The following is a 144,179-nucleotide window of genomic DNA, read 5'->3' on the forward strand; positions in this document are numbered from 1 at the left end:
ACCCACTTGCTATCCGTCTTTAAATTCCATCTGAAAATCTACTTCTTTGTCCACCTCTCCGTTGCCTCCCTCCTTGGCTCAATCCTGCACTTGTAAAGAGATCCAAGACATCGCCCTACATGATGGCCTCTGTATAAATGTCAGTGTTTTATGCTCTCAGGAATATAACACCAGGCCTCTCCTCTCGTCAGTTAAACTCCTCGAGCCCAGGTATTAATCTAGCAGCGGGAGGCTTGCCAGACACTTCTCGCAAATGCAAGAAGCTTGCTTGGCTCCTGCCATCGTGCTCCCAACACTACGTCATGGCATTAAGTTCTTCACAGCATATACTGTAAAGTGAATTGACTGTATACTTTGTGGGAGAATCGCAGCAGCCAATTGCGCACAAAAGCGTCCCCACAAACAGCCGTGGATTGATTGACTACACTATTATTTTTTTGAATGGAGTATTTTCAGAAAGTGATCCGTCAATCGACTAACAATCACGTTCCTACTTACTGTTGGTAAACAGAGGCGCGTGGAGTGAGTGAGTGAGTGAGTGAGCGAGCGAGGAGTGAGCGAGAGAGCGAGCGAGCGAGTGCTCTGCCCGGGAATCGAACCCAGGTCCTCTCATTTGCGAGGCGAGTGCATCAACCACTGAGCTACAGGAATCCATATCCGGGAGATTGTCGGCCAGGACACCGGGAGAGACGAGTGAGGGATTAGGGGAACCACAACAAAGAAGGTGGTTGAAAACTATCAGAGCTTGTGGTTTCTTCTCACCCACATCGTGTTGCCACTCTGCAATGAAGCAGCTTGAAGTTCAATCAAATTATAAAGTATTCGTTCAATTTCTCTTTTCCAACAGCGCTGAGGGATCTTTAACATCCACCGGCACCGGCCACAGACGGGGACCTCGGTTTAACGACTCATCCGAAGGACGGTGCCGAGGTCAACCCAGCACTCCCCCAGCACTGCATCGGACGCCAGCGTAGGTAGAGTATGGGAGTTGGCAAGGTGGGTGGGTGTGGGAGAGGGTGATGGAGGCAGTGGGATTAAATGTGAGCAGCTGCACAGACACAACAGACCGAATGGCCTCCTTTTGTGCTGCAAGTAATCTGTGATTTGATATATTAGGCAGAGTAACACAATTTGGAACGTGTTCCAGGGCCACAGGAATACATTAAGGGGTTGAATGTTAACAGAAACCACTCGAGTGATTTACAGAGATGTTGCCATGTAGTCGGGCCTTATAACTCTGCATGTTATGTGTTATCCTCAATACCTGGCTTGTCTGATCCCATTACTATTGATAACCTCACGCAGCATAATGTTTGCAACTCACAATCAGCTGGTGTATGTCCCAGGAGCATTACATGATCAGTTTTGTCAGGAAGAATAAAATAAGTCTTGCCTTTGTTTTCCCCATAGCGCCTGGTGACCTTGCACTGCCTCCTTGCTGTGCCAGTCGTGCTGTGGTCTGCGGGTCAGAAGGTAGCTAGGGTAAGCAGATCGGAGCGTTAGGGAGGTGCCAGGGCATGAATGGATTTGAAAATGAGTGCGAGGATCAGAAAATCAATCCAGATTGGGAGGTAGGGGAGCCTGGCGAGGACAGCGGAGTTTGGTGTGGGTGAGCAAAAGGAACGAGTGTGGGAGTTAGGGGGACCACAACAAGGGAGGTGGTTGAAAACTACCAGAGCTTGCGGTTTCGTCTCACCCACATCGTGTTGCCGCTCTGTAATGAAGCAGCTTGAAGTTCAATCGAATTATAAAGTACTCGTTCAATTTCATGGGTTTGACTCAATTTCACCTCATTTACAGCCACTCAACAGCGTGTCATCAACCTGAACCAAACTCACATCACCCCCCCACCCCCCAGTACCTCATCCATCCCGTTGCAAATATTTGTCGGAGGCGCCATCTTTCGGATGAGACGTTAAACTGTGGCCCAGTTTGTGTCTGTTCAGGTGGACATTAAAGATCCCTCATGGCTATTCAATAAGAAGGGAGTTTCTTCTTGTGATTTTTGTTGGTCAACCGGACGCCTGACACAATATGTGGAACAACAATAACAACAACAAAATTACAATCATAGAGCCCCTTTCACGTCGGGAGGACGTCCCAAAGCGCTGAACAGTCAGGTGTCGGGGCCCGGAGCCAATCAGGAGGGCTTCGGTTTTGCTGATGTTGAGTTGGAGAAAGTCGTCCCTCTTCCAGGACTTGATGTCGGACAGGCAGTCGGTCAGGACACCAGTAGTCCTGGAGTTCAGGGTGGAGGCAGAGAGATAGAGTTGGGTGTCATCACATACATGTGGAAATTTACCTCATGTCTGAGGATGACATCACCAAGGGGGAGCATGTAGAGGGTGAAGAGGAGGGGACCGAGGACAGAGCCCTGAGGAACACCACACGAGACAGTGCGGGGGCTGGAGGAGAAGCCGTTTGCCACGACGAAGTGGAGGCGGTGTGAGAGGTAGGACCTGGAAACAGAATTTATGTAAAAAAATGTGACTGCAGTGTTTCTTCCACAAAATACAGTCTCTCTTCATTGCCTGACCAGCAATCAGCGATATCAATAGTCAATCTCTGTGGTTTAGCCGGTTAGTCACCAGCACTTACCCCAACACACACTCTGGGGCCCCCCAAGCCTTGGCTCTTGCCAACCTGCACCTAATACTCTCCGGAATTAGGTAAGGAGGGGTCATCCCTCCAGGGCGAGAGAGAGAGAGTGTATTTGATTCCAACAATCTATCTCTGGGATTTCCATGTGTCGGTGGGATTTATGGAATTCTCAGTTTGGGTTTGGAGACTCATAAGCAACAATAAAGTTTCTGTGTGTGTCAGACACCCGAATGGGCAAAAACAATCAGTTTATCTGCTTAACCCAAAGGACAGCACCTCTGACAATGCAGAGCTCCCCCCACACTGCACAGGAACAAGCTTCTAAATGACAACATTTCTTTTTTTTAACAAAAGCTTTGTTGTTCGGTTCTGCCGCACTTGTGAAATATTCATCACTGTAATTTATAAAATATTTATTGTAAGCTTCCCCAGGGCCACGTTTGAATTGATAATACATGTCTGGGAATCTCAGAGATGGATGCCGGCATTTCCAATCTGTTAAGTGCTTTTGCAAAGGTGTTGTTGTCCCCATTCCTCCCCCCCAACAACTCACCACCCCATTTGCAATTCGATAATAATAATCCTTGTATTTGATATAGCGCAATATCACGCCTTTGAGACATCTCAAAACTTTTCAAAGGCGAAACACGGCAGCTAATTGTGCTCAGCAGTATCTCACAAGCAACAACAACAACAAGATTCCATTTATAAAGCGCCTTTCATGTCAGGAGGACGTCCCAAGGCGCTGCACAGTTGGGTCATAACCCGAGCAGGGGGGAAATGGTCAGGGTGAGGGGAGGGAAGGGAGGAGGGGGAAATGGTCAGGGTGATGGGGAGGGAAGGGAGGGAGCGAGGAGGGGGGAAATGGTCAGGGTGAGGGGAGGGAAGGGAGGGAGCGAGGAGGGGGAAATGGTCAGGGTGAGGGGAGGGATGGAGGGAGCGAGGAGGGGGAAGAGAGTCGAGAGGGGAGCTGAAGGCTCGGTCAAAGAGAAAGCAGTCATGGAATCAGTGAACACATTTATTTTAAGGGATTGTTACCCCTGGATAGCAATCCGCCAATCGACTAACAACCGGGTCCCTACTGACTGCCTGTAAACAAAGGTGTGTGGAGAAAGGAAACTTGCCTAAGGTTTTGCCCTGTCCGGGAAGCGAACCTGGGTCCTCTCACTTGCGATGCAATTGCTGTAACCACTACACTACAGGCTTCCACCATAAAAAGAGAACCCAGAGCGAGTCCAACCGTGCCAGGCTGACACCCAAATTGATAGGGGACTGAGGAAACACTGGCTACAAGACTGAGGGCGCAGCTGGTGAGCGCTGGAAATCATCCCAACTAATGAAACTAAATAAATATTATGGCGACATACTATATGGGAAAAAATAAAAGATCTGAGTTGTGAAATTATTTGCCACAACAAAGTACCACCGTCAAGAACATCACTGCCTTTGAAGGTGGCTGATTGAACATTAGTGACTGACAGGCTGATGAATGGAGAAAGGAGGAAAGCTCCTGTTATGGTACAGTAAACAATGCTCAACGCCAAGCAGTAACATTCTCAACGTCAAAATGAAAAAGTAATTCGAAGGCTAAGGAAGACGCTGCATTCACAGTAATCCAAAGTGACTAATATGAAAAAGGTTTTGCTTTGCAAACCCGAGCTTATTTGCCCGCCACACAAAGCAATGTCGAGCCTGTTGCTGCGACCAAATTGGAATGAATGTGTCATAAAGATAATCCTTGCATTTGATACAGAGCTTCATCACATCGCCGAAACGTCTGAAAGCGCTTTTACTGTAATTTATAATAATCTTTGCATTTGATATAGCACCTTATCACATCGTTGAGCAGTTTCAAAGCGCTCATAGAATGTATTGTAAAGTGTGGTAACTGTGTATTTTGTAGGCCAACATCTCAATCAATTTTCACACAGCAAAGTCCCCACAAACAGCCACAAAGCGAATGACCAATTTTATCTGAGGGATTGTCGGCCAGGACACCAGGAGAGAGGGGAGAGAAATTCCCTCCTCTTTTCAAATAGCGCCTCGGGATATTGAACAGGCATAGGCGGGTCTCGATTTAAATGCCTCATCCAAAGAATAGTACCTCTGACAATGTGTACCCCCACAGCACTGCAGTGTGACTGACATCAGCCTTGGAAGGTAATAATAAGTAAATCTAACAGGAGCGACCACACAAAATGGATGTTGGTAACTATTTTTAATTTGAAGATTTGGTTTGACAACAGAGAATCACTGCAGTGACTGAAAGTCAGCCCAACAGTGTACAAACAGAAGAAATAACCCACAATAAACCGCTTTGTCTAAACTTTTCAAAGCAAACTTTATCATTTAATTCCTCAGAAATATCACAAGAACAGTCAAATAAAATGCAGTTTGCACACTCGGCCAGCCATTGTTTCACAACTTTAATTAAGCTGTGCAGAGTGGCTTTGTGCTTGTGTGTGAAGTATCCTCCGATTCTCCTGATGGGCTCAACTATTTGAGCTTGAAGTTTTGCTTCAAATAGGAATGTTTTTATTGTAACAGGAATGTGATTCCATTCACATACATGGTGTATTAACATTGGGTATTGGAGTTAACAAGTTTCATTGAATCAGCATTGCCTGTGTCAAATATATTCTATCAATACACCTATCAACCCGTTTTCCCCAGTCTTTGAGGTGTTGTAAAATGTGAACAGACTACCACTCATTCAAACAATCCCCATGGATTTTTCAGGGAGATTAAAAAATATATCACATTGCCTTCCATTAGATAATTGTTCCCACGATAAGAACATAGCAAAATAATCGCTACTCCTAGTGTTTATGATAGAACTCAAAATAATATTTGAGTATTACAGCACCAAACTATCAGATACAAGACAAACTACAAATCCTCCCAATTTCTCAGAGTTCATACCAGAACAGGATGGCTGAATGATTTCATCCAGCCCACTCGCTCCCTCCATAACCCGTAAATGTGATTTCATGTTTCTGGAAGGGAAACACTAAGATATTGCTGATGTGACCCAAGCACGTTTCTCAAATAGGGCTTCCAGCCAAGTGTGGACCTCCTGATACAGAATAATGGACGGTCAGTGCTCAACCCCAGGGTATGGAGTGTCCATCCCCCAAACCAGCTCCATATAAATATCCCTTGTTTTGGCTAAATTACATGATAGAAATTTCCACTCAACTCAGCCCGAAGCTAAATTAATCTGTTCGAACAAGTGTAAAACACATGCAGCAAAACGTAACAGGGGAGACTTATTACAAACTGAGTAATATAATCTTATACTGAAAATACTGTTGATGGCACCATATCACAAGATATCACAACAACTGCAACATTCGATTTCAACTGCTCAAAACACAAGTCAAATGTGAAGCTAATACGTGAGCTTTTATTTTTTTAGGGGGTTGCGGGGAGAGTGGGGGAGGCTTAAAAAACAGAACCGTACAGGGCTTGATGTTGCTCGCGAGATGGGAATTTCTCATCCATGAGGAAAATGGCATATCCTACCCCTGTGTCTGTAGGATCCACTGTCTACTCATAAGGAGGTAAGCCAAACATCTCTGGCTGGAAGTCCTCCATTGAGTTGAGCACCAATGTGGCGTTCTTTGTAAGTTGAGAGCTCAGCTGCTTATCTGGGATCATGACGACCTGCATTCCTGCTTTCACTGCACTTTCCACTCCGCTGGGGGAATCTTCAAACACCAGGCACTGAGGGCAAGAAATAGACATTCCCTTTAACAAACACACAATTTGTTCCCGTAGCTCAGTGGTTAGAGCCCTCGCCTTGCAAGCGAGAGGACCTTGCTTTGATTCCCAGGCAGGACAAAATGTAAGGCATGTTTCCTTACTCCACACCCTCTGTTTACCAGCAGTAAGTAGGAACCTGATTGTTAGTCAATTGGCAGATCATTTTCCAGGGATAATAATCCCTCAAAAAGAAAAAAAATTGATGGGACGCTGTGCACAATTGGCTGACACATTTTGCCCACAAAATTATTATTATTATAAAATATACAGTCAATTCACTTTACAGTATACCTTGTGAAGCACTTTGAGACATCTCAACGGCATGATAAGGCGCTATATTAAATGTAAAGATTATTATTATTCCTTGATCTTCCCCATCAGCATTTTTTCTTCTCCTCTCTCCCGCTCCGAGGAAGCTGACCAGCAGACCACAAAATGACAACTTAATGCATCGTCTTGTAATTACATTGCAGATATTGATAAATGACTTCTTGAAAAGTAAAACTGTGTGCAGGGAGTTGCTCTGATCGAGAAAAAAATTGATACGGGAAAGTGCGTTTCTCTGTACTTTCTAGACATTGGTAAGTATAGCCAAAGTCTGCTCGCTGCATTTTCTGGAGAAAAAATTGATTTGCTGTGGTCGTGAGCAGAGAATAAAAGACAGATAACAATTGCACTCTTGTTTTCTTGTCATTTCGTAATCCTCCTTGAAATATTTTTAATGTGTTTGGTTATAAAGAAGTAAAGCAATCTCTTCCTTTCTGGTAATGTTCTCAGTGGGCCTGTATTCTATTCAGCCAGAGTTCAGCCCCCGTTTAACCTCGCTGGCTGCACAGCTCGTTTCCCTGTACAAAATGCGTCTCAATTATGGGTTTTACATAAGCTAATATTTCTGTGACAGAAAGCTCTTCTCAGTCGCCCTTTGTGGTGGCCATGGACAGTCCATCTCCATTAACATCTCCGTGCCTCCACAATACCCCCGTCAGAATTAAAGCAGCCCCTGCCAATGGCCTTTGATGCTGACAGACTAGCCCCTTCTATGGTATAAACCTGTACTCTATAACACTCTCACTGCTCGTGAAAAGCACTGAAAAAAAGGCTCAACTGAGATACGGTTCGACTTTTGTAAGTAAGCTTAAAGACTATACAAAATGGCATTATCAGGGCTTTTCAGCAGCCTTTTATATCGAGACAGCGCATAGAATGTCCTTGACAAGCTGGCAGTCAAAGGCCTAATTGACTTCTATGATGTCACTGACTGGGTGTATGGGACGGACTGATCGTCGCTCAAGTGCTATAGGTGTAGGCAATGGTTTGACTAATTCCCTGAAACTGGAGGCAATTAAAACTCTTCATTTGCGAAGAAGCCAAGCTAATGACCCATAATCATCGTCATTATTTGTTGCGGCAAATATATGCAGGCGGCATACAGTACAGGCTTTGTTCTTGGCAAGAACCGGAGAGATTAGCTACACAAGCATGGAGATGGTATGTCGGCCAGATTCCTAGCCGAACAGATCACTGCCAGTGTCCTGTCTCTTGATAAGATTATTAATAATTCTTCTATATAACACAGAGCCTTTCACATCGAGAGGACGTCTCCAAGCGCTTTAGACTTCACTGTAAAGTGTAGTGACTGTGTCAGCAGACAATTTGTGGACAGCAACAGTCATGAAGTGAGTGAGTGACTGATTGTCGGCCAGCACACCAGGACAAACTCACTCCACTTTTTGAATGGGGCCTCAGGATCTTTAACGTCCACCTGAACAGACAGATTGAATGGTTACAAAGAGACCGGACGATGGAAGAAAAATTATTTGATAATATAAAAAACAAAAAGCTACATTAGTGATGGGAAAAAATTGAAATATTTATGATGGTATTATTGCAACATAACAGAAAATATAGTGAGGTTAATAAATAAATCTAGCATTTGGATGCCCCACATCTATTCATTTTCTGTAATGAACAGAGGGTAGGTAAGTGTATGTAAATAAAACAGCATCTTCTCTCATAGCCTGATTCAGTCAGTAGTGCTCTCGTCTCAGAGACAGAAGATTGTGGGTTCAAGCCGCCACGTCGGGACTTTGAACTCATATAGCAACTGAGAGGGGAGGGGGGATTGGGACAACAAGTGCTGGGCTTCATGTGGGTGATGGTGGGAGAAAGGGAGGAGGGAAAGATGAAGGCAAAGGGGTGCAGGGTGGGGGCTGTAATGGAATGAGCCTGTAGTAGACCTGGAGAGGAGGAGAGGCAGCCAAGGGGATAATGCTAATCTTAGAGATAATGAAATCCGGGTCCTCTTCAAGCTTGGCATCTGAAGTGAGGTTTGAGGGTGCTTGAGAGGGGTGTGCAGAAGGTGGTGGAGAATAGGATTTGGGGGCTTTTGGCTTTGAGAATGGTCTTTTTTCGGTCAACCGGGTGTCTGACACATGCTTTAGAGTCTCCAAACCATCATCGTGTTTTAGAGTTTCCAAACCAAACTGAAAATTCCATGATAATAATAATAATAATCCTTGCATTTGATATAGCGCTTTTCACGTCGGGGGACGTCCCAAAGCGCTTCACAGAACACACTGTAAAGTGAATTGACTGTATATTTGTGGGCGAACGCGGCAGCCAATTGCGCACAGCAATGTCCCACAAACAGTTGTAGATTGAAAATGACCAATTTATTATTGTTTTTGGTTTTGGAGGGATTATTATTAGGCTCTGTGTGGAGTAAGGAAACTTGCCCAAGGTTTCGCCCTCTGCCTGGAATTGAACTCAGGTCTCTCACTTGCAAAGCGAGTGCTCTAACCACTGAGCTACAGGACTCCACATGATCCCACCTACACATGGCAATCCCAGAGATACATTGTTGGAATGGAATGCGCTCTCTCTCTTTTTCTCTCTCTCTCCCTGGAGGGACACATCCCGTTTGCCTAATTCCGGTAAATATTAGGCATAAGTTGGCAAGAGCCGAGGCTTGAAGAGGTAACTGCTGGAGTCCAACCAGCTAAAACCACATAGATTGTCATTGATATCGCTCTCTGGCCAAGCTTTTCCACTACTTGTCCAGCTAGGACCACCCTACCTGTTAAGGCTTTGGTTGCAGGTTTGACAGGAGCCGAGTAGGAGGATTCCCTGTCCCTAGTGACTAATCTACTCTTCCAAGTGGTGTTGATGAGCCACACTGGCTGAGCTGTCATCGGCAGTGCCCTGGAATACTCCCGAGCTCGACCAACATTCCGTTGCTACTCCATTCCGACATGAGACCCCGCTACCTCCCCCCCAAGGAGGACAGTCACTGGTTGGTTGGTTGACATCTGACCAGAGCAGGTTTGAGTCTCACTAGGTGGATGGCAGGTACCAGGAATTCCCTGCCAGCTTCCCGGTGAGCAACACAGCTCAGCATTGCCATCGTTTCCTGTTCACAGGTCGGACACACGTCCTTTCCCATCGGCGATGGTTCCACCAGTTGATTCGCCTACATAGCATACTTTACAGTAATTCCTGTGAAGCATTGAGAAGGCCTTCTGGCATGAAAGGCTTTGTATCAAATGTCAGGATTATTATTATGATGTCAACTTGTATTAACCAAGCTCTCATCTTGATGCTGTGCCACAACACTCCGCTGATAGAAGCTGCTACTCCAAAGGTTACCAGTCTGCAATTCCAGCCTAATTATACCCTCCAGACCCAACTCAAATAGCAGTGATGGACTCATCCCGGTCGTGATAATCTGTAAGTGGGTTTAGAGACTTCTCAAGGCTCCTTCCTGTTCTGCAAAACCATGATTAAGTCATGTGGTTGCTAGTAAGTGAGAGTGTGGCCAGCCTGCGCTCTCAAAACTAGGGGGTAAATTCAGAATAAATCAGCGGAAACACAACTTCAGTGAGCAAGTGGTAAACCGCGCCACAAACGATGGAAGCAGAAAGTGTCATTTGTTTCAAGAACAAATGAGATAGATTTATGTTAGGAAATAATATCTGGGGATACAGTGTGTAGTTTCGGACACGACATGTCTTGCAATGGCCAGGATGGTGGAGGGCAAACTGGATGGACCTTGCTCTTCTTTTGCCAGCAAATTCTTATGTTCCTATGTTCTAAAAGTGAGAGGACTGCCTCATTCTTCCCATTTAGGAGAAAAACAGCTGTTGATGGTGTCTGTGTATTTCTGTTGCTGATAGACATCCAGGATGCCAATTGTTTTCCTACAGGAAAATTGGTCAAGGGACCAGAGCGATTTCTAATTTATCTCCCTTTTAAATCCTCTCGTTGGACATGGAAATTTTCAGCAGAGTGAGACCATTCAGCCCATCGCGCTTGTGTCGCTGCTTCTAGCACTTTCCAGTCGTCCCTCAAAACCCCTGACGTCTCAGATGATCATCAAGTTCCCCAGTGAATGATTCTATTGATTCACAGTTAATCAGTGTTGCACTGTGTTCTGAGGCAGCCTGCTGCCAGGTGTCTGTCAGTACTGATATCCAGACTGGTATTCCAAGTGGAGATTACTCAACCCTTCAATATTTCCCCCCAGTCGCTGTTAGGCATTACCCTCTCCGCCATTTATTTCTTCTTTATCATCTTCTTGCTCCAACAGACGGCAAATAGCCTATGATACTATTCACCTACAAAAACAATCACTATACTTGACTAATAATAATTTAATGATAATAATCCTTACATTTGATATAGCGCCTTATAACGTAATTGAGGTGTCTCAAACAGCTTCACAGAATATTCTATAAAGTTGATTGACTGTGTGTTTTGTAAGTGAAACGCGGTAGACAATTGCGCACAGCAACGTCCTTCAAATAGTCATGGATTGAGTTTCATTCCTGTAAAGAGGAGATTCAGTGATAAGGTACTATAAAAATCATATTTCTTTCTATTCTTTTAGCCCATGACCTCTCCCACACTAGGCTCCATGAGCCTATCACCTCCATCCTCGCTGGATTCATTGTCCCACTCCCCTCACGCAGATCAAATTAAACATCCTCACACCTCACATTAAAATTCCACCACGGCCTCGACCCAACTAAATCTTTGACCTCCTGCAACCCTACCAAACCAGTCATTTCAGCAACAACAAATGACACATACACAGCACTTTTCAAGTCGAGAGGACGTCCCAAGGCGCTGGACAGTCAAGGATTCGGACCCGAGCTGGGGGTTGACATCAGGAGAGGTGGAGGGCAGGGAGGGTAAGGGTAGAAGGGTGACCAAAGGCATGGTCAAAGAGGAGGGTCTTGAGAGGGCCCTGAAGGAGGCGAAGGAGGGAGCGAGGCGAAGGGATTGTGGGATGGAGTTCCAAAGTGGGATGGCAGAGAGGCTGAAGGCCCGACCGCCGATGTTGGGACGGACCGGGCATGGGACACGGAGCAGGCCGGAGCCCACCGTGCTTGGCAATGCTTCATGTCCTCTCCCTTTCCACCATTCTGTCTCTCTGGACTCCATTCCAGAGACCCTCCAGAAGATGGAATCAAGAAATGATCATTAAAGTCTAAAGAAAAAGAGGCAAAATGCTTTGGATGATATTTGCATTATTAATGTAGCATTTCAGATGTGAAACCTTTCAAATCATAAATACAGTCTTAACTTTGAGGCTGTTTTTGAGCAAGAATTACACAGAATTGGCTAAAAGTTAAGACTGAATTCAACAGTTTGCCAAACTCTGGATGCTCTGAAACTTTACATCAACAGAGTAAATAGAGAAGGGAGTTAATAGAGAAGGAAGTTTCTTCCAGTGTCTTGGCCATTATCACTACACTATAGAGCATATTCTGTAAAGCACTTTGAGACGTCTCAAAGACGTGATGAGGTGCTGTATCAAATGCAAGGATTATTATTTCTGTAAGCAAATTGCTGCCCTGTTTGCCCACAAAACACACAGTCAAACACACTTTACAGTATATCCTGAAGCACTTTAAGATGTCCTCCTAAAGTGAGAGATGCTAAACCAATGGAAGAATGATTATTATTCAATCCAGACACAGGTGGAATTTTACTCCACAAGGGCTCTCTCCTCAAGCTAACCAAAGACATGAGTACTGCAATTGAACATTGGGTAATTATTGAGTCTGCAATAAAATTACAGCGCTCTGGACTTGAATCTCCAACTCAGCAAACTCACTGCAAACTAAACAGTTCTTGACAATCGATCATAGTACTGTATGGACACAGCAATCCGTAATCTTTTCACTGGCCTGTTGCCAGTATGCAAAAAGCTGTGAGCTTAGCATCTGGCCGTTGTGAAGTGGGCATTGAACACTGCCGTTTGCTAATTGGAGATAATTATTTGGTCATTTAACTAACATTCCTATTCACTTGTGTCGGCTTTATTTTAGCATTTCATTGACAAAATGCTAATCAGACGTGACCTTTCATATTATATATACATATATAATAAATAAAAACCTCAAAATGCAAAATTCATCTCCCTTCTCCCTCTGCTTTCAAACTAGACTGTTCTTCCAGACCCAATCCACAATTGGCTTTCACTCCACTGAGATCTGTTATTTTTTTTTTGCAATCAGCAGTTTTGTCTGCTTTGTGATAATTCTGCCAGAATAATTCCACTTGTTGACTTGTTGAGGGTGAGTTTCTTTACTGCTTCAGTCAGCTGAAAAGCAAACCAAGTTCATTCCAATGTCCGACATCCATACCCTTGTCCCATTCCTACTTTGCAATCTCCATTTTTTTTGCCCAGCTGGGAGTCTGACACACGCGGAAACCCATCACCATGCTTAAGAATAGCCAAACCAAACTGAGAATTCCCTGTATCCCACCTACACATGGAAATACCAAAGATAGATTGTTGGAATAGAATGCGCTCTCTCTCTCTCTCTCTCTCTCTCCCTGAAGAGACGCATCCTGTTTACCTAATTCCGGAGAGTATCAGGCACAGGTTGGCAAGAGCCAAGTCCTGGGGATCCCAGAGTGTGCATGTAGCTAAAACTACATAGCTTGCCATTGATGGCGCTGTCTGGCAAGTTTTTCCACTGCTTGTCCAGCTAGGACCACCCTACCTGTTATGGCTTTAGCTTGCATGGTTAACAGGAGCTGAGTGGGATGACTCCCTGACCCCAGTGACTGGTCTGCCCTTCGAGGTCCTGCCAATGATCCAGACTGGCTCCTATAACCCAAACTGGCAGCAAATGTAATACCCATTATTTTGTGAAAAAAAAGAAATAAGAGTTAATCCAGGAAAGTACAGGCTCTTCTGCCGAGCTTGATCAGTGTCCCACACAGTACCCGCAAAGCGCTTTGAGATGTTCTCCCATGTGAAAGGTGTTATATACATGCAAGCTGTTGTCTGATCCACTTATTGCTGTCTCCAATGCATTTAGTCCCTGTCTCTGATGCTTTGTTGACCTAGCTTTCAGTCTTTGATATTTGAGCACACTTAATCTTGCTGCACTGCTCTCATAATATCAACTGTGTTATATTCGAAAGGACAACACAAGGTAACACATTACTTTTGTGTAGAAAAGTTGGCAAAAGCATACTACGGTACAGGTATGAATGATCATAGACATCAGGAAGTATTTCTTTACACAGAAAATAATTAACAACTGGGAAGGGTTACCACAAAGGATTATTTAGGCCAGGGCTCACTTAAAAAACAGCTCGAAATCTATAGTAGAATGACAGCAAGGCGGGTTTTCTGAACCTTCTTATCTGAACTCCTGTGATTAGCACCTTAGTATTGGTTACAGCAATCGCCTCGCAAGCGAAAGGACCTCGGTTTGATTCCCAGGCAGGCAAAACCTTAAGCAAATTCCTTCCCCATAAGCCTCTGTTTACCTAGCAGTAAGTAGGAACCCAATTGTTAGTCTATTGGCGGTTCGCTTTTTGGGAATAATAATCCCTTCAAAATATATATTTTTAAATAATAATTTGATCGCCCAATCCACGGTTTGCTTGCGAATGCTCTAACCAATATGGTAAAGACTCCAATACCCTACAGGACTTATTGATCAAGGACTAGGTGCGATCAAGGCTTTGTTTTGTCCTATTGGACACAAAGTGCTCGTAAAAAAGTTCTTTATGAAAATGTGTCAAACTTGCTCAGCTAATAACACTTTGACCTTGGGGTCAGACGGTTGTGGGTTCAAGCTCCATGTTGGGTCTTTGAACTCTCCAATATATTGCTGATGGGGGGTGATATCTGGTTGGAGGTGTTGACCTTCAGATGAGACGTTAAAACGAGGTTCCGTCTGCCTAAGTAGGTGGGTGTTAACATCCCATGGTATGATTGATTAGAGCACAGAGTTTCGCTTTCCCCCTGGCCTGGACAACATGCTTCAAAATAAAATTGGTCATTCACTTCATGGCTGTTTGTGGGATGAAAAATAATAATAAAAATACTTACATTTGATATAGCGCCTCATATATAGTCCCAGCCTTTGGAACTCTCTCCCTCAAGCTGCCTGGCAAGCTGTGTGGTTTTCACTGGTTAAACTCCAGCAGTCACCTCCTCATTCACGCCCTCAATAATAATAATAATCCTTGCATTTGATTCAGCGCCTTATCAAGTTGTTGAGATGTCTCAAAGTGCTTCACAGTATACATTATAAAGTGAATTGACATATTTTGTGGGCGAAATGCCATGTGGCATGTGGGAATATTGCTATGTACCGCATTTCTAAATACACCTTACAATATTTCCTGTGAAGCACTTTGAGATGTGCTCCTGACATGAAAAGTCCTGTATCAAATGTAAGAGTTATTATCATTAGAAAAACAAAGTGGGAGAGAGAATCTAAAACATGACGGGTAGTTCGAGGGATGAAAAGGTCCTTTTGAATAAATACGTGTTGTAGAACAAGACACAAAATATTGCCATTGTGTATGAAAGTGAAACAAAATTTAATGATTTTTTTTAGAAATGATTTCCAGACTGTGTTCTACGCTCCTATTCAGAACTGGATTACTAGAAATGTATCTGTCATCTTATGAAGTACAAGGCATTAGACAGCATGCTGTGTGTTACTAGCTGCAAGAGGATAATTCTTTGAATTATTTAAATATAGCTTAGCTCTTGGTGAAATTTAATTTAGATAAATACTTTATAACGCTCCTATCTGGATCATTCAGCACTACCAGTCCCGAGAGACGGAAATATGAATAAAATTGGAAAATCCAATTTTCACAGAAAATAACTTGAGTGAGAGAAAGGCAAAGAAGGGGTTCTGAGGATAATGAAGTGTTTAGAATGAGTTACTTTTTTTTGCTTTCAGATGGTAAAGATTACAAGAATGTGCTGCTTTGAATGAAGATCTGACACAGACACTGTGTCTTTGTGGAATAATGAGAAGGGAACATTAAAAACATGATCATTCCAGATGGTTAAATGCTCATTTTTTAGCGAGCGAGTGAGAGAGCGAGAGAGCTGAGAAAGGCAACACAGTGAACGTTGTGTAAAAGACTGTCAGGAATCATGTGTCATGAGGCATTCCCACACATTCCTAAGCAGCAGCAGTACAGGATGTTTGTGTCAGGACCCGGATGGTCTTGGAACTCTAACCTTAAGCTGACACAGGGCATTATTAGAACAAATAGTCCAGTATACTGGAGTCCTGTAGCTCAGTGGTTAGAGCACTCGCCTCACAAGCGAGAGGACCTGGGTTTGATTCCTGGGTGGGGCAAAAAGGAGGCAAGCTTCCTTACTCCACACGCCTCTGGTCACCCAGCAGTAAGTAAGTAAGTAGTAACCCGGTTGTTAGGTGATTGGCGGATCGCGTTTCCGGTCAATCCGCGACTGTTTGTGGGACGCTGCTGTGCCACGGATGCACACTCCACCTCACCAAGCCAGTCAGGAACCTAGGCGTTCAACCCTCAACGGTCCTTTCTCCCCCACATCTATGCCATGAGTTGCTCCCCACACCTCCGCAACATTACCTGACTCCGCCACTGCCTCACCCCTCAGGCCATCAAAACCCTCATAACTGCCTTCATTACATCTAGGCTCGACTATGCTAACTCCCAGCTTGTCGGCCTTCCCAACTCTTCCCTTCACGAGCTGCAGATCATCCAGAACTCTGCAACTTGTGTCCTCTCCCGCACCAGCCTCTGTGATCCTATCACCCCACCCTCGCCCAGCTCCATTGGCGCCCCATCCCTCGGAGGATCGAGTTCAAAATCCTCGTCCTCACCTTCAAGGTCTTGGTTTGGTCTTGCCCCCTCCTACCTCTCCGACCTGTTAACCCCTTATCAACCTATCCGCTCCTCTGCTCTGGTCTACTCCAAGTCCTCCACTGGGCCCACCCCACCATCGATCCTCCTCTTCGACCGTGCCTTCAGCCACCCTCCTACCCTCTCCACCCTCCCTGATCCCAACTGACCCCCCCCACCCAAGTCTTAATCCCTAATCCCTGACTGTTCAGGGCATTGGGACGTCCTCCCGATATGAAAGGCGCTTTACAAATGTAATTTTGTGTTGTATCAAATGCAGCCCATGTTTTCGTCCTCCACTATCGTTGCCAAGCAATAATTATCCAGTTCTTTTGAAGAGAAGTTAAGTAATAGCATTAAGTAACCACATTTGCTGCTTCTGTTGAGAGTCTATTCCACATATACAGTTTTCTGTGCAGAAAAACAATCGTCTCATCTGTTTATCTGCTTGCGGCTTAATTTTAAACCTATGTTCTCTAGTTCTGCTCTTGTAGTCCAAGTTAAACAGACTGTTGGATCATTTGAATTACAAACATTTGAAGTAAATAGGCCATAGAGAGACATCAGCAACCTCTAATTTACTATTTTAAGTTGACTCTATCGTTCTCCATGTCGATGATCTTTCTTTTTTCCATGTTTTATTTTTAAACAAGTGATTGTTACTTAATGTTATCAACAGATAGCTCTTAATAACCTTAAAAAGGAATCCCCTAAAATTTCTTGGATCATTCGGAGTCCTGGAGTTTGGTCCTGGAGTTAGACACTCGCCTCGCAAGCGAGAGAACCTGGTTTGATTCCCGGGCAGGGCAAAACCTTATTCTACACATCTCTGTTTACCTAGCAGTAAATAGGAACCCGGTTGTTAATCGATTGGCTTTCAAATCCCTTTAAAAAAAATTGTCACTCAATCCAGGACTGTTTGTGGGACACTGCTGTACGCAATTGGCTGCCATGTTTTGCCCACAAAATACATAGTCAATTCATTTTACAGTATATTCTGTGAAGTGCTTTGAGACTTCTCGAAAACTTGATAAGGCCCTATATCAGCACTGGCTCCCAACAATATAGTCAATTCACTGAAGTGCTTTGAGACGTCACAACGTGATAAGGTGCTATATCAAATGTAAGGATTATTATTATTATCTAACTGCCTGCCAAGAACTTCTGGGCTTGCTTTGGTCTGCTAATGGCTTCCTGACTATAGCTTAATGGCCTTGGCTGAAAGAGGAACCAATGGTGGCTGGAGGCAGGACTGGGGAACTTCAAAGGAACAAAAATTGAGCAAGGTTTTCCTGCAAGCTTGCATCAAAAATGTGTGAAGCTTCAACGTTTTGTTCTTTCCCTGTTCCCTGTTGGTCCTCACTATGTTTTGCCAGAGCTAATAACCCCTCAAAAAAAATCAATCCACAACTGTTTGTGGGACACTGCTGTGCGCAATTGGCTGCCACGTTTCACTCACAAAATGCAGAGTCAATCCACTTTACAGTATATTCAGTGAGCGCTTTGGGACGTCTAAACAATGAGATAAGCTGCTATATCAACTGCAAGGATTATTATTATTAAATAACAATATTATTATTAAATAAGAAATTAAAAATAATACGCTAAAACAATGAACGAGAAGCAAGCCAGCAGGTACACAGGGATTAAAATACATGACCTTGGTATGGCAGATTGCTTCAGACTCGGGCAGCAGCAATGTGGAGGTGAAGAAAATGGAGAGTTAACAGGCTGATTTACTGCAAAAGTGGGACGTAGCCAGGCTTGCTCAATTGTTTTCTGTCTGTCCACCTAATAGTTGGGAGAATATTATGATTGATAGTCTCAATGGGTAGTGCCGCTGGCATCGTAAAAGCATCATCAAAATACCACCTGCAACCTCTGCATGGCTGCCATCATCAAAGTAGGAAATATGCCCCTCCAAATGGGCTTTAACTGCGCAGATGAGATGAACAAGGGTTAGTTAGAAACTAGAAAGGGAGTGGGATTATTATGTAATTACATTACCAATAACATTACCTTACTAACATAAAATTGAAATAGACAATTAAAATTGGACTTCATTATCATATCCTAGTTCTACATATTATTCATTTCTCGCCCATTCTCTTCCACACACCACACGTATGCGCGCATATACACACACACGCACACACCCTGTGCCTCTGCCCTCTGAAACGCTCTTCCAAATTCTTTGCCTTGCCCCTTCCTTGCCAGTCTTCAGATCACAACTGAAGACCACCCTCTTCAACTGTCACCTTCTCTCTCTCTCCCTGGTTCGGTGTCAAGCTTCAGCACTGTTAAGCTCCGAGATGCTACATGCATAAATGGCGCTACATAAACGCAAGTTGTTGTTGTCGTTGTCTTCTCTATCTGCCTTTAAAACCCTCTAAAAGTTAACATCCCTAAATCTTTCTTTACCCTTGTCCCATATGTCCGTCAAACCCTTCGAGACCCCTGTACATGCGCAGGAACTAATTTGCTGAAATTAGAGAATGGAGCAAAATATCGATAAGTTCACAACATTGAATTCGTGAGGCACAAGAACTCCCAAGATATTAGCACCATGTTCCGCAATTAAATTCCAGCTTCCCCCCACCCCCCGACCCGCGCACACATGCAACCATCAAACATACAATGCACCTCCTCCCGCTGGCAATGGTGGAACATGGCCACCAAGCGGTGCACTAGAGCAGTCTAGGGAATTCAGCTGATCTTTTCTCTCCCTGTGGAGAACAACCAAGATCCACATGGCACGCTTCACTCTGAGAAACCAGCAGGTCGCTAACCCAGCTGTTGTGCCACCTGGAGTGGGCTTTCCCTTTAAGCTGCTGCCGTGAAGAAACAAGCACAGCATAGCTTTTGTGTACACACGTACAAGCATCAATAATTGAATAATCTCACAGACCCACGTTGTTTGCTGCTGGCGCTGTTGTTCTTTTACAAAACGTAATTGAATATCTGGTATTTAAAGAAATCGAGGTTCTGCTGGTTTTCTGTCGAACACAATTTTCTTCCTTTCTTGCTCTTAAGGTCATTATAATAATAAATAATAATAATAATCCTGACATTTCATACAGCACCTTATCACATCTTCAAGACGTCTCAAAGTGCTTCCACAGCATATACTGTAAAGTGAATTGACTGCAAAACGAAGCAGTCAATTGCACACAGCAATGTCCCACAAATAGTCGTGGATTGAGTAACCAAATTATTTAGTATTATATTTTTGAAGGGATTATTACCACGGAAAAGCAATCCGCCAATCTACTAACAACTAGGTTCCTGCTTACTGTTAAGTAAACAGAGGCGCGTGGAGTAAGGAAACATGCCTAAGGTCTTACCCTGCCCAGGAATCAAACCCAGGTCTTCTCGATTGCGAGGTGCTCTAACCACTGAGCAGCAGGACTTCACATTTATATCTTCATCTTTTGAGTGTTTTATCTAATTCTCTTTCAAATGATGAAATAATTTGCATTCAGAAGGCACTTAGATATTGTTCAAAATTACATTTGCTCACAATATTTCAGAGGGTATTTTTGGGGGTAAGATAAGATTCCTGAATTTACATACGTTCAGTTCTACATTTATTGTGCATTATACTTGACTCTATTTGACTCACTTTCCGTTGACTCACTTTCCTTTCTCCATAGATGCTGCCTGACCTGCTGAGTGTTCCCAGCTGTGCTTGTTTTCAGGTTACTGCACACGTCAGTTACATAACACCAGAGGAACTTCACAAAACAGGAAGAGGCCATGCAACCTAATGAAATGTTCCAGTTTATTAGATCTTGGCAGATCTTGTAATCCCATTGCGCTCTGGGATGCTGTTCTACATGAGGGGCACTATATAAATGCAAGTTATTGTTGTCACCTCATCCTCTTACCGCACTCCTTAATACTCCTACTACTCAGGTATCTCTCGTTTAAACATCCTTGGTGATTTCTCTGTAGCTTAGTGGGGAAGAGTTACATCTTTACAACCCTGTGTGTGAAAAAATACTTCCTGACCTCAGTTCTATCTGCCTTGGTTCTGATTTTAACAATATTGTAATAATCCTTAATAATCCTTGCATTTGATATAGCGCTTTTCACGTCGGGAGGACGTCCCAAAGCGCTTCACAGAACACACTGTAAAGTGAATTGACTGTATATTTGTGGGCGAACGCGGCAGCCAATTGCGCACAGCAATGTCCCACAAACAGTCGTAGATTGAATATGACCAATTTATTTATTTATTCGAGGGATTATTACCCCAGAAAGTGATCCGCCTATCGACTAAAAAGCCAGGTTTTTGGCTACTTATTGCTGTGTGGAGAAAAGAAACTTACCTAAGGTTATGCCCTGTCCGGGAATCGAACCCAGGTCCTCTCGCTGGCCATGCGAATGCTCTAACCACTGAGCTGCAGGACTCCACTACGTCATGCTATGGCATAAATCAAGAAATATTCAATCAAGAAAATTTATTTTGTTGGCCGACCATAAAGGTTGGCCACAACTGTTATGGAGAGTGGTTGAGGCCAGGACACTGAGACCCCTTTAAAATAAACAGCATGATGCTGTGATGTGGATCCAATGGGATGGAGGGTCTTCTTGTTCCAAACCTTTCTTGTGATATCTTTACTTTTCTATCTCAGAACAGCTCACATTTTCAGGTCAAATCGGTCGATTTGACCTGAAAATGTGAGCTGTTCTGAGATAGAAAAGTATAGCAAGTAACAAAGTACAGCACTTGTTTCTGGCAGCAACTGCTGTCCCTCGAGGCAAATTTCTTATAGCAGTGTACGTACATTTGCCACTTACCATAATGAAAGCCTGATAAGCACAGAATTCAAATACTGTACAAATAACACACACAACTCTACAAAACAGCAGAAACATCACTGACCTCATCAAGTTAACAAGTACCCATCTCTAAGTAATATTAAAAATAAACAGTGAGTTTACATGTTCAGCAAATTACCAGGTCTTTTGAAACAATATATTCATCTTCTAGTATTGTTCTGTGTATGCAGCAAAGCATGAAAAGTATTTAAGGAAACAAAAGACCTTTTTGAGACCTATTAGAAACAGCTCAAATCCTTTAACAGGGTTTTACCATAAAGTAGGGTGGTCCAACTGGCTGCAAGAGGGGGATGAGTTCATCTGACCCAGGCTTAGTCTGACTCGGCGGGAAAAACACTGAACCTGTCGATCACTTTCAAACTACTAACAGGAGAGAGACAGATACAGACACAGAGAGAGAAAAAGAGAGAAACAGAGACACACACACAGACCGAGAGAAAGAAATACAGAGATACACAGACAGACAGACAGACAGAGATAGAGACACACATGGACAGAGAAAAATACAGAGACTCACACAGACAGAGATAGACGCAGAGAGAGACACACACACACAGGTAGAGAGAGACACAGAGACAGATACCTTGTTGATGGCTATATTATTGTTTTAAAATGTGTATGACCAGCACAGCATAGCAATGGTCCACAAACGATCACAACCATGATATGAACAACCAATTTATCTCGGGGGATGGATTGCTGGCCAGGATATCAGAACTAACTCCCTTCTGTTTCCAAGCAGTGAAACAGAATCGGATCAGGTACGTGGGACCTGGTACAACATCTCATCCAAAGGATGGCACCTCTCCTCCAGCACCGTATTGGAGAGTCAGTCTAGACTATGACTTTAAAGTACTGACACAGATCTCAAACTCACCTGATCGTGAGGCGTGAGAGCGACAAACTGAACCAGGCTGACATTTATATTCATTCCTTCCTCATCCAAACTCATTCCCAAAATTCTAATTAATTAGCTACTCATCTCATTGTTTGAGAGATGTTGTTATCGAAATCCAACTGATAAGTGTGTCTCCTTAGCAATATTCATACTTAATTTTATTCTGTAAAGCGCTTTAAGCTGCTTATTTTCATGTGAATGGCATCATATAACAATTATTGCTATTAAAACAATCCTCTAGATAGTGTCAGCCTGGAGTTGGCAGGGCACTTGTCTCGGCATAAGAAGGTTTATGTGATCAAGCCCCAAACTACAGGATTTTGGGATCACAGTCCAGGCTGCTGCTGCTGTGCAGAACTGGGAAGTGCCACATTGTCAGAGGTGCTGATCTTTGGATGAGATCATAATCCTTGCATTTTGAGAGAGCGCTGTTTCATATTGTTGAGATGTTTCAAAGCACTTCACAGAACATACTGTAAAACATACTGTTCCTCTTTGAACCCCTCCAATCCGACTTCCACACTGCCCACAGCACGGAAACAGCACTGATCACAGTCACTAATGACATTCTGAACATCTGTGATCAGGGCTCCCTCTGCCTCCTTGTCCTCCTCGACCTCTCTGCCGCCTTCGACACTGTCGACCACTCCATCCTCATACACCGCCTCTCCGCTTTACTTAATCTTCGCGGACCTGCCCTTGTCTGGTTCGATTCCTATCTCTCTCACCGTCTCCACTTTGTCGCCTCTAACGGTTTCTCCTCCAGGCCCCGCACTGTCACGTCTGGCGTCCCCCAGGGCTCTGTCCCTGTCTCCTCTTTAATATCTACACACTCCCCCTCGGGGACATCATCCACAGACATGGGGTCAACTTCCACATGTATGAGGATGACACCAACTCTATCTGTCTGCCCCCACCCTCAACTCCAGGACCACTGCTGTCCTGACAGACTGTCTGTCTGCCCCCACCCTCAACTCCAGACCCACTGCTGTCCTGACAGACTGCCTGTCTGCCCCCACCCTCAACTCCAGACCCACTGCTGTCCTGACAGACTGTCTGTCTGCCCCCACCCTCAACTCCAGACCCACTGCTGTCCTGACAGACTATCTGTCGGACATCAAGTCCTGAATGAGGGCAAATTTCCTACAGTTGAATGTGAACAAGACTGAGGCCCTCCTGATTGGCTCACACCAGCGCCTCCGCACCTCGGGCTCTGGTAGCATCGCCCTCCATGGTTACACACTACAACTCACCAGTCAGTCAGGAACCTCGGTGTCTTGTTCGACCCTCAACTGTCTTTTCTTCCCCACATCCAAGCCATGACCCGCTCTGCCTTCCCTCACCTCCGTAACATCGCCCGACTCCGCCACTACCTCACCCCTCAGGCGCTGAAACTCTTGTTCATCACCTTCATCACCTCCAGGCTCGACTATGCAAATGCCCTGCGTGTCGGCCTTCCCAACTCCTCCCTCCACAGCTGCAGGTAATCCAGAACTCTGGTTCCGTGTCCTCTCCCGCACCAAACCCCATGACCCCATCTCCCCCACTCTCGCCCGACTCCATTGGCTCTCTATCCTTCAGAGGATCCAGTTCAAAATCCTGGTCCTCACCTACAAAGTCCTGGATGAGGGAAAATCTCCTATAGTTGAACAAGACTGACCCTCCTGATTAGCTCGCACCAGCGCCTCTGCACCTCTGGCATCTTCAACCTCCATGGTTGCACACTACAACTCACCAAGCCAGTCAATGATCTCGCCCCACCCTACCTCCGCGACCTCCTAACCCCCTATCAAACCGCCCACTCCCTCCGCTCAGCCGGCTCTGGCTGCTCCACATCCCCGGACCCACCCGCCCCACCATTGGCGGGAGAGCCTTTAGCCATGCTACCCCCAACTTCTGGAACTCCATCCCCCAGTCACTCCGTCTCGCCCCGTCCTTAACCTCCTTCAAGTCCCACCTCAAGACCCTTCTCTTCGACCATCCCATTGGTCACCCCCCTTCCCCTCCCCTCCCTTCTCCCCCCTGACCCCAGCTCGGGTCTGAAATGCTGTACGCCATCCAGCGCCTTGGGACGTCCTCCTGACGTGAAAGGCGCTATATAAATGTAATCTTGTTGTTGTTAACTGTGTATTTTGTGGGCGAATGTGGCAGCCAATTTCAGATAGCAATGTCCCACAAACAATCGTGGATTGAGTGGTCAAGTTATTTTTTGAAAAAAAGGGAAAAGTGATCCACCTACAGACTAACAACCAGGTTCCTACTTATTGCTGGTAAACAGGCGTGTGGAGTAAGGAAACCTGCCTAAGGTTTCGCCCTGACCGGGAATCAAACTTAGGTCCTCTTGCAGAAAGCTGTCCTTTCTTCCTCATTCCTCATATCACAACTGGCACCGCTTTCCATCACCTCCGAAACATCGCCACACTGCAGCACTACCTCACCCCTCACGCTGCTGAAACTCTGGTCCACGCCTTTATCACCTCAAGGCTGGACTATGGGAACTCTCTCCTCGCCGGCCTTCCCGGCCCTCCCTCCACACTGCAGGTCATTCAGAACTCTGCAGCTCGTGTACTGTCCCGCACCAGACACCGCGACCACATCACTCCCACCCTCGCTCGCCTCCACTGGCTCCCCATACCCCAGAGAATCCAATTCAAGATCCTCATCCTCACCTACAAGGCCATTCACAGCCTCGCTCCCTCCTACCTCTCCAACCTACTATCGCCCTACCTGCCCGTACCCTCCGTTCCTCTGGCTCCGGTCTGCTCCACCTCCCCCGCCCCAACCGCCCTACCATCGGTGGCCTTCAGCCTCTCAGCCCCGAGGCTCTGGAACTCCATCCCCAGTGCCTTCGCTTCCTCCTTTTCCTCCTTCAAGGCCGGTCTCTATGACCTTTCTCTTTGACCTTCAGCTCCCCTCTCGACTCTCTACCCCCTCCTCGCTCCCTCCCTTCCCTCCCCTCACCCTGACCATTTCCCCCCTGCTCGGGTCCTGACCCAACTGTCCGGCGCCTTGAGACGTCCTCCCGACGTGAAAGGCGCTCTATAAATGAAATCTTGTTGTTGTTACTTGCAAAGCGAGTTCTCTAACCACTACATTACAGGAACTCCAACGCTGTTAGATGCTTAACCAAGGCCATGTTCAAGTAGTCATTCAAGGTACAACAATGCTATTTGAAACGATAAGGGAGCGTTTTTGCAAATGTCTTGGGCAAAAATCCTCCAAATACTGTAAATTGGTTATTCACATCATGCTTCTTTGTGGGACTTTGTTGTGTGCAAACATGGCTCCTGCGTTCGCCTACAGGTGACCTACAGTCATTACAGCAATTCCTTGTGAAACTCTGAAACATTTTGACATTTCAATTACCAGGATTATAATTATAGTATTAATCGCACCACGGACTTCATTACCCAGTCAGCTCACACTGGCCTGCTTCACATCCTCCGCCTATTCTTCCCCACAATCAGTTGGATGAACCTTCATTCATTCTGTCCCCACTCCCTGAAACTCCTCTACTTTGTCCCCTCCTTCCTTCCCTGCCTTCAAAGCTCATTGTCTCACCTATCTTTTCGATTGCGCTTTTTCTCCCCATCCCCAAACCTCCTGAGTTTCTTCCTCCCTCTCTCCCAAACCCAAGATCTTGGTCAGTTTTGAGAAGTACTTTAAGGTATTCTCCTAATGTGAAAAGTATTATATAAATTTAACTGTTGTTGTTGTTAGTTGGTCATTCACCTCATACCTATTCTAGGCACCTTGTGGGTGCAAAAGACTGCCGTACTTAATGCCTACAAAAAACAACCTATGAGATGCTTGGAGACATTTCGACATAAAAAGACAGGATAAAAATGGTGGTGGTTCTGAAGTCAGGGCAAACCTTGGCTTTTGGCCTGGACTGATTAAGAGGCAGAGCAATCACGGAGTTGCGATATCAATTTTCTGCCACTTGTCGTTAGTGCACTCTCCTATACTCCAGTGTAGAACTGTGGTGCATCAAATACAGCCTGCAGGTTGAACGCAGTCCACCAGATGCTTTGCACCAGTCTGCCAAAACATTCAATTACTTCCAAAACACCACCTGATGTGTGCATGCTAGTTCTGGGACACAGGAGATTAAGGAATGTGGTGCACACTGTAGGTAAGCGCATTTTTTATAGCACATTGAAACATCTCAAGGCTTTTTTCACTGACCAGTTTTAAGCGCAGCGGATGTTTTTTAGGCAAACAGGAACCATTTTGCCCACAGCAAGATCCCACAAACAGTTATCAGGTAATTGATGACTTTTATCTGGAGGATTCTTAGCCAGGTCACTGGAAGAAACTCCCATCTCATTCTGAATTGCATTGGGATCTTTAACATCCAGACGAACAGGCAGATGGCACCTTCCTTTACCATCACATCCAAAGGATGCGAAAGAAGCAAGGGAGAATAATGAAAAGTGACAGAACATTAAGTGAGCTGACATAGATAGGCATCGAAAAAAGGAGTAGGCCATTTGGTCTGTCGAGTCCGCTCCACCATTAAGCAAAGTTGAACAAACAGCCACGAAGTGAATGCCAAATGTTATCTGGAGTATTGTTGGCCAGAGCACCAAAAGAAACTCCCTTCTCTTTGCGAGTTCTATCCTGAGATCTTTAACCTGAATAGGCAGATAGTTTAATGTCTCATGCAAAGGCTGCATCTCCAACAGCGCTTTCTAAAGAAGTGATTTTTAAAAACTAAAGGGATTAAGCGATATGGGGATAGAGCGAGTGAATGGAATTAGGTTAGAAGGTCAGCCATGATTTTATTAAATGGTGGTGCAGGCTCGAGGGACCGAATGACCTACTCCTGCTCCTATTTCTTATGTTCTTATGTGATAAGGTGCTATATCAAATGCATATATTATTATATCTGCCTTCAAATTTTTAATTTATTTTTATTTGGTCAGCCGGGTGTCTGACACATGCAGAAACACTTCACCTTGCTCAAGAGTATCCAAACCAAACAGAATTTCATGCATCCCACCTACAGATGAACATTCCAGATGTTTCATGAATTTTTTTTCTAATTTCAGTGGAATGCAAATATATACATCGGGAGCCATGCTTTCAGGCATTTAATCCTGAAACTCTGCTCAATCGCTCTGCTTTCCCCCTTCCTTGCCTACCTTCCCGCTCCCTCCGCTCAGTGTGCACTGGCCTGCCCTATGTCCTCCACACTGCCCGCCCCACTATCAGTGGTCGGACCTCCAGTATTTCTGACCCCATCCTCTGGAACTCCATCCTTGTCTGCTCCCTTGCCTCCTAAAGGCCATCCTCAAGACCTTCTTGTTTGACGTTGAACGTTAGCACGTTCGGCTATTCTCCCACCCCAACCCCTTGCCCTCCAGTCTTCTTGATCCCAACCCCCAGTTTGTGTAAACCCTTCACTGTCCAGCGCCTTCGAACACCATCCCAACATTGAAGGTGTTGTGTAAATGCAACTTGTTGTTATTGTCTTCAGAGTGCATCTTTCGCCCACAAATATAGTCAATTCATTTTACAGTGCATTCTGTGAAGCGTTTTGAGATGCCTAGAAGACATGAAAAGCGCTCTATCAAATGCAAGGATTATTATTATGATAATGATTATTATTTTCCTCTTTGACCATGCCTATGGTCACCTCCCCTCTCTCCCTCGCCCGGCGATAAGCCACTGTTAAGAACTTTAAGACGCTACCCATGTGAAAGACACTATATAAAAACAAGTGATTATTGTTGTTATCTTTCTGACCGCGGTTTGACACCTTCCATACCAGCCCAAGTGCCCAGTCAGTCTTGAGCCGTCCCCTCAACACAAAATGCCCAATTGGCTGCCATGTTTCACCCACAAAAATACAGTTAATTCACTTTACAGTATATTTTATGAATCACTTTGAGGCTTCTCGAAGACATGATAAGGCGCTACAACATGTGCAAAAATTATTATTATTATTATAAATTCAATTCTCCAGACTCTCGCCCTGTCCCTTTCTCACGTTCAGCTCAGACATATTTTAACTGGGAAAACATTTTGACTTGGCCGCATGTTATTCAAACTGTGCATCTAATTAATACTCAGAACAAATTAAGAGCTTATCATTTAATTAATTAGCAGGAAACAAACAGGGCTAATAGCCTGACACAATGGGGTCTCAGACAGCGCAACATTAACGTCAACTCTACTTTGAGAGCAGAGTTCCTTTCCTATGGAGTTGGACAGACAAGGCTGGGGAATCATAGAATCATACAGCACAAAAAGAGGCCATTCGGCCCATTGAGTCTGTGCGGCTCTTTGAATAGAGCAATGTAATGTCAATCACACTTTCCAGCCCTTTCCCCATAACCCGCAAACCCGTCCTCCTCAAATACCCGTCCACCGCGTTTTTAAAAGTAGTTATGGAATCGGCCTCCACCGCCCTTTCAGGCGATGTTCCAGATTCGAATAACTCGCTCCATGAAAAAATTTCTTCTCACCTCCTCTCTGCTTCTTTTAGAAACTATTTTGAATCTGTGACCTCGAGTCACCGACACTCCCACCAGTGGGAACAGTTTTTCCCTTTCTAACCTATCAAATCCCCTTATGATTTTGAAGACCTCTATCAGGTCCTCGTAACCTTCTCTGCTCCAATGAGAATAATCCTAACCTCTCCAGCCTTTCCTCATCATCACGGTCCCTCATTCCTGGTACCATCCTCGTAAATCTCCTCTACACCCTTTCCAATGCCTTAACATCCTTCCTATAGTGTGGGGCCCAGAACTGGGCGCAGTATTCTAACTGAGGCCTAACCAGTGTTTATATGGGTTAATCATAACCTCCTGACTCTTGTACTCTATGCCCCTATTTATAAAGCCCAGTATCCCATATGCCCTTTTTACAGCCTTATCTCCCTGTCCTGCCACCTTCAAGGATTCAGTTACCTGCCCCCCCAGGTCTCTCTGTTCCTTCACCCCCTTAAGATTGTATTACCGCCTATATTGCCCCTCATTCTTTCTACCAAAATGCATTACCTCACATTTCTCCACATTGAAACTCCTATCCCATGTGTCGCCCATTGTACCATTCTGTCTGTCTTCCTGCAGTCGGCTCCTATCCTTCTCACTGTTTACCCCCTCCCTAACTTGGAGATGGGACTTGCTATACCCAAGTCCAGGTCATTTATGTATATTAAGAAGAGCAGTGGTCCTAATACCGATCCCTGGGGGACACCACTGTACACTTCCCTCCAGTCAGAAAAGCAGCCGTTCACCACAACTCTCTGCTCTCTGTCTCCCAGTGAGTTCTGGATCCGCTGTCACTGTCCCTTTTATACTATGGGCTTCTATCTTTCTTACAAGTCTTTCACATGGCACTTTGTCAAATGCCTTTTGAAAGTCCATATAAACGACATCAACTGCACTCCCTTTATCCCCTCTACGTTACCTCATCGAAAAATTCTATTAGATTTGTTCGACAAGATTTGCCTTTAACAAATCCGTGCTGTCTGTCCCTAATTAACCCATATTCTTCTAAGTGAAGATTTGTTCTGTCCCGGATTATAGTCTCCAGGAGTTTCCCCACTCCTGATGTGAGGCACTGGCCTGGAGTTCCCAGGTTTGTCCTTCTGTCCCTTTGTACAGGGAGTCACATTGGCCACTCTCCAGTCCTCGGGCACCACTCCTGTGTCCAACGAAGATTGAGAAATTGTGGCCAAAGCCTCCGCTATTTGTACCCATAGTAACCTCGGCTGCATCCCGTCCGGACCGGGTGACTTATCACCTTCAGTGCAGTCAACCTTTTCAGTACTTCCTCTCTGTTTATACTTATCCTCTCCATTTTCTCTGCCCTCTTCTCCGATACTGCGGCATTTGGTGCATCCACTTCCTTCGTGAAGACAGATGCAAAGTACTCATTCAGTACATCAGCCATTGCCCTCTGCATCCACAATAAGATTTCCCCTTTGGTCCTTAATTGGCCCCACCCTACCCTTGACTAACCTTTTTTTCTTGAACCACCTATGTGACTTGGCTCTGGATATTGGAAACATCCTCACTTATATTGCTTATAAAAGAATTTCGTTCAATATCATTGCTAACCCCATATCAACCTGTCCGCTCCCTCCACTCAGCAGTCTCTGGCCTGCCCCCAACCATCAGCGGTCGGGCCTTCAGTCTCTCTACCCTCACTATTTGCAACTCCATCCCACTCCTTCGCCTCCTCCCTTACCTCCTTCAAGGCCTGTCTCGAGATCCTCCTCTTCAATCCCTCCGCATTTCGCCTTCCTTCATCTTCAGATCGAGCCTCTTCGCCCATGCCTACGGTTACCACCCCTTCCCCCCCACCCCGGCTCAGCATCATGCTCAGCCACTGTCAAGCGCTCTGGGACACTACCCTGCATGCAATTGTTGTTTTTGATTATTATTCCCAGAAAGCGATCCGCCAATCGACCAACAACTGATTAAGATTAAGATCCCTAGGTACAAGATTGTTAGTCCTGCAAAATCTGAGAATATATATATATATATATTATACACACATATATATACACATATATACATATGCACACACCATGGAAATGTGACACACTGTACCAATATAGAACATTCTTGTCAATACTGGAGCAAGAACTGTTCTTAGCTAATGACATTGAACATACATTGAGGGAAGTATTAATGTAATACAGTAATCATTTGCCAAAGGCCAAATTCCCCTGAATGAACATCCCAAGAGGTTAAACTTACATTCAATCAAACAGTGCGGAGGGCATCAGTTGGTGGAGTCCCATTGCTACAAGCACTGATCCCTGAGGAGCCAATTATAGAATAGTTCACCAGGGAAAGTAGTGAATGTCTCAGGGATACAAATGATGGAGTAGAGGAAAGCCCTGGTGCTATAGGACCGCATGATGTGAAATATGTGGTGTTAGAACGTCTCCTCTTGCTGTCAGTGTACACAATCATTGACTGTAATGTTAACATTGGATTTGGTTTAGAGTGTCATAGCACTGCAATGCAGTATCCAAATGGATATGTGTGTGTCGACTGATCATGTGCCATCTGCTGTCTACAAGTGTGAGGGAAATCCAGGGAAATCTCCACTGTATCCCAAGTAGCACCACACACCCAAGCACCAAACATCAACTCAACCATTATAATTCTCGCATTTAATAATTATACTCCTTGAATTTGATATAGCGCCTTATAACGTCTTCGAGACGTCTCAAAGCGCTTCACAGGATACACTGTAAAGTGAATTGACTGTATATTTTGTGGGCAAAACACGGCAGCCAATTGGGCACAGCAGCGTCCCACAAACAGTCGTTAACTGAAGTGACCAAATTATTATTATAACATTATGCTGTATACTGAAACTTCTACAATGTTCCATTTTGCACCCAAAGCCATGGATGGGCAAAGTGCTCCTGCACTCCCTTCGCATGTTAAAAAATAAATCCTTATATTTGACATTTACCTTTCACATCAGGAAGACACCTCAAAGCGATTGACAAGATTTACTGTAAAATAAGAATAATCCTTACATTTGGTGTATCACCTTTCATGTTGGGAGTTCGTCTTAACGTGCTTCGCAGGATATACCGTAATATGCAATGACTGTTTGTGGGCGAACATTGCAGCCAATTTGCACACAGCAGTGTCCCACAAACAGACATGAAGTGAGTGACCAATTTTATTTGGGGGGAATTGTTGGCCAGGACACCGGGAGAGAGAGAGAGAAACTCCCTTCTCTTTTCCAATAGCGCCGCAGGATCTTTAACATCCACCTGAACAGACAGAAGGGACCTTGGTTTAACATCTCATCCGAAGAGCGACACCTCCAACAATTTATCACACTGGAGTGTTAGCCTAAAACTATGAGTTCAAAGAGCTGATATGAGGTTTGAACCCACGACTGTCTGACTCAGAGGCGAGACTTAAGGCAAACGGCTTGGATTACATTGCTAACAGTGGGTATTACCAACCTTTGCTATGCAGCAGCTGCACTTGACAGTAATTGTGAAATGGTTTGAGACGTGATAAGCAGCTACAAAAATCCTTTCTTTCATGTTAGGCTGTGCCATCAAATAACCGAGCGAAGGGTATTACAAGGTTACTGTTCCTTTTGCAGCAGATTACATGGCCACTCACTGTATAGTAAATATCACAAAGGGATTCAGCACTGATGGATGACTGCTTATAAAAGGGCATTAAGGGATATCTGCCATATATTTTCAGCATTGATTCTGGAACTACCTGGTACAGGGAAACCAAGTGTGGTGCCCTTCAGTGTAGCAGTGTCTCACTTAAACTTGGATCCTTAAACCCAGTCTACTGTGGACCTGGGGTAACTGAAGGCACAGTACACCCAGCTTCTGGCATCAACTTCTGCTAAATAAAAGGCAAACTTCTGGGTGGTGAGATCACCACTGACATCAATTCCTGTGCATTACACATGCATGCTATATGCTTATCCCATTTCCTGTGCACTTTGTGAAAGAAGTGATGTTAGTCACACATCTTCCGCATTGCGTCTATGTGCAGCACGCAGGACGTGATGTCATCAACAAAGTTGTTTTTTGCATTTACCTTATACCGGAGTCATTGAACTATTGGACGCAATTGACTGCGTTCTCCTGCATTACCACACTGTATTTATATAGTTTCTTTTACCTGGGTATCGTGTCGGAACAGAAATACTTCTGGATATCTTCAGGTATTTAATAATAATCCTTGCAATTAACATAGTGGAGTCCTGTAACTCAGTGGTTAGAGCACTCGCTTTGCAAGCGAGGGACCTGAGTTCAATTCCAGGCAGAGGGCCAAACCTTGGGCAAGTTTCCTTACTCCACACAGAGCCTAATAATAATCCCTCCAAAACCAAAAACAATAATAAATTGGTCATTTTCAATCCATGACTGTTTGTGGGACATTGTTGTGTGCAATTGGCTGCCGCGTTTCACCCATAAATATACAGTCAATTCACTTTACAGTCTATTCTGTGAAGCGCTTTGAGATGTCGAGAAGACATGAAAAGCACTACATCAAATGCCACGATTATTATTATTATTATTATTATAGTGCCTTATCCAAATCCAAACTAATGGTCCATCGGCAGATTTGGCTTCACCGTACCAAGACCTATCACTGTGCTCTTGCCTCTGCCAAATCCTCCTCCTACTCCAAGTTTATCTTGGAGGCAAAGGACAACCCCAGGCTTCTCATTTCTCCACAAGCAGTCTCCTCCGTCCACCTCCCATTCCTCGCCCATTCTCTTCTCAAACTCCAACAGAGAGGAGATGCTGAACTTCCTCAAATCCAAAATCGAGGGGATAAGTTCGGCCACCTCTGCCCCGTCCACAGCCACCCTCACATCACCTCTCCCTCATGACCCACCTCTACCCATCCCCCCTATACTCCTTCGACCCTATCTCTCCCTCCTTCTGTCCGCAAACTCAAACCCAACACCTGCTCCCTCGATCCCATCCCCACCTCACTCCTCGTTTCCCAGCTCCACCTTCTGGCCCCTCTCCTGACCGACATCATCAACCTCTCCTTGTCCACCGGTTCAGTTCCCACCACTCTAAAAACAGTTGTCATTACCCCCATCTTGAAAAAACCTTCCCTGACCCTTCTCTCCAGCTCCCGCCCCATCTCTAGCCTTCCATTCCTCTCCAAGGTCTGAAACGAGTAGTCACGTCCCAGCTCCGCTCCTTTCTTTCCCGCCATTCCCTCTTTGAACCCCTCCAATCCGACTTCCACACTGCCCACAGCACGGAAACAGCCCTGATCACAGTCACTAATGACATTCTGAACATCTGTGATCAGGGCTCCCTCTGCCTCCTTGACCTCTCTGCCGCCTTCGACACTGTCGACCACTCCATCCTCATACACCGCCTCTCCTCTTCACTTAATCTTCGCGGACCTGCCCTTGTCTGGTTCGATTCCTATCTCTCTCACCATCTCCACTTAGTTGCCTCTAACGGTTTCTGCTCCAGGCCCCGCACTGTCACGTCTGGCGTACCCCAGGGCTCTGTCCTTGGTCCTCTTTAATATCTACATGCTCCCCCTCTACAACTCACCAGTCAGTCAGGAACCTCGGTGTCTTGTTCAACCCTCAATTGTCTTTTCTTCCCCACATCCAAGCCATGACCCGCTCTGCCTTCCCTCACCTCCGTAATATCGCCCGATTCCGCCACTACCTCACCCCTCAGGCGCTGAAACTCTTGTTCATGCCTTCATCACCTCCAGGCTCAACTATGCAAACGCCCTGCGTGTCGGCCTTCCCAACTCCTCCCTCCACAGCTGCAGATAATCCAGAACTAACTCTGTAGCCCGTGTCCTCTCTCGCACAAAACTCCATGACCCCATCTCCTCCATTCTCGCCCGACTCCATTGGCTCCCTATCCTTCAGAGGATCCAGTTCAAGATCCTGGTCCTCACCTACAGAGCCTTCCACCTCGCCCCACCCTACCTCTGTGACCTCCTAACCCCCTACCAACCCGCCCGCTCCCTCCGCTCAGCCGGCTCTGACCCACTCCATGTCTCCCGACCCACCCGCCTCACCATTGGAGGGAAAGCTTTCAGCCACTCTGCACCCAACCTCTGGAATTCCATCCCTCAATCACTCCGCCTCGCCCCCTCCTTAGCGTCCCTCAAGTCCCGCCTCAAGTCACGCTTCTTCGACCATGCCATCAGCCACCTCCCTTCCCCTCCCTTCTCCCCCCATTGACCCCAGCTCGGGTCTGAAATGCTGTACACTGTCCAGCGCCTTAGGACGTCCTCCCAAAGTGAAAGGCGCTATACAGATGTAACCTTGTTGTTTTGGTGTTGTTATCACATCATTGAGAAGTCTCAAAGCGCTTCACGGGTTATACTGTAAAGTTAAGTAAATTGACTGTATTTTGTGCTTCACTTACTTTTTTTCAGTTCTGGTGCTGCAGCAAGCGAAAGCGAGAATTAATTGAGCTCAGACGAGCCTAAAAGATTGGCGACAACAAGTTAGTCATCAAGGAAGACAGATTTACAATGACGTTATTCGTGCTTGCTAGATCATCAGTGGAGGTTTCAAAAACATTTTGACTACTTTATTCAAGTAACTGATGTTTTACTGCCGTTTTAATATCAATTACCTGCTTTAAGATTGAAGGAATGTGTATTTTTACAGCGCCTTACCACATCGAAACATCTCAGCGTGATTTACAAGTAATTACTGTCAAACATAGTGATTGTTTTCGTAGGCAGCTATTTTGCGCACAGCAAGCTACCACAAACAGTTGTGCAATGAATGACCAATTAATCTAGGGGATTGTCGGCCAGGACACTGAGAGAAGCTCCCATTCTATTTCGAATTAACTTTCGTGGTATTTTTAACGTACCCCTAGATGACAAGCAAACAGACCTTGCGTTATTGTTTCAACCAAAGGATAGTACCTCCGACAATGCAGTGCCCTCCCCCCCTAAAAACTGCAGTGGAGTGTCAGCCTTGATTGTTAGCTAAAATCCTGTTGTTTGATCCCACGATCCTAAGAGTTTGGAATGGGGGTTACTCAGACAAATGGGAGGAAAGAAAAATAGCAACGAAAGGCATGCAACACCTCATACATAATAATAATTCTTGCATTTGATACAGCGCATTTACATCTTCACGAAGTCTCAAAGCGCTTTACAGAATATAGTGTAAACTGAATTAATTGACTGTATATATTATGGGTGAAACACAGCAGCCAATTGCGCACAGCAACGTCCCACAAACAGGCGTGGATTGAGTGACCAATTTATTATTATTGTTTTTTGAAGGAATTATTATCCCCGGAAAAGTGATCCGCCAATTTACTAACGACCGGGTTCCTACTTACTGCTGGGTAAACATGTATTGGGAGAAGAAATAAGCTGCTTCGTGTTTGTACACAAGTTGGCATAAGAAACTCCCAAACCTTCAGCTTTTGCAGTAGAAACAGACAATAACTGAGAATTATTTCAGGGCTATGAATTTGTAAATTCCGATAAATTTATAAGCGGCAGTATAAGGATTAAAATGGGAATCATTTCACAAGGTCAATTTTTTCCTTCTCTGGTGTAGAAGCTCCTGTGGGTCTTAAAATGGAGTTGTTAGCAGCAGTGGAGAGAGAACCATTTTGTTCAAAATGCTTAAATTAGCAATTAAGTGTGAATCACAAAAAAGCACAAATCTGGTGAAAATTGCCATTAGATGCCAGGCTAAATTTTCTTTCAGCTGATCAAATGAGAATGACAGGAACGGTCTCAACAATTTTGCAACCGTCTTGGTCAAATGCGAAAGTGACCCAAGAAGCAGAGGCTGTATATTACTTTCTAAAGTAATCAACCTGGCTTTATGACAGATGATCAGCAGCACATGTTAATTACCACCCTCCAGATGGGCTCCATCTCATTTTGTGGCTGGGACGTTGGATACAAGGCGAAGATTCAGGCAGCTCGGTTTGAGATTTTATTCTGCAATCTCATGCAGTCTTCACTTACTTGTCAGATTTAATGGATTTTGATGTCTGTATACAGAAAGTCTGTTACAGGCTGAACTTGGTATGCATTTTGCATCCTGCATCTATCGACGAGAGTCTGTCTCTTGCCCCATCAGAATTGGACAGCATAATGAAACAACACTCTTCAGAAGGGAATAATAAGGCTTAGCAACGTAGGAACAGAAGTAGCCCATTCAGCCCGTCCACCACACAGATTAATCCGCAGCAAAACAGACAGCAAAGGCATGCTTCAACTGTGCTAAAGAATCGGGGCATTAAACTGCAGATCGATCCGTTGTTGCTAAAGGCTGAAATTTCTCTACACATAATTTAATGTCCCATCGGATAAAGAGATTAAATATCTTTGCTTTAATGTCACCAACTTGTAGAGCTAAAAGTTGGTGCTGATCATTATCCTTGCATTTGGTATAGCGCCTTTCACGCCAGGAGGACATCTCAAATTACTTCACAGGATTTTACTGTGAAGTGGAATGAGTAGCTCCAAGCACTCCGGGACGCTACCCTGTGGGGCGTTATATGAATGCAAGTTGTTGTTGTAACTATATTTGTAGGCGAATATAGCAGCCAATTGCGCACAGCAATGTCCCAGATACCACCATAAAATGAACAATTTTATTTATTGGGAGTTTGTTGGACAGGACACTAGGAGAAACTCCCTTTCCGAATAGTGCCACGGGATCTTTAATGTCCATCTGAATAGGCAGACAGGATCTCGGTTTAAAGTCTCACCTGAAGAATGACAATACAACACCCCCACCAAGCACTGCGATGGAGTGTCAGCTGAGACTATGTGGGTTCAAATCCCAATGTGGGGCATCTTGCTTCTGACTCAAGAGGTGAGAGTGCTATCAACTAAGGCAAGCTGAATTCAACTACTAAATTGATTTCAAGATCCTCACACTCACCTACAAATCACTTCATGCCCTGGCATCTCCTCACCTGCTGACACCCCACTTCTCTACCCACCCCTTCGCTCAGTTGGCTAGGGCCTTCTTCGTGTCCCTTGACCCGCTCCACTCCCATCGGTGGCTGTGCATTCAGCCACTATTCCCCAACCCTTTGAAACTCCCTGCCTCAATCCCTCCACCTCTTCCTCTTTTTGCCCATCTTCACACCAATTTGATCAAACCTAAGATCACCTCTCCTTTCTCCACGGCTCAGCGTCAAACTACACCAATGTTAATTTCTTTGAGATGCTACCCTGCATGAAGGGCGCTATATAAACCCAAGTTGTTGTTGATGTTTGATAAACTAAGCAGTCTGTAGTGCATCACATTGAGTCCTTGGTTACCAACCTCCCCATCCATATTAGCTAAGAGTTAACTGGCAACATCTATCAATGTTTTTAATAGCTATTGGTGTTAACTTTTCTTTCATTCAAGTCTTTATTTAACAGTGTCTTTTCAAAGCTAGAATTACAATTTCACCAGAAAATAATTAACCAGACTAATATTTTAAAAAGAATCGTTCCTGCAATCTAATAAAAATGCACAGTTGATCCTTGATTGTCCATCAGGGAATGCTTCTGTGAAGCTGGCAGAAATTCCGAGTTGCATTCCACTCATCGAGGTATTTAAACGCTAGACCATTAATGTCATACATAACACTCTCCTGTTTCTAGACCCAGTACAACATGATCCTGTTAAATCAGTAATCCTTGCATTTGATATAGCACTATCATGTCATCAAGATATCTCAAATACTTTAAAGTGGATTTATTGTATTTTGGGGGTAAAATGCAGCAGTCAATTACGCACAGTGAGCGAGTGAACAATTTTTTTTGGAATGGGATTTCAGAATAGTATCTTTATCATCTACCTGAACAGGCAGATAAAACCTGTTAAAAGTCTCATCTGAAGGACAGCATATATGGAGTATAAAGACCGCCACAGTCTAGTTAGGCCGAATGACCTATTTCCGTACCATATCATTCTATGAAAATCTGTATATCTTGTGTCGCTAAAATTGTCTTGTTAATAATACTACTGCACCAATATTAATGAACATAACACAATGCAGAACAACAACAATGAATTGCATTTGTATAAAGCCTTTCACGTCAGGAGGAGGCATGCGCATTCCTAGAACCCACCAGTCTGAACATACAAAGAATTACACTGCATTCACTCCCAGATCCCTTCACTCCACTATGCGCAAGACGCAATGCACTCTCACAGACCAATGCGCACACACACCCCTTGTGGTGTTTTTAAACTAAAATCCGGGAGAAAATTATTTTCTACCTATTGACTTTCAAAAGGCGAAACAGGTATTTATGGTGTTTGTATACTGCTTGAAAAACTGTCCAATAGGTTGTTTGGTAGATAATTATTAAATGAATAGAAATTTGTTAGCAAAATTGTCCACACAAAATTGAATCTTACTGTCTCATTAAGGTTTGTAAAGAATGTCTCACCCAGAGGATGTAATGTGGAACTCTCAGAATCAGATTCTAGAAAATCTTTTAAAATTGTATGAGGTAGACGTTGGAGGAGAAATGTTAAAAGGTGCAAAAGTGGGATTAGATGGCAAACTTGATGGGCCAAATGACCCATTGGTACGCTGCAATTATAAATTATAATCCTTGCATTTGATAGTGCCTTATCACGTTGTTGAGATGCCTCAAAATGCTTCACAGAATATACTGTAAAATTAATTGGCTGTATTTTGTGAAAACACGACAGCCAATTGCGCACAGCAATGTGCCACAAACAGTCATGGAGAATTTAAATCACTGCATTAAAAGAAAGGCAATTGGGAGTCAGAGAGATGAACAGAGCTTGGCAGCAATCAGGAATGTAAATAGTCCAGAAATTTATATTTCATAGCCACTGACAAATTAAGACTCATGGAAATTTGCAATGCTAGAAGCTAAGTATAGCAGACATAATCCTATAATTTGCCAAAATCAAATGAATGAAACAATCTAAATCATAATATCAGCAACCAGAAGTTAGACTTTTTCTTACTTGCTTTAACCCAAAACAAAGTAAAAGTTGCTGAGAAAAACTGGCTACAACAGCTGATATTTGATTAGTATCAAGGCAGCATTCTTTCTTTCTAGATGCACGCTCCCTCTTTCCTAACTTTGTCTCTCCTCACTATTCACCATTATCATCTGAAACTGTCTATTGGGAGGTGTGTGTGCATGGTACAGTGATAATTCACCTCCATACCCAACTCTCCACACGTAACTTCCTTCCCTGCAGCAGGCAGATGACCTCTGCCTCATGATTCCTCACAGGCAACTTGGCTGAGATCAGCAAAATGCAGCATTGAATGCCTTTACTTACGGTAATCCCTCCAACATGGAGGATCAGCTTTGCTGTCTCTTCTGCGCTGCTTGGGCAGCCCCTCAATAATAATAACAGTAATAATCCTTACATGTGATACAACGCCTGATTCTCTTTGACCGTGCCTTCAGCTCCCCTCTCGACTCTCTTCCTCCTCCTCGCTCCCTCCCTTCCCTCCCCTCACCCTGACCATTTTCCCCCTCCTCTCTCCCTCCCTTCCCTCCCCTCACCCTGACCATTTCCCCCCTGCTCGGGTCATGACCCAACTGTGCAGCGCCTTGGGACGTCCTCCTGACGTGAAAGGCGCTCTATAAATGGAATCTTGTTGTTGTTGTTGTTGTTGATCATGTCGTCAAAATGTCTCAAAGGCCTTCACAGGATATACTGTAAAGTGGAGTGATTGTACATTTTGTGGGCAGCCAGTTGCGCACTGCAATGTCCCATAAACAGCCATGGAGTGAGCGACGAATTTTATTTGGGAGTTGTTGGTCAGGACACCTGGAGAGAGAGAAACCCCCTTCTCTTTTTGAATAGTGCCACGGGATGTTCAGTCCACCTGAACAAGCATTGGTTTAACGTCTCATCCAAAGGACGGCATTATATTAGTGCAATAAGAACTGTATGAATTACAGCTTGACAGCAACGTCGGCAGCCAGTTTGCTGTGTTTATGCAGCCTCGCACAGTTTGGGCATGGCGTGAGAGGAATCAAACAGCGCGTTAAAGCTTCACACCAAGTCAACAATTCCTGCATGGTGGCATGATGTTGCCACAACTCACAGGACACTAGAGCGACAGAATGTAGAATTGCTCCTGCGATCCGATACATGCCAGGTTTTTAATCTCAGCTGTGCCACCAGACATGGGCACAACGCCAAGGCCAGGCACTTTCCCAAAAAAAGAGGAAATCAGATGGCAAATCCTCCTGGGGTATTTTATGCAGCTCCTGGCAGAAGGTAACATATCAACATTGGCAGAGCTATGTTTGCCCTCACTGACTGGCTGGGGAATTCTAAGTGGCACAGACAGACTTAAAGCAGGCTGTATTTTTAAAAAATTATTAAATGGCAAGTTATCGATTTCCAGACAAGGCAAAACCTTAGGCAGGTTTCCTTACTCCACACGCCTCTGTTTACCTAGCAATAAGTAGGAACATGGTTGTTAAGTCGATTGACGGATCATTTTCGGGGGTAATAAACCCTTCAAAAAAAATGAAAAAAAATTAATTTCGCAATTCAATCCATGACTATTTGTGCTGCTGAGCACATCGTTTGCTGTGTTTCACCCACAGAATATTTTATATAAAAAAATTATAAAGTTTACAATATATTCTGTGAAGCGCTTTGAGACATCTCGAAGACGTATATATCAAATACAAACGTTATAACAAAACTCCCTTTGCTTTTGAAAACAGGACTCATTGCTTAATCATCTTGAGCTGCATCCTCCCAAAACTAACGGCTTTCTCTCCTGTATTAATCAGCCAATAATGTCAGATAATCTACACTGTAAAAATGTACAGAAAGCTGCTATCTAATCCAATGGGCTGGGCGGCCTATAGCACAGAAGGATGGGTTATTTCTGACAGGTCTTGTAAGTGACGACATCAGCAATTAAAAATACTAGATGCATCACCTCTGCACCTTTTCTATGGAGTATTAGTCACAGCCTAATCAAATTCTGTGGCAGAATTAATTTATTTTAATAACAAAGTACTGGATATCCATCACTGGTCAATCAACAACTGAAACTGATTTGTTAGCGTTTTGGCAGACTCAGACTCATCTAAAACTTTGGCATTAATAATGATTGTGTCAGTCTCTGAGACGATTGTGGCTTCAAACCCCAGTCTCATTGGATACTCCAGTGCAGTATTGAGAAGCGCTCTATTATCAAAGGTAATCTGAGGTCAGATTTGCCTGTTCAGATGGACATCTTTAATAAAACCATAAGATTGGCATTTTATAATAACTCCTCCAAAATAATAATAAGGTCACTCAATCCATGACTGTTGGACACTACTGTGTGCAATTGGCTCCCGTGTTTCGTCCACAAAATATGCAGTCAATTCACTTTACAGGATATCTTGTGAAGTGCTTTGAGACGTCTCAACAACATAAGGCACTATATCAAATGCAAGGATTATTATTATTTTATGGGCTGTAATAAGATATTAAAACAAGGGAATGTCTCCCAGTGTCCTGGACAACAATCGTGCAGATAAACTGATCATTCACTTAATGGTTGTTTGTGGGACCTTACTGTGCACAATTTGGCTACGACATTTACCTCCAGTCACTGCACTTGACAGCAATTACCTGCAAAGCACTTTCAGATGTTTTAAAGTTATAGGTTATAGGCACTGCAATAAATGCAAGGATTATTGTTATGATATAAATACCAGAGAGAGGGCCATCCTCTCATGGTGGAGCAATGGATTATGGTTTATTATTAGTAACTTTTTATGTTATTATTAATGGCAAAAGAATGGGGAGAGAGAGAGCGAGAGAGAAACAACAGGGAATAAAACAGCCACAATTGAGCACAAGTCAGCTGAAGTCGCGTGAAAAATTATATTACACGCTTCAACCCTCAATAAATCTCTCTTCTACCAGTTATAAAAAATGCATAAAAAGAAGCGTATTCAAATTGATATTCTAAAATGCTAGATAAAAATCTCAGAAAATTAATTTTCAATGTGCCCATAAATATTAATATTTTAATATTTGGGAAGCAATTGTTCTTCTCGGCTTTAAATATTTTGCTTAAGTTATTAACGGAGGGCCGCAAATTATGGTCATATGAACTGTTTAATTAGTTCATTTATTGGTCCGCACACTGAGGCACACACGATTGGGAGAATGACTCTCAACTCCTACGTGTGTTTTCTATATTAAAAAGTCTTTAAGGGAAGTGAGAGTATAAAAGAAAATTATTGGAAAAAAAGTGCTTGTAAAGCTTGGCGTTTTATGGAGTGTGATGGTGCTTTGCTCCAGTTATTGTGATGGTAACTTACAGGGAAACATATTTCTTTCACATGAATTCACTTGCTACCTGCATCTATTCTGAGAGCACCTTAGAGACCGTGATAACTCAGCCAGTTCATCCAGTGAGCAGATGAGGCACACAGACTCCCAAGGTTGATCCCTGGCCTATACTAAATTAGCTGATCTCAACCAGCGAGATAGCAGCATACAATTGGACTCACTGCCCCAGGTCAGAAAGAGGAAAATTAGCCAAGTTGCAACCCAAATACAATACCATTCACAGTTATATAGGGCCTTTCATGACAGGAGAATGTCTCAAAAGTGCTTCATAGGTTATTGTTGCTCTCTTAAAGTTGAATGTATGTTAGTGCCTACAATCTTTTTTTTGGTCAGTTGGGTGTCTAACACTTGCGGAAACCCATCACCACATTTAAGAGTATCCAAACCAAACTGATTTCCATGCATCCCACCATTTACATGGAAATTCCGGAGATAGATTGTTGGAATAGAATGCCACTCTCTCCGTGGATGATTGCATCCTGCTTACCTAATTCCAGAGAGTATTAGGTGCAGGTTGGCGAGAGCCAAGGCTTGAGGGCCCCAGAGTGTGGAGTCTGGAGTCTAACCAGCTAAAAACACATAGCTTGTCATTGATATCACTATCTGGCAAACTTTCCTGCTGCTTGTCCAGCTGGGACCACTCTACCCAGTAGGGCTTTGGCTGCAGGGTTAACAGGAACTGAGTGGGAGGATTCCTTGGCTCCAGTGACTGGTTTGCCCTTCCAGGTTCTGTAGATGATCCACGTTGGGCTGTGCTGTCATCAGTAGTGCCCTGGAATACTGCGGACCCACCTGGCTCAGGAACCGGACTACCGAGACTGTCCCAGAGGGATGAATCAATTTTGACTTTCTGTTGCCAAACATGTTACCTTGGAGGTGGTTCAGAGACTGCACTTCCCTCCCCTTCCTCGGACAGATTATCAGCTACAGAGAACTCCCCAATAGCTGGCTATACAATGGTACTATGCAACAACAACAACAACTTGCTTTTATATAGCGCCCTCCACACTGACAGCATCCCAGAGCATTTGCTCTGGGTAGTATGGGTAGTCCAAATCCCGTTCTCCTTACAGCAACACAATGTCACTTTTGCTGCCACTTGGGTACTTGGCACCAAAGCCAATGAAGAAAATTAACTTTTAAATGCAACTTGTATTTAATAAATAGCAAAATATTTTTCCATCAGTTTAGGGCGATAATTCAATTTCACGTTCTGTGGATGTTCATAAACCACTCAGGCTTTGCTCTCATAGTTTAAGGCATCGTCAAACGCACTCGATTGAATTACTGCATTGTAACTCACCGCCAGCCATCTATTATCCTGCAGTTACTGAGAACGATGTGTTGCTCTTGGCGACTTCATTATGCTGATCAGAACAATTAAGTCTCTGAGAGAGATAAAATGTCACCAATAAAGCTTCTGATGGTCCACAACACAGCCTGTACCTTGTGTCTCTTTGGGTAAGAAATTAGCTGCCGCGACTTGCCCACAAAATACAGTCAATTCACGTTAATATATTCTGTGATGCGCTTTGAGACGTCTCAATTACATGATAAGGCACTATATTAAATGCATGGGTTATTGATATTATTTGGTAGTGCGGCCTTTAACCTCTTGAGTACTGAATATCATTTGAAGTTGGGCACAGTATCACATAAACGATCACACACTAGGATGCCAATAGCCCATTTATCATGAAGGGGTTTGCTCCTCCAAGAAGCCATCTACCCTAATCCCAATTGCCTGCTCGTTTCCCTGCCTCTAAGTGTGCTTGTCCAATCATTTTTAAATTCCCCTCTTTGTCAGCTGTCAGCTTGGCTCAGTGGGAGCACTCTCGCCTCGGAGTCAAAATGTTTGGGTTTAAATCCCACGTTGAACTCACATAGCATAAGATGGCACTCCAATGCACTGTTGGAGGTGATGTCTGTCAGAAGAGATGTTAAACCAAGACCTCGTCTGCCTGTTCGGGTGGATGTTAAAGATCCCGCAGCGCTATACGAAAAGAGAAAAGAATTTCTCTCCGGGTGTCCTGGCCAACGATCCCCCCAAATAAAATTGGTCTCTCACTCCGTGGCGGTTTGTGGGATTGCTGTGCGCAATTGTGCTGATAAGAGGTTATGCCAAATGTAAGGATTATTATTAATATTAAAAAGGGATTGAGGCAGAGAGTTCCTAAACTGTGGAACTCTCTTCCTCAGTCCCTCCGCCTTTGCCCCCTCCCTCCCCACCTTCAGATCCCGCCTAAAGACCTTCCTTTTTGATCTTGTTTACGCCACCTCCTCCCTCTACTCCTGGCTTAGCGTCAGACTCCACTGGCAAGCGCTATGGGATACTACCCTTGTGAAGGGCGCTATATAAATAAAGTTGTTGTGGTTGTTTTTTTGTGGAATTTGGGGGTTGGCTCTGCTCTAATAGGAATTTCTAACAAATCATTTCATCCACTGATACTCCTCTGGCAGAAGACATTCTCCAAACCTCTCCTTTTTACTCCCATAGACATAATCTTGAATTGAGTTTGGAATAAGCGACTACCAGGATGATGGAAGGCGAACTAGATGGACCTTGGTCTTCTTTCACCAGTTTCTCACGATTATTTCTGTCAAACCCTTTCTCAAACATCTCAGTCATATCAACTTTCAACCTTCTCTGCTCTAACAGAAAGAGTCGTAACATCTCCAGCCTCCCACAGCTATATCCTTTCACCAATGTTATCATCCTCTTTGACATATGCTGCACCTTCTCCATAGCTCTAATATTCTTTCTAATATAAAATAATATTATTTTCCATAATGTGGAACCCAGAAATCTACACCATGTTCCAGCTGCAACTGATGCCTAATACAGTTAATAATCCTTGCATTTTTCCCACAAAACACAGTCATTACACTTTATAGTATATCCAATGAAGTGCATTGTTTGGTACAACCTCCTGACGTGAAACATACTACCCCAAATATAAGGATTTTTTTTTGATACAATGCTGCTCAAAGGTCTCAAAAATTTTCACAGTATTGACCGCATTGAAAGAACTGTATAATTTTAGGTATGTTTGTAGATTCATCATCATTTCTTGCATCATCACTTTGTGCAGTCCTGTAGCTCAGTAGTTAGAGCACTCGCCTCGCAAGCGAGAGGACCTGGGTTTGATTCCCAGGCAAGGCAAAACCTTTTGTGGAGTCCTGTAGCTCATTGGTTAGAGCACTCGCTTTGCAAGTGAGAGACCTGAGTTCAATCCCAGGCAGAGGGCGAAACCTTGGGCAAGTTTCCTTACTCCACACAGAGCCTAATAATAATCCCTCCAAAACCAAAAACAATAATAAATTGGTCATTTTCAATCTACGACTGTTTGTGGGACATTGCTGTGCGCAATTGGCTGCCGCGTTCGCCCACAAATATACAGTCAATTCACTTTACAGTGTGTTCTGTGAAGCGCTTTGGGACGTCCTCCCGACGTGAAAAGCGCTATATCGAAGCAAGGATTATTATTATTATTAAAACATGGCCAAGTTTCTTTACTCTACAGGCCTATGTTTACCCAATATTAAGTAGGAACACGCTTGTTAATCGATTGGTGGACCGCTATTCCAGGGTTATTTTTCTTCACAAAATAATTTAGTCACTGAATCCACGAATCTTTGTGGGACGTTGCTATGCGCAATTGGCTGCCGCGTTTCACCCACAAAATATACAACAACAAAATTACATTTATAGAGCGCATTTCACGTAGGGAGGACATCCCAAGACACTGAACAGTCAGGTATCAGGACCCAAGCATGGGGGAGGGGTAGGGGTGAGGGAAGGCAGAGAGGTGGGAAGGCGACTGAAGGCACTATCAAAGAGGGTCTTGAGACCAGCTTTGAAGGGAGGAAGGGAGGAAGGGAGGAAGCGAGGCGGAGGGTCTGTGGGATGGACTACCATAGTGTGGGAGTAGAGATGCTGAAAGCCCGGCCACCGATGGTAGGGCAGGAGACATGGAGCAGGCCAGAGCCCGCTGAACAAAGGGAGCGGGTAGATTGGTAGGGAGTCAGCAGATCAGAGAGGGAGGAGGGGGCAAGGCCATGGCCTTGTAAGTGAGGACGAGGATCTTGAATTCGATCCTCTGAGGAATGGGGAGCCAGTGGAGTCGGGCGAGGGTAGGGGTGATCGGGTCGGGCGAGCGTGGGAGTTAATGCATCACAGAGCCTGGTGCACGAGAGTACATGAGTTGCAGAGTTTTGGATGATCTGCAGCTTGTGAAGGGAAGTGTTGGGAAGGCCGATGAGGAGGGAGTTCCTGTAATCAAACCTTGAGGTGATGAATGTGTGGGTGAGGGTTTGGGGGCCTGAGGGGTGAGGCAGTGGCAGAATCTGGCACTGCTGCGGAGGTCGTGGTGGGCAGTGCCGGGTCATGGTGCGGATGTGGGGGAGAAAGGATAGTTCAGGGTCAAACAAGACCCCCAGGTTCCTGACTGGCTTAGTGAGGTTGAGTGTGCAGCGTGGAGGCTGATGCTGCCAGTGCCCGAGGTGCGGAGGCGCTGGCGTGAGCCATTCAGGAGGGCTTCGGTCTTGCTGACGTTCAGTTGGAGAAAGTTGTCCCTCGTCCAGGACTTGATGTGGGACAGGCAGTCGGTCAGGACGCCAGGAGTCCTAGAGTTGAGGGTGGAGGTAGAGAGATAGAGTTGGGTGTCATCCGCATACATTTGGAAATTTACCCCATGTACAGTCAATTCACTTTATAGTATATTCTGTGAAGCGCTTTGAGACATCTCGAAGACGTGATAAGTCGCTATATCAAAATGTAAGGATTACTATTATTATTATGTATTCAGATCTAGAAGGCACTCCTGCAGCAGCACCCAGGGCTAACTATATTAAATGATTTTTTCACTAAAATGCAAACATTGGTTTTGGGAGAGTTCAAATCAGATGGTTCGAAGCAGTACTGACTATCTACCCACAATCTGTTGCACTTAGTCCATTGCTGCTGAAAACCTCAGCTGCCTGAGTCACAGTGATAATGATTAGAGGATAGCTCTTTAGCCAGGCTCAAGGAAGAAACAAACATTTAGCGAAATACATACTGGCTGCACAGATCAAAATAGTAACTCTTAGTATTGGCCACACACCAGCTGGAAAAAGTAACCACCGATGGTGGAAGGGCAGGGGACATGGAGCAGCCAGTGCCTGCTGAGAGGGGGGAGTGGACAGATTGGTGACGTTTTAATAGATCGCAGAGGTAGGGAGGAACAAGACTGGAGGGCTTTAAAGGGCTTCAAAATGTATCTCTTTGACCGTGCTTTTGGTCACTTTCCTATTTCCCCATCCATCCCAGCAACCACCCCTAATTCAGGTTCCTGCTTACTGCTAGGTAAACAGAGGATTTTGGATTAAGGAAACTTGGCTAAGGTTTCGCCCTGCCGGGAATTGAACCCGAGTTTTCTCACTTGCAAGGCAAGCGTACTAACCAATACACTACAAGACTCCTGTATTCAATATGTATCAATAAAGACATTGCTCTACTACTGGAGGTAAGAACAAAATGGTAACTGAAAAAATATAGTACTTACCCAGCTACTGGTTAGCACTATTGCCGCAGAATTGCACATCTTCAATTCAATTTCTGGGCAGAGAGTAAGCACTCCATACCAGACAAATCAAGAGTGAACGGAACTCTCAGTCTCGTTTGGAAACTCAAGCATAGTGAAGGTTTTCCACTCGTGTCAAGACATCCAGCTGATCAAAAGAAAATCACCCCAACTGTCAGCTTTCAGCAACCAGCAACAAAGCTTTGGATTACTGTGGACATGCCTAGAGTGCTAGTCAGACCTCAATCAGATGTTTTAGTTCCCTTTTGGGAAGATATTCATGGTCTTGGAGGGTAACCAGCAATGATTTAACAGATCAATACCTGGGGTGAATTAGCTTAGCTATGATCAGAGGTAAACTTGGGCTATATTCCCTGGAGGTGAGTGTTAAGGGATGATCTATTTGAGGTGTTGGAAGAAATGAAAGTAACTGACAAGCTAGATAGCAGGTAACTCTTCTCTATGGTAGTGAGAGATGAAAAACACAAGCGATCATGGTTTCAAATTAGAACCAAGCTGGTTAGAAGTGAAATCAGAACTGATTTATAAAGGGGACGTCACTGTGTGCAAACTGGCACAAAACACTGCACTCTACAGTGTATCCTGTGAAGCACTTTGAGACATCCTCTTGACGTGATAGGGCACTATATCGAATGAAAGGATTATTATTATTATCATTTCTTCACACATAAAATTGTGAAAATATGTAAAACACTTCTCTGACAGGAATCAGATGTGGAATTGATTGACATGTTTAAAAGGAAGACAAATAGATACTTGGGAAGTAAAGGTATTAAGGGATATGGAAAAAGCCAGGGGAAAATGAGATCAAAGAATCTATCATGATTTAAGAAAACGTTAGAACAGGCTTGACAGGCTGAATGACATACTCTTGCTCCTATGTTAGATTCTGTCAAGTATTCCCCGTGTTAGAGGGAAAATAAATGTATTCGAAGCACATCTGGATCAGCATCTATCATGCCACCGCGCTGGATGTGATCCTGCCCTCTCAGCATACAGATTCATTAAAAGGCATCAATAGGTTTCAATTTTACACAGATCTTTACACAGATAAAACCTAATAAGTGAAGGACAAAGCTGGATCCGAGTTGGCAACTGAGTTTCTGCCAAGTACAACTTTACTGAGAAAGAGCAATTAATCTCTCTAACACATGTTCCTGGAGAAAACGGTAGATGGCTGGGGTTTTTACCATCTATACATGACACAATGGACCAAATGGCCTTTTTCTGTGCTGTGTACGTCTAGGGTTCTATGCTTTTCCCAATGGGAACATGTACACACAGCACAATCTACACAGGACAAACTCATTCCCTCCCTCTGTTTTCCGTTCTGAAGGAAAGTGCACAACTCGGATTATGCCTGCTCCTGCATTAAACCACTCAGAGATAGTGACCCGCGTCAACACCATTTTTGTTATATGAGGAGAGTCCTTTTGGTCCAGCAGAGTCAATTAACTGTGAAAAAGCACAATTTAGAACACAAGCAAGGTTCAGATGAAGAAGGCCCTTTGACCCATTTGATTTCATTCTTCCAGAATAGCCACCAAAAACTGACCTTAATGACCCATCTGGTGACTCATTCCAAGTTGTTAATTACCCTCTCTGTTTAAAGAAATGCTTCCTTGAGATTTTCCTGAAAACTCTCTTTTACAACCCTGACCTTGTGCTCTCTTGTTCTTCTGCCTTGGCACATCTGAAGTGTTGTTCTAGGATTACTTTCTCAATCCCATTTAGAATCTTATATTCCTCTACAAGAGAAATAGAATATTCCTCTTGTATTTTAGATAATTGGCAATTTAAGAAAATTGGCAAAAGAACTAGAGGGGAGATGAGACTTTTTTACACAGAGAGAGTTGCTACTGTCTGGAATGCCTTGTCTGAAAAGGTTGGTGAAAACAGATTCAACAACAACTTTCAAAAGGTACTTGAGAAGGAAAAAATTGCAGGGATATGGGGAGAGAGCGGGGGAGTGCACTGATTGGGAAGCTCTTCCAAAGATCCAGCACAGGCACAATGGGCCGAATGGCCTCCTTCTGTGCTGTAATATTCTGTGTAATTCTATGGACCACTCCAAGACATCACTTTCAAGGCTAAATAGTCCTATTCCATCAGTAAGGCTAGGGATTCCTTCGTACTTTAAAAAAACGCAAAATACTGCAGATGCTGGAAACTGAAACAAAAGCAGAGATCACTGGGAACCCTCAGCAGGTTAGGCAGCTTCAATAGAGAGAGGAAAGTGGGTCAACGTTTCGGGTCCATGACTCTTCGTCAGAACTGGGGGATGTTGGGAGAGAGAGGTTTTAAGGACTAACAGAGGGGAGGCAGGGCAAAAAAATACAAAGGAGAAAATGGGTTGGAGGACAGGATGATGGGTTAAAGAGGTTTTAATGATGCAAAACATTCCTACATACTTACTGTTGCTGTGCTCTGCCAGGGTTGTCGGGCTCCAGGTGGGGTCTCAGGGTAGTTTATGCCAATTAAATACAACGCAGTCAATCCAGGAGGCCCCAAGTTCCTCTCTGTATCATAAATCACCTGAACAGCCTGCTATACGAGGTGAGTTCCAAATGTTGTCTTTATAGATTTACACAAAGCTTACAGCACAGAAGGCTATTCAGCAATCAACATCTGCTGCGTTTTCCTGCAATATACACAGTCACTATACTTCACAATATACCACTGAAGTACTTTGAGACATCCTCTGACATGAGAGGTACCACATCAAATGCAAAGATTATTATTATGTCTATGCTGGTGTTTGCTCCCCCACTGGAGCCAGTTCCCCGACCCCATCCTCATGCTTTTTTCCCATACCCCGGTCTAATAATGATAATCCATATATTTGATATAGCGCCTTATCATGTCTCAGAGACGTCTCAAAGAGCTTTGCAGAATATGTGAAGTGAACTGACTATATGGAGTCCTGTAGCTCAGTGGTTAGAGCACTCACCTCACAAGCAAGAGATCTGGGTTCGATTCCCAGCAGGTTGACACCTTGGGCAAGTTTCCTTACTCCACACACCTGATAATAATCCCTCAAGAAAAAACAATAATAATAAATTGGTCACTTCAAAACCACGACTGTTTGTGGGACGCTGCTGTGTGCAATTGGCTGCCGCCTTTCGCCCACAAATATACAGTCAATTCACTTTACAGTCTATTCTGTGAAGCGCTTTGAGACGTCTGGAAGATGTGAAAAGCGCTATATCAAATGCGAGGATTATTGTTATTATTATATTTTGTGGGCGAAAGTTGTGGATTAAGCGATCAAATTATTATTTAGTGTTATTTAATGTTTCTACTTCCCAACTAGCAATTCTTCATGAGAGTCTCAATCAATTTTGCATGTGGAGCATTATTACCCCTGGAAAATCGATCCACCAATCAACCGAGTTCCTACTTACTGCAAAGTAAACAGAGGTGTGTGGAGTAAGGAAACTTGCCTAAGGTTTCTCCCTGCCCGGGAATCAAACCCAGGTCCTCTCGCTTGTGAGACGAGTGTTCTAACCATTAAGCTACATTTGCGATAAGTTATTTCATATTTGAACATAGAAACATGGAAATGACTTCCACAGAAGAGCTATTCAGCCCATTGTGTTTGTGCCAATGTTACTTGATTTTCAAAATTTCCCCTTTTTTATTAATCCTGCTTCTCAGCTGTTTCCCCATAGGTTTTGTAATGATTTTACATTACAGAATAAATTTCTTGCGCAAAAAAAAATTCCCGCTAACCTTCCCTTTCTTTACCTCTGGTGATGATCCTCAATTGATTCTGTCTCATTACAGAATCAGTCCACAATTTATTCTCTCTATTTATTCAAGTCATAACATTGAAAAATATTGAAGTGATGATTCCTCACTACAGGGAAACTACAATTTTGAAAAAAATTTCCTTCTCTATTATCTAATTTAAAAAATTTGGTCGCTCAATCCACAACTGTTTGTGGAACACTGCTGTGATCAATTGGCTGTGCACAATCGGCCACAAAATACACAGTCAATTCACTTTACAGTATATAAAGCGTTTTGAAACGTCTCGATGACGTGATAAGGCGCTGTATATCAAATGCAAGGATTATTATTATTATTTTAGTATTATTATAGTTTTCAGTCTTTCAGCTCATGGGATGTCCTCCTGACGTGAAAGGCGCTGTACAAATGTAATTTATTGTTGTTATTATTATGTCAGGAGGGAATACTGTGAAGAAATAGATCTCTAGACTTTATTTCTTTTTTCAGATAACAATGAGTTAACTGAGCAAAGCGTCAAAAACAGATCTGAGGGCTGCGCTGAATAGAACTGTGATAAAATCTCATTGTTTGGAGTGCTGGATTCCATAGCAACTGTGTTACTGTTTCCCATTACTTGAATGCAAAGGTTAGACCCAACGTGACAACTCTCAATGTCACATCTGAGCTTGGCCATCAAGCTGGTTAGCTTTCAGGCTTTGCTACGTTTCTTGCCTTTACATCAAGACAAGAAGCAGACCTTGTCTGAATCTATGAATAGCTCAGATAGGGGAAGAGTTTTGATTCATAAAGAAAACACTTGTGTTTTATCGCGTGGCACCAATAGACTGGTTTAAACCTTTTGGGCCTCCCCAACTCCACCTGGTTAAGGGAGATAATAAATAATAATTGTTGCATTTGATAAAGTGACTCATCACATCGACGAAATGTCTCATAACACTCAACAGAATTTTGCGATAATGTGCTGTGACTGTATATTTTATAGGCGAATCCGGCAGCTAAGTTACACGTAGCAATGTCCCATAAACAGCCATGAATTGAATGGCCAATATTATCTAGAGGATTATTGGCCAGGAAACCAGGAGACACTCCCTTCATTTTATTTGAATAATGTCACAGGATCTTTAATGTCAACTGCAAGAGGCCATCAGTTTATCTCATCTCTGACAATGATACTTACTGCTAGGCAAATGGAGGCGTGTGGAGTAAGGAAGCTTGCCCAACGTTTCACCCTGCCCAGGAATCAAACCCAGGTCCTCTCGTTTGTGGGGCAAGTGCTCTAATCACTAAGCTACAGGACTCCACAATGGCACTGAGATCTAACTTATTAATTCCAACCCCCTTTCCTCCCCACCCCCAAACTTTCTGTATCACATACTTCTAGTTAACACTCCATTTGCAACTCAAGAGTCCTTATTGGGAAATCATATTACTGCATTTTATTGGACCTCATTACCAAAGAGATAATGTGCTTCCAACTGAAGTTGTTCTGTAACACACAAATAATCTTAAATTACTATCAATGGGTCTGCTAGTTGTATGAGGCTAAAAAGACGTGGTGAATGGAAATACCTATTTTCCATTTGCACAAACATGTTTCTTTCCAATTTTCTTCTCTCCCTTTCTGAAGACACCCAACGCCGTTATCTTACAAGTGGGTTACATGGGCATCAAGCTCCTTGTCCAAGAGACCATTATAAATAAAATTTACATTTATACAGTATAGCACCTTTCACATCGGGAAGGTATCGCAAGGCACTTTACACAGCTGGATAGGAACCTGAGGGAATTAATGGTGAGGAAAATCACCGTGTTCAAAGAGGTAAGATGGGTTTCGAAAGTGAGGAGAGAGAGAGAGGACAAGTCTGAGTGACCCAACAAAAACAATTAGCATTTATATACACAGGGCAGCATCCCAGAACGCTTGTCAGTGGTGGAGCACTACATCGAGCAGGGGGTGGGTGGGGGGGTTACCATAGGTTGAAGATGAAGGTCTTCAGGCACGACCTGAAGATGGGGATGGAAGGGGCTAGACGGAAGGATAGAGGAAGAGTGTTCCCAAATTTTGGGGTGTAGTAGCTGAAAACGTAACCACCAATGGAGGAATGGATGGCACGAGGGACAAGCAGGAGGCCAGAGCCAGTCGAACGGAAGCAGCGGGTAGTGAGTTGGATAGTAAGCACGTCGGAGAGGGAGGGAGGTGCCAGGGCATGAAGGAATTTGAAAATGAATGTGACAATCCTGAAATCGATCCGCTCGGCAATAGGGAGCCAATGGAACCAGGCTAGGACTGGTCTGATGAGGGTACGGAGTTTAGTACAAATGAGTATTAGTAAGGATGAGTATGTGGGCAGCAGAGATTTGGATCCACTTGTTTTGTGGATGGTGGGACTGGGAGGCCATCTGAACAATCGACCCAAGGGACAGAAATCCAGAAAGCAGTGGCAGAATGACTGAAAGCTCGGCCACCGTTGGCAAGGCAGGCAGCACAGAGGACATGACAGACATAACACATATGCGAGTGTCAGAAGTGGGGACAGGTGGAAGTCAAAACCAAGATAATTTTTGTGAACAACCGACATCCATGCACACTCAGCTACCAGCAATGGGGTTGTCTACAGGCAGGTATGGCCATCTGATACCCATCAGTCCATCAGCTGCTAAATGTCCTTTTCTAGCATAGTTCCAAAATAGCTGAAATAGCCTGAAGGAACTCCATCATTTTGCACTGCCATCCATCTCACATCAATTGTAATAACTCCCAAACTATTAATTTCTCCCATTTGAATTTTTTGAAGGGATGCTGCTGCTTTTGAATTGAGTTTGCTGTTTTGTTAGCAGTCATAATAATAATTACGTTAGATATAGCCCCGACAACATTGAAATGTCTCAAAAGTGTTTCGCAGGTAATTGCTGTCAAGTCTAATGAGTGTGTTTTTGTAGGCAAATGCAGCAGCAAACTCCCACAAATAGCTATAAAGTGAATAACCAATTTATCTAGAGTACAGCTGGCAGCACACCAGGAGAATTTCCATTCTCTTTTCCATGGAATCATTACCGTCTGCTTTACAGGACCTCAGTTGTAATGTTTCATCCAAAGGACAGCACTTCAGACAATATTACCATCGAACTTCACAGCACAGAAGGAGGCCATTTGGCCCTCTGCGTCTGTTCTGGCTCTAAAAGAATAATCCTTTCGGTACCATTTACAATAACAACAAAATTACATTTGTATAGCACCTTTCACGTCAGGAGGACGTCCTAATGCGCTGACAGTCGGTGTTTATTTGCCTTTTCTCCCTAAACCTGCAAAACTATTCCTTTTTACATATTAATCTAGTTTCCTAGTGGAAGCTAATTATGGATCCTGCCTCAACCATCAGACCCGGCAGAGCATTCCACATCCTAACAACTCTATGTTTAAGCTCCACCTTTATGCACTCACCTAAAACTGAAGCCTTCTCGTCAGTGACTCACCAACCAGTGGGAAAAAAAGCTTCTCCATCTATTCATCATTTTAAAGAACTCAATCAGATCTCTTCCCAAGCTTTTCTGTTCCAGTTCCACTGCAAGTCAAACCATTAATTCCTGGTATGATCCTAGTAAATCTCCTCTGCACCCTCTATAATAATAATAATAATCCTTGCATTTGATATAGTGCCTTACCACATCTTCGACATGTCTGAAAACGCTTCACAGTTCACTTCACACTTCTGTAAAGTGAACTTTGTGGGCGAAACTATATCCTGGTATCTTTGATAAAATGGGGTAAACAAAACTGGATGATGAGACGCTCTCCCAGGGCTGCACTGGAGTGTCAGCCTGCTCTGGGAGTTCCAAGACCAGGGATAGAATTTGAACCTGATGAGTGAGCTATCTGGAGGCCTGTAGCTCAGCGGTTAGAGAACTCGCCTCGCAAGTGAGAGATCTGAGTTTGATTCCCGGCAGGGTGAAATGTTGGGCAAGTTCCTTACTCCACACACCTGATAATAATCCCTCAAGAAAAAACAATAATAATAAAATTGGTCACTTCAATCCACGACTATTTGTGGGACGCTGCTGTGTGCAATTGGCTGCCGCGTTTCGCCCACAAATATACAGTCATTTCACTTTACAGTATGTTCTGTGAAACGCTTTCAGACGTCTAGAAGATGTGAAAAGCGCCATTCCAAATACAAGGATTATCATTATTATATCAAAATCATTCACCCACCTCCTGAATCGCTTGTATAAATTTAATTCATCGATTGGTGGATTGTTTTGCGGGAGTAATAATCCCTTCAATATTTAAAAAAAAGTTAAATAATAATGTGGTCACTCAATCTATCCATGACTGTTTATGGGACACTGCTGTACACAATTGGCTGCCGCATTTTGCCCATAAAACAGACAATGACTACACTTTACAGTATATTCTGCGAAGCGTTTTGAGACGTCTCAAAGACGCGATAAAGTACTATTATTACTATTATCAGATGCAAGTATTATTATTATATTACCAATGCATAACCTTCCCGAACCAGCAGGTTTTAAACAGTAGTAATAAGGGCTACCTCACCTTTTCACACAGTGCTGGAGGTTTGAACCTCTGAGCACAAACCAAGAAGGAATCCGGTTCGGGCTTGCCCTTTTTCACGTCTCTATCGTCTCCACTCACGACGTGATGGAACAAGTTGAAGAACTCCTTGTGTTTGCTCGTCTTAATATTGATTAACGGTTGAGACGAGCTGGTCGCCACTGCTATCGGCACTTGTTTTTTGTGGAGAAAGCGAACTAACCTGTCGACGCCTGCACAGAAACAAGAAAGTTAAAAACACATTTGCAACTGAGCAAGGAAGAAAGCAAGCAAGCACTTTCGTAACTGGGCATTCTATTATAACGCAGTATTTTGAGACACTCTGAGACACCGTCCGGCATGGAGGGCGCTATATAAATCCAAATTGTTGTTGTTAGAATATCTTCCCAACTTGAAAGGCGCTATACAAAACGTAAGGATTATTATTGGTATTTTTTTAGTGTGTCACCCAGTCTGCACTGATAGCAGACTTCCATCAATCACGGGTTCAAAAAGTAATCCCACGCTTTAGGGAAGCACTTAATAATGGTTTGCATTGTATTGGTGTCTGAGATGGTAATCTTCGCTATATACTGTGGGGAGGGCATGGATGAGAGGTGCCAATTGTAGACAACATGAGATAAGTCACCGCTTTGCAGCTACGCCAAGACTGGGACCTCACAATGTGTGGAATCAGATACATACTTCCCAGCTCACAATCACAGTGTCAGAGACCTAATAGAGACCTAATAGACATAATATGCTGTTTGTGCCACTCTCTCAGATGGAGAATGGTATATTTTTTCTTTATATTTCTTAAAGAAAGATCATTTTTATTTTTTCTTTATATTTCTTTTTCTGTGGAGTCCTGTGGCTCAGTGGTTAGAGCACTCGCTTTGCAAGTGAGAGACCTGAGTTCAATTCCAGGCAGAGGGCGAAACCTTGGGCAAGTTTCCTTACTCCACACAGAGCCTAATAATAATCCCTCCAAAACCAAAAACAATAATAAATTGGTCATTTTCAATCTACGACTGTTTGTGGGACATTGCTGTGCGCAATTGGCTGCCGCGTTTGCCCACAAATATACAGTCAAATCACTTTACAGTGTACTCTGTGAAGCGCTTTGGGACGTCCTCCCGACGTGAAAAGCGCTATATCAAATGCAAGGATTATTATTATTATTATTCTTAAAGAAAAAAGGGAATTAAAAAAGATTTGAGCTTTGAGAAACAAATTACCTTTGGCATCTTCTCACAGAGAATCAGAAAATGGAAGATGTCCCTCCCTGTGGGATTTAGTTTTATAAGCTTGGACATTTAGAATCACAAAAATAAAACTCCGCACCCCATCACACCAGTCCTTGCCAGGCTTAAACTGGCTCCCAAATACCAAACGGATCGAATTCATGCCCTTACACCTCCCTACCTCTCCAAATGCTTAACCCCACGCTCTACCTTCGCTGCCTCCGCTCGGCTGGCTCCTGTTTGTCCCTCATTCCCTCCGCTCCACCATCGGTGGCTGTGCCTTCAGCCACTACACCCCGAAACTCTGGAACTCCCTCTCATTCCCTCTACCTTGCCCCCTACCTCCACACCATCAAATTCCGCCTAAAGACCTTTCATTTTGATTGTGCTTGAGGGCCCCTTCCCCCTCCCTCTCCCCCGGCTCGTTGTCAGACACCGCCACTATCAAGGCTCCGGGAAGCTATCCCGTGTAAAGGATGCTATATAAGTGCAAATTGTCATTATTATAGAATCATAGAATCCTACAGCACAGAAGGAAGGCATTCGGCCCATCGTTGCTGGGCCGGCTCTTTGAAAGAGCTATCCAATTAGTCCCACTCTCCCGCTCTTTCCCCCTTAGCCTTTCAATTTTCAAGTATTTCAAGTATTGTGGAGTCCTGTAGCTCAGTGGTTAGAGCACTCGCTTTGCAAGTGAGAGACCTGAGTTCAATTCCAGGCAGAGGGCAAAACCTCGGGCAAGTTTCCTTACTCCACACACCTTGCCCACAAATATACAGTCAATTCACTTTACAGTGTGTTTCGTGAAGCGCTTTGGGACGTCCTCCCGACGTGAAAAGCACTATATCAAATGCAAGGATTATTATTATTATTATTATATCCAATTCCCTTTTGAAAGTTATTATTGAAAGGCAAAGTATACTTATTGTGCGAGTGTGTTTTTGGACAAGCAAGCACAGTGTGTGTGCTCTTTTTGGTCTCTCACAGCAGACTAGAGACGCTGGGTTTTGAGTGTTGTGGACAAACCACAATTGACAAATTTTCTCTTCTCCTATAACTCCTCACTGTGGCTCAGTATTTGACGTTCATGCACACGTCCTGTAGCTTAGTGGTTAGCACTCGCCTCGCAAGCAAGAGGACCTGGGTTTGATTCCCGGGCGGGACAGGGCGAAACTTTCCTGAGACAAGTTTCCTTACTCAATATACACACTGTTTACCTAGCAGTAAGTAGGAACACGGTTGTTAGTCGATTGGTGGATCACTTTTCCTTGGATAGTAAACCCTTCAAAAAAAATGTGGTCACTCAATCCACGACTGTTTGTGGGGTATTGCTGTTCACAATTTGCTGCCACCTTTCTCCCATGAAACACACAGTCATTACACTTTACAGTGTATTCTATGAAGCGCTTTGAGAGGTCTCGAAGAAATGATAAGACATATCAAATGCAAGAATTATTATTATTATTATTATTATTGGGCCAAATCACACTTTGGATTCAACGTTAGAATTCAACTCTCGCGATGAAGAAAGAAAGAACTTGCATTTTTTACAGTGTAATTGTTATAATTTCGATGTACGTAAACACATCAGCATAGAATTAAATGATCCCTTTAGCTGGAGGATTGTTGAGTAGGGCTAACATGGCTAAAATACATCTCTGTATTATAGTAAACAACCAGCAATCACAATAAACACACGTTTCTCAAAACATATCCTTGGTGATGGGCAAACAACCTGGAAAATTTACTATAATAATCCTCCAAAACCCAAAACAATAATAAATTGGTCATTTTCACTCTACGACTGTTTGTGGGACATTGCTGTGCGCAATTGGCTGCCGCGTTCGCCCACAAATATACAGTCACTTCACTTTACAGCATATTCTGTGAAGCGCTTTGGGACGTCCTCCCGACATGAAAAGCGCTATAACAAATGCAAGGATTATTATTATTATTATTATTATTATTATAAGGTGCCCAGAGCAACAATATGTTGTAATCAATAGATAATTGTCAACCTTGCCTCAGAATCTCCACATACGAAGAACAATCTTCCAACAAACACAACAACAAATTGCATTTATATAGTGGCTTTCACGCAGGGTAGCATCCCCCTTGACAGTGCCGGAGTCTATCACCCAGCCAGGGGGAGAGGGAGGTGACCTTAAGCACTATCAAAATGGAAGGTCTTTTGGGAGAGGACTCAATAGAAAGAGCTTGTAGACAATGCCTAATAAATCAAAATGTCTCAAACCATTTTACAATAATTATTGACAAGCGAAGCGGCTTGTTTGCACAAAATCCCTACAAATAAATAAGCTGTACAAGTGGTCTGACTAAGCTGCTAATATATTACTTGATGTAAAGGTGAAACTCTAGCAGTTTCTGCCATGAGTGTGAGATCATGCTCAAATTTATTGCCAACAACAACAATTTGCATTTATATCTTGTCTTTCATGTCAGGAAGATGTCTGACAGCACTTCGCTTCGGGGCACGAGCTGGAGAAGGAGATGGCTGAGGATGGAGGGAGAATGTAGCCGAAAGTTCAGTTAAAAGGATAGATTTTCTCTCCCACTCCCCCCATTCCGCTGCACCCAGCCCACCCCAACCCAACCCTTCTGTGGAGTCCTGTAGATTAGTGTTTAGAGCGCTCGCCTTGCAAGCAAAAGAACATGGCTTCGATTCCCGGGTAGGGTGAAGTGTTGGGCAAGTTTCCTTACTCCCCACCCCACTGTTCACCTAGCAGTAAGTGGGAACCCGGTTGTTAGTCGATTGGAGTATCACTTTCCCTTCAAAACAAAATAATAATAATTTGGTGACAATCTACGACTGTTTGTGGGACACAGCTGTGCAAAATTGGCTGCCGTGTTTCACCCATAAAATAGTCCACATATAGTCATTACATTTTAGTCTATCCTGTGAAGGGCTTTGAGACGTCTCAAAGACGTGAAAAGGCGCTGTATCAAATGCAAGGATTATTATTTGTTATTATCTGAAGGTGGATTTTGATGGGGGAAAGATGGAGGCAAGAGAGTTTGAGATTAAGCTCCAGAGCGCGACTGCTGAAAAAGATCAGGCAGAGGACATGAAGCCGGCCTGAATCATGCTTCAGATGACTTACTGCCAAGTCGCATCTATGCGACACAGATGGACTCTTGCATGGATCAAGTTATCCCAATGCAGTCAACTTGACTTAATGGCTTTGGACTGCGCTGTGTGCTGAATCTGGGAACAAAAGATGGATTTTCCCCTGCGTAACAAAAGGACGATGTTTCGCCATCAAATGGATACGAAATTTATAGAATTGTAAGCTACTGAATATGTCAAGCATGCACAGGGTTTTCTGCTGAGACTGAGTGAGTGGCATAGCGGTTTGGTTAGTGCACTGATTATCCTTTTAACTTATGCTCTTGTGAAGATGCTGCGAGAGGAAAAGATCAATATAGTCCATGTGTCTGTTCTCATTTTCAAACACTATCTCACTCTGCCTCACATACTTCCCCCAACCCCCTCTGCCGTCAAAAATGGATCTCATTCCCTTTCGAAATGGCCCACATCATCTGCCTCCACCACCTCACTGGAAAACCTCTTCTAAGCATTACCCAACACAAATCACGACAACAACAAAATTACATTTATAGAGCGCCTTTCACGTCGGGAGGATGTCCCAAAGCGCTGAACAGTCAGGTATCGGGGCCTGAGCATGGGGGAGGGGTGGTGTAGGGGTGAGGGAAGGCAGAGAGGTGGGGGGAGACCAAGGGCACGGTTGAAGAGAAGGGTCTTGAGGCTGACCTTGAAGGAGGAAGAGTGTGAGTAATTGGACAGAAAACATAACTGGCAAAAGGCCATTACCATCAAATAATAATACACCAAATAGAAAGCACAGGAAACTTTTTTTTAGTAAAAAGATGATAGGAACAAGCAAGGTGTTGGAATAATGAAACAAGGAACTACAGGGCCATCTCATGATATCTCCCCCAACTCTCCTGTTTCACTCCCACAAAATATACACTCAATTCACTTTACAGTATATTCTGTGAAGCGCTTTGCGACGTCTCGAAGACGTAATAAGACGCTGTATCAAATGCCAGGATTATTATTATTATAGTGTGGGTCAACATTGAACTCAAGCTAACCAGCGGCACAGGACACTGGACTGGCACACTCTGCGCCGGAGGGATCACTGCTGTCCCCTCCTGAAGGCTATGTGTTTGCTTATTCACAAAAAGTGCTGCTGACAGCATTTCGCACAGGAAGTGATGTCAGCACCCCAGGCAGGAAGTGACATTTCCAACACACAGGAAATTACATCAGCATCGTGATAAACAGGATCTCAGCCTTTTTTGTTTTTGAACTCTTATTATATTAATAATCCTTACACTTGGTGCAGTGCCTTTCACATCAGGAGGATGTCTCAAAATATGTTACAGGATATATTGTAAAATGTATTTGTAAGCAAATGCAGCAGCCAATTTGCACACAGCAATGTCACACAAAGAATTTTCACTTTTTGAATAGTGCCATGGGATTTTTAACGTCCACCTGAATAGGTTTAATGTCTCATCTGAAGGACTGTGCCTCCGACAATGTAATGCACCCCCAGCAGTGCAATAGAGTGTCATCTTGGGCTTGAACGCATAAACGTCTGACTTAAAGGCGAGAGTGCTACCAACTGAATCCGGCTGACATGATGCTGCTGGGGCTGAGATATTATACCCAAACAACAGGGTTACCCTGCATAGAGGGTTGCAAAAAGGAAGAAAACTAAGATTCTTAAAATCAATAGGACTTTTGATTATGAGACAGGTTGAAAAAAGGAAGCAAATGGGATCCTGAGATTTATAAACAGGAGCACTGAATATAAAAGTAGGCGGAAGTAACGATAGATAGACCAATAGTCTTACTCCTGTCTGAATACATCAGTTACTATAGATGATCAGCGTGGAAAATACCTGTAGGAATACAGTACACTGGTACAGTAGGATTTGCAGGGTTCTTTATTGGAACATTGTGCATTGCTGGAACAGAACAGAGCGCTTTGGTCTTCACAAGGCTTATGCTGTACAGTGCTTGAATTTAACACTGGGTGACAAAACTGGGGAAGGGTAGGGAAGGAGAGGAGAAAGGTTTCGTTTATGCACTTTAGTGAGCAGAATATGAATCACTCTTTCACTGACGTCACTTATGAACCGGCAGAAGTGAAGGACATTGTGAAGTATTAATAATTACCTGGCATCAGCTCGACCGAAGGGAATATTTTCTTCTGGATAAGGAAGCATTCTTTTAAGAATTCATCTGGAGTCAGAGGCATTTCCAGGCTTTCACAAATTATTTTGGAACCTTCGGTGGCATTCCTGCCCATCATCAAGGCCTTCACTTCCCACGTGAATGATTTACCATAACGGTCACAGATTTCTTGGAAGACAATAAAGTAAAGTCGTTCTGTATCTGTGGATGAAAATTTTAAGAGTCTGAAATGCAAGTACGATTGATTGCAGTACAAATGTAAGTCTATCTGAAACTCCATCCTGGAGTCCCTCAAAATTGCTTCCCTCCCTACCCTCGTTCACAACCCATCGCAAGACTGTGCTTTCAGTAAACTATCCCCTCTCAACAAAAACAACTTGCATTTCACGTGGGGTAATATCCCAGAGCTCAGGACAGTGGCAACACAGCCCCGAGCCAGGGGTAGGGGGGAGGGACCGTAAGCACAGTCGAAGAGGAAGGTCTTCAGGCGCAATCTGAAGGTGAGAAAGGAGGGGACGAGGCAGAAGAATTGAGGGAGTGTTCCGGAGTTTCCCAGTTCAAGCGTTGGTCAAACCTCATCGGGAATACTTTGCAATGTAGCAACAAAATACCCTTACTGGGGCATAATGGATATATTGGTGTTGGAACATATCCAGCAGTGATTCGCCAGATTGATACCGAGTATGAAGGCACTTAGTTAAACTTGGTTTATGTTCCAAATTTGAGGACAGGGATGTTAAAAGGGTGCTCTGAATTGAGATCTACAAATATAATATGAAAGTGTATATCGGTACATGACACTGTTTCACTTCTAACCTGTTTAACTTTAATTTGAGGTTATGTCCCCTTGTTCTGGATTTCCCTACAAAAGGGAAGAATCGTTTCCTATGTAATTTCTCTTATTATTTTTAAAGATTTCAATCAGATTGCCCTTTTAACATCCTCATCTCTAGGGAATAGAACCCAGGTTTATTCAGCCTGTGACTATAAGTCTTTTCCTCCCAACTCTCATTCCGGTTAATAGTCACTGGACTTGTTTCAAGATCAGTATGTCTTTCATAAGTTCATTTGGTTCCAACACTCAATACAGCGAATATTTGTGGTGTTATTCCTTGGAAAATGGAACCTCCTATCTGGTCTGAATGAATCCAACTCCAAAATGCAGCAACCCCAAAAACACATTCCAGTTTCACAACACGGCTTCCCAGGCTATATTGACAGTACCGATATATAACCATAATTCTGACCCTCAAACCAGCATAAGGCAGGGTGGGCACTGATCCAAATTCTATAACTACACCACAATCATTTCAATATGATCTAGTGCACTTGATCGAATTCCATAATTTAGGGAAAACTACATTTGAACACAGTATCCTAGACATTAATTTGCCACTGGCCTGTGCTCAACTGCAGAACCAAGATTTGTTTGCGTATCTTTCACTGCATCTTTCCGACTCTGCTGCTCCCAGTCTAATGCTGGCGTTTTTAATGTTGTGCAGTGATTAAATGCAAGTGATTTAATTATTTTCCTGCTAGCAGGAGGTATCAGTCGGAGATGCCAATGTCACCCTGCTGAATCTTATTGATGTACGAGGTCATTCATACATAAGGATTAATGGCTGTGACATCACTCCTGTACATTTATTGAGCAAGAATTTGCAGCTGATTACCAGGAAATGCTACAGTCAGTACATTTTGTATTCCACAAGAGAGGGAGACTTGACAATTTACGAGTCACAGGCAAGTTAGGTAGGTAATCCTCATGGGTAATCTGGCACTCTGCTCATGCAGGCTTGCTTCATGTCTCCAATGCCCACCGCCTCACCATTGGTGAGCAAGCTTTCACCCACTTTCCTCCACTCCCCGGGAGTCTTTCCCTAAATTGAGGTCTCTCTTTTGCACTACGCTACACGAGTTCTGTCGCTCAGTGGTTAGTGAATTCGCCTCATAAGCGAGAGGTCCTGGGTTTGATTCCGGGGCAGAGCGAAACCTCAGGCAAGTTTCCTTACTTCACACAACGCTGTTTACCTAACAGTAAGTAGGAACCCGGTTGTTAGTCGATTGGCGTATCACTTTTTCCGAGGTAGTAATCCCTTCAAAAAAAAAAATAATAATTTGGTCACTCAAGCCACGACTGTTTATGGGACACTGCTGTTCCCAATTGGCTGCCCACAAAATATACAGTCAATTCACTTTACGGTATATTCTGTCTCAAAGACGCGATAAGGCGCTACATTAAATGCAAGGATTATTAAATATGATAGTAATATCATCTTTCACAACGCTTCTAAATTCCTACCTCTTTGACTACGTCTTTGGTTATCTCTTTCCTACTTTGCCTCCCTAGCCCTGGGCTCCCAATCTGTGATGAGCATTGACATGACTATAAAATAATTATTCACCCAAAACAACACTCTCTGGCGTGAAGGGCGCTATATAAATGCAAGTTGCTGTTGTTCTTGTACCAGTAAGTAGGAACCCGCTTGTTAGTTGATTGGCGGATCGCTTTCTGGGGGCAATAATCCTTTCGAAAAATAAATGTGGTCACTCAATCCACACCTGTTTGTGGGACACTGCTGCGCGCTTTTGCCAACAAAATACACAGTCACGACACTTGACAGTATATTTTGTGAAGCGCTTTGAGATGTCTGGACAGCATGTAAGGCGCTGTATCAAATACAAGGTTTATAATAATTTGTGCATTCGACATAGTTCCTTATTACAGCTTCTAGATTATTATTATTATATCAAACAGACGTAGTTTTACTATGATTATTACTATATCAAGCACTAGGATAATAATAATAATGATCCTTGCATTTGATATAGTGCTTTTCACGTCGGGAGGACGTCCCAAAGCGCTTCACAGAACACACTGTAAAGTGAATTGACTGTATATTTGTGGGCGAACGCGGCAGCCAATTGCGCACAGCAATGTCCCACAAACAGTCGTAGATTGAAAATGACCAATTTATTATTGTTTTTGGTTTTGGAGGATTATTATTAGGCTCTGTGTGGAGTAAGGAAACTTGCCCAAGGTTTCGCCCTCTGCCTGGAATTGAACTCAGGTCTCTCACTTGCAAAGTGAGCTCTAACCACTGAGCTACAGGACTCCACAGGACTACAGGATATTATTATGACTGTTACTATATCAAACACAAGGATTATTATAGGATTATTACCATATAAAACAAAAGGAATATTATTATTAGTTGTAGTAATATTACTATATCACACACAAGGAATATTATTATCAGTAATCACGGTATCAAACACAAGGATTATATGATTATATGATTATTACTATATAAAATACAAGACTAGTATTATTGTTATATTGCACACAAGGAGTATTAGTAGTAGTATTATTACTGCATCACATACAAATATTATTATTGGTTGTAGTATTACTATATCACACACAATGAGTATTATTATAATTATAACTATATCACACAAGGAGTATTATTAGTAGTATTATTATTATAACACACAGGGAGTATTATTAGTATTATTACTGTATCACACAGGGAGTATTATTACTGTATAACACACGGGGAGTATTATTACTGTATGACACACAGGGAGTATTATTACTGTATCACACACAGGGAGTATTGTCACCGTATCACACACAGGGAGTAATATTAGTATTATTACTGTATCACACACAGGGAGTATTATTAGTATTATTACTGTATCACACAGGGAGTATTATTAGTATTATTACTGTATGACACACAGGGAGTATTATTACTGTATCACACACAAGGAGTATTATTAGTATTATTACTGACAGGGAGCATTATCAGTATTATTACTGTATCACACTGGGAGTATTATTAGTATTACTACTGTATCACACAGAGAGTATTATTAGTATTATTACTATATCACACAGGTAGTATTATCACCGTATCATACACAGGAAGTATTATTAGTATTATTACTATATCACACAGGGAGTATTATTAGTGTATCACACACGGGGAGTATTATTACTGTGTGACACACGGGGAGTATTGTTCCTGTGTGACACGCGGGGAGTGTGTTGCTGTGTGACACGCGGGGAGTGTGGTGACTGTGTGACACGCGGGGAGTGTGGTGACTGTGTGACACGCGGGGAGTGTGGTGACTGTGTGACACGCGGGGAGTGTGGTGACTGTGTGACACGCGGGGAGTGTGGTGACTGTGTGACACGCGGGGAGTGTGGTGACTGTGTGACACGCGGGGAGTGTGGTGACTGTGTGACACGCGGGGAGTGTGGTGACTGTGTGACACGCGGGGAGTGTGGTGACTGTGTGACACGCGGGGAGTGTGGTGACTGTGTGACACGCGGGGAGTGTGGTGACTGTGTGACACGCGGGGAGTGTGGTGACTGTGTGACACGCGGGGAGTGTGGTGACTGTGTGACACGCGGGGAGTGTGGTGACTGTGTGACACGCGGGGAGTGTGGTGACTGTGTGACACGCGGGGAGTGTGGTGACTGTGTGACACGCGGGGAGTGTGGTGACTGTGTGACACGCGGGGAGTGTGGTGACTGTGTGACACGCGGGGAGTGTGGTGACTGTGTGACACGCGGGGAGTGTGGTGACTGTGTGACACGCGGGGAGTGTGGTGACTGTGTGACACGCGGGGAGTGTGGTGACTGTGTGACACGCGGGGAGTGTGGTGACTGTGTGACACGCGGGGAGTGTGGTGACTGTGTGACACGCGGGGAGTGTGGTGACTGTGTGACACGCGGGGAGTGTGGTGACTGTGTGACACGCGGGGAGTGTGGTGACTGTGTGACACGCGGGGAGTGTGGTGACTGTGTGACACGCGGGGAGTGTGGTGACTGTGTGACACGCGGGGAGTGTGGTGACTGGTGACACGCGGGGAGTGTGGTGACTGTGTGACACGCGGGGAGTGTGGTGACTGTGTGACACGCGGGGAGTGTGGTGACTGTGTGACACGCGGGGAGTGTGGTGACTGTGTGACACGCGGGGAGTGTGGTGACTGTGTGACACGCGGGGAGTGTGGTGACTGTGTGACACGCGGGGAGTGTGGTGACTGTGTGACACGCGGGGAGTGTGGTGACTGTGTGACACGCGGGGAGTGTGGTGACTGTGTGACACGCGGGGAGTGTGGTGACTGTGTGACACGCGGGGAGTGTGGTGACCGTGTGACACGCGGGGAGTGTGGTGACGTGTGACACGCGGGGAGTGTGGTGACCGTGTGACACGCGGGGAGTGTGGTGACCGTGTGACACGCGGGGAGTGTGGTGACCGTGTGACACGCGGGGAGTGTGGTGACTGTGTGACACGCGGGGAGTGTGGTGACTGTGTGACACGCGGGGAGTGTGGTGACTGTGTGACACGCGGGGAGTGTGGTGACCGTGTGACACGCGGGGAGTGTGGTGACCGTGTGACACGCGGGGAGTGTGGTGACCGTGTGACACGCGGGGAGTGTGGTGACCGTGTGACACGCGGGGAGTGTGGTGACCGTGTGACACGCGGGGAGTGTGGTGACAGTGTGACACGCGGGGAGTGTGGTGACTGTGTGACACGCGGGGAGTGTGTTGCTGTGTGACACGCGGGGAGTGTGGTGACTGTGTGACACGCGGGGAGTGTGGTGACAGTGTGACACGCGGGGAGTGTGGTGACCGTGTGACACGCGGGGAGTGTGGTGACCGTGTGACACGCGGGGAGTGTGGTGACAGTGTGACACGCGGGGAGTGTGGTGACTGTGTGACACGCGGGGAGTGTGTTGCTGTGTGACACGCGGGGAGTGTGGTGACAGTGTGACACGCGGGGAGTGTGGTGACTGTGTGACACGCGGGGAGTGTGGTGACTGTGTGACACGCGGGGAGTGTGTTGCTGTGTGACACGCGGGGAGTGTGGTGACTGTGTGACACGCGGGGAGTGTGGTGACCGTGTGACACGCGGGGAGTGTGGTGACCGTGTGACACGCGGGGAGTGTGGTGACCGTGTGACACGCGGGGAGTGTGGTGACCGTGTGACACGCGGGGAGTGTGGTGACCGGTGTGACTCGCGGGGAGTGTGGTGACCGTGTGACACGCGGGGAGTGTGGTGACAGTGTGACACGCGGGGAGTGTGGTGACCGTGTGACACGCGGGGAGTGTGGTGACGTGTGACACGCGGGGAGTGTGGTGACTGTGTGACACGCGGGGAGTGTGGTGACCGTGTGACACGCGGGGAGTGTGGTGACCGTGTGACACGCGGGGAGTGTGGTGACCGTGTGACACGCGGGGAGTGTGGTGACCGTGTGACACGCGGGGAGTGTGGTGACCGTGTGACACGCGGGGAGTGTGGTGACCGTGTGACACGCGGGGAGTGTGGTGACCGTGTGACACGCGGGGAGTGTGGTGACCGTGTGACACGCGGGGAGTGTGGTGACCGTGTGACACGCGGGGAGTGTGGTGACCGTGTGACACGCGGGGAGTGTGGTGACGTGTGACACGCGGGGAGTGTGGTGACCGTGTGACACGCGGGGAGTGTGGTGACCGTGTGACACGCGGGGAGTGTGGTGACCGTGTGACACGCGGGGAGTGTGGTGACCGTGTGACACGCGGGGAGTGTGGTGACCGTGTGACACGCGGGGAGTGTGGTGACTGTGTGACACGCGGGGAGTGTGGTGACCGTGTGACACGCGGGGAGTGTGGTGACTGTGTGACACGCGGGGAGTGTGGTGACCGTGTGACACGCGGGGAGTGTGGTGACGTGTGACACGCGGGGAGTGTGGTGACGTGTGACACGCGGGGAGTGTGGTGACCGTGTGACACGCGGGGAGTGTGGTGACCGTGTGACACGCGGGGAGTGTGGTGACCGTGTGACACGCGGGGAGTGTGGTGACGTGTGACACGCGGGGAGTGTGGTGACCGTGTGACACGCGGGGAGTGTGGTGACCGTGTGACACGCGGGGAGTGTGGTGACCGTGTGACACGCGGGGAGTGTGGTGACCGTGTGACACGCGGGGAGTGTGGTGACCGTGTGACACGCGGGGAGTGTGGTGACTGTGACACGCGGGGAGTGTGGTGACTGTGTGACACGCGGGGAGTGTGGTGACTGTGTGACACGCGGGGAGTGTGGTGACTGTGTGACACGCGGGGAGTGTGGTGACGTGTGACACGCGGGGAGTGTGGTGACCGTGTGACACGCGGGGAGTGTGGTGACCGTGTGACACGCGGGGAGTGTGGTGACTGTGTGACACGCGGGGAGTGTGGTGACCGTGTGACTCGCGGGGAGTGTGTTGCTGTGTGACACGCGGGGAGTGTGGTGACTGTGTGACACGCGGGGAGTGTGGTGACCGTGTGACACGCGGGGAGTGTGGTGACGGTGTGACACGCGGGGAGTGTGTTGCTGTGTGACACGCGGGGAGTGTGGTGACTGTGCGACACGCGGGGAGTGAGTGTGTTGTGGCGGGTGAGGCCCGCGGTTGCTATGGGGACCGCCCCCCCCCCCCCCTCCCCCCCGAGAGCCGTTGTCCGCGGCGGTTGGTTCTGAGGGGAAAGAGAAAGAGCAGAAAGAAGCGCCACAAAGTGACCCACCGAGCAGCGTCCCGTCCATGTCGAAGATGACGTGAGTGACCGGACGGTAACCGGCGGCCGCTGCCTCGGCCATGTCCGCGCGGTCCCGTCCGTGAGCCGTGAGGCGGCGGCGGCGGCGGGAAGCGGTCGGTCGGCGAGAGCGCGGCGGTGGCCGACCACCTGCGCCCCCGGAGTGACCCCCTCCCTCAGCCCACACCCCACCCGCGCAGTCCCCACCACCACCTGCACCAGACTGGGCGTTGCCAGGACTCAACGCAGTCACTACACTTTACAGGGTATCCTGTGAAGCGCTTTCAGACGTCTCGAAGGCGTGACCAGTCCTCGTGACAAAATGCAAAGATTATTATTGTTGTTGTTGTTGTTGAATTCGCGATCGGTTACTGGACTGAAGACCCTGAGCAGCGAAGCGCTGGGCTGGCTCCCCGGGGTGCCGGGGCTTCAGAACGGATTGCCTGGGGGATTGCCGGGGTGGGGAAAGCGGTTAATAACCCCCTCCAAAAATATTTAAAGTGTAATTTCAAGTGTGGGGGGGGGGGGAACGAACGCCACTGCGCGCAATTGGCTGCCGCGTTCGCCCACAAATATACAGTCAATTCACTTTACAGTGTGTTCTGTGAAGCGCTTTGGGACGTCCTCCCGACGTGAAAAGCGCTATATCAAATGCAAGGATTATTATTATTATTATTGGCGTTGTGCGCGTGGGACGTCTCGACGGCGCGATCGGGTCAGTTATTACCATCGATTTAAAGGCTGAGACCCATTGCTTTTTTTTGTGCAGGAAAAATAGGTGGAGGGGTGGAGGGGGCGCGGTTCAACTTAAACATGTTTCACGTCGGTCGATTCTCTCCCAAAGTGTTTTTCTTTTGGTGCCGTACGGAACAGAGGTGACCTTCGATTTTTTTTGTCCACTCCCCCCATCGCGATGCGCGTATGGTAGGCCACCCCCCCCGAGGCCGGAGCGAGGGAGGGAGGGGGCGAGGGAGGGAGGGAGGGGAGGGAGGGAGGGAAGTGAGGGGGCGAGGGGAGGGAGGGAGTGAGGGAGGGAGGGGAGGGGAGGGAGGGTAGGGAGGGAGGGGAGGGGGCGAGGGGAGTGAGGCAGGGGAGGGAGGGAGCAAGGGGGCGAGGGGAGGGAGTGAGGGAGGGAGGGGAGGGGAGGGAGGGAAGTGAGGGAGGGGAGGGAGGGGGCGAGGGGGGGAGGGAGGGGGCGAGGGGAGGAGGGAGGGGGCGAGGGGAGGAGGGAGGGGGCGAGGGAGGGGCGAGGGGAGGAGGGAGGGGGGGGAGGGGAGGGGGCGAGGGGAGGAGGGAGGGGGCGAGGGGAGGAGGGAGGGGCGAGGGGGGGAGGGAGGGGGCGAGGGGAGGAGGGAGGGGCGAGGGAGGAGGGAGGGGCGAGGGGAGGAGGGAGGGGGCGAGGGGAGGAGGGAGGGGGCGAGGGGGCGAGGAGGGAGGGGGCGAGGGGAGGGAGGGGGCGAGGGGAGGAGGGAGGGGGCGAGGGGAGGAGGGAGGGGGCGAGGGGAGGAGGGAGGGGGCGAGGGGAGTGAGGGAGGGAGGGGAGAGGGCGAGGGACATGTATGCGGATGACACCCAACTCTACCTTTCCTCCTCTACTCTCAACTCCACGACCACCGATGTCCTGACAGCTGTCTGTCCGACATCGAGTCCTGGACGAGAGACAACTTTCTTCAGCTCAACGTACGAAAAACTGAGGCCCTCCTGATTGGCTCACGTCAGCGCCTCCGCACCTCAGGCGCTGACACCATCAGCTCCGCACTCTCCACCTCTCAAAGCCATCAGGAACCTCGGGGTTCCCCTCGACCCTGAGCTGTCCTTTCTCCCTCATATCCGCACCACAACTGGCACTGCCTTCCATCACCTCCGGAACATCGCCAGACTACGGCACTACCTCACCCCTCACGCGGCTGAAACTCTGGTCCACACCTTTATCACCTCAAGGCCGGACTATGGGAACTCTCTCCTCGTCGGCCTTCCCGGCCCTCCCTCCACACTGCAGGTCATTCAGAACTCTGCAGCTCGTGTACTGTCCCACACCAGACACCGCAACCACATCACTCCCACCCTCGCCCTCACCCTCGCCCTCACCCTCACCCTCGCTCGCCTCCACTGGCTCCCCATCCCCCAGAGGATCGAATTCAAGATCCTCATCCTCACCTACAAGGCCATTCCCGGCCTCACTCCCTCCTACCTCTCTGACCTACTATCCCCCCACGTACCCCCCCCCGTACCCTCCGTTCCTCTGGCTCCGGTCTGCTCCACGTCCCCCGCCCCAACCGCCCTACCATCAGTGGCCTTCAGCCTCTCAGCCCCGAGGCTCTGGAACTCCATCCCCAGTGCCTTCGTCGCTTCCTCCCTTTCCTCCTTCAAGGCCGGTCTCAAGACCTTTCTCTTTGACCGTACCTTCAGCTCCCCTCTCGACTCTCTACCCCCTCCTTGCTCCCTCCCTTCTTTCCCCTCACCCCGACCATTCCCCCCCTCCTCGCTCCCTCCCTCCCCCTGACCATTTCCCCACTGCTCATGTCCTGACCCAACTGTCCAGCGCTTTGGGACGTCCTCCCGACGTGAAAGGCGCTCTATAAATGGAATCTTGTTGTTGTTGTTGTTGATTGTCTTCTCCAATGACAAAATTGTGGGGGGTGTTGGGGGGGATGGGGGTGTAGCTGACTGTAAGCACCATCAAAAAAGGAAGGTCGATAGGCGGGTGTTTGAGGGTGTGGAGGGAGGGAGGGAAGGCGCAAGGCGGCGAGATTTAGGGAGAGAGCTCCAAAGATTCGGGGCGCAGCGGCTGAATAATCCTTGTGCTTTGATAATAATAATCCCTTGATGATAATGATCCTCGCATGGTAACCCTGCGCCTCGTCACTCCTTCGAGGCGTCTCAAAGCGCTTCACAGGATACACTGTAAAGTGAATTGACTGTGTTGTGTGGGCGAAACCCCGGCAGCCCAATTGCGCACAGCGGCGTTCCCATAAACAGTGACCCCACAATTCGTTGCCCTCAGCCACTGTGCCCCGAGGCTCTGGAACTCCCTTCCTCACTCCCTTCTCCTCACCCCCTCCCTTCCCATTGTCAGTTTTTTTCTGAAAACCTTTCTTTTCTACCGCACCTTTGGTCACCTTCCTTCCCTCCCCCTAACCCCTCCCCCTCCCCTGGCTCCTCCCCCTAACCCCTCCCCTGGCTCCTCCTGCCTCCCCTGGCACCTCCCCATCCCCCTAACTCCTCCCCCTCCGCTGCTCCTCCCCGTCCCCCTAACTCCTCCCCCTCCGCTGCTCCTCCCCGTCCCCCTAACTCCTCCCCCTCCCTTGCTCTTCTGCCTCCTCCTAACCCCTGGCTCTTAAGCTGGAACCATCCACGTGAGAGGGAAATGACGATGCTGTGGGTGCTTCTCCTGCCGCTGGTGTCTGGAAATCTGGAGCAGAAAGCAAACGTGCGTCCCAACTACGTGCTTATCATGGCCGACGACCTTGGTATCGGAGACCTGGGCTGTTACGGGAACGACACTCTCAGGTACAATGATGCTTAACACAACGTATTTTTTCAAGTTTCCTTACTCCACATGCCTCTGTTTAACTAGCAGTAAGTAGGAATCCGGTTGTTAGTTGATTGCCGGACTGCTTTCTGGGGGTAATAATCCCCCCACACCCCAAAAAAAATGTTGGTCACTCCATCCGGGACTGTTTGTGGGACACTGTTGTGTGCAATTGGCTGCCACATTTCACCCACAAAATACACTGTCACTCACTTTACAATATACTCTGTGAAGCCTGTCAATTAGGCTTGCGACATCTCAACGATGCTCTAAGGGGCTATATCAAATACAAGGATTATTATTATCGTTATCATTTTTATTATTCACCTATGTGTCAGGGTCAACCACAAAAACCTGCTTATATAGAGCCCTGCATGCAGGGTAGAATCTCAGAGTGCTTAACAGTGGTGGAGAAAGAAGGCGAAGACACAGTAGGTGGATTAGGATATAAAGGCATTGTTAAAATCTTGTCCCACCTGCACCAACCTTGACCGACTTGCATGTTCCTGTGTAAGTCTGCCTGTCATGCATGATTAACGGGGCTCATGGCTGCTTCAACTCCTCTTGAGAAGGTGATCAATAATCTGGATAATAATAATCCTTGCCTTTTGATTTCACCTCATCAAAAATGTCTCCCAAGCGCTTCAAGGATTTTACTGCAATATGTGCTGACCGTGTGTTTGCAGGCAAATACAAGTGAAACAAGATAATTATTATTCACAATTCCACCAAAATGAATGATTGAAAGACCTTGTGAAAGTCCACGTAGATGGGCTTTAGAACAAGTATTTGTGTTGAAGAAACAGCAAATAAATTTCAACCTATTACCTGTCCAATTTTTATATTGGCACATTCCTGTGGCTCCTCCAGTCCCATCTAAAATTAAATCATCAATTTATGTGTGTCAGCCTGGCTCAGTTGGTACTCAGTTGTGGTTCAAGCCACCATGTCGGGCCTTGACAATCACAGTCTCCAGTGCAGACCTGGGAGTGTGGTGTGCAATACAATACCATACACCATACAAAATTACATTTTTATAGCGCCTTTTAAGTCAGGAGGACGTCCCAAGGCGCTGATGTAATATTGGAGGTGCCATCCTTTGGTGAGATGTTAAAACCGAGGTTCCATCTGCCTGTTCAGATGGATATTAAAGATCCCATGGCAATATTTGAAAATAGAAACCCAAAAAATGGTTGTTTGTGGGACACTGCTTTGCGCGTTCGTCCATAAAACACACCACACTTCACATTAAATGGTGTGAAGCACTTTGGGACATGAAAAATGAGTATACGAAATGTAAGGATTATTATAACAACTCCTTTTGCTTTCATCTGGAGCCCAGTTCTCTGTCTCCACAAGACAGAGCCAGCACAAGTGAAACGGATTTGTGTTCAAAAGTATTCCTATTCTTTTCGCTTGTGTTTATGCAGCGCCATCCCTGTAAAATAAACAGCCCAAAGCACTTGAAAAGTGAGACGAGAGAGACTTGGAGCCCAGCCACCTCCCCCATGATTTTCAATGACACAACCATTGATGATTCTCTCACCACCAACCGGCTATGGGCAAGAAGTGTAACTTGTTCAACGACATTCACCTGAACTTATATGAACTCTGTGATGAGAGGCCCACCTCCTAACCTCTCCCAAGAACGTAATCTATATTGGTCCTGATCATCCATGCATTAATGTTCAAGAAACTCAACATCATCCAGCAAAGAGCAGTTGTTTGCCCACCACTCAGGTCACTATGCAGTTACTCCTCGTTCCAGAGGTACCTTAGCTGCACATCAACTTGCCTATCAGGTTTTCCCAGCAACAGTCGCCTCCACCAAACACAGGATCGTGATGAGAACACCACCACCTCCAAGTTCCCTTTCAGGTCAATTGGCTGCCCAGAAAATACGCAGTCACTACACTTTACAGTATATTCCGTGAAGCGCTTTGAGATGTGATCAGGCGCTATATCAAATGCAAGGATTATTATGATGACGTCGCTCGCCACCCCTGACTCAGACATGCATCGCCATTTGTTCAGCATTATTGTCAGTTCACAATCCTGGAGCCAGCGTCATCGTGGGAGCGCAGTCACCACAAAGGCTGTAGTTGTTTGAGGAGAACCACCACCTTTAGAGCAACTAGGGATAATAATAATCATTTTTTGTGGGCACCGGCCTGCTTAATGTCCCTGCCACACCATCGGCAGTTGGGCTTTCAGCCTATCTGCTCCTGCTCTCTGGAACTCCATCCTATAGACCTTCCCTGGCCTCTTACAAGGTCCGTCTCAAAGCCTACCTCTTTGACTATACCCCTCCCACCTTCAGCTCGGCTCCCAACCCCAACTCACATGCCAAGCAAAGATTGATCAGACAATTTCACGTCCTTGGTATGTTACTGATAACTTTGGTTGTGACAGTTTTCAGTATGTTATCTGCATTGCAGAACTCCCCACGGGACTCTTGACTTGAAAAGCGCTGCAAATTTGTGTTGTGTTGCCCACAGACCCCAAACAAAGCAAGTGTAAGTAAATGTTAGAGGCAAACATGATATTGTTAGAAAATAAAATCAGCCAAATCTGTAAGGAAATAACGCTAATTCCTCTAACCAGATATCAGACTGTTTTATTACTATTAGTTCGTTATTCCCCAATATCCCGATGGGTCAGACCAAAGGCCGTACAATCAACAGATCTTATAACAGAATAACACCACTATAGATATCTCGAGTTCAAGAGTTCAACACTGTGCCTTTCCAGCCCACAAGTTTGATTCTTCGGCTTTCAGTCTTCTTGCCGACAGCTTTCAATCTTACATCTAATATCCTCAGTCTTAGTGTTTCCAGCTCTCAGTCTTCCATCTCCGTACCCTTGTCTCCACGACCCGGGACAGCTCCATCTCCCGTACCCTTGTCTCCGCAGCCCAGGACGGCCCCATCTCCCGTATCCTTGTCTCCACGACCCGGGATGGCCCCGTACACAAAGTTAACGGAACTCATACCAATGTTCATCCAATCATGGTGCGGACATTAGATCACCCGGTCGAAATCATACCGGGTTCACGTGAGCACCTCATGGGGTGTAGTGCCTCACACACATACACATTGTCCTTAAGACTCCTGTTATCTAATCTAATTGTCTAAGATAGAGGATTGATCAGTTTAGGGCTGTATCTGGTGCTCATTATTTTGTGGTGTGGGATCATTCCTTTTAAGTGACTGGTTATTCCTTATCAGTATCCCGGGATGGTACCGAGGTCCTCCAGTTTAAACAACTTGCTCATTAGTTGCTATTCTTGAGGGTTGCCTTCTGTCGGTCGGCCCTGTCAGAATCTAGCGACTTATTGCTCAGTCGAGATCCTGTGTGGACTGGTACCTTGGACCGTTACCTCTGTGGCTTGTTGTCATTTACTGATAAGAGGTGACCCCCGGCCCCTGTCCGTTATTCTTTCAAAAACAGAGAAAACCAGATGAGTCCTATCCCGTGACTGTCAGTCCAGTTGCACTTAACTTAAAAGTTAACCCATTCACAACATCTATTATGATTCTAGCAGTATACAAAAAGTGTATATTCTAACAATATCAAATCTGCACCAGCAATGTCCTGTTAAAAAGCAATGAGATGGGTAGTCAGTAAATTTGAATTTGGAGGTAAATTTGGGAGGGGTGGTGGGGGGATAGCTGTAAACCAGGATTAACTGAGAGTAAAGACTCCAAATTGCTTTAGCAGGTTATCCCACCTGAATCGCAATACAAAAGAGATACCAGATCACAAGAGGCTTAGATAAACGAGACCTTTTCGGCCAATTTGATCTCATCCTTCAAAATACCTTCACTACTGCCTTCCTATCATAGCATTGAGCCAAGTCCAGGGTCCTGGCCTCAACCACCCTTCCTGATCTGTTCAGCGCTTTGGGACGTCCTGCCGACCTGAAATTGTCTGTCCTGAAACTGGCCTTTGTAACTCTGTACCCATGTCTGCTGTCTTGGTATGTTACTGATATCTTAGGTTGTGACAGTTTTCAATATGTTATCTGTATTGCAGAACTCCCCACATAGACAGCCTGGCGAAGGATGGAGTGATGCTTACCCAACACATAGCTGCTTCTCCACTCTGTACCCCCAGCAGAGCAGCCTTCCTGACGGGCAGGTATCCCATCAGATCAGGTGAGGTCACAAGAGGAATTTAGGAGCAAGAGAAAAACATTTAACTCTCCACAGACCATTTCAAGACCTAACATACCATGGCCTCCCGTCATTCCCCATATCCTTTAATGTTTCTACTTCCCAATTAGCGATCGCTCATGAGAGTCTCAATTAATTTTGCGTGTGTAGCGTTCTAGGGCAGTATAAAACCTTGTTGCTCTCAGTGAGAAGTCTAGCCTCTGGTCCTATCAGCGCCTTGGGACGTTCTCCCAACGTGAAAGGCGCTATACAAATGTAATCTTGTTGTTGTTATTGTTATATCACAGCACTGAGCCACGTCCAGTGTCCAGGCTTCAACCATCCTTCCAGGTAACCTGCTTTAAGATAATAATTCTCTGGGAAGAGAAATGCTTCATAGCGTCTGTCCTGAGGTTTCCCTGCTCTGCTCCCTGACCAGGACCGCCTTCCTCCACCGTTCGACACCTCCTGACTGGACTTTTCAAAAGCCCTCTTTGACGGTCTCCTAGCTCCACCATGCACGTGATCCAGCTGATCCAAAACTCTGCCGCTGGCACTATGTATTCCATCACACCAGATCTAGCCAGGGTCCACTGGCTCCCCATCACCAAAAGGATCGATTTCAACATTCTCACATTCATTTTAAGGCCCTGGAACCTCCCTCCCTCTGTGACCTGCTTACTCCCCAATGCTCTCACCCAGCTACCTGTGGGGTACCCCAAGGATCCATCCTTGGCCCCCTCCTCTTTCTGATCTATATGCTTTCTCTTGGGGATGTCATCTGCAGACATGGGGTACACTTCCACATGTATGCAGATGACACCCAACTCTATTCTTCCACCTCTCTTTGTGACCCCCAGTCCCCTGATGTTCTGTCTGTCAGATCTCAGGGGCTGGATGTGCGCAAATTTCCTTCAGCTGAACGTTGACAAGACAGAAGCCATACTCTTTGGCTCTCATAAACATCTAAAATCTTACGGCTCTCACCTCCTCCACCTACCCGACTTCCCCCTAAAACTCTCCGAACCCATACACACCTTAGGCGTCAGGTTCGACCCCCAATTATCCTTCCTCCCCCACATCCAGTCCCTCACCCTCACTTTCTTCCACCTCCGACGCATCGCCCGTCTCCGCCAATACCTCACACCAAAAGCTGAAACCATGGTCCATGCCTTTGTCACCTCACGGCTGGACTACTCTAGTGTCCTCCTCGCCGGCCTCCCCTCCAATGCCATCCATAAAATCCAAATCATTCAAAACTCTGCCGCCCGCATTCTCACCCACACGAAACCCCACTCCCCGATCCCCCCAGTCCTGGCCCTCCCCCCCACACCCAAACCCCACTCCCCGATCCCCCCAGTCCTGGCCCTCCCCCCCACACCCAAACCCCACTCCCCGATCCCCCCAGTCCTGGCCCTCCCCCCCACACCCAAACCCCACTCCCCGATCCCCCCAGTCCTGGCCCCCCCCCCCACACCCAAACCCCACTCCCCGATCCCCCCAGTCCTGGCCCTCCCCCCCCACCACCCAAACCCCACTCCCCGATCCCCCAGTCCTGGCCCTCCCCCCCACACCCAAACCCCACTCCCCGATCCCCCCAGTCCTGGCCCTCCCCCCCCCCCCCCCTCCCCCCCCCCCCAGTCCTGGCCCTCCCCCCCACACCCAAACCCCACTCCCCGATCCCCCCAGTCCTGGCCCTCCCCCCACACCCAAACCCCACTCCCCGATCCCCCAGTCCTGGCCCTCCCCCCCACCCCAAACCCCACTCCCCGATCCCCCCAGTCCTGGCCCTCCCCCCCACCCCAAACCCCACTCCCCGATCCCCCCAGTCCTGGCCCTCCCCCCCCACCCCCAAACCCCACTCCCCGATCCCCCCAGTCCTGGCCCTCCCCCCCACCCCCAAACCCCACTCCCCGATCCCCCCAGTCCTCGCCAGACTGCACTCACTGCCTATCCCCGAGAGGATCGACTTCAAGATGCTCACCTCGTATTCAAGTCCCTGCACTCCTCTGCACCCCCCGACCTCTCTGACCTCCTCTCTCCTCAAAACATTACCCAATTCCTTTTTCCTCCAGGTCTGGCCTCCTCTTTTCCCCCAAGTCCTCCACTCCACCCTCGGTGGCCGTGCCTTCAGCCACTATGCCCCGAGGCTCTGGAACTCCCTTCCTCACTCCCTTCCCCTCGCCCCCTCCCTTCCCATTTTCAGGTCTCTGCTGAAGACCTTTCTTATCGACCGCACCTTTGGTCACCTTCCTCCCCCTCCCGCCCCCCTCCCCCTGGCTCCTCCCCTCCCCCTGGCTCCTCCCCCTCCCTGGCTCCTCCCCCTCCCCTGGCTCCTCCCCCTCCTCTGGCTCCTCCTCCTCCCTGGCTCCTCCCCCTGGCTCGGCCCTGGGATCCGTGAAGCTCTGAGACGCCATCCGGCGTGGAGGGCGCTATATAAATCCAAGTTGTTGTTGTTGCCTCCGCTTGACTGGCTCCGGCCTCCTTCAGGCCTGAAGACCTTCTTCTGTTAAAAAAGTACACGGGATACTAGATTTTATAAATAGGGGCATAGAATACAAAAGTTTGGAGGTGATGTTGAATATTTATAAAATACTGTTAGACCTCAGTTGGAGACTGTGTTCAGTTCTGGGCACTGCACTTTAGGAAAGATGTTAGGGGATTGGAGAGGGTGCAAAGGAGGTTTACCAGGATGGTATCAGGATTGAAGGATCTTAGTTATGAGGAGAGATTAGAGAAACTAGGATTATTCTCCCTCGAGCAGAGAAGATTAAGAGAGGATTTAACAGAGATTTTCAAGATCATGAGAGGATTGATAGGTTGAACCAAGAAAAAATGTTCCCACTGGCCTGTGGGTCAGTAACCCGAGGACACCGATTTAAGTTAGTTGTTAAAAGGAACAGAAGGGAGGTTAGGAAAATTGTTTTCACACAGCGAGTTCTTGGGATTTGGAATGCATTATCTGAAAGGGTAGTGGAAGCTGATTCAATAACAACTTTTAAGAGAGTAGATGGGTATTTGGGGAGGACAGGATTGCAGGGCTATGGAGAGAAAGCGGGCCAGTGGGCTTGAGTTGGAAGCTCTTTTAGGAGTCGGCTCAGACGCAATGGGCTGAATGGCCTATTTTTGTGCTGTATGATTCTATGATTCTATAACCGTGCCTACGGTCATCTCCCCCCGGCTCAGAGTCATTAAACCGAGGTGGACATTAAAGATCCTATGGCACTGATCAAAAGCCTGAGGTCCTGGCCGACAATCATACAATTGTCTGTGCTTGCTCTTGAAAAGAGCTATCCAAATCAATCCCACTCCCCCGCTCTCTCCCCATAGCCCTGCAACCCTGTCCTCCACAAATAATTATCTACTCCTCTATTAAAAGTTGTTATCGAATCAGCTTCCACACCTTTTCAGGGTAGAGAATAGTGTATAGAGACAGTATAGAGCTGTTGTAAGGCACTATATCAAATGCAAGGATTATTATTCTTATTGAGTTTTTGTGTGTATGTGTTTTTCATTTACACTCCGTTCTCAAGCACAGCTGAGAGCAAAAGAGCAGCAAGTGTGGAGAACGATTTGTAAAATCCCTCAGATAAAGTTGATCTTTCACTTCAAGGCTGTCTATAGGACATTTCTGTGTGCAAATTAGCTGCCGCATTCGCCAGAAAAAATGCAGTCAGTACACTTTACAGTAAATCCTATGAGGCACTTTGAGGCCCGACAGTATAGATAAAATTGGCCATTCACTCATGGCTGTTTGTGAGACATTGATGTGTGCAAATTGGCTGTTACATTCGCCTACGAATACATGGTCACTAAATTTGATAAATTGCATTTGATAGACAACATGTCTCGTCATTGATTTCTCAAAGGGCTTCATAGGGCTTTCTTTTACCTGTGAAGTATTGTGACTGTGTATTTGTGGGCGAACACGGCAGCCAATTTGCTTCTTCATGTGTGTGCATGTGTGAGTATGTGGGCCTGTGTTGTGGAGTCCTGTAGCATATTGGTTAGAGAACACGCCTCGCAAACAAGAGGAACCAGTTTTCATTCCCAGGCAGGGCGAAACCTTAAGCAAGTTTTCTTACTGCACGCACCTCTGTTTTACCCAGCCATAGTAATCGATTCGCAGATCGATTTCGGAGAGTAATAATCCCTCCCCAAAATTAAAGAAAATAAAAAATGTGGTCACTCAATCCACGACTGTTTGTGGGACGCTGCTGTGCACAATTGGCTGCCGCATTTCGCCCACAAAATATACAGTCAATTCACTTTACAGTATAGTCTGTGAAGCGCTTTGAGGCGTCTCAGAGATGTGGTAAGGCGCTGTATCAAATGCAAAGATTAGTATTCTTGTTGAGTTTGTGTGTACGTATTTTTCATTTACACTCCGCTCTCAAGCATAGCTGAGAGTGAGAGAGCAGAATGTGTGGAGAATCATTTGTAAACTACAGAGCCAATCTGTGTCCTTTCTCAATCTTCTCCTCTTCCTCAGTTAGTAACAATTGTGCTAAGTACTGCGAGAGCACTTGGCACAGTGTGGTGTATAATCTACAGTAATCACACATATTTAACCGTACACAGAAAACAGGCTGCAGTATTGCGCAGAGTGACAAACCACCTACAACGCCCCTTCATTTACCAGTAAATTCTCACTGGGGGTAATTAAAATCTTGTCAGAGATAACTGGGGTTACACTTTAATTGCTAAGGCGCCTAATGTTCAGTTTTATACTGACTGTAGTTTAAACAACTTATATCAAAGCTTGGCTCAGTTGGTGGTACTTTTCTTCTCAGTTAGAAGGTTGTGGGTTCAAGCCCCACGTGGAGACTTTGAGCTCATAGCGTAGGCTGACAGTCCAGCCCAGGGCTGCATTGTTGGATCAGATATAAAAACAAGGACCTAGTGGTCGTTAAAGATCTCTTGGTACTATTCAAAATGTGCCATCTTCACTTTTAAAGCTTGCTACAGTCATTCTCCTTACCTCTGCGACAGATTAACACCATAGCAACTTGTCTACTCCCTCCTCATGCTGGCCTGCTCCCTGAACCCCAGCCTGTGAAACTCCATCCTGGAATCCTCCGCCTTGCCTCATTCAAGGCCTGTCTCAAGACTTTCCTCTTTGACTGCCTTCGGCCACACTCCCAACCCCACTTCCCATAGCCTCCAACTCTCTTGATCCCAACCCCCAGCTTGGGTGTCCAACTCTTAACCGGTCAGCACCTTGGGAGAAGTCCTGCCGACATGAAAGGCACAATAAAAATGCAATTTTATTTTATTGTTGCTGTTAAGCTGCTGTGGTCCTTGTGGAGACATCGGCTCCCTGAAAGGTGATCATAGAAACAGGAGGAGGCCATTCAACCCCTCAAGCCTGTTCCACCATTCTATAAGATCATGGCTGATCTGTACCTCAACTCCAATTGCCTGCTCTTGCTCTATATATCCCTTGATCCCCTGACCTAACAAAACATCTCTCCCCCTCAGTCTGGGCAATGAAACTGGATTCAGCCATAATCCACAGCCTTTTGGGGGCTTCTAGAATTTTGAAGGAGCAGCGATTTATGTTGTCACTTAGGTGGTGGTTCCCATGGTGACACTGCTCTCGGAGATGCAAACACAATTGCTGAGTTGCTGCATTGCCTTCAGCAAATGGTGTGCACCCTGCAGTTAGCTGCTGGGCGTCTGTCTGTCTGTGTGTGTGTGTGTGTGCGAGAGAGAGAGAGAGACTGCGTGGTAATTTTTTTCTTTTAAAAAAAACCCTTGCATTCAGTAATAATAATTCTTAACACAATACAAGAAAGTCTCTAAAATAGAGCGACTGTGTATTTGTAGACAAATGCATCAGCACAATTGCGTACAGCAATGACCCACAAACAGCCATGAAACGAGTGACTAATTTTATAATAATAATAATAATCCTCGCATCTGGTACAGCGACGTATCACGTCTTTGAGACATCTCAAAGCACATCACAGGATTTATTGTAAAGTGTAATGTCTGCATGTTTTGTAGCTGAACGCGGCAGCAGATTTGGAGTGGAGTCCTGTAGCTTAACAGTTAGAGTGCTCGCCTCACAAGTAAGAGGACCTGGGTTTGATTCCCAGGCAGGCTGAAACCTTAGGCAAGTTTCCTTACTCCACACGCCCAACAGTAAGTAGGAACTGGTTGTTCGGCGATTGGCAGATTGCTTTTCCGAGTAATAATTCCTTCCCACCCCAAAATATTTTTTAAAAATAATTTGGTCACTCAACCCACGACTGTTTGTGGGACGCTGCTGTGCTCAATTGGCTGCCGCGTGTCACCCACAAGACATACAGTCATATTATTATTATAATTCACTTTACAGTGTATCCTGTGAAGCGCTTTGAGATGTCTCGAAGACATAATAAGGTGCTAATATTAAATGGAAGGATTATTATTATTTGTGCACATCATTGCCCCACAAACAGTTATCAAAATCATTGACTGCTCTGTGGTGAATAATTTCACCATCTGAGCCCCGAAATACCTGGTCTTTAAAATTGTAGAAAATTCTGAAATTCAGTCGTAATTCAGTACACATATCCACCACCAGCCCCGCATCTCCCACCCTCCAAGGTACCCGTCCAGAGCAGTCCTTCCACAGTGAAAGAACTATGTCAATGTTAATTGTATTCTACATAATCTTATATTTTCTGAAATATGGAGTAAGAGGTCAAGGCTTGGTGAAAGTTTGGGCCTTTGGTTTCTTGCAACTTGATATACAGTAAAACTCTCATAAGCCTTACCTTTGTAAGTCATTTAATCGCCTGAGTCATGAATGCACCCGACTCCCATTCAGTTTCCTATCAAAACCTCTTAGATGTTTTTGCACTACTCGTATTAATCATGTTCTAATTCATATCACCGCTCCCCTAGCCTCCATTACTCCCACACTTAACAGTGCCTTGGTCCCCAGGGATGTGTTTGGCAACAACAACAACAAGATTCCATTTATTGAGCGCCTTTCACGTCGGGAGGACGTCCCAAGGCGCTGTACAGTTAGGTCAGGACCCGAGCATTGGGGGAAATGGTCAGGGTGAGGGGAGGGAAGGGAGGGAGCGAGGAGGGGGGAAATGGTCAGGGTGAGGGGAGGGAAGGGAGGGAGCGAGGAGGGGGTAGAGAGTCGAGAGGGGAGCTGAAGGTACAGTCAAAGAGAAAGGTCTTGAGACCGGCCCTGAAGGAGGAAAGGGAGGAAGCGGCGAAGGCACTGGGGATGGAGTTCCAGAGCCTCGGGGCTGAGAGGCTGAAGGCCACCAATGGTCGGGCAGTTGGGGCGGGGGATGTGGAGCAGACCGGAGCCAGAGGAACGGAGGGTACGGGCAGGTAGGTAGGGGGATAGTAGGTCAGAGAGGTAGGAGGGAGTGAGGCCGGGAATGGCCTTGTAGGTGAGGATGAGGATCTTGAAATCGATCCTCTGGGGGATGCGGAGCCAGTGAGGGCGAGGGCGAGGGTGAGGGCGAGGGCGAGGGTGGGAGTGATGTGGTCCTGGTGCGGGACAGTGCACGAGCTGCAGAGTTCTGAATGACCTGCAGTGTGGAGGGAAGGCCGGGAAGGCCGACGAGGAGAGAGTTCCCATAGTCCGGCCTTGAGGTGATGAAGGTGTGGACCAGAGTTTCAGCCGCGTGAGGGGTGAGGTAGTGCCGTAGTCTGGCGACATTCCGGAGGTGATGGAAGGCGGTGCCAGTTGTGGTGCGGATATGAGGGAGAAAGGACAGCTCAGGGTCGAACAGAACCCCGAGGTTCCTGATGGCTTTGAGAGGTGGAGAGTGCGGCCTTGGAGCTGATGGTGTCAGCGCCTGAGGTGCGGAGGCGCTGACGTGAGCCAATCAGGAGGGCCTCAGTTTTGCGCACGTTGAGCTGAAGAAAGTTATCTCTCGTCCAGGACTCGATGTCGGACAGACAGCTGTCAGGACATCGGGGGTCGTGGAGTTGAGGGTAGAGGAGGAAAGGTAGAGTTGGGTGTCATCCGCATACATGTGGGAGTGAACCCCATGTCTGCGGATGATGTCACCACAGGGGGAGCATATAGAGGGTGAAGAGGAGGGGACCGAGGACAGAGCCCTGAGGGACACCACACGAGACAGTGCGGGGGGTGGAGGGAAAGCCGTTTGTGGAGACAAAGTGAAGACGGTGGGAGAGGTACGACCTAAACCACTCAAGGACAGGGCCTTGAAGGTTGAGGTGGGAGGACAAGCGGTGGAGGAGGATAGTGTGGTCGGCCGTATCGAATGCTGCTGATAGGTCGAGGAGGACGAGGAGGCAGAGGGAGCCCTGGTCACAGATGGTCAGGATGTCATTGGTGACATTGACCAGGGCAGTTTCTGTGCTATGGGCAGCACGGAAACCCGACTGAAGGGGTTCAAATGTTTAATGGCAACGGAATGTGGGAATCGAGCCAGCCCGCTTTGACAGTCTCTAGTCCAGTCGGGTCCCCAGTTCTCCAGGGCCCTGTTGATGATAGCACAGCCAGGTTGGTTATACTCCAGCAGTTACCCAAACGCGCAATCTGGGGTCACAAAGTCTTGGTTCTTGCCAAACTGGGCTAATACTCTTCAGAATTAGGTAAACAGGATACGTCCCTCCAGGGAGAGAGCGCACATTTCATTCCAACAATCTATCTCTGGGATTTCCATGTGTAGGTGGGTTTACGCTTGTGTCAGACACCCGGCTGGGCAATAATAAATCTTGCTGGCCTTTCTGAACACCAGTGACTGAAATATATTTCCTTCTCAGGAATGGCGTCCTTCGGAAAAGTGGGAATCTTTTTATTTGCAGCTAGTTCTGGAGGAATTCCTGCCAACGAGACAACTTTTGCGAGACTCCTGCAGGAGCAAGGCTACGCTACGGCTCTCATCGGTAAGATGTACTTAATCTTGGTGACATCATCTCCAGACATGGGGTCAACTTCCACATGTATGCGGATGACACCCAACTCTATCTTTCTGCCCCCACCTTCAACTCCAGGACCACTGCTGTCCTGACAGACTGTCTGTCTGCCCCCACCTTCAACTCCAGGACCACTGCTGTCCTGACAGACTGTCTGTCTGCCTCCACCCTCAACTCCAGGACCCACTGCTGTCCTGACAGACTGTCTGTCTGCCCCCACCCTCAACTCCAGACCCACTGCTGTCCTGACAGACTGTCTGTCGGACATCAAGTCCTGGATGAGGACAAATTTCCTACAGTTGAATGTGAACAAGACTGAGGTCCTCCTGATTGGCTCACACCAGCGCCTCCGCACCTCAGGCTCTGGCAGCATCGCCCTCCATGGTTACACACTTCAACTCACCAGTCAGTCAGGAACCTCGGTGTCTTGTTCGACCTTCAACTGTCTTTTCTTCCCCACATCCAAGCCATGACCCGCTCTGCCTTCCCTCACCTCCGTAACATGGCCCGACTCCGCCACTACCTCACCCCTCAGGCGCTGAAACTCTTGTTCATGCCTTCATCACCTCCAGGCTCGACTATGCAAACGCTCTGCGTGTCGGCCTTCCCAACTCCTCCCTCCACAGCTGCAGGTAATCCAGAACACTAGATCTGTGTCCTCTCCCGCACCAAACCCCACCTCTCCCACTCCACTCTCGCCCGACTCCATTGGCTCTCTATCCTTCAGAGGATCCACCTACAAAGGTCCTCACCTACAAAGCCCTCCACGGCTTCGCCCCACCCTACCTCTGCGACCTCCTAACCCCCTACCAACCCGCCCGCTCCCTCCGCTCAGCCGGCTCTGGCTGCTCCCCATCCCCCGACACCCCCCCGCCCCACCATTGGAGGGAGAGCCTTCAGCCACTCTGCCCCCAACCTCTGGAATTCCATCCCCCAGTCACTCCGCCTCACCCCCTCTTTAGCCTCCTTCAAGTCCCGCCTCAAGATCCTCGCTTCGACCATACCATCGGCCACCCCCCTTCCCCCCCGACCTCAGCTCAGGTCTGAAATGTTGACACTGTCAGTGCCTTGGGACATCCTCCCAACGTGAAAGGCGCTATACAAATGTAATCTTGTTGATGTTGTTGTTGTTAATCAAGTGGTAGGACCAGAGACATTTTAGGGGTAAGAAGTGCACCTTTTCCGCAGAGTAATCCGATTGGTGGATCGCTTCCCCGGGGTAATAATCCCCTCAAAAAAATAAGAAGAATTTGGTCAATCCATCACCAACTGTTTGTGGAACACTGTTGTGCGCTATTAGCTACCACTTTTCGCCTGAAAAAATATAGTCAATTCACTTTACAGTATATTCTGTGAAGAGCTTTAGGATATGTCAACAATGTAATAGGTTATTATTTTGGGCTCTCCAACTCACGTATTCCTGCCCCTCCTTCCCGCGGCACTTGTAAGAACTGCATTGAAATTTTTCTGTGTTTCGGGAAAGTAATCGACCAGAAAAAACCCTGCAGGTTTCTAATCCAATGTTTGAATCTATATTGGTCAATTATGAGGCTGTGATCTTGCAAGAACTTGAGGTGGTTTATGTGTGGAATCAGAAAGCTGATTACAAGGCTGGAATCTAACAAGGGGGTCAGACCGTTTAAATGCACAACAATGGGCATCTGGGCCATTGGAGTAATGAATACCTCGGAGCTCTAGTAAAACAGTAATCGAGGTGTTCAACAGTGATCCCAAAGAGACAGACTGACAGTTCCAGCCGTTCCATTGTAATTGTTAAACACGTTAGGGTGTTCACTCTGCCCTTTACTGGGAGAGTTTTATAACTACAGGCCTGTCCACTCCCACCACTCAGTGGCCTGCTCTTCCCCCCAGCCCGGCCCACCCCACCGTTGGCAGTCGGGCCTGTAGCCTCTCTGCCCCACCCTTTGCAATTCCATCCCATATTGCCTTCGCCTCGCTCCTTCCTTTGCCTCCCTCAAGGAGTGTCTCAAAACCCTCCTCTTCGATCCCCCTCCTACCCCTTCCTGCCCTCCACCCCTCCTGACCCAAACCCCCAGCCATGATAAGGCTCTGTATCAAATGCATGGATTATTATTATTAACCCTTAATTGCAATTGCCTGTAACACGCTTTGAGGCAGCCAATTGTGCACAGCAGTGTCCCACAAACAGTCCTGGACTGAGTTACCAAATTATTATTATTTATTCATTTTGAAGGGATTATTATCCTCGGAAAAGTAATCCACCAATTGACTAACAACCGGGTTCCTACTCACTGCTGGTAAACAGAAGCATGTGGAGTAAGGAAACTTGCCCAACGTTTCTCTCTGCCCGGGAATCAAACCCAGGTCCTCTCGCTTGCGAGGCGAGTGCTCTAACCACTGAGCTACAGGACTCCACAATATTACTTGAGTCAAGTTTACTGAACTGTAAATAATAACACTAAATCTAAACTTGTTTCTCCCTCCCCCAAGGCAAGTGGCATCTCGGTTTAAACTGTGAAACGAGCGACGATCACTGCCACCACCCTCAGCGACACGGCTTCAACTACTTTTACGGCTTCCCGTTGACCAACTTGCGAGACTGCAAACCGGGGCATGGCAGCGTGTTTGTTAGGGGGTTGCAGAGCCAATTGAAGATTGGATCCCGTGTCCTCGTCGCTCTCCTGGTCACTCTGCTGCTGCTCGTCTACATGGAGTTGCTGGCTGTACACTGGAGGGCTCTGGCTTACACCAGCCTGGCCTCCGCCTTGCTCCTTGGGCTTGGGTTACTCTTTCTGGTCAACTTCCGTCTCCTCAACTGCATCCTCATGAGAGACAGGAACATCATCCAGCAGCCGTTTTCATACCAGAACCTGACTCAAAGGATGACTGACGAAGCCGTGGGTTTTATATCAAGGTAATAATAATAATAATCCTTGCATTTGATACAGCACCTTATCACATCTTTGAGATGTCTCAAAGCGCTTCACAGGATACACTGTAAAGTGAATTGACTATATATTTTATGGGCGAAGCGCAGCAGCCAATTGTGGACAGCAGCGTCCCCACAAATAGTCGTGGATTGAAGTGACCAATTTTTTTTTGAAGGAATTATTACCCCTGGGAAAATAATTGGCCAATCGACTAACAACCAGGTTCCTTTTTACTGCTAGATAAACAGAGGCGTGTGGGGTAAGGAAACTTGCCCAACGTTTCGCCGTGTCGGGAATCGAACACAGGTCTCTCACTTGCGAGGCAAATGATCTAACTACTGACTACAGGACTCCACACCTTATAGCGCCTTATCACATCGTTGAGATCTCTCAAAATACTTATAATAATAATAATCCTTGCATTTGATATAGCGCTTTCCACGTCGGGAGGACGTCCCAAAGCGCTTCACAGAACACACTGTAAAGTGAATTGACTGTATATTTGTGGGTGAACGCGGCAGCCAATTGCGCACAGCAATGTCCCACAAACAGTCGTGGATTGAAAATGACTAATTTATTATTGTTTGGTTTTGGAGGGATTATTATTAGGCTCTGTGTGGAGTAAGGAAACTTGCCCAAGGTTTCGCCCTGCTTCATTGGATAATTGGAGCTATTATTACCCCCAGAAACAGCCGGGCTCCTACTCACTGGTAAACAGAGGTGTGTGGAGTAAGGAAACTTGCTTAAGCCTTCACCCTGCCCGGGTCCTCTCACTTACGAGATGAATCTGCTAACCATTAAGCTACAGGACATAATGGATTTTGCCTGAGACTCTACCTTACTTGATTTCCCTTTAAGGCTGAGTGAGTGGGGGTAGGTGGGGTGATGGTTAAGACTGAGAGACTGTTTGAAGGAGTTATCGTGGCCAGCAATGCGAGGAAACTGCATTAGCCACAGCAGACGGACTCATTATAAAGCAGCAGATACTTCAGTGATTTGGGCTGACACTGCTAATTCACTTTCCCTGCATGGACCGTGTAACCTCTCTGAGGCCATGAAACAATGATTTATTGACATTCACTTGCAGTTTTTTGCATTCACTTGCATGTCTCCTCGCCTCTGCTCTCCTGAAGCCAGGCAACTAATGGTATCAGCACATAATTAGATAAACTGTGGTCCTTCCAAACCAGTGTCTCAGAGGGGACTTTGTAGAGGTATACAAATTGTAAACGGGATTGAGAAAGTCAACACAGAATAATACTTCCAAGTGTCAGCTTGGCTCATTTGTTAGTGGTCTCTCCTCTGAGTTGGAAGGTTTCAGGTTCAAAGCATACGTCAGGTAATCTAGGCTGACGCTCCATTGCTGTACTGGGGGAGTTCTGCATTGCTAAAGGTGCCGCCCTTCAGATGAGACGTTTATAACCAAGGTCCTATCTGCCTATTTAAGGTGGATGATAGAGGTAGCACTAATAACAATCCTTGCACTTGATACAGCGCCTTATCAAGTCTTCGAGACATCTCAAAGTGCTTCACAGGATATATTGTTAAGTGTAGTAACTGTATATTTTGTGGTCGAACCATTGGAAAAGAAAAGAGTTTCTCCCAGTGTCCTGGCTAACAGCTCAATCGGTCTCACATCTATATCAGAAGTTTGTGGCCTCCAATCCCGTGGTGGATTTGGAGATATCGTCAAGGCTGAGGCTCCAATAGTTTGCTGTATTGTTGGGGTTGACGTTCTTCAGATAAGACCTCAAACCTCCTCCAACTCTTTCTGGGGTCATCTTTGACAGCACTTTTGATGAGCTGAGGAGTGTCGAGTAACAGCCTGAGGATGTGAAAGGCGCTATACAAATGTAATTTTGTTGTTGTTGTCCTCCCAACATGAAGCTGCTGTATAACTGTAAATGATTTAGACAGCTGGCTCTGAGGATCATCGCCTCGATTCCAACAACAACAGTTTCCATTTGTATAGCGCCCCCCACACCGGGTAGCGTTTAATCACACGTTGGGACTTCAAATATCATCTAAACCCGGGGTCTCTAACTGGTCAATTGCCGCTAGGTGTCCTGTAATGTAATAGTTAAAACACTCGCCTCGCAAGGGCGAAGCCTTGGGCAAGTTTCCTTACTCCACACGCCTCTCTTTACACAGTAGTCAATAGTAACCCGGCTGCTAGTTGATTGGCAGATTGCTTCGCGGGGGTAATAATTCCTTCAAAAAATATAGAATTTGGTCACTCAATCCACGACTGTTTGTGGGACGCTGCTGTGCGCAATTGGCTGCTGCATTTCGCCCACAAATATACTGTCCATTCGCTTTACAGTATATTCTGTGAAGCTTTGAGATGTCTGAGTGATGTGATAAGGATAATACAATGATTATTAATACAGCAGTAGTATTAGGTGGCGCTCTCGCACATGCTCAGTATATTTTATGTTCCCTGTAGCTCATCTCTCTGCCTCAGGCCAACAGGAAACTGTAAAGCTCAGCTTGCTTCTTCAAGTCTACTTTTGTTCTAGTTCTTCTATGTTTGCCTTGAAGGGAAAAACTCATTCTAAATGTCACTTTTTAACCCCCAAAAATCCCAATTGCACATCAGGAATGTAGCTGACATAATTGGGGGCCAATGGTGTAGTGGAGGACTTGGAGTCCTGCAGCATAGTGGCTAGCGCACTCGCCTCGCAAGCGAGAGGATGTGGGTTTCATTCCCGAGCAGGGCTAAACCTTAGACAAGTTTCCTTACTCCACATGCTTCTGTTTACCTAGCAGCAAGTAGGAACCCAGTTGTTAGTCAATTACCGGAACGTTTTCCAGGGGTATTATTATTATTATTATTAAATTACTTTACAATATATCCTGTGAAGCGCTTTGGGACGACCTCCTGACGTGAAAGGAGCTAGACCAAACACAAGGATTTTTTTTGTGTATCACCCACAGAAACGTAGACCAGCCATTCCTGCTCTTCCTGTCTTTCCTACAAGTTCACACAGCGCTGTATTCTTCAGAGGAATTCCGAGGGAAAAGCAACCATGGCTTATACGGAGACAACGTCGAGGAGATGGACTGGAGTGTCGGTACGTATGTGTCGGTGTCAGCAAAACACGTCTGCGGTGGGTGTCGTGTCTGTCTTTCTGGTGAGGCAGGAGTGATGCTGTGATTTTTGGTTTTGATCAGCTGGTGGAAACCCATCACCTGCTTCAAACTCCCGTAGAGTAGTGATGGAATCCTGTAGCTCAGTGGGTAGAGCACTTGCCTTGCAAACGAGAGGACCTGGGTTTGATTCCCATGCAGAGCGAAAGTTTCTTTACTCCACACATCTGTGTTCCCCAGTAAGTAAGAATCCGGTTGTTAGTCAATGGGCAGATCACTTTCCAGGGGTAATCATCCCTCCCTGCAAAAAATTAGTAATTTGGTCACTCAATCCACAACTGTTTGTGGGATGCTGCTGTGCGCAATTGGCTGCCACGTTTCACTACACTTTACGGAATAATCTGTGAAGCACTTTGAGACGTCTCGAAGACGTGATCCGGCGCTGTATCAAATGCAAGGATTATTATTATTAACTATTTGCACAGCGTCTGGAGGGGAATGCTCGCGCTCTCTGCCTTGGATGCAGGGACGTGTTAATTCCAGGCAATACTTTTTTTTCTTCTCTCCCTCTCCGCTTCTCTTTCCCTCCCTCCTCTCCACTTCTCTCTCTCCGCTTCTCTCTCTCTCCCTCCCTCTCTCCCTCCCTCCTCTCCGCTTCTTTCTTCCTCCATCCCTCCTCTCCGCTTCTCTCTCTCCGCTTCTCTCTCCCTCCCTCTCTCTCTCTCTCCCTCCCTTCCTCTCTCCACTTCTCTCTCCCTCCCTCCCCTCCGCCTCTCTCTCTCCCTCCCTCTCCGCTTCTCTCTCCCCCCTCTCTTTCTCTCACACACCTGTCTCTTCTTTCTCTCACCCATCCTCTCTTTCCGTTTCATCCACTGTCATTTCTTTTCCTCTCTCTGTCTCTCTCCCCTGACGAGGCAGCGCTTCCCCCTTCAGCACAGCATTTCAGTATCATACTAAACTTGTGAGTTCAAAATCTGTTTCATAATCATTACCGTGAAGTGCTTTGAGAATGTTGAAACTCTACAAAAAATGCAAGCCCTCTCTTTCTCGTGCTGTGCGTGTGTGGTGTGGGGGGAATCACATGCGTAAAATTAAATAAAGTGCTCAATAAATTGCCTTCTCTGCCCCCAACTCCCCCTCCCCCCACAAACCTGCATATCCATGAACATTTATCTTCAAGAGCCAGGAAACTGAGGCAAATGGTCTGGAGCGGGTGATGTAGCCATCATTAAAACCCTTGTACATCCCCCCAGGGAGCACAGTTTACATCCAGCCCAGATAGATAGAGTGGAAATTGATCAGTCAGTGGTCCAACTTTTTCTGTTTCTCTCTCTCTCCGACCAATACGCTACAGGATTCCACGTAACCTTCTGTGCCCGGAGGCGATAGAGCAACCAACTGAGCTGGGGCTGAAATGAAAGATGACAGAAAAAAGTGGATGAAATTAAGAGTGACCAATGCTGTACCCAGGAACTTTTTATTGCAGATGTCTTGTGTCCCAAATAAATGGGTTGCAAAAGGAGTCTAATTAAATCTGAAGTACAGAAACATATGGGGCAAATTCAATAAGAATTAACTAGATTTTAAAGCCCTTCTCGTCAGAATTGCTCACACGCAGAAAGATATTGAACGTAAGAGCTCAGTGTACAAATGGAGTGTTGGCGGTCTTGTTCAGCCTGGATCTATGCACAATGGTGATTTATTGCTTTGGATTGGCGTTGGCTGCTGGTCATGAGAAATTAGGAACTGGGGGAGGTCATTAGGCCCATCAAGCCTGCTACACCACAAGACAATTCTGTGTTTAACAACCTGCTTGTGGAATCCTGTAGCTCAGTGGTTAGAGCGCTCGCCTCACACGCAAGAGGACCTGGGTTTGATTTTAACCTACCAAGTTTTAACCTACCAAGAATAGAGGGGAACCAAGAAGACAATGTTAGCGAGCAACTTGGAGGAATTAATATTGAAATGGTTTTAGTAAAGAAATGGTTTTAGGTAAATTATCAGGTCTTAAAACTGATAAATCCCCTGGACCTGATGGCCTACATCCTCGGGTTTTAAAAGAGGTGGCGACTGAGGTAGTGGATGGCTTGTCTTTGATCTTCCAAAATTCTCTGGATTCTGGAATCGTTCCCATTGATTGGAAGATTGCAAACGTGACACCACTATTTAAGAGGGTGGGAGAGAAAAGATGGGAAACTATAGACCAGTTAGTCTGACTTCAGTGGGAGGGAAAATTCTTGAGTCCTTAATTAAGGATGTCGTTATGGGATTCCTGGAAGACCATAACAAGATTAGGGAGAGTCAACATGGCTTTACAATGGGAAGTGATGCTTAACCAATCTTTTAGAGGTTTTTGAGGATGTATCTGCAGGTTAGAGAGGGGGGAACCAGTAGATGTAGATATTTAGATTTTAAAAAGGCATTTGACCAAAGGCTATTGCACAAGGTTAAGGCCCGTGGTATTAATGGGAACATATTAACATGGATTGAAGAGTGGCCAACGGGTAGAAAACCGAGAGTAGGGATAAACGGGTCATTCTCGAATTGGCAGGAGATGACTAGTGGAGTGCCACAAGGATCAGTGTTTGGGCCTCAGCTATTTACAATTTACATCAATGATCTGGACGAGGACATTGAATGTAAATTCGTGATGACATTAAACTCGGTGGGAGAGTGAGCTCTGAGGATGATGCGAAAAGATTGCAACGGGATATAGATAGGCTCGGGGAGTGGGCGAGTAGGTGGCAGATGAAATTTAATGTGAGGAAGTGTGAAGATTATTTTCTAGAGGGGGAGAGATTAGATAGTGTTAGTGTTCAGAGGGATTTGGGTGTCCTTGTACACCAGTCTCAAAAAGTTAGTTTGCAGATGCAGCAGCAACTAAGGCGAACGGCAGTTAGCGTTCATTGCAAAAGGTTTAGAGTACCAGAGTAGGGAAGTCTTGCGGCAGCCGTATAGGGCTTTGGTGAGACCGCACCGAGAGGATTGTGTAGAGTTGTGGTTTCCTTATTTAAAAAAGGACATACTTGCCCTCGAGGGGGTGCAGCGCAGATTCACTCGGTTAGTGCCTGGGATGAGGGGACTGACCTGTGAGGAGAGGCTGAATAAACTGGGGCTGTATTCTCTATAGTACAGAAGAATTAGGGGGAGATCTTATTGAAATATATAAGATTCTTAAAGGGCTGATAAAGTAGACACTGAGGGTCTGTTTCCCCGGTGGGAGAATCTATAACCAGGGGTCACAGTCTGAAAATTAAGGGTCAGCCTTTTAGAACAGAGTTGAGGAAACATTTCTTCACTCAGAGGGCAGTGAATTTATGGAATTCACTCCCCCAGAAGGGCTGTAGATGTCAGTCCTCGAACATCTTCAAGGCTGAGACTGAGAGATTTTTAACAAATAGAGGGATTAGGGGATATGGGGAGAGGGCGGGTAATTAAAGTTAGGTCAGAAGATCAGCCATGATCTTATCGAATGGCGGGGCACAGGCTCGAGGGGCCGAATGGCCGACTCCTGCCCCTAATTCTTATGTTCTTATGTTCTTATTCCCGGGCAGGATGAAACGTGAGGCACGTTTCCTTACTCCACACACCTCTGTTTACCAGCAGTGAGAAGGAACCTGCATGCTAGTCGATTGGCGGATTATTTACACAGGATAATAATACTTTCAAAAAAAGAAAAGAAAAATAATAATAATAATTTGGTCACTCAATCCACGACTGTTTGTAGGACACGGCTGTGAATGGGCAGACGGGACCTCAGCTTAACGTCTCATCCAAAAGACACCACCTCCACAATGTAGCTCTCCCCCAGCATTACATTGCAGTGTCAACCTGGACTATGTGAGACTAAGTCCCAATGTGGGGCTTGAACCCACAACTTCTGACTCGGAGGCGAGAGCACTACCACTGAGCCAGGCTGACACACGTGTTAGGCTGAAGGACTCGTTACATTGGGAGCAGGGATCCTTCCCACCCGAATCCTGTTAACCTAATGGGCAGAGTGGTTAACAACCTACTTGTAGAACATAGACTCTGTAGCCTGTCCTAAACATGGAACTCTCTGGTCTAGTTTGGGACACTTAGGTACAGCGATGGGTTTCTGCACATTGCAAATTATCTGACTGACCAGGGAAAAAAATCTTTAAACAAATGGATGTACAAACATTTACTACTTGGTCAGACCCCATCTTGAGACTCTGTTCAGTTCAGGAAGGATATATTGGCTCTGGAGGGGGTGCAATGCAGATGATACCAAAACGATACCACGGCTAAAAGGGTTAAATTACGAGGACAAGTTGCATCAATTTGGTCTGTATTCCCTTGAGTTGAGAAGGTTGAGGCTGATCTGATTGATGTGTTTAAAATAATAAAGAGATTGGATAGAGCAGCTACAGAGAAACTGTTTCCTCTGGTGGGGAATCCAGAACACGGGGATCATCTTAAAATTAGAGCCGCGCCATTTAGGAGTGAAATCAGGGGCAGGTTTTCACCCAAAGGCCGGTGGGGATCTGGAACTCTCTCCCCCAAAAGACTGTGGATTCTGTGTGGATCCATTCACATTGTCCAGACTGAGGGGGAGAGATGTTTGTCAGGTCAGGGGATCAGGGGATATGGGGCAAAGGCGGGTAATTGGAGTGGAGGTACAGATCAGCCGTGATCTTATAGAATGGGGGAACAGGCTCAAGGGGCTGAACGTCCTCCTTCTGTTTCTATGTTTCTACTTACATCTGACCTTGTCGCTCAGTTGTGATCTGGGTCTTGTGCAAAAAGCTTTGGAAAGAGTTTCAACTGATAGCCAGAAGTCATCAATGGAGGATTATCACCAGAAAAAAGAGTTATACAGAGTGCAGTTAGACTGAGGAATGGTTTATCACACATGGCTCTTGAAAATGAAGTTTGTAACAACATTTACAAAGGATTTGAGATAAGAGCTGTATAGATCTAGCAAGTCTGAGGTTCAGCAAATTGACCCGTCTCATTAAAAGAGAACAAAATTAATCCTTAAAAGAAAAATACTGTTAAAAGATTTGAGGAAAAAGCAAGGAATAAGATTAGAGAGCTCTAGTGGGGAGTGTGAGAGTGAGCGTCAGCACAAACATGATGGGGAAAGAGCAGGAATGGGAATATAGAGCTCCAGTGAAAACAACAAAATGACATTTGTCCAGCACCTTTCATGTTGGGAGGACGTCCCAAGGCACTGGACGATCAGTGTTTTGTACCCAAACTGGGGATTGGTAGGGGGATGGAGGGCGCAGGGGGAAGGAGGGTGACCGAAAGCACGGTCAAAGAGGAAGGTCTTGAGACAGATGTTAAGACTGCTGGATTGAGTTCCAGAGGGTGGGGGCAGAGTAGCAGATGGCCCGCCTGCCAATGGTGGGGTGAGTGAGGCGGGGGCCATGAAGCAGGCTGGAGCCCGCTGAGCGGAGGGAGCAGGCAGGTTGGTAGGGTTTTAGGAGGTGGCAGAGGTCGGAGGGAGCAAGACCATGGAGGGCTTTGAAGGTGAGGACCAGGATCTGTAATTGTATCCTCTGTGTGATGGGAAGCCAGTGGAGTCGGGCGAGGATGGGGGTGATAGGGTCACGAAGCCTGTGGAGGGAGGAGTTGGGGAGGCCGACAAGCAGGGAGTTTGCATGGTCGAGCTTGGATGTTATGAATGCGTGTATAAGGGTCTCCCAGTTGTGATAAGTTGCTAATATGATTATTATTCCAATGATTATTATTTATTAAAACATCACTTGATAATAACTGCAAAACGGTTTTGAGATGCTTTGACTTGAAAACGCCCAACTCAAATCTTTTAATTCTTCTTTGTTCTTGGTGCTGTCTCAGCCGGTCACACACACAAGCTGTGCCGTTATCCATCGCTCGCAGACCAGCATTGGTCCCCTGCATAAGTGTGTGTGAGGAGCACACTATTCTGTACTATGGAGCCCTGCAGCACAGTGGTTAGAGCACTGACCTCACAAGCGAGAGGACACTTCTTTAATTTCGAGCAGGGCGAAACCTTAGGCAAGTTTCCTTACTCCACACACATATTTACCCAGCAAAAAGTAGGAACCCGGTTGTCAGTCGATTGCTTTCCATGAGTAATAATCCTTTTAAAAAAAATAATAATAATAATTTGGTCACTCAGTCCACGAATGAATGTACGCATTTGGTTGCCACGTTTCGCCCTCAAATATACAGTCAATACACTCTACAGAATATTCTGTGAAGCGCTTTGAGACGTCTAAGTGATGTGATAGGCGCTGTATCAAATACAAGGATTATTAAGAGATATGGGAATAAGGCAGCGTCAGGTTATTAGCTGGAGTTAGATTAGAAGGTCAGCCATGATTGAATGGCGGGGCAGAGGCTCGAAGGGTCGAATGGCCAACTCCTGCTCCTACATGTTATGTTATGTTATTAGTACAGCAGTAGTTTTAGGTGGCGCTCTCGCACATGCTCAGTATATTTTATGTTCCCTGTAGCTCATCTCTCTGTCTCAGGTCAATAGGAAACTGTAAAGCTCAGCTTGCTCATTCTTCAAGTCTACTTTTGTTCTGTTTCTTCTATGTTTGCCTTGAAGGGAAAATATAGTTAATTCCAATGTAGGTTCTTCCTTAAAATTTCAGGGCAGATTCTGATGGTGCTGGAAAGGCTTCAAGTTAGCAACAAGACGCTGGTTTACTTCACGTCTGATCAGGGTCCTCATCTGGAGGAGTTCTCTGATGACAACGAGGTCCATCGTGGGTGGAGCGGCATCTACAAAGGCAAGTACTTTCCATGTACTTAAAGCATTGTCCATCGGCAACTGCAGAGTAGTGCTTTAGAGGATCACTGCGAACTCTCATCCATTGTGGAGTTCCATAGTGTAGTGGTTAGAGCACTCGCCTCACAAACGATAATAATAATAATAATCCTTGCATTTGATATAGCGCTTTTCACGTCGGGAGGACGTCCCAAAGCGCTTCACAGAACACACTGTAAAGTGAATTGACTGTATATTTGTGGGCGAACGCGGCAGCCAATTGCGCACAGCAATGTCCCACAAACAGTCGTAGATTGAAAATGACCAATTTATTATTGTTTTTGGTTTTGGAGGATTATTATTAGGCTCTGTGTGGAGTAAGGAAACTTGCCAAAGGTTTGGCCCTCTGCCTGGAATTGAACTCAGGTCTCTCACTTGCAAAGCGAGTGCTCTAACCACTGAGCTACAGGACTCCACTACAGGATTCCCAGGCAGAGCAAAACGTTAGGCAAGTTTCCTTACTTCACACGCCTCTGTTTACCTACCAATAAGTAGGAACCCGTTTGTTAGTCGATTGGAGGATCGCTTTTCCTGGTGTAATAATCCCTTCAAAAAANGATTTTATTTTTAAAATAATAATAATTGGTCACTTCAAAACCATGACTGTTTGTGGGACGCTGCTGTGTGAAACTGGCTGCTGCGTTTCGCCCACACAATGCAGTCAATTCACTTTACAGAGTATCCTGTGAAGCGCTTTGAGACGTCTCGAAGACATGATGAGGCGCTTTATCAATTGCAAGGATTATTGTTATTATTATCACCAATGGGTTGGCAATGCAGCTATTAAGCACCAGATGAAAGACGCCTCCGTATCTAATATGCAGCCAGTGGTTAGATGTTCTTTTGGAATTTTATTGTATACAGGAGGCGAGTGATGTGCAACACTCCACTAACTCGGGATCATAAAAAAAATCTTCTGTTCTTCGGTTTTGAAGGATGTTCATTAATTTCGAGTGTAAAGTGCTTCGAACGAGACAAGCCTACTTGAAATATAGGCACTGATCCCGGTCTTTAGGATTAATGTGCGCTTAAAAGCAAGGTTGCAATTTGACATGCCTCATTTGAATACATTGCAGCTAAAAGTTGCGCTAATTAGCACAAGCAGCATTTTGTGTGTGTGGGTGCATGTGTGTGTGTGTGTGTGTAGGCGGCGGGTGGGGGGGAGAAGAGAAAAAAAATCTCTGAGACTACAGCTTAATTATGTCTGGTTCCTTCCCCAGAGGCCTTGGCTCAAAATGTGCTGCACTCCTCCTCTCCTCTCCATCCTCCTGTCTCCCCGGGTTCCTATGGTACCTTCATGCAAAATTAATTTAGATCGCTCAGCCAGACTACTGCCCACTCTCTTTCTGCCTCCTCCCCCTCCCAAAAACCTGGCATCGCTCCCCAGGGCAAAGCCTCTCCCCCGCCCCCCCCACCGCCCACGCCACCATCCAGTTTTAAATTACATTAAATTATATTCCCTGTTCACTCTCGCTACCTTTGTGCTGGATTATTCATTTCATTAACTCTCTGAGACTCTCTTTGTGGTGTCTCATATGTTAATCATGAAACTATGAAATTCAGCCACTCACACACACACAAGTAGCTCAGGGGTTAGAGCACTCACCTCGCAAGCGAGAGGACCCAAGTTCGATTCCCGGGCGGGACAGGACAGGGCAAAATGTTGGGAAAGTTTCCTACTCCATACGCCTCTGTTTACCTAGCAGTAAGTAGGAACCCGCTTGTTAGTCGATTGGCGGATCGCTTTTCTGGGGGTAATAAACCCTCCAAAAAAATAATAATTTAGTCACTGAATCCACAACTGTTTGTGGGACACTGCTGTGTGCAATTGGCTGCTTTGTTTTGCCCACAAAATATACAAAATATGTCAAATGCAAGGATTATTATTATTATTATTATCTATGGGAATTTGCTGACACAGACTGGACCCTGTGTAACGACGCTATATTATGGAGGAACAAAAACAGAAGTCGCAAGGAACACTCACCAGGTCAGGTAGCATCTATGGAGAAAGGAGGAGAGCAGCTGTGGGTGGTGATGGAGGATTGAACCAGGGAGTCACGGATGGAACGGTCCCTTCGGAATGCTGAGGGGAGGGGAGGGAAAGATACGTTTAGTGGTTGGATCACGCTGGAGTTGTCCGAAATGGCGGAGAATTATCTGTTGGATGTTGAGGTTGGTGAGATGGAAGGTGATGACTAGGGGGAACCCTATCATGGTTCTGGGAAGAGGGGGAAGGGGTGAGGGCAGCGGTGCGGGAAATAGGGCGGACACGGTCAAGGGCCCTCAGCTGCCTGTTTTGTTGGAATTTCCCCCCCTCTTTACACCTATTATCACCTCTTTAACCCATCATCCCCTGTCTTCTACCACATTTTCTTCTTTGTCTTCCTTGCTCTGCCTCCCCCCTCTCTGTTCACCCTTAAAGCCTTTCCCTCCCAACATGCCCCAGTTCTGATGAAGGGTCGTGGACCCGAAATGTTGACTCACTTTCCTCTCTCCATAGACGCTGCCTGACCTGCTGAGGGCTCCCAGCAACGTCTGATTTTGTTTCAGATTTCCAGCTTCTGCAGGATTTTGCGTTTTGAACTCTATCCTCTGGGGGGTGGGGAGCCAGTGGAGTCGGGCGAGGGTGGGGGTGATAGGGTCACAGAGCCTAGTGCAGGGCGAATCAGAGGGTAATCCGTGGAGTTCAAGAGATCAGGGGTAGAACAGGCTGACAGCTCGCCCGCTGATGGTAGAGCAGAGGACCTGAAGCAGGCACTTGCTGAGTGAAGGAGCTGACACTTGATTTTGGATCAATCTGATTTTAGTGGAACGCAGCCAAAATGTTTATTTTTACCTGGAAGATGCTGTACAAGTTATTCTTAGTATCGTCGCCCACAGACAGGATATAGTTGGTTTACTGTTGTGTGTTGTGAGAGATCCAGAATGTAAACACAGCTCTGCCTGAAGGTAATTGATCAAAGGTTAATTATGAGGAGGCACAATTTTACGTGTTGGCTTTGATCGCATTCTGCACCAAGGAACCATGATAGTCCATTGCCCGAGGTGTCATCTTGGAGCCTCAAAGAGGCTCCTCTTGCCTCCACTCCCACCAGCAAGGCTGATCCCCTGTATTACAGGGATGATCTTGCTTGAAACAGCAAGATTAGCTGAAGCTCTTCAGCCTTGAAGAAGCTACCTCAGGGGAGACCTTTGCAAGGTATATAAGGTGCTTAACGGGATTGAGAAAGTAAACCCAGAACAATGCTTTCGGACGGCCGACAGAACAAGAAGGCATAGGGTCAGGTTTGCAATTGACAGCACAAGGAAGTTTCTCTACACAAGAGACCAAATGAGAATTTGTCACTCAATCCCCGACTGTTTGTGGGACTGTTTGCGCAATTGGCTGCCAAGTACATACTCACAAGTACACAGTCAATCCACTTTACAGAACGGAGGCAAATCGGTCGCCCAATCTGTATTTGGTCTCCCCAATGTAGAGGAGACCACATCGTGAGCAGCGAATGCAGTAAACTGCATTGGTGGTAGTGTATATAAATCGCTGTCTCACTTGAAATCTGTGTTTGGAGCCCTGGACAGTGGTCTGGGAGGAGGTGAAAGGGCAGGTATTGCATCTTCTGCCCTTTTGTGAAGTGCTTTGAGGCGTCTCAATGAAGTGATAAGGCGCTATATTAATAATACTCTTTGTATTTCATGTCTTATCATGTCATTGAGATGTCTCAAAGCGCTTCACGGAACATACTGTAAAGTGAATTGACTATATTTTGTGGGCGAAACGCAGCAGCCAATTGCGCACAGCAGCGTCCACAAACAGTCGTGGATTGAGTGACCAAATTATTATTATTATTATTACCCCCAGAAAGCAATCGACTAACAACCACATTCCAATTTACTGCTAAGTAAACAACAAATTATATTTGTATAGCGTCTCTCATATCAGGACGACGTCCCTCTGGAAAAGAGGTGTATAGCGTAAGGAAACTTCCTTATGGCTTCGCCCTGCTCAGGAATCGAATCCAGGTTGTCTCGCTTGCGAGGCGAATGCTCTAACCACTAAGTTACAGGATTCCATGTGATTTTCTCATGATTGTGGCATTTCTCCAGCATTCAAAATGATTCTAACCCCAGGTGGACACGTAACATTTCACTGGTATTTGGAAAGCGTTTCTAGAGAGAATGGCTAAGACTTCCTGCACATTATCATCTTGTCTCTTTTTTATTAAATTCTGTGCTAGAATAATAATCCACGCATTTAATATAGCACATTGGGAGCAATACAACACGATTTCCATTTATACAGTTCCTTTAACATTGAGAGGACATCTCAAAACATTCAGCGTTTTACTCTACTGTGTATTTCATGGGAGAATGCCGTAGCCAATTTGTGCACAGCAATGTCCCGCAATGAGCCATGATCAATTTTTATCTTTCACCCACAATATACACAGACAATTCACTTTACAGCTGTGAAGTTCTTTGAGACATGTCAATGACGTGATAAGGTGTTAGATCAAATGCAAGGATTATTATTATTGCTATTATATTGCTCAGTGTGATTTTTGGGCAGTGCACTGGGAGAGAGAAACTTCTTATTTTTTGAAATCTGTCACCGGAACTTTAACGTCCATGTGAACCGGTATAGACAGGACCTTGGTTTATCCAAAGGACAGGTGATGCATCCTATATCTCAGCGTGCAGTCCTGTAGCTCAGTGGTTAGAGCACTCACCTCGCACGTGACAGGACCTGGGTTCAATTCCCAGGAAGGGCGAAACGTTGGGTACGTTTCGTTACTCCACACGCCTCTGTTTACGTAGCAGTAAATAGGAACCCGGTTGTTAGTGATTGACGGATCACTTTCCGGGAATAATTATCCCTCCACAAAAAAAATGCAGTCACTCAATCCACGACTGTCTGTGGGACGCTGCCGTGCGCAATTGGCTGCCGCGTTTCACCCACAAAATATACAGTCATTACACTTTGCAGTATATTCTGAGAAACGCCTTGAGACGTCTCGAAGATGTGATGGCGCTGCATCAAATGCAAGGATTATTATTATTACTAACAGACCCACAGAGCGGCCCTTATCAGTCAGTGAACACCTGGCTGGTTCCTGCACAGAGCCGAGTGTAATCTGCTGAGGCGCAACACTGCAGAGAAGCCACAGCAATGGCCTGACTTGTTTGATCACTTGTAACCTGGTTTAAAAAGCTATCGGTACAAAAATGCTACACAGCTTATATCCAGCGCACGTTAACAATGTTAACAATTAAACTAATGTTTTCTGAAAGAGAGAGGGAGAGAGCCTTAAGGTATTCTCCCAGTGCTCTCCATGTAAAAGCAGCCATACACTGACTTTACGCCTGTTTGTGGGATCCTTCCTGTGTGCAAATTGGCATTTAAAAAATGGGCAATCCCGTCACATTATCGGGAGGGGGGGGCTCTCCCTATGTTCTGGCCATCAATCCTCTTCTCTCTTATCCCCGCCCCCACCCCCCTCCAAGTTAAATCGCCCCAGGGGTACATCAGTCATGCACCTAATCCTTTTGAAAAGCTCTTTGAGACAATTATAACATGGGGAGGACATCTCAAAGCACTTCAGGATTTTACCCTACTGTGCATTTCGTGGGCTTTATATTCTGTGAAGCATTTGAGATGTGATCAGGCGCTATATCAAATGCAAGGATTATTATTATTATTTAAGAATCTCCCCCACCCACCCTGATACACATCGGTCATTCACTTCATAGCTCTTTGTGGGACGTTGTTGTGCGCAAATTGGCTGTTCCGTTCACCCTCAAAATAATAATAATTATTATGTACATAAATACATAATATTTACATAAATGCATACAATGAAAACAAATTATTTTAAATTTTTTTGGAGGGAACACTACCTCCGGAAAGCAATCTGCCAATCGACTAACAACCAGTAGGAACCTGGGTTCTTATTTACTGCTGGGTAACCAGAGCCGTGTGGAGTAAGGAAACTTTCCCAATATTTCACCCTGCCCGCAAATCGAACCCAGAGCTCTCGCTTGCGAGGCAACCTCTCTAACCACTGAGCTACAGGACTCCATGTAATCTCCTGATAACATACAACTCCAAGCGAAAAGGGCTTGGTGACTAGTTATCAGGAGTGGTGTCATTTATATAAATACATAAATAAATGTGGCAGGGTTATTGACAGCAATGATGACTTAGGTCAGTGGGGCAACCTTTATATCCAACAAAATAAATTTGGATTGAATATTTCTTGATCCATGCTTTTACACGGGGTAGCATCTCGGAGCTCTGGACATGAGCTCTTAGGCGAATCCCAGCATCTTGTTCCGGTTGGGATTTTATTTAAAAAGTTCTTCAGGATGTTTATTTTACGTGAAAGGCAACTCATTATTTCAATAAAAATCCCTGTGTTTGCTCCAGCGTGTGTAACATTGAAACATCTCAAAGCATTTCACAGGAAACTGCTGTCATTGCCGCAACTGTGTATTTGTAGGTCAAACACAGTCGAGCACAATGCAAGGATTTTATGTATTTTATTCCATATAGTATTATACATAGAATTTCATACACGGTGACCAAAAAGTCGTGATAATGTCTAGTAAGTCTTTATATAAGAAATTATATATTTTTTAGATAATATGGTAGTTATCACGACTTTTGGAGCACCCTGTATAAAATTGATTGTCCCCCCAAAAAATATTATTTGGTCACTCAATCCAGTGAAAGCCAGGATCAGTTTGACGGAAAGTTACAAAGTCTTAGGAAATAGTCTCTCTCTATATCTCTTTACTGATTTACTTGGCAGGGTGTTTAAATGGAAGGATTATTAATATTATTATTATTTTCTGTGTCACATCACACAGTAAAATGATTTGATGTCTTCATTTCCGTGGCTTCTTGAATAACATAATAATAATCCTTCCATTTGATATAGCTCCTTATCACGTCTTTGAAACATCTCAAAGTGATTCACAGAACATACTATAAAGTGGAGTGACATTATATTTTATGGGCGAAACGTAGCAGCCAATTGCACAAAAAGTGTCCCACGAAAAGTTGTGGATTGAGCGACCAAGTTATTATTAATGTTATTATTTAACCCCGGAAAGTGATTCCCCCAATCGACTAACAACCGGGTTCCTATTTACTGCTGTAAACAGAGGTGTGTGGAGTAAGGAAACTTGTCTAAGGTTTCTCCCCGCCCGGGAATCAAACCCGGGTCCTCAGGCTTGCGAGGCGAGGGCTCTAACCACTGCATCTGTTTGTTGTGTTGACTCTGGTGAACGTGTGTGTTTCAGGAGGGAAGAGCACCAATTGGGAAGGTGGTATCCGAGTGCCGGGGCTCCTCCGCTGGCCAGGAACGCTGCCCGCGGGCGTCAGCAAGCACCAGCCCACCAGCAACATGGACATCTTCCCCACAGTGGCCAACCTGGCCCGAGCTGCCGTGCCAACCGACAGGTCAGGGGGGTTGGGGGGGAGTGAAGTCACTGCCAGTGGGTTACAGCCAATAGATTTCCTAACAATAATAATAATCTTTGCATTTGATATACAGAAACAACAATTTATATAACGCCCTCCAAACAGGATAGTGTCTCTGAGCTTTACAGTAGCGGAGCCTGACTCCGAGCCGGGGGTGGGGAAGGGGGAGGTAGTCATAAGTACGATTGAAGAGGAAGGTTTTCAGGCGGGACTTGAAAGGAAAGCGACGTGGCGAGGCGAAGGGATTGAGGGAGAGTGTTCCAGAGTTTCGGGGCGTAGTGGCTGAAAGCGCGACATCTGATGGTGGGGCGGAGGGTGCAAGGGATGAGCAGGAGCCGGTGCCAGTCGAGCAGAGGCACCGGGTGGTGGATTGGGGAGTGAGGGAGGTAAGGAGGGAGGGGATTTGAGCACAACTGAGGATCTTCAAGTTGATGCGTTCAGTGATGGGGAGCCAGTGGAGCCGGGGCCTGTCAGGCTCCAACATAGCACCAATAAAACGTCTCAAAGTGCTTCAAAATATACTGTAAAGTGAAGTGACTGAATTTTGTGGGTGAATTGTGGCAGCAAATTGCGCACCGCAGCGTCTCACAAACAGTCATGGATTCAGTTGCCAAATTATTATTACTTTTTTTTGCTCACACTTATTAATTATTATTGAGAAGGATGTCAAGATCATCTCAAGGCGCTTCACAGGAATTCACTCTAAAGTGTAGTGACTGTTTTTTGTGAAATAATTATCAGTTGTTAGTTGATTGGCGGATCGCTTTCCGGGGGTAATAATCCCTTTGAAGAATGATTATTTGAAATACTAATATAATAATTTGGTCACTTAATCCTCGACTGTTTGTGGAGACGCTGCTGTGCGCAAATTGGCTGCTGCGTTTCACTCACAAAATATACAGTCAAGTCACTTGACAGTATATTCTATACAGAGCTTTGAGACATCTCAACGACGTGATAAGGCTCTGTATCAAATGCAAGGATTATTATTATTATTGTTATTATTATGATTTGTCCTTGTGTCTCAGACTGATAGACGGCCGAGATCTGATGCCTCTGCTCCTGGGGAAGGTACAGCATTCAGAACATGAATTTCTCTTCCACTACTGTAATGCATACCTCAGCGCAGTTCGGTGGCAGCCAAAGAACAGTGAGTCTCACATTTCTTCTTGGTCAGGTTCATTATCACGTGGCTTCCCTTCGATCGGCTCCCTATCATCAAACGGATCGATTTCAAGATCCTCACACTCACCTTGAAATTCTTCACGCGCTGCACCTCCCTACCTCTCCCAGTCACCTGTTTACTCTTCCACACAACTAAGCCTCTTGCTTTTCCCTCGTGCCCTCCGCTCCACCATCAGTAGCCTCGCTTTCAGCCACTACACCCCGAAACTCTGGAACTCTCTTCCCCCAATCCCTCCACCTTGCTCATCCCTATCTTCAGATCAAGCCTAAAAGCAATCTTTTCCATCCCTTTTTACCTGTCTCGTAGCTCAGTGGTTAGAGCGCTCGCCTCTCAAACGAGAGCACCCGGTTCAATTCCTAGGCCGGGTGAAACTTTAGGCAAGTTTCCTTACTCCACACGCCTCTGTGTACCTAGCAATAAGTAAGAACCTGGTTGTTAGTCGATTGGCGGATTGCTTTCCGGTCAATTATTCCAAAAAAAAGTAATAATTTGGTCACTCAATCCACGATTGTTTGTGGGACGCTGCTGTGCGCAATTGGCTGCCGTGTTTCGCCCCAAAAATACACAATCTACAGTATATTCTGTGAAGCGCTTTGAGACGTCTCAACGACACGATAGTGTCCTACATCAAATGCAAGTATTAATATAAGGATTACCCCTGTAGTTTACTCCTTAAGAACAAAGATGACTTTGAGTCATCTTTCTTTCCCCCCAACCTCCCCACAGCTTCCGTGAAGCACTTTTGAGATATCCTCGCAATGTGAAAGGCAATAGGAATGTAAGTTGTTTTGCCAGATCTATGAGAGAGCTCTCCTTGTAGTTCCTCATCTGTCCGCACAACCGCCCCCGTTTCCCCCCCCCAACCGTTATCTTCCCTCACACACACACTGCCCCTGGTAACTGTGCTCCCCCGCTGTTATGTCCAAGTTAACTTTGGATTGTGCAAGAGGTACTTACTGGTATGATTATATTGTTTTGATCTTCCCTTTCCTTCTGTGACCTTGAAAAAGTTGGCACCACAGTCATGGATCTCTCTCTCTCTCTCTCTCTCTCTCTCTCTGGCTTCCACTGCCATCCTTCAGACGAGATGTTAAACTGAGCTCCCGTCTGCCTGTTCAGGTGGACGTTAAAGATTCCGAAGCGCTGTTTGAAAGGTGAAGGGAGTTTCTCTCTCTCCCAGTGCTTTGGCCAGGACAAACCCAAATTTTTAATTTTAAAAAAAAGTCAATCGCCCGCAAAAATAGTCACTACACCTTACAGTATAATCTGTGAAGAGTTTTGAGATGTCTCAAAGATATGATAAGGCGTTACATCAAATGCAAGATTTATTAACATTATTATTACTGTGCCAGTGTGGTTAAGGCATTTTGCACTCCTCCCTCCCACCAACCCCCTCCCCCATGACTGCCCATCGACTCACACAGCACACAGACACCTGACAACACATCTGTTTCACACATTTCAGTAATGCTTGTTTAAATATGCAGAGGTAATTACACCGGAGTAATATTTCATGCGTTCTCACATGACTGACAGATTTACAACACAGTAGTTTTATAATAATATTAATCTTTGCATTTGATGCAGAGCCTTATCACAACTTAATAATAATAATCCTTGCATTTGATATAGCGTTTTTTCACGTCTTCTCGACCTCCCAAAGCGCTTCACAGAACACACTGTAAAGTGAATTGACTGTATATTTGTGGGCGAACGCGGCAGCCAATTGCGCACAGCAATGTCCCACAAACAGTCGTGGATTGAAAATGACCAATTTATTATTGTTTTTGGTTTTGGAGGATTATTATTAGGCTCTGTGTGGAGTAAGGAAACTTGCCCAAGGTTTCGCCCTCTGCCTGGAATTGAACTCAGGTCTCTCGCTTGCAAAGCGAGTGCTCTAACCACTGAGCTACAGGATCCACTTCTAGTTATCTCAAAGCTCTTCACAGCAGCGTCCCACAAACAGTCATGGGTTGAAGTGACCAAATTATTTTTTTTTCGTAAATCTTAAGCGAGTTTCCTCACTCCACACACCTCTATTTACCTCGCAGTAAGCAGGAAACCAGTTGTTAGTCGATTGGTGCGTCGCTTTCCGATGGTAATAATCCCTCCAAAAAACAATAGTAACAACAAAAAAATGTGGTCACTCAATCCACGGCTGTTTGTGGGACGCTGCTGTGCATAACTGGCTGCCGCGTTTAACCCACAAAATATACAGTCACTACACTTTACAGTATATCTTGTGATTGAGATTGAGACGTCTCAATGACGTGATAAGACGCTGTATCAAATGCAAGGATTATTATAATTAATAATATTATTATTATGTCTTGCGATGCAGTGGGAAGTGCTGTGTGTGTGTAACGAGTTTGATGCTATTGTGTTACAGGCTCCGCTGTGTGGAAGGCCCATTTCTTCACACCGAACTTTAGCCCAGAAGGAGCACAAGGCTGTTTCGACACCCACGTGTGCTTCTGCTTTGGGAGCTCAGTCACTTGGCACAACCCACCCTGCTCTACGATCTCGAGTCTGACCCGGCCGAGTCCTCGCCCTTGGCCCCTGACACAGACCCCCGCTACCACCAGGCGCTGGAGGGGATACAGGAGGCGGTGGAGCGGCACCAGAGGACTTTAGCCCCAGTCCCCTGCCAGCTGTCACCTCTCAACATGTTGTGGAAGCCATGGCTCCAGCCCTGCTGCAGCTCCGCAAGTGAGCTCTGCCGCTGTGATCAGGACTGAAGTGACACAGGTTACCACACTGTCTCTCCTGCTCTCTTCATAGGGGAAGCTCCTATCTGTCCTGTGTGTCTGTGTTTATTTCTCTCTTTATCTATCTCTGTGTCTCTCTCCCTCTATCTACCTGTTTCTCTATCTCTGTGTCTCTCTCCCTCTATCTACCTGTTTCTCTATCTCTGTGTCTCTCTCTCTCTATCTACCTGTTTCTCTCTCTCCATCTGCTTTGCCATCTCTGTTTCTCTCTCTGTCTTTCTGTTTCTCTTGTCAAATGCGAGGATTATTATTATCTCTGTTTCTCTCTATCTATCTGTTTGTTTATCTATCTATCTTTGTTTCTCATTCACTGTTTCTCTCTCATTGTTTCTTTTTCTTTCTCAACTACTCTTTAAAGAAACTCCCTCTGTCTCTTTTTTTCTTCTGTTCCTCTCTATCTCTCTGTCTTGTTTCTTCTCTCTCACTCTCTCTCTGTCTCCCTATCTGTCTGTCTTAACTCCTCACTCGGTCCTCTCTCTCCTGTTCTCTTTCTCTCTGGTATTGGTAGGGCAGTCAGTTACTGGAATACCTGGATTTACAGCAGCCGAAGAACAGCAAAAGGAGACCTTCGGAGAATTATCTTCACATAGAGACTAATTAGGAGGTTGAAAGCCTTGCCAAGTTAGGTGGGAGAGGCAGAGTCCATTGTGGGTTTTAAGAGAGAAGTAGACAGGTATATGAGGGATAGAGGCTTGAAGGGGTATGGGGATAGGGCAGGGCAGTGAGCTGGAATGGACAGCTCGCTCTGAGAGACGATGCAGACTCGATGGACCAAATGTCCTCTTTCTGCACTGTTAATTTATCAGATTTTCTTCTGTCCTGTCTCCCACTCCCCGGTATCTTGTTACCCGTATCTGTTTCTCTCTTTTTCTCTTCCTCTTGAGAAAGATCCACGAGTGAAATGGGTCCGGGCAACAATAACAAATCATATTTACGCAGCGCCTTTCACATTGGGAGGACGTCCCAAGGCCCTAGACAGTCAGGGATTTGGACCCAAGCTGGTAGTTGGTATCAGGAGGGGTGGACGGCAGGGAGGGTAGGGGTAGGAGGGTGACTGAAGGCACTGTCGAAGTAGGGGTCTTGAGATGTGCCTTGTGGAGGCAACTTACCACGGCTGTTTGTGGGACGCTGCTGTGCGCAATTGGCTGCCGTGTTTCGGCCACAAAATATACAGTCAATTCACTTTACAGTGTATTCTGTGAAACACTTTGAGATGTCTCTACTGGAGTATAGCTAACAATTTAAGGGGAACATAGACAGATTAGTTAATGGGCAAAGAAATAGCAAATTAAATTTAATGCCTTCAAGAGTGAGATTATACGTTTTGGAAAGAAGAATAAGGAGAGCAGGTATCAAACAATCATAGAATTATACAACAATAACAACAAAATTACATCTATAGAGAGCCCCTTTCACGTCGGGAGGACACCCCAAAGTGCTGAACAGTCAGGTGTCGGGGCCCGAGCATGGGGGAGGGGTGGTGTAGGGGTGAGGGAAGGCAGAGAGGTGGGAGGGAGACCAAAGGCACGATCGAAGAAAAGGGTCTTGAGACTGACCTTGAAGGAGGCGAGGGAGGAATCAAGTTTTGGATGATCTGCAGCTTGTGAAGGGAAGTGTTGGGAAGGCCGATGAGGAGGGAGTTCCTGTAATCGAGCCATGAGGTGATGAATGTGTGGGTGAGGGTTTGGGGGCCTGAGGGGTGAGGCAGTGGCGGAGTCTGGCAATGTTGCGGAGGTGGTGATGGGCAGTGCCGGTCATGGCGCGGATGTGGGGGAGAAAGGACAGTTCAGGGTCACACAAGACTCCCAGGTTCCTGACTGGCTTAGTGAGGGTGCAGCCATGGAGGCTGATGCTGCCAACGCCTGATCAGGGCTACGGGGAGAGAGCGGGGGAGTGGGGTTGATCAGGGCTATGGGGAGAGAGCGGGGAGTGGGGTTGATTTGGAAGCTCTTTTCAAACAGCCCGCCCTATCTCTAACCTGCCCTTCCACTCAAAAGCTCTAGAACGCGTTGTTGCCAACCAACTCCGCGCACACCTCTCCTCCCACTCCCTCTTCGAACCCCTCCAGTCCGGTTTCCGCCCACAGTATAGAGACTGCACTTGTGAAAGTCACAAACGACATCCTCTCTATCTGTGACCAGGGCTCCCTCTGCCTCCTTGTCCTCCTGGACCTCTCCACCGCGTTCGATGCAGTCGATCACACCATCCTCCTCCACCGCGTTTCCTCTGCCATCCACCTCAGTGGGACCGCACTCGCCCGGTTCGAGTCCTGTCTCACGAACCACCAGCGGTACATCTGCACAAACGGCTTCTCCTCCCACTCTCACCCGGTCACCTGCGGGTACCCCAAGGATCCATCCTTGGCCCCCTCCTCTTTCTGATCTACATGCTCCCTCTTGGGGATGTCATCCGCAGACATTGGGTACACTTCTACATGTATTCAGATGACTCTATTTTTCCACCTCTCTTTGCACCCCCCCAGTCCCCTGATGTTCTCCTGTCAGATCTCAGGGGCTGGATTAGTGCAAACTTCCTTCAGCTGAACGTTGACAAGATGGAAACCATACTCTTCGGCTCTCGTCAACGTCTAAAATCTCATGGCTCTCACTTCCTCCACCTTCCCGACCTCCCCCTAAAACTCTCCGAACCCGTACACAACCCAGGGTCAGGTTCGACCCCCAATTATCCTTCCTCCCCCACATCCGGTCCCTCACCAGCACCGCTTTCTTCCACCTCCGACACATCGCCCGTCTCCGCCAATACCTCTCCCCAAAAGCCGCTGAAAACTCTAATCCATGCCTTTGTCACCTCTCGGCTGGACTACTCTAACGCTATATAAATCCAAGTTGTTGTTGTTGGGAGACAGAGAGCAGAGAGTGGTGGTGAACGGTTGTTTTCCTGACTGGAGGGAAGTGTGCAGTGGTGCCCCACAAGTTTGCAGATGATACTAAGCGAAGAAACGTAGTAAACAGTGAGGAGGATAGTAACAGACGGCAAGAGGACATGGGAAGGCTGACAAAGCTGTCAATAAAGTTAATCAAGTCTTAGGTTTATAGGTATGCATATAGAACATAAAAGTAAAGAGGTCATGATAAATTCCTGTAAATGGTTAGATTTACTAAGATGACACCGGGGATGAGGGGTTTGGTATATGATCAGAGACTAGAGGAACTGGAACATTTTCTGCTGGAACAAAGAAGGTTGAGGGGTGATCTGATCGAGGTCTATAAAATGATGATCGGTTTTGATAGTCAATAGAGAAAGATTATTTCCACTGGTCTAAGAGTCAGTAACACGAGGGCAATTTAAAGCAGTTAGCACATGGGGAAGTTAGGAGAAATGTTTACACTGAGTGGTTAGGATATGGAATGTCCTGCCCGGGAGCTGTGGTCAATTCAGAATCTGTATTAGCTTTCAAAAGGAAACTAGGTAAATACCGAAAAAGGAGTCAACACAAGGATTATTCTTAAAAGAGCAGCACAGACACAATGGGTTGAATGGCCTCTGTGCTGTCAATCGAGATGGTTATATATCACAGGGGAACCGACTGCGTAACAAAGAATGTGTAAATATTGCTTTTTAAAAACATGGAACGTATTATTAAGAAATACTGCAATGTAGACCCAGAGTATAATGTAATACACACATACACACACACATACATACATATAGACACACACATACACACACACATACATACATATAGACACACACGCATACACACACATACACACACATGCATACACACACACATACACACATACATACACACACACATGCATACACACACCCACATACATGCATACATGCATGCATACATACATACATACATACATACACACACACACACACACAAACATACAACACAGACACACAGGCCAATCCTGTTATCTTTTATAAGTCCAGTGGATCACGCTGACTGGAAATACAGTAAACTTTCAGCTTTCTGCATGTCAACAGCAACCTGGAAGTGTGAACCTGATGGCCATTCTTATTTGCTTTCCCTTTAAATCGAGAGTTTACTTTATTTGAACTGAACCATGGTTTCTCCGGGGTGGGGGGGGTGGGTGGGGGGCATTGCGCTGTTTCCACAATGTGTTTATGTGGACTCTTTATGGACTAAGACTGTTTTATACTTAGTTGCTTGAAATAACTGAGACATATTGCAAAGGTGGAGAATAAAAATCGTGATTCTGAAACTTGAAAAGAATGGCATTTTTATAAGAAACTTCGATCCTGTTAGGATTTGTGCAAAAAGAGTTTACACCTGATTTGTGAAACCTTGATATGTCTCGCAGTGTGTATCGCTCTCTCTCTCTCTCGCGCGTGTGAGTCAGAAGGTTGTGGGTTTAAGCCCCACGTCAGGACCTGGAGTCAGTCACACAGTCTGAGCTGAGGCTCCAGGGCAGCGCTGGAGGGGGGTTGTATTGTGGGAGGTGCCGTCCTTCAGGTGAGATGTTAAACTGAGGTCCCGTCTGTACCTGTTCAGGTGGATGTTACAGATCCCGCGGGGGTATTGGGAAAGAGAAGGGAGTTTCTCTCTCTCTCTCTCCCGGTGTCCTGGACAACAATCCCCAGAGAAAATTGGTCTCTCACTCTATGACTGTTTGTGGGACTCACTGCTGTGCACAAATTTTCTGAGGGTTTCCCCTCAAAATACACAGTCAATAGTGAAGTGCTTTGGGAGATCCTTCCAACATGAAAGGCATTGAGTACTAAACATAAGAATTGTTATTATTTATCAAAGCACTTAACAATGCGGAATGGGCACCCAAGCAGGAGGGTTTGCGCTCTCTCTCTCCCTGGAGGGACACATGAGCCAAGGCTTGGGGGGGGGGCCCAGAGCGTGGGTTGGGGTAACTGCTGGAGTCTAACCAGCTAAACCCACATAGCTTGGCCATTGCTATCGCTGTCTGGAAGTGGAGGCCGGGGGGAAAGAGGAAAGTTAACCAAAAGCACGGACAAAGAGGTACATTTTGAGACTTGCCTCGTCCTTCGGATGAGATGTTAAACCAGGAGGACATTTGAAAATGATTATTAATAAAGTAATAAAGTTAGGAGTCTCAGGGAGATGGTAGGGCAGGTGTTGTGGAAGGATGAGAATAAAACGAGGACTGCTTCATCCGAGCGGATGGATCTTGTGATATTTCACAAAGTGTACAGCGAAGGACGGCAGTATTGATGGCTTTAGGCCCCTGAGTTATGAGGGAGAGGCTGTGTGAAGCTGCCAGTGTTCACACTCACAGGATCGGGAGATCAGTGGAGGATTCAGGTGTCATTAAGGGTACGGAGAAACCAAATATATTTAACGCGTTTCACAAAAAAACACAGAACTGAGATAGCTAATGGACTGTGAAGAGGGACTGTTGTTTGTTGATTGGTGGATCGCTTTCCAGGGGTCATAATCTCTTCCCCCCCCCCACACACAAAAAACACCTGATAATCCCTCACGAAAAAAACAATAATAAAATTGGTCACTCAATCCACGACTGTTTGTGGGACACTGCTGAGCGCAAATTGTCTGCTGTGCATTGCCTACAAAATACACAGTCACTACACTTGATGCTAAATGCCTGGAAAACTCTTTAAGATTACCACGTAGTTGAACAACAACAACTTGTACTTTTGTGACGCCCATCGCGCAGGTGAGCGTCTCAGAGCGCTTAATATCTATCGTGCTGCAGAGATTCCTAGATCTCTGAGATCGAAGCTCATTGAGTCGTTCTCGCCCTCGCTTTGCACGTGAGGTTCCAGGTTCGATTCCCAGCTGAACAGAACCTAAGGCAAGATTTCTTACTCCATAAATTACAGTCAGTTCACTTTGCAGTACATCACAGCGAAGCCCTGTGTGTGCCTGTTCAGGTGGACGTTGAATGTTCCGAGCTGCTAATCGAAAAGAGAAGGGAGTTTCTCTCTCCTGGTGTCCTGGCCGACAATCCAATCCAATCCCCCCCACACACACACACACCGTAAAATTCATTTACACCATTGTGGGATATAGCTGTGCACAAATTGGCAAAATGCAGTCACTACACTTTAGGTTAGGATTGTTATCTACACTAATAAAGACGAAGTGTCTGTCTGTTTGTGTCTTTCAGCCTCTCTCCCCCCACACTGGAACTCCATCCCACAGTCCCTTCACCTATCTTCCTCCTTCGCATCCTTCAAGGCCGGTCTCAGGACCCTTCTCTTCGTTAGTGCCTTTGGTCTCCCTCCCACCTCTCTGCCTTCTTTCACCCTACACCACCCCCTCCACCATGCTCGGGCTCCAACACCTTGGGACGTCCTCCCTACGTGAAAGGTGCTCTTTAAATGTAGTTTTGTTGTTGTTGTTGTGTCTGTCTTTGTGTGTGTCCACAAATAACACAATAGCTGATGGTATAGAGACATGATTTATACCTTATCGGAAAGGTCTTGCATGGAGAAGTATCGTGGGCATATTTTTTATTGGGGATCTCCTATCGTTGATGAAATAAATATATTTTAAAAATGCCTTAATTAAGCCCAAAATATGAGGAATGATTGGTTTCTGTAACAAAGCAGCCACAGGGGAAGCACACACCCTTCTACTGATATACATCTACACCAATATATTCTGTCACAGATGTATTACCGTCTTTCTGCCTTGCAATAACTTGAGGACCTGCCGATCACAGAGGAAACCCCTTCGGTTAGTGTGGGTTTGATAGGAGCCCTCCCAAGGAGTCCTTCCACAAGTGTCTCAGCTGAATATAGATAAAGACCACATGTCTGTCTGTGTCAATCTACATTCCATATTGGATCCTGAAGCTGCAACGGGTATTTCTCTCCAGTTATTAATAAAAGTCCTGTAGCTCAGGGGTTAGACACGCGCCTCGCAAGCGAGAGGACCCGGGTTTGATTCCCTCGCAAGCGAGAGGACCCGGGTTTGATTCCCGTTCAGGGCAAAACGTTGGGCAAGTTTCCTTACTCCACACACTTCTGTTTACAGCAGTGAGTAGGAACCCGGTTGTTAGTCGTTTGGCGGATCACTTTCAGGGGGAATAATCTCTGGGTGAAAAAAAAATTTGGGCCCTCAATCCACGACTATGGGACACCACCATGCACAATTGGCTGCTGTGCATTGCCTGCAAAATACACAGTCACTACACTTGATGCTAAAATCCTGCAAAGCACTTCAAGACGACCTTGTGATGGGAAAGACGCTGCATCCAATGCCGGGATTATTATGATTAATATTATTAATCACTATTAATAATGATTATTAATAACAATAATAAAAAGAAGGAAGGGGTGAAGACTGGAAAAAGGAAAGTAATTTGAGGTGTTGGGGGGGAGGGGGGGAACGGTGCACTGTTAGCAATTACAACTTGATAGAGAACAGGTTAAGGCCATCAACAAAACACTCACGGTAATAAGGTGAGCGTCTTTGTAGATACTGACCTGTGAATCTGAGCACTAACAATGCACCGGGGAGCACTTTGATTAATGCTCGTTGTCTGTAGCACTTTGGATGCTTAAGGGAGATGTTTGGAGGCAGGAGAGAGCAGTGTGTAAAGCCAGACTGTCTGTACATATACAGATCGTAATGAGCCAACACTGGCTCATCACTCACTTGGCCACGTGTGGTTTAAAAATTCATTACTGCACTCAACAATTTCTTGTCGAGATGCTCAGCACTGTTTAGAGAATTTCTAAAAATACCGAACGAGCCTCCCCTGTGAGGCGCTAATGTCTGACGTTAGACTCAGGAGAGGTGGTGAGGGGTAGATAGAGAGAGAGACACACATACACACACAGAGACACACACAGGGAGAGAGAGGGAGCGATACATACACACACACACACACTCACTGGGAGTGACACACACAGGGGGAGAGAGACACACACAGGGAGAGACACACACACGGAGAGAGAGACACACACACACAGAGAGACACACACAGGGAGAGAGAGAGAGAGACGCGCACACAAACTGGGAGACACACACATAGGGAGAGAGACACACACACCACACACGGAAAGAGAGAGAGAGAGAGAGACATACACACATACACAGAGCAGACACACATACAGTGAGAGAAAGACACACACACAGAGAGACAGTATTGTCTTCACAAAAGAAGAGGATGCGGCCAATGCCACAGTATTGGAGGAGAGGGGAGAGAAATTGGATAAGAATAAACCGAGAGGAGGCACTAAAAAGGTTGTTGGTGCTCAAGGGTAGATAAGTCCGGACGGGATGCATCCTAGTTTACTGAGGGAAGTCGGGGTGGAAATAGCAGAGGCTCTGGCCGGAATCTTTCAATCCTCCTTGGACACCGGGATGGTGCCAGAGGACTGGAGGGTTCAAATGTTACTCCCTGTACAAAAAGGGGCAGAAGGATAAACCCGGGAACTACAGCCAGTGCCTAACGTCAGTAGTGGGGAAACTTCTAGAGACTATAATCCGAGACAATATACACTTTCACTGAGAAAAATATGGGTTAATAAAGGACAGTCAACACAGGTTTGTTAAAGGCAAATCGTGTCTAACAAACCTGATAGAGGTTTTTGATGCAGTAACGAAGAGGGCGGATGAAGGCAGTGCAGGTGATGCAGTATATTCACAGAATATAAATAATATGAATTGACTGTATATTTTGTGGGCGAAACACGGCAGCCAATTGTGCACAGCTGCGTCCCACAGACAGTCATGGATTGAGCCACCAAATTATTTTTATTTATTTTGAAGGAATTATTATTTTGAAGGAAGCGAGAGGACCCGGGTTTGATTCCGGGCGAAACCTGAGACAAGTTTCCTTACTCCACACACCTCTGTTTACAGCAGTGAGTAGGAACCCGGTTGTTACATTTCAACGAAGTGATAAGGCGTTGGATCAAATGGAACAATTATTTATTATTTATATTTATTATTTATTTTGTTATGAAATCTAAGAATTATTATTAACAGCAATGTTTTACCCTTTTAAACAAGGGACAAGAACACGACAGGAGAAGCCAATGGAACGAGGCAGAGCAAAGCCTAAGTATAGCACTGGGGAAATGTAATAAAATCTAAAATAAACAAATAAGCAATTGCTCAACGATAGAGTGAGTAAGCCCACACTGTGTGACGTTCAACATGTTATTAACTTTCCCTACCGCTGCTTTGAGGAACGATTTATGGACTGGTGAGGAGATTTGCGAATCTTAATTATAACAACAACGAATTATATTTCTACAGCGCCTTTCACATCGGGAGGACGTCCCAAGGTGCCAATAGTTATTATTTATAATAATAACAAATAATAATAATCCTTGCATTTGATACAGTGCCCTCCCATTTCTTAAACCGTCTCAAAGCGCTTCACAGAATATACTGTAAAGTGTAGTGACTGTGTATTTTGTGGGCGAAACGCGGCAGCTAATGTTGTACAGTTCTGTCAGTTGTGGATTCAGTAACTCAGTTATATATTTTTGAGGGGATTTTGACCCCCGGAAAAGTGACCCGCCAATCGATTATTATTATTATGTTGTGGGCGAAACGCAGCAGTTAATTGCGCACAGTAACGTCCCACAAACAGTAGTGCCTCATTTCTCTGCCCATTACAGAGGCTCATTCATCTGTAGCGTCAAATGATAACTTGAGGCGGAACAAACATTTGTGAACCCCAATTAACTCTGCGTAAAAGCTGTTGAATATCCACATGAAGGGACCAGTCAGTGACTGAGTGATTAAATGGACTGGGTGGGGGGGTGGGGGTGAGGGGTTGTGAACCCCCTGCTCTCAGCACTCGGCGCGTTAAACCAGGATTTCCCCTTCAGCTACAAGGAGAGGCTTTGGGTTCACTCGGGTCATATTCCCTGGAGCTCAAGAGGTTAAGAGTGTAAAAATACAGGGGATTGGCGTGATAGCAAAGAGAATAATCCTTTCCCCTCTCGTAGGAGTAACCGCAGCATAATCGTAAAATTAGTACAAAGCATCTTAAGAGCAAACTGATAAAGTGCGGCTTTACCCAAAAGACTTCTTAAGACATGGAACGCGTCAATTAGCCCTAAATTAGTCTTAACTCTGTGAGGCCATTTAATGATTGCTGCGTAAATACTGTAATTAGTTTTAATATTATTATAAAATTAACATACACATTTCGCCCAGAAAATACCCCGTCAATTCACTTTACAGTGAGTCCTGTGAAGCGCTTTGAGACATCTCGAAGACGTGATAAGGCGCCGTATCAATGCCAGGATTATTATTATTTTTGGTCCCATTTTCATGAACCTTCTCCCCCACCTTCCCCCACCCACCAACCCCTAACCCCCCACGCACCCCTACACCCCCAGCCCCCCACCCCCACGCACCCCTACACCCCCAGCCCCCCACCCCCACCCATCCCTTATAACCCCTGTAGATTGGGAAGTAATTGTTGAGTTTGCTGATGGTGAAAGATTTTGTCGGCTAAAAATATCAGCGTTTGCATTGCTTGCTCTTTGATTTACAGTGACTGGAGCTCCTGTTGGGAGAGGGAGTTAAGGGCCGAAGGAAATAATTTTCTCTGTGAAAGAAATATCACAGCATAAACTGCACCGGCAGAAACACTCCCAGGATAAGGCAGTGTGTGATTTAAGTACATTCCCTGGTTTCAACACGCTGTGTAAAGCACTTTTTTTTATCAAACGAAACAGCAAATTAAAGCGATTTATCTGCCACATAGAAACTTTCTGCTAAATGTTTCCTTTCGGTTGATCCAGGGCCCATATCGCTAAGATAATAATGATGCGGGAGTCCTATAGCTCAGTGGTTAGACACTCGCCTCGCCAGCGAGAGGACCCGGGTTTGATTCCCGGGCAGAGAGAAACCTTAGACAAGTTTCCTTACTCCACACATCTCTGTTTACAGCAGTGAGTGGGAACCCGGTTGTTAGTCAATTGGGGGATCACTTTCTGGGGTAACAATCCCTTCAGAATAAATAACATTAATTTGGTCACTCAATCCACCACTGTGGGACACCCCTGTGCTCACAAAACACACAGTCAATTCACGTTACAATTTATTCTGTGAAGGGCTTTGATTCGAAGATGTGATAAGGCGCTGTATCAAATGCATGGATTATTATTATTTAATATTTATTTCATGCTGCCTTTCATGTCGGGAGGATGTCCCAGAGAGAGTCATAGGATTCACTGTAAAGTGCAGTGACTGTGTTTTGTGGACGAATATAGCAGCCAGACGTCCCCACAAACAGCCAAGGATTGAGTAGCCAATTTTATACAAACATTAGCGTTGCCTGTAATAAAACCGTGGGTCCATTCACACAGAATAATAATCCTGACATTTCATATAGCCGCTTATCATGTCTTTTAGACATCTCAAAGCGCTTCACAGATTATACTGTAATGTGAATTGACTATATTTTGTGGCCGAAACGCGGCAGCCAATTGCGCACAGCAGCGTCCCACACAAACAGTCGTGGATTGAAGTGACCAAATTATTATTTTTAAAAATATATTATTTATTAGAGATTATTATGCCCAGAAAAGTGATCCACCAATCGACTAACAAGCAGGTTCCTACTTACTGCGAGTAAACAGAGGCGTGTGGAGTAAGGAAACGTGCCTAAGGTCTCACTCTGCCCGGGAATCAAACCCAGGTCTTCCGCTTGTGAGATGAGCGTCTGTCTAACCACTGAGCTACAGGACTCCACAATCTCCACAATCTCAATAGAAATAAATAAATCAAATAATTCTGGGTGGGTGACACTGTTGCTGACTGGTCGAGGACTCAGAAAGTTTATTCTTTATGCGTTAATGGAATTTTATTAAAATCCAAGGCTCCTGTGAACTCCTTAGTATGTGCCTTGCAGTGATGTGGAATGATTTCCAATAAGAACATAACATTAACTCTCCCAACTATAGGAAAATAAAAGCTGTTTAATGGTGTGTGACAGGCACTGGATGTAAGCAATTTCCTAATGGTAATATTGAACCCTAGTCCCTTCACCTCACTCCCTCCCTTGCCTTCTTTAAGGCCCGTCTCAAGACCTTCCTCGTTGACCGAGTCTTTGGTTACCCTCCTAACCCCACCCTCCCCATATTATGGAGTCCTGTAGCTCAGTGGTTACAGCCCTCGCCTCACAAGCCAGAGACTTGGGTTCGATCCCTGGGCAGAGCGAAACATTTCCTTACTCCACACGTCTCCATTTACCTAGCATCAATAGGACCCCGGTTGTTAGTCGGCTGGTGGAGCACTTTTCCAGGAGCAATAATTCCTTTAAAAAATAATAATAATAATTTGGTCATTCAATCCACGACTGTTTGTGGGATGTTGCTGTGGGCGAATTCCCCTCCAGTTTCCCCTCCAGTTACTGAACATAATAGGAATTGCAGCAAAGGTCTGAGATGTTTCAACACTTTATGAGTCATTGATAATGACATTTATACAGAACCTTTCACATCAGGAGAACATCTCAAGGTGCTGAACAGTCAAGAATTTGGACCCGAGCTGGGGGTTGGGATCAGGAGGGGTGGAGGGTGGGGAGGGTGGGAGTAGGAGGGTGACATCAAGGCCTGGCTGAGCACCTGAACATGGACAAGATGGAAGCCATTCTCCTTGGTTCCCGTTAACGTCTTCTCACCTGCAGTTCCAACCTCCTTAGCCTTCCCGGCCTCACATGGAGATGTCGGATAATAATAATAATCCTGGCATTTGATACAGCGCCTCATCACATCTTCGAGACGTCTCAAAGTGCTTCACAGGATACACTGTAAAGTGTAGTGACTGTGTATTTTGTGGGCAAAACGCGGCAGCCAATTGCGCGCAGCAATGTCCCACAAACAGCCGTGGATTGAGTGACCACATTTTATTTTATGGTATTATTAATTACCTGTGGAAAGCGATCCACCTATGGACTAACAAGCGGGTATTTACTGCTGGTAAACAGAGGTGTGTGGCATAAGGAAACTTGCCCAACGTTTCTCCGTGCCCGGGAATCAGACCCAGATCCTCTCGCTTGCGAGGCGAGTGTCTAACCACTGAGCTACAGGACTCCATAGTTACGAGCGGTTTAGAGCTTTTATTAATGAGAGCGCTGGATCCCTCGGTAAAAACAGTGTAAAAAAAACACGTTGACTCTGTGTGAGACTGTAATTTATGGCAAAGCGGCTCAATAGTGTCTTGTACAAATGTGAGGGTCGTGTCTGGAAACGAAAGGGCAAATTAAATGGGGGAAAAATGATGTTTTAACTGTGACTTTCTATTTATTTTGCAGCGTAATTGAACCAATTGGTCGTCTCTTTGTATTAACTCGTCGCTGCCCCATCCATCTCCTTTCCCAGAAACCGCATTAATATATATAACAAAAATTAATAGTACTGTTGGCAAACACAGGCTCGTTTACTCTCACCCCCAGACGCTCCGTGATTTATTTACCCCGGGGTCGGCCTCTACAACACAACAACACCGCGCCCGTCACGTGGGGCGGAGTCCCAGAGCGCTTGACAGTGGTGGAGTCTGACCCCGAGCCGGGGGGAGAGGAAGGGGGGGAGGAGACTGTAAACATCATCAAACAGGAAGGTCTTAACAACAACAACAACAACAACAAAATTACATTTGTAAAGTGCTTTTCATGTCGGGAGGAGGTCCCAAGGTGCTGAACAGTCAGGGGTCAGGACCCGAGTGTGGGGGGGTGGGAGCAGGGTTGGGATGAGGGAGGGCAGAGGGGGTAGGAGGGCGGCTGAAGACACGGCCGAGAAGGAGGGTCTTGAGTTGTGCCTTGAAGGAGGCAAGAGAGGGAGCGAGGGGAAGGGATTGTGGGATGGAGTTCCAAAGGGTGGGGCAGAGAGGCTGAAAGCCCGGCTGCTGATGGTGGGGCGGGGCGTGCGGGAGACCTGGAGCAGCCGGAGACTGCTGAAAGGCGGGAGCAGACAGGTTGGTAGGGGATCAGCAGGTCAGAGATGTTGGAGGGGGCAAAGCCATGGAGGGCCTTCAAAGTGAGGCCGAGGATTTTGGATTCTATCCTCTGAGGGATGGGGAACCAGTGGAGCCGGGAGAGGGTGGGGGTGATGGGGTCACAGAGCCTGGGGGAGGACATGAGCTGCAGAGTTCTGGATGATCTGCAGGTTGTGGAGGGAAGAGTTGGGGAGGCCACAAGGAGGGAGTTTCCGTGACCAGAGTACGGAGACCAGATTGGAGGGACTCGTGAAGGCAGTGGTAGGAGAGGATGGTGTGAAGCTGGAAGCAGCAGCTCTTTCAAGGACTTTGGAAAGAAAAAGGCGGTTGGAGATGGGCCGGTAGTCAGAAGGCAGGGATGGGCCCAGGGAATGGGGTGATTGTAGCTGTTTTTAGGGGGATGGGAACGGTGCCAGATGATGGGCAGAGATTGATGGTGTCGGAGAGTAGAGGGGAGAGGAGGTGGCGCTGGGAGGGAACGAGAGAGGTGGGGATGGGGTCAAGGGAGCAGGTGGTGTTTTTCATGCTGGATATGGTGGTGTGAGATAACAGGACAGACAGGTCCAAAGATGTGGAGAGAGGGATGGGTAGATGTCAGGGTGTGGGGGGAGATGGGGAGGGGGTTGGGAGGGAGGAGGCAGCTGACCAGATCCCCTCAATATTGGACTCAAGGAAATCCAGCATCTCCCCACAGTCAGAGTTTGAGGAGAGAATGGGCACGGCGTGGGAGGGTGGACAAGGAGCCGGTTGGTGGTGGAGAATAGGAGCCTAGGGTTGACCTTATTGTTGTCCTGGATTATCTTGGAGTAGAAGGATAATTTGGTGGAGGTGAAGGCGGAGCAGAACGTTTTATGTGGTCCAGACAGATCTGCCGGTGGACCGTTAGGTCAGACTTGAGCCAAGTGCGTTCGGTGGCCCACACCTGACCCTTGAGGGAGCGGAGGTGGCTGGTGTACCAGGGTGAGGTTCATGAGTAGGAGATGGAGTCCTGTAGCTCAGTGGTTAGAGCACTCTCTTTGCAAGTGAGAGACCTGAGTTCAATTCCAGGCAGAGGGCGAAACAGTCAATTCACTTTACAGTGTGTTCTGTGAAGCGCTTTGGGACGTCCTCCCGACGTGAAAAGCGCTATATCAAATGCAAGGATTATTATTATTATTATTATTATGGTTGGAGAGGTGAGGGGGACAAGGGCATCAAGAGTGATGGCGAGGGAGTTGTGGAGGAGAGTGAGCAAGGAGGATAAATCAGTGCGGGAGGTAGGCCAGAGGGGGAGGAGTTCAGATGGGATTTGAAGGTGAGGAGGGAGGAGGCAAGGCGGAGGGATTGACGGAGAGAGTTCCAGAGTTTTGTGGCTGAGGGGACGGGGGATGAACAGGAGGCCGGAGCCAGGCGAGTGGAGGCAGTGGGTGGGGGAGTGGGGGGTCCGAGCAGGTGGGAGAGGTGGGGAGGTGTGAGGGCGTGAAGGGATTTGAAAACAAGTGAAAGGATCCTGAAATCGAATGCTGGGGGAGAGCTGCATCAACAGAGACGTTAAACCCTCTGTGTCTGTTCAGGGAATGTTCAGGATCCTGCGACACTATTCAAAACACACACAGAAGTTTCTCTCTCCCGGTCCTGACCGACAAACCCATTAAAAATACAGTCACTCGACTTCAGAGTGCGTACGGTGAAGTACTTTTGAGATGTCCCAACAAAGTGATAAGGCACTACATCAGATGCGAGGATTATTATTATTATATGCGGCTGTTTGAGGGACGTTGCTGTGCACACGTTGACTGCTACGTTGGTCCACAAAGACCACAGTCACAACACTTGACAGTGCTTCTTGTGAAACACTCCAAGACAACTGGACGCAATGAAGCAGCTATAATCAAATTCAAGGAATGTTATTAATAACATGATCACTGGGGGCAGGGAATCCTCCCCCTCAGCTCCTGGTAACCCCACAGCCAAAGCCCTAACGGGGAGGGTGGTCCTCGCTGGACAAGCAGCGGGAAAGCTTGGCCAGACAGTGATAGCAATGGCCAAGCTGTGTGGGTTTAGCCGGTTAGACCCAGCAGTTACCAACACACACTCTGGGCCCCCCCCAAGCCTTGGCTCTCACCAACCTGTGCCTAATACTCTCCGGAATTAGATAAACAGGATGTGTCCCTCCAGAGAGAGAGAGAGCACATTCCATCCCAACAATCTCTCTCTGGGATTTCCATGTGTAGGTGGGACACAGGGAATAGTTGGGTTTGGATATTTTTAAACACGGTGACGGGTTTCCGTGTGGGGCAAAAAAAAAATGGTTCATAGATATTCTGGTTAATATAATTTATGACAACAACTTGCATTTGACAACAACAAACAGAGGAAGGAAACTTGCGTAAGGTTTCAAACCCAGATCTCTCGCTTGCAAAGCGAGTGTCTAACCACTGAGCTACAGGACCCCACGGTATGTGGACATACAAAGTGTTATGGTTAAGACGTGGCCCTTACCACAGAGTTACGTCTCCTTAAGTTAACAGTCAGGTGACATGAGTTACTTGGGCAGAGTGAATTGATACGTAAACCAGAAGTAAATGTCATCCGCTTGTTTTAAACTCAAACTCTAATGGTGTGTGATGTCATTGCAACTGTGTGGGCAGCAAAGTCGCATCAGCTGCTCTTCAAAGGAATCTCCGAGGCTAATATCCCAACCGGAGGAATGGACAGGCCTGGCAAAGGAATGTGGGAATCAAGCCCTCTGTGACGGTCTCCAGTCCGGGTCCTGAGCCAGCTTGGCTCATCGTCAGTCACTGGGGGCAGGGAATCCTCCCTTCGAGGATTATTGTTACGATTATTATTAAAGCGAGTGACCGGAGTGGAAATGGCTTGACCAAGGAGATGGAAAATGAGCAGAATACTGAGTTATTTGTCTCGAGGGCTGGTGTGGGCTGAGATTTATAGTTGAAAGGAAGGTTAACATGTTTCCCTGTTACCCTGACTCGCGGGCTGACATGCACTCAGGCTGTCTATGTACACAACTGAACAATTGTGAGCGTGAAACGAATGGGCGTCCATTCAATTGGAGTCAACTTCAATGTGTAACCGGCTCAACCCCGTGTGTAAAGCAGACATAATCACTACTAATGGAGGAATAGAGTCACAGTGTCCAGCATATAGGGTGCACAAGTCCTGTAGCTCAGTGGTTAGAGCGCTCGCTTCGCAAGCGAGAGACCTGGGTTCAATTCCTGGCAGAGGGAAAAACCTTGGGCAAGTTTCCTTACTCCATACACCTGATAATAATCCCTCAAGAAAAACAATAATAATTTGATCGCTCAATCCATGACTGTTCATGTGACGCTGCTGTGTGCAATTGGCTGCTGCATTTCGCCCACAAATATACGGTCAATTCACTTAACAGTGTATCGTGTGAAGCGCTTTGAGACGTCTCGAAGAAATGAAAAGCGCTATATCAAATGCCAGGATTATTATTATTATTGTAGCTGATGCTGGAGTGGAAAGTGGGGGGAGCCATGTATTATTGGAGACCCCATTCCTTTTTGAATGTGACTTTGAACCGAGACCCCGGCTGTGTTTTCAGCGACCCCCACAACCCCCACAACCCCCGCCCACCCACCCCCCCACCCCCTCAAAAAGAACAATTGTAAGATTGAGTAGTTCAATTGGCCTTTTTACTTCAAACCCTCTCTAATGTTCTGTAGCTCAATGGTTAGCGCGTTTGAGAGGACTTAGGTTCGGGCAGGGCCAAACCTTAGGCAAGTTTTGTTGCTCCAAATTGTTAGATATCAAAAAGGTGACCCAGCGTTCCGTTTAGGTAAAACCTGTTAAGTCAAACTTTAATAATAATAATAAGTCAAACTTTATTAGTTCTATAAAGTTACACCATGGAGGGATTACAACAAAGCAATGCTGCCGCGGGACCAGACAGCGGTTCCAATCTGTCTTGTCTGGTTATTCAAGCTTTTGATCTTCCATCAAGTCTTCACTCGCGCTGCTCCGATCTTTTTCCTTCCCCTCGTTCTTTGTTCTCCCTCTCTTTATACTCTCATTCCACTCCCTCTATACCTTCCACCAATCTCTTGTCAGTCATTTACAATCCGTTATTTGTACAGTCACTCATTGGTCTTGCTTTTACAATCCGTTATTTTACATACCCGATCGTACACCATTCAATATGTTACAGTCTCTCATTAACATATCCAATCATACGTTTCCTTCAGCCTTTTTCTTTGTACTGACGCCACAGTACATTCTCACATGTTCCATCAGCTCTCACCCATTTTGACCCATTGTTAATTTTGCACACCTTATGCTAACAAAATGCTCTGTTTACCCACAAAAATACACAGTCACTCTACCTTACATATATGATAAAATAATAATAATAATAATCCTTGCATTTGCTATAGTGATTTATCACATCTTTGAGACATCTCAAAGCACTTCACAGAATATACTGTAAAGTGAATTGACTGTGTATTTTGTGGGTGAAACCCGGCAGCCAATTACACACAACAGTGTCCCACAGACAGTCGTGGATCAAAGTGACTAAATTATTATCTTTTTTGAAGGGATTATTACCCCCGGAAAAGTGATCCGCCAATCGACTAACAACCGGGTTCCTACTCACTGCTGTAAACAGAGGTGTGTGGAGTAAGGAAATTGCCTAAGGTTTTGCCCTGACCGGGAATCAAACCCGGGTCCTCTCGCTTGCGAGGGGAGCTACAGGACTCCATATCCTGAAAAAAACCTGGTAGACAGCTCGATGACATGATAAGGTGCTGTATGAAATGCAAGGATTATTGTAATGATTACATCGTGAGCAAGAGCTGCATATAATGCCAGAGAAGCAATACTCAGCTCATTATGTCAGTGATCCCATGTCTCAGTCGTTTATGTTAAAGATTTGCAAATTACTTGTGGGAATTGTGGTCAGGGAAATCTGCAACCCAACCCCAAATCTGCTTACAGTACTGTTACTAATCATCTCATTTACTTGTTTCCATATTCCTTACCTTTCAAAATCCTCCCCCTCAGCTCCTGGTAACCCCACAGCCAAAGCCCTAACGGGGAGGGTGGTCCTCGCTGGACAAGCAGCGGGAAAGCTTGGCCAGACAGTGATAGCAATGGCCAAGCTGTGTGGGTTTAACCCCAACTCATACTCCTGGCTGCCCCCAAGCCTTGGCTCTTGTCAACCTGTAGCTTAGAGATTAGAGCACTTGCCTTGCAAGTGGGTTGATTCCCGGGCAGGACAAAATGTTAGGCAAGTTTCCTTACTCACCTGAAGGGCTCACCTTCAAAGCCCTCCATGGCCTTCTGACACTCTGCCCCCACTCTCTGGAACTCCATCCCGCAGTCCCTCTCCCTCAGCCCCTTCCTCCCTCCGCCTCACCCCCTCCCTCCCTCTGCCTCACCCACTCCCTCACCTCCTTCAAGACCCATCTCAAGAACTTCCTCTTCAACCGTGCGCTTGATCTCCCAGCTTCCCCCCCGCCCTCCACCCTCCCCGACCCTCCCTGACCTCAACCTCTAGCTCGGGTCCGAAGCTCTGTCTGTCCAGGCCTTGGGTCATCCTCCCAACGTGAAAGGCGCTTTACACATGTCATTTTGTTGTTGTTGTTGTTACTCCACACACCTGTTTACCCGGCAGTAAATAGGGACCTGGTTGTTAGTCGAATGGCGGATCACTTTTCCGGGGGTAATAATCCACATTAAAAAAAAATAATATTAATAATGTGGTCACTTAATCCACGACTGTTTGCTCTGCACAATTGGCTGTTGCATTTTGCCCCCACGATATACAGTCAATTCACTTTACAGTGTATCCTGTGAAGCGATTTGAGACTTTTCAAAGACATGATGAGGCACTTTATCAAATGAAAGGATTATTATTATTATTAATGTTTCAGGGTTATAGACGATGTGTTAAAATGTGAGGATTAGGGAGAAGTGGAAGATGGATTGAGAGAGGGGAAGCTGTAAACATCGCTGTGCAGGAGTTGGAATGTAGAGAAGGTATTAGCTTCACAAGTGTTGGTAAAGACCTGACTGACATGATTATATGCTTCAGTGTTGAGTGAGTATTTATCCCTTTAAAGGAGATCATGATGATGACAGCTGCCATGACAGACTATTACACTCGCAAAGCCACTCACATCCTGATGCCTTTGTCACCCCCAAAATATCAGAGGAACCATTACTTGGGCCCTGGGCTGACTGACAATCCACAAAGTGTGCGAGACAGCTCCACCAGCGGCCAACGTGTTCACACGAGGAACAGACAGAGACTGGGACAGGCAGCCAGAGACTCTGTGTGTGTGGGTGGGGGGGGGGGGTGTCTTGTCTGTCTCACTGTGTATCTGTGTGTGTGTGTCTGTGTGTGTATATGTGTATATCTGTATACCTGTTTGTGTGTGTGTCTGTCTCACTGTGTACCTGAGTGTGTATCTATGTGTTGTGTGTGTGTGTACCTGTGCATGTGTGTGTCTCACTGTGTACGTGTGTGTCTATCTCACTATCTGTGTGTGTGTATCTATGTGTTGTGTGTGTGTGTACCTGTGTATCTCATTGTGTACATGTGTGTATCCACATATTGTGTGTGTGTATGTACCTATTCGTGTGTATTGTCCATCTCACTGTGTGTATCCATAATAATAATAATAATAATCATTGCATTTGATATAGCGCTTTTCACGTCTTCTCGACGTCTCAAAGTGCTTCACAGAATAGACTGTAAAGTGAAATGATGTATATTTGTCGGTGGGTTGTGTTGTGCGTTTGTACCTGTATTTGTATGTCTGTCTCACTGTGTACAGGTGTGCGTGTGTTGGTCTTATTGTGTATCTGTGTGTGCATATCCATTTATTATCCCCATCCCCCAGAGGATCGAATTCAAGATCCTCATCCTCACCTACAAGGCCATTCACGGCCTCGCTCCCTCCTACCTCTCCAACCTACTATCCCCCCACGTACCCCCCCGTACCCTCCGTTCCTCTGGCTCCGGTCGGCCCCCCATCCCCCGCCCCAACCGCCCTACCATCGGTGGCCTTCAGCCTCTCAGCCCCGAGGCTCTGGAACTCCATCCCCAGTGCCTTCGCCGCTTCCTCCCTTTCCTCCTTCAAGGCCGGTCTCAAGACCTTCCTCTTTGACCTTCAGCTCCACTCTCGACTCTCTACCCCCTCCTCGCTCCCTCCCTTCCCTCCCCCTGACCATTTCCCCCCAATGCTCGGGTCCTGACCCATTGAACCCATGATGGAGTCCTGTAGCTCAGGGGTTAGACACTCACCTCACAAGCGCGAGGACCTGGGTTTGATTCCCGGGCAGAGAGAAACCTTAGGCAAGTTTCCTTACTCCACACCCCTCTGTTTATCAGCAGTCAGTAGAAACTTGGTTGTTAGTCACTTTTCGGGGGTAATAATCCCTTCAAAAAAAATTGGTCACTCGATCCAGTGTCTGTGGGACGCTGAATGACGTGATATCAAATGCAAGTATTATTATGATGATTTTCTTATCCTGAGACAAACGTCTCTGTCCTCTTCCCTTTCTCTCTCTCTCTCTCTCTCGTTGGCTTTTGAGTGAGCGCCTGAGTTCAATAAGGAAAAGAATAAACAATTCAGTCTGAGAGTTAAACATTCCTCTGATAAACTGTCGGGTCCCTCAATCCCTCTGCCTTCCCCCCTCCCTCCCCAGTTTCAAATGCGGTCTAAAGACCTTTCTTTCTGATGCTGTTTACGGTCACCTCCCTACTCCCTCTCACCCCGGGTCGGGGTCAGACTCCGCCACTGTCAAATCTCCGGGACACTACCCCACGTGACGGCTGATCACTATCAATACAAGTTAGAATCATAAAATCATAGATTACTGGACAGAAGGAAGCCATTCAGCCCATCAAGCCTGTCCTTGCTCTTTGGAAGAGCTACCAACTAGTCCCACTCCCCACTCTTACCCCAACTAGTCCCACTCCCCACTCTTACCCCAACTAGTCCCATTCCTCCAGCTCTTAATCTCAACTATTTTTACTCCCCAACTCTTACCCCAACTAGTCCCACGTAAGTAAATTTGCCTAACGTTTTGCCCTGCCCGGGAATCAAACCCAGGTCCTCTCGCAGGCAAGTGCTCTAACCACTGAGCTACAGGACACACTGGTTTATTTCATTACATTTGGATTTTTTTTCTTCTCTGTTAAGCAAAGAGTGTTGGATTGTAGATTTGAACAAAGATGTGTTCAAATAAAAAATCAAATGAAGATTTATGGTGGCTTCTGCTGAGCTATCTACTTCCAATCTGGTGATATATTGAAATCCATTGGCCCTGATTAGATAATAATATTCCTGGCGACACATTCATACTATAGACCACAGCAAACCGCTGAGAAGAAAACACATTTCATTTTGTGTCAGTCCTTTATCTCATCAAGTCTTTTTTACTGTAATGTTTTTTCTGAACCAGCTAATTTGCTCAGTTGGTAGGACTCTCTCCTCTGAGTCAGAAGGTTGTGGGTTTAAGCCCCAACATCAGGTCTAGGAATCACACAGTCTAAGCTGAGGCTCCGGGCAGCGCTGGGGGGGGGTTGTACTGTGGGAGGTACCATCCTTCTGATGAGACGTTAAACCTCACTCCCTGTCTGTACCTGTTCAGGTGGATGTTAAAGACCCCGCGGGGCTACTGGGAAAGGGAAGGGAGTTTCTCTCTCTCTCCCGGTGTCCTGGACAACAATCCCTCATAATATTGCTCACTCAATCCATGGCTGTTTGTGGGACACTGCTGTGCGCAATTGGCTGCCGCGTTTCACCCACAGTCACTCCGCTTTACAGTATCACTTGTGAAGCGCGTTGAGATGTCTTAGTAACGTGATAAGGCGCTATATCAAATGCAAGGATTATTATGATTATTTGCACAAGTGGCTCTACACACACAACCATGAGGTGAATGGCCAAATTATAATTATTATAACAAGCGAGACACCGGGTTCAGTTCCAGGCAGAGGGTGAAACCTCGGGCAAGTTTCCTTACCCCACACAATTAATAATAATCCCTCCAAAACGAAACAATAATAAATTGGTCATGTTCAACCCACGACTGTTTGTGGGGACATTGCTGTGCGCAATTGGCTGCCGCGTTCGCCCACAAATATACAGTCAATTCACTTTACAGTCTATTCTGTGAAGCGCTTTGAGACGTCGAGAAGACGTGAAAAGCGCTATATCAAATGCAGGGGTTATTATTATTATTATTATAGATTGGGAAGCATCATCTTAGACTATGTGATTCCAAGTTCTGTCGGGGGTCTTGAAGCCACAGCCTTCTGACTCGGAGGTGTGAGAGAGAGAGAGAGAGAGAGAGTGAGAGCGATACCCACTGAGCCGGGCTGACACCTGCTGTGCTCCTGATGTGGCAAATCTGCAGCTTTTGTGGGACAATCCGTGTAGAAACGGCACCCGTTCACTTTGACACTGTAAGGACTCAAGTCTCTGAGATGTGGTACCCGGACACCACCTCGTGGCAAAACAGGGGGTTTACAGAGAAGGAATGACAGCTGTCAATGCCTCGGATTCCAGGCAGTCTGAGCCTGAGGGTCACTTCCTCTGCCCTTAAAATTGACTCTATGTTCTGTGGGCGAAATGCGGCCGCCAATTGCGTACAACAGTGTCCCACAAACAGTCGTGGGTTGAGTGACCAATTTTTGGGGGGAGTTATTACCCCCGGAAAGTGATCCCCCAATCGACTAACAACCGGTTCCTATTGACTGCTGCTAAACAGAGGTGTGTGCCCAACATTTTGTCCCGCCCGGGAATCGAACCCAGGCCCTCTGGCTAGCAAGGCGAGTGTCTAACCCCTGAGCTCCAGGACTGCACCTCTCAGGTTCTGCTGAAAGTCGAGACGCAACAAAAAGACAAAACCAAAAACTGAGGAAATGTTCCAGGTTATTCCACGGCTCTTTGCGAGACCAGAGGCTGCGCTGAACGATAGTTATTACGGAGCCAATGAAGTGAAGAGTTGTGATTTACAGCGTCTCAGCCAACGTGCCAATTGCTTATTTATCAAACTAGTTATTAAGTTGTCATGTTCCTCAAATTATTTAATACCACGTTCGCTTGTTAACAATAAATAATTGCGAGTCCCATAAGCCCCCCCTCCCCTCCCCTTCCCCGCTGCCCCCTCCAGCTTCCTCCACCCCCCACTCCCCCTCCCCCTCCCACTCCTCCCCCTTGAGGCACAGACTCTCCAATAAAAATTAATTGACTGTCTCACACACTGAGCCTTTGGGAGAAGCAGAACGATGTGCATTAAAGAATGATCAATATTTGGCCAGAAAATGTGGCAAAAGGTAACACCGTGAGATTAGTAAGAAAATACAAATTGAGCTCTTTCTCTCCCTCGCTCGCCCGCCCTCCCTCGCTCCCCCGCCCTCCCTCGCTCCCCCGCCCTCCCTCGCTCCCCCGCCCTCCCTCGCTCCCCCGCCCTCCCTCGCTCCCCCGCCCTCCCTCGCTCACCCGCCCTCCCTCGCTCACTCCCGCCCTCCCTCGCTCACCCGCCCTCCCTCGCTCACCCGCCCTCCCTCGCTCACTCGCCCTCCCTCGCTCGCCCGCCCTCCCTCGTTCACTCATTCTCTCTCTCACTCACTCACTGACTCACAACAACAACAAGATTACATTTGTATAGCGCCTTTCACATCGGGAGGACATCCCAAGGCACTGACTAAATCTCTTTCTCGCACACTCTCTCGCTCTCTCTTGCTTGCTCCTCACTCACTCTCTCTCACCCTCACTCTCTCACCCTCGCTCACTCCCTCGCTGTCTCTCTTGCTCGCTCTATCTCAGGGGATTGCAGGGAGACATTACCAGGTGAGCACGGTGGGCAGATAGATGGCAGACGTAGTTTAATGCAGAAAAATTAGAAGTAATTAACTTCGGCAGGAAATATGAAGAATATCCCTCTGCAGTAGATAGAGTAGAGGAGAATAGCGACCTGGGGATTCAGGTCCACAATCCCTCTCTCACTCACTGTTTTGCTCGCTCTTTCTCTTTCCGTTGACTCTCTAGCTCGCTCGCTCGCTCACTTTCTCTCTGACTCTCGCTCACTCTCTCCCTCCCTCTCCTCGAATGTAAGCTTAAGGAAGGACAGAGTGAATGAGTTATACAATACTTCTCTCATAAAGCTAATAGTTTAACAGCCTCTGTTTTCCCAGCAGTAAGTAGGAACCTGGTTGTTAGTCAATTGGCAGATCGCTTTTCTGAGGGTAATAATTCCTTCAAAAAAATAATAATAATTTGATCACTCAATCCACGACTGTTTGTGGGACGCTCCTGTGCACAAAATTGACTGCCCAGTTTGCTTACAAATTACACAGTCACTATACTTTACAGCAAAAGCATGTGAAGCGTTTGAGACGTCTTCTCGACATATTATGATTGTAATCAAATTTAATGATTGAATAATGATAATCCTGACATTTGATACGGTGCCTATCACACTGGAAGGGATGTCTCCAGGTGCTTCACAGGGACGCTGCTGTGTGCAATTGGCCGCCGCGTTTCGCCCACAAAATTCACAGTCAATTGGGACGTCTCGAAAATGTGATGAGGCACTGCATCAAATGCAAGGATTATTATTGACCTCTGAGTTGGGAAACTCTTAAGCATGGCGAAGTGTTTCAGATCTTCCTTGGCAAGCTTCATTTTTTACCCCACTCAATTCAACAGACCTGTAGAGCGTGCCAGGAATATTTATTTTGGTAATTACAGAGTAATTACCTTCAGCGATGTGTATCCACATTAATGTTTAAGTATTTTTTTCAAGCAGTGCATTAGTCAAATGTGAAGACTACAACTCACGATCGCTCTTAAAATAAATCACTCCCCTCGCGGCAGCCTTAACTCGCACCAACCTCCATATTGCCCGTTCCACTCCCACCAACACTTCCCTGCACCCACCTCACTCCCCACCCCCCTCCCTCCCCCCCCCACACACACACACACTCCCCTCGGTTTTCACTGGCTCCACTGGCCTCCATTTTCGAAGTCCTCTCCCTCACCTACTGATCCATCCACACCCTGGAACCTCCTTCCAACCCAACCAGTCACTGGGGGCAGAGAATCCTCCCCCTCAGCTCCTGGTAACCCCACAACCAAAGCCCTAACGGGGAAGGTGGTCCTCGCTGGACAAGCAGCGGGAAAGCTTGGCCAGACAGCGATAGCAATGGCCAAGCTGTGTGGGTTTATTTAATAATAATCCTTGCATATAGCAAGTCATTGAGACGTCTCAAAGTACTTCACAGAATATATGGTAAAGTGTAGTGACTCTTCAACGGTGCCTATGGTCACGCTCCCCCTCCCCCGGCTCAGCATCGAGCTCAGCCATTGTTAAGCGTCTGGGATGTCATCTGTCATGGAGGAGACTGTATGAATGCAAGTTGTTATTGTTGTAGTGACTGTGTATTTTGTTGGTGAAACGCGGCAACCAATTACACACAGTGACATCCCCACAAACAGTCGTGGAATGAGTGAACAATTATTATTTTTTTTTGAGGGATTATTACCCCTGAAAAGTAATCCACCAATCGATTAACAACCGGGTTCCTCCTCACTGCTGGTAAGCAGAGGTGTGTGCGTGTGTGGAGTAAGGAAACATTTCCAACATTTCCACCATTTTGGTGGTCGAGACAGGATCTTGAAATCGCCAGTTTGCTTTAGAGGAATTGTTCACATTACACGAAAACAGAGAATGAAAGCACTTGTTAATAGACTTTGACATCATTTTCACGTATTCCTCATTATTTCACAAGTGCACATAAAGAGCCACAAACGGCATCAATAATGGACGACCCAAAAAAAAACCCTGTAACCGATTCCCTCTGGAGCTAGTTCACTGTCTGGGTATTTTATCAATTGTTCTGTGGTGTCTCACCTTACAACCGCACGCTGCATGGTTTCTCTCGTTAAACTCCAGCGGTTATTCCTCCTCAAGCCTTGACTCTCACCAACCTGTACCAATAATGTCTGGGAATTGGTAGGGAGGGTGTATGGGGGAGAAGGGACAGTGTAAAGTGGATGGAGGATCACTCAGCAATCTTTACCAAATTCCCGAGCTAATAACAATAATAATGCTTTCATTTGATACAGCGCCTTACCACATTCTTGAGATGTCTCAAAGCGCTCAGCATCCAAGATACACACAGCAGTGTCCCACAAACAGTCGTGGAGTGAGTGACCAATTCAATCTGGGGATTGTTGTCCAGGACACCGGGAGAGAGAGAGAAACTCCCTTCTCTTTCCCAATATCCCCGCGGGATCTTTAACATCCACCTGAACAGGTACAGACAGGACCTCGGTTTAACGTCTCATCCAAAGGACGGCACCTCCCACGATATAACCCCCCCCAGTGCTGCCCTGGAGCACTGACATAGACAAGTCCAATTGCAAGTCCTGACATAGATCATCCAAGGGCAGACGCTTGTATTACACTGACTAACAGAAGGTACAAACCTTTACAACAGTCATACAATATAACCCTCAGGAACAGAGTTTATTAAAGCTTTCAACACCTCAAATCCTAGATCCATTGTTATTTTATTATTGTTTTTTACCGCAGTGATCTGACCAGAATACATTATATTTTTTGAAATAATGAAAGAGACTGACAAGCCCGAAAACAACTGTGTGGGCGAAACACGGCAACAAATTGCGCATAGTAGCGTGACACAAACACACATGGACTGGGTGACCAATTTTATTTGATGTCCAGGACACTGGGAGAATGAAACTCCCTTCTCTTTCTGAATAGCGTAGTGGGATCTTTAACATCCACCTGAACAGGCAGACAGAACCTCGGTTTAACATCTCATACAAAGGACAGTACCTCTGACAATGCAACTCCCCCCAGTGCTGCACTGGGAGTCAGTATAGGCTCATGGATTGTGTGAGCAAATTATTTGTAAAAAATATTTTGAAGGGCTTATTATCCTCGGAAAGCGATCGGCAATCGACTAGCAAATGGGTTCCTACTCACTGCTGTAAACAGAGGTGTGTGGAGTAAGGAAACTTGCCCAACGTTTCTCTCTGCCCGGGAATCAATCCCAGGTCCTCTCGCTTGCGAGGCGAGTGTCTAACCACTGAGCTACAGGACTCCACAAGAAAAACTAGCAGTAAAGAATGCAAAGGTTGAGATATTGTGAGAGGCAACCCGTCTTAATTGATGTTGTCGTCTAATCCTTCAGCACTAAAACATGCCGTCTCGAGTCTCTGCCTTCATTATGTTCCCAGAATCTGTTCTCTCTCGCAAATTGACTAATTCATTTGAACCCGCCTGAGTAACAGCCAACAACCAAGCCAGGAGAAATTGGTCTGATTAACAATATCCGTGTGTTTCCAAGTCAAATACAAGCTTCCTTTAGGAGCTGTCCTTCCCTGTCGGCCCCCAAAACACAACCCCCATTTTACAATAGCGCCGCGGGATCTTTAACGTCCACCTGAACAGGAAGACGGGACCTCGGTTTAACGTCTCATCTGAAATATGGCATCTCTTGGCAATGAAACAACCCCCAGCACTGCATTGGAGTCATCTGAGGACTATGTGGGTTCAAGATTTCCCGACTTCTGGCTCAGAGGTGAAAGCGCTACCACTGAGTCAGGCTGACAACTCAACAACAACAACAACATTACACGTGTAAAGCGCCTTTCACATCGGGAGGACGTCCCAAGACGCTAGACAGTTAATATTTTGGACCCGAGCTGGGGTTCAGGGTGGGGGAGGGGGGAGGGCAGGAGGGAAGCAGGGAGATCAAAAGCACGGTCGAAGAGGAGAGTTTTGAGATGGGTCTTGAAAGAGGTGAGGGAGGGGGCGAAGTGGAGGAACTGCAGGATGGAGTTCCAGAGGGTGGGGGCAGTGCCAGAAGGCCCGCCCACCAATTGTGGGGCGAGCGAGATGGGGACATGAAGCAGGCCATAGCCCACTGAGCGGAGGGAATGAGCAGGATAGTAAGGGGTTAGGAGTCACAAAGGTGGGGGGGGAGCGAGGCCGTGGAGGGGTTTGAAGGTGAGGACCAGGATCTTGAACTGTATCCTCTGTGTGATGGGAAGCCGGTGGAGTCGGGCGAGGATGGGGGTGATGGGGTCACGGAGCCTGAGCCAGGCAGGTCCATAGTTTTCAAGGCACAGAAATTCCATGTGTAGGTGGGATAGATGGAATTCTCAGTTTAGTTTGGATACTCACAGTAATGGGGTTCCACATGAGTCAGCACCCACCTGAGGCCCCCCCCCCCCCCCCCACCCACCATGTTTTATTGTGTAGTGTCTGTGTATTTGTAGAATGCAGAACCCTATTTGTGCACAGCAACACCTCCGCAAACATTTATGAACTTGGATTTGAATGGAGCCTATCACATCAGGAGGACATCCTAACGCACTTAACATAGCTGTCTGGGGTGGGAGCAGGGGGTTAGGGGAGTGGGAGAAAGTGACCGATAGCGGGGTCAAAGAGATAAGTCATGAGATTTAAAGATCCTCATCCTCACCTACAAGGCCATTCAGGGCCTCGCTCCCTCCTACCTCTCCGACCTACTATCCCCCTACCTACCCGCCCGTACCCTCCGTTCCTCCGGCTCCGGTCTGCTCCACATCCCCCGCCCCAACCGCCCGACCATCGGTGGCCTTCAGCCTCTCAACCCCGAGGCTCTGGAACTCTATCCCCAGTGCCTTCGTCGCTTCCTCCCTTTCCTCCTTCAAGGCCGGTCTCAAGACCTTTCTCTTTGACCTTCAGCCTTCAGCTCCGCTCTCGACTCTCTACCCCCTCCTCACCCCTCCCTTCCCTCCCCTCACCCTGACCATTTCCCCCCTCCTCGCTCCCTCCCTTCCCTCCCCTCACCCTGACCATTTCCCCCCTCCTTGCTCCCTCCCTCCCCTCCCTCACCCTGACCATTTCCCCCCTCCTCGCTCCCTCCCTCCCTCCCTCACCCTGACCATTTCCCCCTCCTCGCTCCCTCCCTTCCCTCTCCTCACCCTGACCATTTCCCCCCTCCTCGGGTCCCGACTCAACTGTCCAGCACCTTGGGACGTCCTCCCGACGTGAAAGACGCTCTATAAATGCAATCTTGTTGTTGTTGATGTTGTTGTTTAGATGGACTTTGAATGAGGGGAGGGAGGGAGGGGGAAAGGTGGAGGGGCTCTGGGATGGAGTTCCAGAGAGCGAGCAGAATGGCTAAAGGTCTGACCGCTAATGGTAGGACTGGGGATGTGAAGCAGGAGAAAGCGCTTGTGTCATTTTATCTGAGGGTTTGTTGTCGAGGATACGGGGGAAGAGAGAGAAACTCCCTTCTCTTTTTCGATAGATTTATCATCCGCCGGAGCAGGTACTGGTGGATGTTGACAGACGGGAACTCGGTTTTTATATTTGCTCAGTGTTTCATTATTTATTTTATTCATATTGATATTTTTTCAAAGTGCTCTAAACCCAAAGCTAACCTCACATTGTTTTATCTCTGGCTCCCAGCGATGGGACAAACGCTGATATTTTGGCAAAAGTTTGTTCCAATTAAGAATGACTGAGTTTTTTACATATTGGCAGTGAAGCAGAGGGGGTGTTGGGAGGGGGGGGGAGAGAGAGAGAGAGACTGGGAGCGAAGGGGGAATGAGAGAGGGAGAGAGGGGGAGAAAAAGGGGGGCAGATGAAGGGTTGAGAGAGAGGGGGGATGCTAGTGGGCAGTGAGAGAAAGGGATAAAGAGAGCGACAAAGAGAATCAGAGAAGGTGAAAGAGAGCAATAGAAAGAGAGGGATTCAGTGAGAAGGAGCGAGGGAGGGCGTGAGAGAGAGCGACGTAGAGAGTGTGAGAGAGGGATAAAGAGAGCAAAGGGGAAAGTGAGCGACAGAAAGAGAGAGGGGGAAAGAAGGGAGAGTGAGGAGGGAATAAAAGAGGAAAGGGGGAATGAGAGACAGAAAAAGAGATGAAGGTAGAGCAAGAGCGAGATTGAAAGTGGGAATCTGAGGGAGGGAGGGAGGGAGAGTAAAAGAACTAAAAAAAAGAAATATAGGGAGAGAGAAAGTTCCAAGTGGCAGGGAACATGAGGGACAAAGAGAGGAAGGAAGAATGAGAGATTGAAGGAGGGAGGGAAGGAGGGAGAGAGCAAAGGAGAGATGGAGAAAGAGAGAGAAGAGGTAGGGTGGGGAGAAGGGGCAAAATGAAGATTATGTATGTGTTAATAATAATAATAATAATCCTTGCATACAGCACCTTATCACATCTTCAAGACGTCTCAAAGCGCTTCACAGTAGATACTGTAAAGTGTAGTGACTGTGTATTTTCTGAGCGAGACGCGGCAGAGAAATGCGCACAGCAGTGTCGCACAAACTATCGTGGATTGAGTCACCAAATTATTATTATCTTATCATTAGGTCCAGGTGTTTAAGCCTTATGACGTGAATGGGTATGAGTGTGTGAGCACCAAACACAGAGACCCTCCTGTTAGCTCTCTCTCTCTCTCTCTCTCTCTAGTCCAGCCAGCTTTTACTCCTCAGGAATCTCACAGCGTCGTCAAACCCATTCTGATACAAGATCTCCATCTTCTCTTGACTCGGTGGAAAGAAAGCATGATTCACCCTGACAAAGTTAGCCTTGGACAGCTGCAATTAAAGGTGAAAGAAGAGGGAGGAGGGGTCAGGTAAGGGGTGGGGGGGGGGTTTGAGAAGAAAGAGAGAATATCATTAGAGCGTTTGACACACTGTTTCCCCTTTTGACCACAAAATACACAGTCACTGCACTTTACAGTATATCCTGTGAAGAGCTTTGAGATGTCAAGGAGACGTGATGCAATAACAACTTGGACGTATATATCGCCCTCCATACAGGGTAGTACCTCAGAGCGCTTAAGCAGTGGTGGAGCCTGACTCCGAGCTGGGGTGGGGTGGGGTAGTGGCTGAAAGTACGACCTCCAATGGTGATAAGGCGCTATATCAAACGCGAGGATTATTATTATGTATTTATTATTTATTGCAGTGGTGGTCAAGAATCCCTGAACATTCACACCAGTCAACAACAACAACATGTGTAAAGCGCCTTTCATGTCGGGAGGATGTCCCAAGGTGCTGGACAGTCAGTGTTACTGGGGGTCGGGGTGGCGGAGGGTGGAGGGCAGGGGGGCAAGAGGGTGATCAAAAGCGCGGTTGAAGAGGAGTATCTTGAGATGGGTCTTAAAGGAGGCGAGGGAGGGGGTGAGGCGGAGGGACTGAGGAACAGCGTTCCAGAGGGTGGAGGCAGAGTGGCAGAAGGCTGGCAAGGCGGGGGACGTGAAGCAGGCCGGAGCCCGCTGAGCGGAGGGAGCGAGTAGGGTGGTAGGGGGTTAGGAGGTGGCAGAGGTCAGCGGGAGCAAGACCTTGGACGGCTTTGAAGGTGAGGACCAAGATCTTGAATTGTATCCCCTGTGTGAGGGGGAGC

At 46.3% G+C, this 144,179-nt stretch overlaps 3 protein-coding genes across 4 annotated transcripts in view; 1 reads left to right on the forward strand and 2 right to left on the reverse strand.

Annotated features, from left to right (window-relative positions):
- Positions 1-4,804: 4,804 nt before the first annotated feature.
- Positions 4,805-71,167, reverse strand: LOC103189014 (pseudouridine 5'-phosphatase). The gene is made up of 4 exons (XM_007909252.2): positions 71,031-71,167; positions 63,461-63,679; positions 56,993-57,222; positions 4,805-6,327 (listed from the first exon to the last, which is right to left on the reverse strand). The coding sequence occupies exons 1-4, from the start codon at positions 71,101-71,103 to the stop codon at positions 6,151-6,153; spliced, it is 699 nt and encodes a 232-aa protein (XP_007907443.1). The 5' UTR covers positions 71,104-71,167; the 3' UTR covers positions 4,805-6,150.
- sts (steroid sulfatase (microsomal), isozyme S) lies at positions 70,991-111,926 on the forward strand. Its single transcript, XM_007909248.2, is given in 11 exon segments — positions 70,991-71,061; positions 74,382-74,549; positions 78,607-78,728; positions 87,477-87,599; positions 90,102-90,525; positions 93,479-93,615; positions 100,246-100,383; positions 107,727-107,886; positions 108,936-109,057; positions 111,483-111,602; positions 111,605-111,926. Coding segments are annotated over 11 exon segments (1,755 nt in total). The 5' UTR covers positions 70,991-71,047; the 3' UTR covers positions 111,832-111,926.
- Positions 111,927-143,103: 31,177 nt separating this feature from the next.
- Positions 143,104-144,179, reverse strand: part of pnpla4 (patatin-like phospholipase domain containing 4) — an 11,528-nt gene continuing 10,452 nt past the window's right edge. For both annotated transcript variants that reach the window (XM_042334361.1, XM_042334360.1), the window contains exon 7: positions 143,104-143,368. In XM_042334361.1, coding sequence (XP_042190295.1) covers positions 143,237-143,368 — 132 coding nt within the window. In that variant the 3' untranslated portion in view covers positions 143,104-143,236. The remainder of the gene's footprint in view (positions 143,369-144,179) is intronic.

This window comes from Callorhinchus milii, unplaced genomic scaffold, assembly GCF_018977255.1.
Source record: "Callorhinchus milii isolate IMCB2004 unplaced genomic scaffold, IMCB_Cmil_1.0 Scaffold4, whole genome shotgun sequence".
Taxonomy (NCBI): Eukaryota; Metazoa; Chordata; class Chondrichthyes; order Chimaeriformes; family Callorhinchidae; genus Callorhinchus; species Callorhinchus milii.

What these genes read in the sequence shown, in the direction of transcription:
- LOC103189014 (XM_007909252.2), bottom strand. Translation starts at nt 71,103, where the DNA reads ATGGCCGAGGCAGCGGCCGCCGGTTACCGTCCGGTCACTCACGTCATC. An exon ending in CATGGACGGGACGCTGCTCG is followed by an intron (nt 63,680 to 71,030) that starts GTGGGTCACTTT and finishes TTTCATCCACAG; the next exon opens with ATACAGAACGACTTTACTTT. An exon ending in TTCGGTCGAGCTGATGCCAG is followed by an intron (nt 57,223 to 63,460) that starts GTAATTATTAAT and finishes GTTTCTGTGCAG; the next exon opens with GCGTCGACAGGTTAGTTCGC.